Source organism: Anser brachyrhynchus (assembly GCF_964034855.1).
Source record: "Anser brachyrhynchus genome assembly, chromosome: Z".
Lineage (NCBI taxonomy): Eukaryota > Metazoa > Chordata > Aves > Anseriformes > Anatidae > Anser > Anser brachyrhynchus.
The window spans coordinates 44,823,089-44,965,688 of NC_137697.1; the positions used below are offsets into that span (position 1 = coordinate 44,823,089).

Consider the following 142,600-nt stretch of genomic DNA (forward strand, 5'->3'; position numbering starts at 1 on the left):
CCTAGAAATTAGGATTTAATCTGAATTCTGAATCTGCCACTAAGTCACTTCCAGGTACAAAAACTGCCATATAATAGGGTTAATTACTTCCAGAACAAGGAGAGGACTACAAACTCAGAACCTATCACTCTTTATTTAGAGGCTGACTACCCGCAGTCAAAGTTGCAACAGGAGAAGATGCCTTTTATTACTAACCTGGCTTTATCCTGGGAAAGTGAAAATTCCTCGATTATGTGTGGAGTGATGGCCCAGAGATTCAGAAAGACAGGCTCCAAATCATAAATGAATACTGGAGTGTTTTGTGTCTGGGACAGAATGAGCTTTCTACAATGACCTAATAGTCCCAGGGCTGGCCAGCACAGAAGAAGATCCATTTTCTGGGTAGAAAAAAAGCTCAGTTCCCAGAGCCAATAAGTGATCATAACTTCTATTATTATTTTTTTTTTATCTGTTAGAATTACTTGCATCATGGTGATTCTGAGGCCCCAGATGAGAATCAAGCCTCATTTTGATAGGTGCATACAAGTATGGCAAGAAAGCAGCTAAAAGCCTGCAATCCAATTAAAATAAAGATATCACAGATCACGAGTACTTAGCAGGGTTTGGCATGTATTTGCCAAAGCTTGAGTTTTCCCAATAAATCCTACCTCGTCTGAAATACTACCACCGCTAGCAGAAGGATACACAAAGATTTTAATGAGAATAAACCTCTAAAATTAACAACACTCAACTGTGCAATCAAAAGTAAAATGAAATTCTATATGAGGTTAGCCAAAATCCCATGGGAAAGCCCACACTTTATTCTGTGGTTAGCCTTGATTTCATATGTTAATAATATGAATGGCTGTTGTTGGTTGACTCCATAAAATGTCATTTCCTTTGAGGTGCAGGCTCCTCTTGGCAGGAACTGTGTTTTGACCCACTGTGATTTCTAGGTTACTGGTGCTTAAACTACTATGTTTTGCTACAAGCAACAACGCTTACTCTTGTGCTTTTATTTTTGCATTTTACATCATGTATTGATTTTTCTTTACCCATTGCTCATCAAAGATGAGCTGCATTAAATAGACCAACACATTTATTGAACACATAGGTTAACACTGGACTATCAGGAAAATTCTTTTGTATGTACATCCCATCCCCTCTTTCATATATATAGTTTTTTAATACAGTTCTTAATCTATGCAGTCAGCAACAGTAATAAAAAGGAGTTCCTATAATTTGCAAATGATCAAACAGGGCTGGGAGTGAGCATGTTTCAAGGCTAATCTCAGCTCTCCGGTTTTTCACCAAGAGCCTGTGGAAATCCTTTTGCTTGTGACTCCATTTCACCATCTGTTTTGCAGAGACAAATTTAATTGCTGAGAGATGTTCCAAGATTTAGTTATTAGTTGTAAAACACTTCAACAGAGCGATAAAGTTTGATAAGCTTAATAAGCTTGAAAATGCCAAATGCTTGAAAATGCCAAATGCTACACTATTCAGTCTCCTCCAATATTTTAAATAGCCAGTACTGGAATATTTAGGGATGACATGAGACAAAGCTTTATCTTCTTCCTTCTAGCTCTCTACTGCTGAAAGGTCGTAGACATTTGTCATGCCTCTTATTTATGAAGCAAAAAAATCTTGCTGAAATGTTACGAATCACTCTGAAATTAGGTGGGATGTTAGTCAAACCTCTCTATTTAAAAGGTCTCCTCCTCTGCCTGGAGCTTTTATCCTTCTGGCTCACTAAGGTTAAGACAACTAGAATTAACCACTAAGAAAAATGGACATCACTCAGTGTTTTACAAAATGGTGGTTACCTCCAAGAGGCTGTTTGAACTCGACAGGAAACGTTTACATGGAGATTTGTACGTCCTTTAGAACACAACCAGAGTAATTTGCCCTTAACAGAAAGGGAAAAGCAGCATTTGTCTACTTCTTTTCTCCAATTCACAGTCAAAACTACGAAAAAAAAAAAAATATATAACGCATAAGAGTCCTATTACGCTGACGTGTGAAGTTTATTCAAAGCACTGAGTCATTTAGCCCATGAAACCACAGGAACAGTGCAAGAAATGAGTATTTGATACTTCAGATAACTCGTTAACCAAAATACTAAAAGACAACAGTGCCACCTTGTGTTGTTATTATAGTTGGAACTACTCACAAATTGCAGAGAAAATATTTCCTACCTCTTTCACTAAACCCCAGGTTTTATTAGTAAGGTTTTGTAACTATTATTTTGTCATTACTAATGTGGATGGTAACTGAAGGACTAGGGAGATGAGGTTCCTAAACCCAACACTTCCCGCTAGGCTTTGATTTGGCTGCAGATTTTCAGGTTCTGCTTGCACCAGCTCCCCGGGAGGTGGGAACATAGTGGCCTTTCTTCCCTTACACATGGATGCCAGTGATATTAAGACACTGGTTAGTAGCACATTTTGTATGATTTCACCAAAACACACAGGAAAAAAAAAATATATATATATATGTTTGCATTACACACCACCAGACATTAGCAAACATCAGAGCACGTTACGAAATAACCTTAAGCTGATGACCTTAATACTTTTCCTGCACATTACCGGTGTTGGATTGGCAACTTGTTTAACATCTGCAAAGCAAATGAGCTGAGCTCTCCCCAGCCTCTTAGGACTCGGAAGTTCACCCAACCCACACTGGATATAGTGCACTAGGGAACGTTTAGGTACTTTCTTCATAGCAAGTGTTTGCGTGAAGCTAGGTTTTCCCTTTCTGTGGTCGTTTATAACCCGCATTCCTGCCGTGAATGACCCCCCAACCACCTCAGAGCCCAGGAGCTGATAAACTGGGAACATCGGCTAAACACGAAGGGAAACGTGCAGAACGTGCTCCTAAGGGCCCAAGCCACTGGGGGGTTTCGCGCGGCGACCCCACAGCGGCAGTTGCTCGCGGAGGTGCCGCGCACACAGCACCCCACACGGGGAGGACTCCCCCCACGCCCCGCTGACTAGGCAACCGCCATCATGGCAGTCACCATCACGGCAGTCATACCCCCCCCCCCATTCCCCCCGCCCAGCCGGCTCGCCATCGACGGTTTAACCGCCGCCGCGAGCTTCCCGCTCCCCGCAGCAGCCAATAAGAAGAGGAGGGGAGGCGACCGCAGCCAATAGGGGCGCGGGGCTGGCGGGAGGGGCGGGGCCGGTCTGAGGGCGACTCTGGACTCCTCCCCAAACTCGCGGGATTACGCTACCCTGTCAGGAACTGTGGTCCACGCTCTACATACGATAGAGTACAGTGTGTCATAGCCGATCTGAGCTCCGGGCATATAAGGCTCGTGTTTTAACTGAAATGTATTTTGTTTTGAGGATGCACGCGCTGCTGCTTCATCATTAACTGATCTCCTTCAGAAGTTAACAAATTGATTTGTACTAGCTTGTTTCTCCCCATCCTAAACACAGGCATTGGCTCGTATCAAACTAACCCCATCTTAACTCCAAAAATCTCTTCACTGCCCCTCCATCAAGAGCAGCACGAGAATACACTGCTAAATTTTCTGAAACCCAAACCTGCTATTTTCACCCTGCACCAAAAGAAGTAAGGCAGTGCTATGGAAGCACTATTCAACACCTCCATAGCCACACAGACTTTAAGCCTGCAGCTAAAATTAAAGCAGGTTTTAAGTGCACAAAGGCAAGATTTACTGGAGCCCAGAGAGGTTATATGAGAACTGTAACCAGGCTGATATTCACTAAGGTGAAGGGAGCCCTGCTTTCCTGTTCCACAACAGAACAACTAACTATACAGTGTGATCATTTATTTGATTTTTGTAGGCAAGTGATGAGCACAACCTTGGCCTTTTTTTTTTTATATATATAAAAAAAGCTTGTAAACCATATGTGAAGTCACTTATTTATGAATTCAGCTAATGGTACTGTTTGATTATTTAGGTCAACACATTCTTCAGCACACATAATCCAGAAAAGCCATTACACACCATATACTGTAGCTCTTTTACCAACCAAAAGATAGGTTAGAGCCAACAGCATAGAAGTTCGCAGCATACTCTAAACAAGAGTTCCCTTTCCACTGGCCTTCAAATCTCCCTCTCAAGGCCTATCTTTAAATACATGGGAAAGATATTTAGTAAATTGAGGACAGATTAACCCCTAATAATTTCAGATCACTGATTTTTAAATAACAGTTAAGAGTCATTGAGCTGTACTACGAAACACCAAAATTAATGAGGTTAAGTTCTTTAGTGATTCTAAGTATTATCTTATATGAGAACACAACTTACAATTTGTAATTTTGCTTTCAAGCTTAAATTTCACAACTAGTTCCTAGTTGAATATACATAACATAGCTAAACCCAAGCTTGTCTTGCTTACAAGTGGCTTTGGCACTGAATTTCAAAATTATTTTCCCTACTTACTTCCTCACATCCCAGTGGGTAACTACCTTGAGAGAGGAGTTAGACAGTCTTTCACAAGTTCCATTTGTAATAGGAACATATTTTCTGATACTACTATTCCAGCTTAAACATACTGCATATTGCTGATTGGTCCCCATTGTCTGTTCTGCTCTCTAAAATTTCTAATGACATATCAAAGTGTTGGTTGCATATGAAAAATAATCCTTCCGGCTAGTGGCAAGCATTCCACCTGTGAACAAATAGATATATATATTCCTTATACCTATATTATACCTTATACCTATATTCCTTTTAGTAATAGTCCCATACAAATTCCACAACAACAGGTGAAATATCAGATGTATACAATAAGCAGATCCATGTATCAGGTAACATTTTTATAATTACTTGGTTAAATTATGAGCACAATTCACTATCCTTTACCAATAAATGGTTTTTTCTTTAGACAAGACAGTTGTATTGAATTCATCTCCTTTTATTGCAGTGACATCCCCATGGTACAAAGTATTAACTGCAATAGTTACGTTAAAACATTAGAAAAGCATTTGTGTGTGACAGTTACAGTACAGTATCAAATATTACATCTTCAAACCAAGTGGGTCATTACCCACTAACGCTCAAATCTTTAAATTATTTTCAGTTATTTTTAAATATGTAATGTCAGAAAAGCATATAAAAAGAATGTATGTAAAAGGAAACCTAAATACAAATAGAGTGAGCAAATAAATAATTGATTTTCACCAGCCATTGCTGACTTTCTAAACCCATACAAAGAAACCTAATCTATAGAAAGTATGAATTTTCATGTGTCAGTGATATTTCATTTTTCAAGTAATTAACGATTGGAACATAATTAAATTTGGCATCAAAATCAAAGCAGAAGTTGGAACAACTGCCACTAACTGACATTTGTTGCTAACAATTACTATTACCTGTTGAAGTTTTAGTGTAGCAAATAATCTTGAAACTTGACCTTGTGCCTAGCATTAGTGGACTTCTGAGAGTGCATATGTGAAAAGCATCCTACATATTTCACAGACATTACCCTAACTATCCCCATATGCATATTTAGATATATTTTATATAATTTTATACACATATATGCATGTATACAGACACTTCATTTGGTTTCTGTGTTACAGATCACAAGCAATGGTTTCCTGAATGGGCAAAAAAAACCTTTTAAATAAGTGTACCTGTGCACTTTTTTTTTTTTAAGATAGCAGCACTATGTCCATGCCTTACTGTCCATCTGTTCAAAATAACATAACCCACAAAACAAGAAAAATCATGGCAATGATTCCATATTCACAATGTGATATCCATATCCCCCAACAACCATGGTAAAATCTGTAGTAGACACAATGGTTATTCTGATTTCCACCCCCTCACTTGGGAGGAAGTAGCACTTTTACTGCAAACTGTCTTATGTTTATTTTAACAAGCTGGGTTCATGCTGGCATCAGTTTTCTCACACTTAGCAGCAAAACATGCATGTTCTTGTTTTTTTTTAAAGTGAAATGATTCAATAGACTCAAATCCAATTGATAGAAACAAATGGAAAAAAATTTGCAGTTCAACAAGAAATTGACAACAGCATACACTGCACTGTGTAGATTTTTTTTTACATCTTGAATCATAACAACTTGAAGCTCTACCTTGCCACATAATGACTAATTGCTTTGTCCTTCAAAAAGAAAGGGGTACATTTCAATTTGATCTCGTATTTAGCATAATACACCTTTTCTGTGCATCCTTAAATGAAAGTCACTGAAGCACTGGTAAACTGATCCAGTAGCATGTCCAATGCTAATATCAAAAGCTTGTGAAATGTTTTTAGGCAATCCTTTCTGTCCAAAATATATAGGAATTTAAAAACAGTTCACATTTTACCTTTGTATAAAGGCTCAAGTGTAATTTCTTGTGTAGGTGTTCATAGTAGACTAAATTATGAAGTTGTCAAAATATACAATGAAAGGGCACACAAGATTGGCAGTTTCTTGATTGAACATAGAAAATGTATAAAGTAGAATGTATGGAAAAAATCTAAACTGGCAGATGATCAAACCTGAGTATCTTTTAATAAGACTAAGTGTATTTTCTCACAACTTGAGTGAATTGACTAAAAACATCTCCCCTAGTAACTAGTGGTCCTTTTAACCATTTGTTGAAAAACGCGAGAGAACTTTAGCTTTTGCTTTTTATATCGGATAGCAAGATTCCACATAGTGTTTACTGTTTTCTGTCAGATAGTATCACATTGCTCATATTATCCCCATTTAAGCCTTAAGTTGAGTTTTGTTTCAAATTAAGTTGTAAGTGACACCAAAACATTAATAGGCCAAGAACTAGGACAGGATTTTTTCTTTCTTCCAATTTTTCAGGAGATAAATGGCCTTTGTCTGTTAAGATGAATTGCTTCTAACTAGAGCTATAGATTTACACAGCATCCTTCACCAAGTCAGCTAACCTTAGCTGTGTATTTCAGACTAATGCCAAGGAAGTACACAATGTCAAATTTGAGAAGAGGATCCTCTGACAATGTAGTTTTATTTTAACTGTTTGATTTTATTTTAACTGTTACAAAATTTGGTGGTACAGAGTCCTGACAGCAGGAATTTGTCTTAGTTCAATTGACCTGCCCCAATTCTCACCTTTAAATCTAACAGATATAATAATAATAATAAAAACAAAACTTTCTGACAATAGAAAACATACAGTACTAAGAACTAATAGCTCAATGGAAGACTGAAAAGCAGCATTCATTTTTATCGTAATATGGAAGAGATTAAAAACTAAAGGAAGTCCGATCTAAAGTCTTAGTTGAAGGCAGATTTTGACATTCTATATAAATTTACAAAATAGGATGTACGTGGATGAGATTTGGTTAATTTCAGAAGGCACCTCAAGGCTAAAAGGCTTTTATAAATCTATAATCCTTTCATTGATTAAAAATAAAACACTTTTATTGCTGCTATTCAAATAGCAAACAAAAAGCTTGTCTTGTTCTTCAGTCTAACAAGGAATCCTCCCCCATTAAGCAAGATTAAATTACAGAAAATATAAAATAAACTGAAGATGTCACAACTTTAGGAATACATTAACTTTCCTTGTGTGCTTTCAAGTCAGTGAAATAGTGAAAGAAGAGTCACTTTTTGCCTTTGTGATGTTAAGAATCTATAGACCATGTCAGTCAGTCTCCCCGGGCACTGAAGTACCATGTCATCATAGCTGTCCCCTGTGCAGTACTCTTAGGAATAGAAGGTAAGAACACTCTGATGATTCCCACGAACAAGGAGAATCGGTGGCAGATCTTTAGAAAGAGCTTCTAACCAGGCCATGTATAGTGCACTAGAAACTGCACCTTTTCGTGCAACTGGCAAACTCCTAAAATACACAAAAAAGAACAGTTAAACCTGTAACAAGTGCAAGTCATATCATATGAAAACGAAAGTATGATTCTGCAAAGAGATAGATACTAAGTCAAATTTCCTAACCTTTTTGGTTTTTGGTTTTTCCTCAGAACTTAGTTAATGAGTTGAAGAGCTTGTTATGTTAAGCACTACAGGATCTACTCACACCTCACTTCTGGCTTCTCACCACCATCTAATTCAGGCAGCTTCAGGGGAAATTCTCCTCAATGAGACATACATATATATTTAAAGACTCCTGAGGATTTTAAAATACTGCTTTTTCTTATGCTACTAGGTTGGATGCAGTCTAATATTCCTTCTCAGAGTCTCTCTTTCCAAAGAATGCCATACTATTTTCTTTCAAAAAACAGTAACAAAAAACTCCTGGAAGTCTATTTGCCCTGTTCAAAATTTGCTTGTGGTACCACTTCGTAGAGCTCTGAAGCAGCATCCTCAAGGAAATCAGTGAAAAAACACATTCTGTGTCTTCCTTGCTTATCCCAAAAGTAGTTCCATGGAAATCCATCATCAGACAACACTGCTACCACTATCTACAGAGATCACCTACAAAAAAATTGAGATGAAGGACTTGAGAAAGGTGGGGATAGTTGGCATGTGGGAGTAGAACCAATGTGAGAATCCCAAGCTGCACCAGGAATGTGGAGGTAATCATCTGAAGTAGCATATCAGAATGATCAAGCTACACAGGCCATTTTGCATGGATCATACTAACTCTGTATTTCTAAAACACTTCCAGCTCTGAAACCTCCTTGAGTACTTTTCCATACTTCAATGCCAAACCAGTCTTTTTCCTGACCTGTACTTACACATTTACAGTACACACAGTTCTGCATCAATTAAGATAAGAATAAAAATCATTTACTTACATGACAATTATGTTAGCTGTACTCGAATGTTCTTTCAGCAACTCATTTAGCCTAATCTGGCGATAAGTCTGTAATTAAAATGAAACTTGTTAGGAAAATCCTCTACAGAAACTGCAAAAAATTCATTTAATCAATATAAGAACAGTTATAGTTAATTGGTGTGAGTCATTTCGAGTAAGCGTGTGTTTGCCCCCTCAGGTTGGTATCTTGCTTGCTTTCCCGAAGTACCTATGGTTCCAAAGCTGAGAGAAAAGAAAGTGGTAAGCCTAACGTGAAAATCAAGTACCTTGTAAGCTAAGTTTAAGATTGTTCTTCTAATGATACCATCCCTCTGCAGCTGCTGGAAGCAAGAGCCCTCTATGCTCTCTTCGAGGTTCCCTTAGCTATATCCCGTAAGCTCAGATCAAGGTGGTGTTACTGCAGTGAAGCCCTTCTCCATAATGTATCTCCTTATTTAGTACTCTGTCCTTTCTTAACATCTTAAGCAGCTCCTCCCCTTCCTCCTACTGATGATTTTTCTTAGCTTGCATTCATATAGTCATTTTTAGTTCTTGTATGTCAACTAACTTGCAGCTATTTCTTACAGTTCTGCTGTTCTCATGTCAGCAGAAGTCCTGCTAGCCTGCTGGATAGTGTTGGCAGAAACAAGCTATCAGGAGACAAAAGAATACATCGCTGCTATTATCTCATTGAAAAAGAGTTTTGGGGGTAAGGCATAAGTCACAGCAAGACATCATGCAGCTCATTAATTATAAAGTCTTTCCTCTAGTCCCTGCATAATATGCAGTTACGAGATCCTGCCATCAGCTGCCAATCTGTACGTACATGTTAATTGTATCCCTGCTTTTTACACTTACAATACAGAGTGACCGACTATTCCTGTTTCTTCTCTACTGCAAATAATCACAGAAGTTGTAAAAATCAAGACAGGAATACAAAAAAAAAAAGAGGTGAAAGTGAAAAAAGTGAAGAACTTCAGATCACCGAAGCTTTAACCAGTCTTTTCTTTAGATACATGGGTGTATCTGTATCCTGTTATGGGATGCTGCTTGAGTGTCCTCCACAGAAACACTGATGGAAGAATGAGGAATGCCTCCCATGTCTACAGAGCACAACCATTTGGGAAAAAGAAGTCAAACCTTCAACTGCTCCTTAACAACACAGTTACCTGTGTGTTGGTTTTAAATAATGAAGCACCAAAGGGTAGTCTGGGCTCAACTAAACAAAACATCAGGAAGAGCTGAATATAGCTTAGTGTTCTAAATGAACTGCTAAAACCCTGTGGGATATCAGTTTAGAACCTGCAATGACAGAAACAGGAACAGTTTTTTTTTTTTACCGTGCCCCCTCCCCAACTGGTTTTAGATGCTGTTTTCCCCTAGTTATTCATAAAAGCTGCTATAAAAGAGGTAAAATAACAAGAATCAGTTTGACAATATCACATGCACAAATACAGTAGATGAAAAAACACTTTACAATGTTTAACATAACAAGCTAAGGAATACAGAACCTTTGTTTTATAAAGCTCAAGTTCATTATCTGTTATCCTCCATGGTTCATCCTCCTTCGTTTTATCTGCAACTTCTTGTTCTTTATCATCTTCATGAAGTCTGAAGGGCTCTATCATTTCCTCAAAAGCTGCAATACTGGAATGATTATATGAATAGACATATTAAAACGTATATGACACTAGTCTGTATGTCAGCAATTACTTTCATGCTATTAGAAAGTACATTTTAATACCACAAAAATGAACGAACTATTTGCACACAATCAGCTGTGCACAGGCCATACAAAAGGTAAAGGCAAACATTACAATTCGACATGCAATTAGTGACATCTGTAGGAGTTTGTACTATTCACTGCAAAAGTTTTGCTAAATAATTTTACTGCAATTGTTCTAAAGCTGAAGATACTAGCTTAGAAAATACATAGAACCAATCACTAACAACAGCTTCTTCCAAATTAGGTTTGAAAGAGGAGCTTACATGTCACAGAGTAAAAAGCACCAGACTGCTATCAGGTCTCATGCCAGCGCCATTAGGGTTTTTAGCTACATTTTCATGTTGCTTTTTTGATCTTTCCAATACAGTTTAAGACCTACATTCAAATCCCAATAAGCAGAGCCATCTTGTCTTGCTGTTATATTTCTTTTTAGAATGTGAACTGTTATTTTGATTTCACCTGGACATTTAGCAGGAACTTTAAAAGAAAATCTTCTGAAGGCCAAAGAGGCATTCATTTCTATAAAAGCAGCTTTTTCTACCCATATTTTGATCCTTCTCGTCTACTTTCCTCTATCCACATTACAATACTTAAGCATCAAACTAAGGCTGCTTCGAGAGAGAGAACTTGTCTTTGAATAGCCCTAAGATGTGAGAAGTCAGAAAAGTAAAAACAATTTCGCAGAGCACAATGAAATGTATGCTTTATGTCCAATGGAATAAGGAATTCTGACGCTTTTCTCCCTTTCATAAAGAACATAAGGTATTGACAAGCTTCTGTAGTTGCTAATTATAGTTTGGAAAGTTAAAAAACTACCACTTAGTATATACTGTAATATCATTATGTTTAACACCTAAGCTTCCATGCAGTTACAGTAGTTACTCCCCCATGACCATTTTCAACCTGAGGTGTTCCTGTCCTCTAGTAAACTATCACATTATAAGGGTATTTTTTCTTGCCCTTGGTGGTCTTTACTGAGTTAGTTGACACAATGACTTCACCTTCATTACAAAAAAACAAACACAAACTGCTACTTTTTGACAGAACAAAACTAACCGTTAACAATATTCTATTGTACAGCACAGAAAATATTACAGATAAATCTTTTTTTTTCTAGTTAATTTACAGCTATTGTTAACTCCGACTGGATTTCTCAAGCAGCTTTTGGATTTATTGTGGAAAATGTTTCCACTGAGACAAATAAAAATGCTCTCAGAAGAAATAATTTTCATTCACAGAAGTTATTCATGAGTTCTCTGAAATTCTACAGTCTCAACTTTTAATGCATAATTGAGAATTAATTTTAAGTTTATGCATTTCACAGTAGCAGACTCCCAAGAACAAAGACATCCAAAAGTATCAGAGTGCCAGAAGTACTCTACCATTTTAGTTACTTGGTATGTTCTATACAACTAGCACTTTTTAAAAATGGAAAATCAGTATCACATGTACAATCATAGACATGTAACTTAAATGTCAATGTGAATTTAAAACAGAAGAAAGAAAAATAGACCAGGCTATTTGAAGACAAGACATCATTACATGTAAGCATCCACGTAAGATTAAGTCCATTTTCCTACCTGCCTGCCTTTTCATGTTTAAGATTACAATCTAAAGGCAAGAGAGTTAAAAAATACATAAAAAGCAGAATTGTATATTCTTGAGTGTAAGAGTTCTTGCTTAGTTTATTTCCTTGATTTTTGTGAACATGTAACACCATGTTCACATTATATAGTAAGTAACTATTCTAATTCATGAAATAGATCAAGAACTCAACTAACAAATGAGCTTTTTTGTTTCTGTTTTGAGACTTACTTTTCTTTCTTTGGCTTAGTATTAATATCTCCAAGAACCATGATGTCTGAGAAGTCTATCCGAAATTTGCTGAGCAGGGTAGCCATCCTGTATCAGAAAAGCAAGCCTTTACACATGTTCAGATTTTTAATTATTTAACAGGGTAAACAGATAAGAAAAATAGCTTAAAAAGGCAACAGAAGTGTTAAATTGTCTAAATAACATTATACAAACCTGGCTTACAGCTATAAATCAACAATACACTATTATTCTTTTCCCAAATAAAGTAAAAACTCTCCCTTAAAGCTCTCCCAAACAATATTTAACAAAGAGAAAACATTACTGTCAGAAAATGCCACAGAAATACTAGTTTAACAAGAGGTAACTCATCCAACACAATCTGGTAGCAATGGAACTTTCTTGGAGAGCAAGAATAGAATACGGTTACATCTCTGCCAAATAACAATTGAAAGAAGGCTACTCGTAAGAGTAAGTCATCTACTGTTTAACATGTTCTTCTAGCATTTTAAATGAAAATTATAAAGGTAAACTTACGCTCTTCTATCATGATCAATTCTGTTTATTTTTCCACCAATGAACACTCTGATCTTACAGTCTTTCCATTTTTTCTTGGTTGTAATAAGATATGGAATCAACAATGTCAAACCTGCATTTTAACCAGAATTTGAGAATGTATCAGAAAACACAGCATCACATAGAGTTTAACAGTACAAACTTGTAACCTATATATGAACTGACTGAAAAATAATTACCAATTAATTCAAAATCACTAAGTCTTCTCAACACATGCTTTTAGAAGTATTAAGTATGTTACCTCCGTCATCAAACAGCCACCACACATCAATATTGCTTTTGCCCTGTTTCTTCTGAAACTGAGTACTTGCATCGAGAAGTCTTTGGTCAGCCACATTTAAAGGAGAAGATTGACTCTTTGAATCTGGAAAGAAAGAGTGATGGCATTTCATTTTTAAAGTGTTTTTCTTAATAACCCCTAAATTCAAATGCAACATAACTTATTTGATTATAACTTCTCCAAGTTATAAATTAATTAAAAAACAACATTTGAACTATTTTCCCCAGATTCCACTATTGATTAAATGGGTATCAACTGAGCTGTATTTATGGAGTCCACAAACTCCCTAAATTAATTTTATAAGTTAAAGATTTAAGCCTCCAATTCATTTAGCACACATTTGACAAACAAGAGATTTGCAAGATTTTTATACACTCATTTGCCCAGACATTAACATTTCGTACACACTTCATAGCATTCAGTAATGCGCTGTTGCTACCTCTTGTAGATAAGAATTTCCCTGAAACTCATCTTGATGCTTAATGTAAAAGGAAACACTATCTCCTAAGCACTGTTTCTTCAAATCCATTTTACCTTTAAGTGCATGGATGAAAAAAGAGCTAATTCATCTTTTTACAAAACATAGGATTCCTTAAGTTAGTTTCCCATGTGCAAGGCTCTGAAGCACAATATAGACTATTTTGTGCAATGAAGTTATTTTATTGTTCTCAGCAAATCCAATATTGGCATTTTCAATGAGATTATACAAATAAAATTAAGTAATTATTTAAAAAACAAAATAAAACTTAACTCCTTTCCCTTAGTTAAAACCTGAATTTTAACAAGAACCAGGAGTTTGATATTCATCTCAGTCTTTATTTTATTAGGAATTTTTAAATTTAGAGTACATCTGTGGCTGATTTGTATTAATATTCTATTTTACTGTACACTGGGACTTCTTCCAAACTGCCATCTTGTGGTTCAAGATGTAATATCACTTTTCATTATTGAAACATAACAGCTTATGGCTTTTGAAATTATGAAGAAAACATCAAAAAAGTAAGAGGCATCTTTGGTAAAGCAAAAGACTTGTGCTTAACTCTCATAAAAGTTTGAAATAAACCAGTAAGTGAAAGCTGTTTAATTCACCTCTGAAAATGCTGTTTATTTAAATTACTACTGCACTTTATTTCGGATGTTAATCTCACTGACTGGCTGTATTATTCTTTGCTTTGCAAGCTTTTGAGCAATTCTGAACAGAGCAACACCTACGGCTTTAGAATTTTTCTGAGCAGACTGATGGAGCTCTTCCACTACATCTAAATCAAGTAAGGACCCAGATACATTCATATCTTAGACACATGAATGATCCTTTCTCAGTAGGAACTTCTAGTAATTTCCAAAAGCTTTATTTTTCCACAACCTAATCCCTACAGATAAAACACATTCCCAAATATGAAAAAAGAATTAAGCTTGCATGGCTGATATTTTTCTTTCTCAAATGTATGTGTAGAAAGGAGTGCAAAAGGAAAACTGAAATTAACAATGCAAAAGAATGATTTAACGAAAGGTGGAAAATGCCTGCCTTTTTTCAACAGTGGTTGTGCTGGAGTCTTTCCATCCTCGTCCTCCTCTGGAAGATTTTTAAAGATATAAAATAAAAAGGTTAATTTCCTTTGCGATGTTAATGAAAATACTACTAGTCTATAAAATAAACAAAAAGAAAATAAAGATGTAGAATGAAATGAATTTTCATACAAAGAAAAGCACACAGAGTCCTGAGAATCATGTCCTGATAACTGATTTGTATTTTTTTTAAATTAATCATATTTCTCACCCAAATACTTCAGTTAATTCAAGGTTTTACTTTAAAGAGAAGAAAGTTGGTTATTGTCATATGTCAAAGAATCCTGAATGATTTGTGTCTGTTAACATCCATATAATAAAATGTTCTAGTCTGAGGTAAAAAGCACCTTCATAAAGTTAGCAGCCTTAAAAATCATGCAATACACAGCTGTGTGGCCTTCTCAAGCAATTTTTAATAGCACTCAATCTCATTAACAAAAACAAAAAGTGTATCGTAGATCATAATCCACCACCTGTTTTTATTTAGGTCATGAAGATTTTTTTACATCCTGTAGTCTCTAAAGCAAAATATGAGTAATTAGACATCAACAGCTAGAAAAGCATGACATGCTTCTCTGTTCCACAAACACAACAAAAACCTTTTTAATTCCTTGGGAGGATGAAAGAGACTGAAGAAGGAACAAGATAGAAAAAGAATAAGAACTACAAGGAATAAGAACTCAAATTTCACTGCTAACTAGGAAGTTACCTTTATGTAGAGCAGGAGTTCTCTCACTAGACGATGGAACAAAAGCTATAGAAGTATCAGTCTCAGCCTTCTTGCTATAATCCACTTTTACTATGACATCCTTGGAACATGGAGATTTTTCTTGAGATGATAGTAACTCTTCTTTGGGAAAACAAAGAACCACAATATAAGTTACTTATTTGTCCCAAATGGAGTAAGACAAAGGCATGTGACTACTGAGGTGGTTTGCAGTTGGTTAAACTGCACTGCAACTAGCACACTGTTACAAGGAAAAAAAGGCAAAATAATATATACAAACTGTTTCAAAGTACAAAGAGGCACTTCTCCTGAACAGAGCTTTTATTTTCTGCTACTTCCTTCACCGATTTTGAGTTTTAATTGTATTACCACAGGCTAAACCTAAAACAGAGCTACCTAATATCAATTCCCCGGTGGGAAGGACACTTGTTATGCTTGTACTAATTACCATTATAATAATTTATTTTGTACATGCTAATTTTTTTCCAAGTGTAGAACTGTGAAGACAGTACATCTAGTATAAATAAGATTTGAAAATAGGAGCTAAATAGAAACATTAGCTAGAAGTATTTCACATGGTAGCAAACATTTCCTTCCTTTGAAGGAAAAAAAGCCTGTTACAAAAAAAATCAGATAGATTTTAGCAGGAAAAACACTAAGTACAAGAGACAACTGCTGATGCCAGAGTATCACCAGTATCACCAATCACAGAAGACTGGACAGTGTGAACCTAATGTTGTCAAGATGCCCTAAGTTTGAAATGCGTAGTAAAGGTATTGCATTTTCTATTGTTAGATTAATTGCGTTACACTACTAATAGCATCTCACATCAAGATCTTTTTATTTACAACCATAGAAGAAAAAATGGTGAATTATTTTCCATACAAAAGAAGATTGTAAACTAACTCCAAGTAAAGGATGAGCTTTACACAAGGCAGAGACCAGAAAGTGTCTCACAGCTTTTTTCCATGCTTGGCTTCAGTAGAGTTACTTGATGGCTGCCAGAGTTGAAGCAACCTAGGAGTTGGTGGATATCAGTGAACACAAAGACCTTCCTGATACAATTCCAAACTTAAGGCTGACTACTGCTGAGGTCTCCAAACTACACTGGGGTAGGAGGGAAGAAGGGAACACCTTACACCTGACCCAGAGTATCTGATCCTACAACCCAAGTCTAGAAATTTTAAGTACTTGATGCCAATTTGGTAGCCTCTGTGTTTCAGTAAAATAGTAGGTCTCTGGGAAGCAACAGCTTACAAATACAGATAGTTGAAATGCACAGAAAAACAAATTCTGTCTTTAAACATGCGCTATTTTTATTACACATTTCAGGCTTACTCATTTCAATGATTTTTATTCTATGAAGAGTAGGGTGGGGTTTTTTTTGCCTTTGTGCATTTTTCTATTTTTTTCTAAGTAATTTATCTTCATTAGTATCTTCATGAAATGGTATTAAAAGGGAAAAAGCTTACAAGCTAAAGAAAACAATAAATCTCACCTTGTCCCTGAAGGTGGGAAATGTCCAAGCCCTCCTTCAGTCGGATGACAACCACACCATACTGAATGTCAAAGGCATCACTAAACGAAACAAAAAAAATCAAACATGTTACTACCTCTTCCTTCCCAAAAGAGCTACTTTACACACCCTCTGAACAGATTTCAGTGTTTATATGTTGCCATTTAAACTCTCAAATCACACATTTATGTAATAATCTAAGTTTCAGTTCTAAACCACCAACTGCAGGTCACTTATCTTGAAAAGCAACACACAGTATTTCTATTCCCTTTTCCTCGCTCCCCTATATAAAACAGTGATTAAATAAAAGTAGATCTAGTACTTATTTAACCACTGTGCATCAAATAAAAAATAAGAGATCAACTGAGATGTGCACAGATGACAAGATACATTGGTAACTATAAATACTGATGTCGGGTGAGATGTCAGATTTGAGATCTCCTTCATCTGTGAGTTATGAATTTCCAAGACACCTGGGTATTAAAGGAAGCCAAGAAGTTATAATCAAAATAGTTATAAGTTAGCTATCACATGCTTATTTCCATTATATCTGGAGGGGAAGGAATTTGCTCCTTTAAAAAAGAAACTAAAAGAGAAAACTTCATGATTTTAGAAACAAGCAAAAGGACTGAATAAAAGCCTGGATTAAAGTCTGAGTAAAATGAAGGACAAAGAAATCCCAAAGATTTAAGACTGAAAGAATTATAAACTTAATCTACCCTCATTTATGATATTGTTTACATCAGATATTCAGAAGAAATTCTTCACTCTGGGGATGGTGAGGCACTGGAGCAGGTTGCCCAGAGAAGCTGTGGATGCCCCATTCCTGAAGGTGGTTCAAGGCCGGGCTGGATGGGGCTTTGAGCAACCTGGTCTGGTGGGAGGTGTCCCTGCCCATGGCAGAGGTCCCTTCCAACTCCAACTATTCTGTGATCCTATGATACAGTTTGCATTAGTCATTAATCAGTCTTATAAATACTTCTGAATTAGTTGCTGTAATTAAAACTCCACATTATTCACAGACAGAAATTCCGCAAGATTTCACTCAGTGAACACTTTTTATCAAGCCTTACTGATTTTAAAGAGAAGTGTTCAAAGTATCAGCATATTTTATTGTTATGGTTGTGGCTAGGATAGAGCTAGTTTTCTTTGTAGAGGCTCAGATGATGCTGTGCTTTGGAATTTTAATGAAAATAGTGCTGATTACACACCAATGTTTTTAGTTGTTGCAGAGGAGTGCTTACATAGAGCCAAGGACTTTTCAGCTTCTCATGCTGCCCTGACAGCAAGGAGACTGGGGGTGAACAAGATGAAGCTGGGACACAGCCAGAACAGCTGACACAAATTGGTAAAATGGATGTCCTATATCACATGTTGCCGTGCTCAGCAATAAAAACTGAGGTAAAGAAGGAGGAATGGAGAGATGTTTGAAGCAATGATGCTTGTCTTCCCAAGAATCCGTTATGCATGATGAGCCCTGCTTTGCTGGAAGTAGCTGAACACATATTAAGTGTATTTCTATTGTGAACTTTAGTAACATTCAATTTCCCAGGAAATTTCTGAAAATATGCTTGAAATACGATGTTTACCTCCTAAGGTTTCTCTTTGGGATGTGGAGAACCACCTGACTTTGTATGCCCTGAGAGTTCTTCTAGTACAAGCCATTCCAAATGAAATTAGGAAAAAAAAAAAACAACAAGAACTAACCAACACGTTGCCTTATTTTTTCATTGCATTTGGTTCTCCTGCTTTTCTCTTAAGTAACTGGGAAAATGTCTGTTTGTGTGTGTTTTTCCTTTTCTTATCTCTGCCTGTAACCCCCTTCCCAACTTTCTTTCTTAGGCATAGTAAATTAGAAATGTAAAGTACTGATAGAACAAGTTAAACAGCATATAAAGAAAACAAAAAGTCTCTGTAAGTGAGAAAAGCTAGTTGTATTTTCCTTAAATTTTAGCAGCACAAGTCATTGTATTAAGTTTTTCAGCCAGAACTGGACTGAATTTCAGTACTGGCAAAGTAAACTAGGGACTTCCTTTCCCATGTACTTTTGCTACTTTAATACTTTAAAGTATTTTTTGCAGATGCACAACACTCACTTACATTAGGGCAAGGTTTAATGAAGACAGAGCTTCAGCATAGAAGTTCATTTTGTCTGAAAATCGTAGGGTGAAAGTAAGGGAAAAAACCCTGCTTTCAATATAAAATATAGTTTAATGAATTCAGCAGACATGTAAGGCACTAATTCCCTTTCTAAAGGCAGTAACTCTTAAATTTCAGACCACTGCCATAACTTCTACATGCAGAAAGTGACTACACAGAAATCTGATGTGCTTAACCTATCAAGAGTTGCTTATTAATTTCTGTATCAGGAAAAAGTATATCCACAATATGGAAAATCTGAATCGACCTGACAGAGACAAGAGCTTATGCAACAAAGACCTAATTGAGGTAAGAGTTTTCACTTATTACCAAGTGTACTGAAATGGCACAGAAATGCTACACATCCACATCTTCTACTCACTGGAATAAATTGATGTAGGTTTCAACATCTCTCATATCACTTTGTCTCCAGTTTTTCTTAAACCCAACAACAAGGGTGTTAGGTCTCATTCTTCCCAGACCAGCAGCCTAAAGAGAACATAAAATGTTTGTCTTTTTTTTTTTTTAAAGAAAAACTAAAATGAAAACACCCAACATATTACTGAAACAAAGTATTTTTTTCTTCAAATCAGAAAACTAATTTTTAAGATAACTTCACATAATGAAATACTCCAGCATGCAAAATACCAAAACATTTCCACTTTTGACATTCAACATCATTGCTTTCATTAAGAAAAATGAAGGGAGAGATGTACCTGCATTAAGTACTGTCCCCCATCTCTCAAGTCCTCTGCATGTACTGGTGCATAGAAGGCCTTCATCTTGTTTTTAATTAGCCATCGTTGATATTTGGCCAAATCAGTGGACAGCTCTTTCATGGCTTGCCTCCGAGGACCCTTTCAAAATAAGGAAATACGGAGGAAAGTGAGTAAGAATTATGAGCATTGAGTAGTTAACACCCTGTTTATTTTTCTGCCAGCTACCTCAGCAATTGTGGGTGCATCCCTCCAGGGTCATACTTAATGTCCAGTTTGCTCAAGTTTTCCCTACACTTGTAGATTATCACAAAGGAAGTGTAATAATCTACTTGTTTCTGCTGGGATTGTTGACAGTCTAACTTACTCGTCATTCGTGAGAAGCTAATTAAGTCTCCATGCATTTGCTTATGATAAATCCCAGCCTTCTTAGAAGGTTATCTAAAATAGGACCACAATTCTGTCTATGATGGTAGGAAATGTATTGCCGTTAAAGTCATCTTCTCTTTAAATACTTTTTTTTCCACTACCTGCACCAGGATGAATCATTGTGTTCCTCCAAGATATCCATATGTTGAAATTAAAAGGTTCTCAAGACCGAACTGACCAATATTTGCTTAATTAAAAACATACTCTGTTGACTGCACTAACTCGATTTGCTCTCTTCCATTCATTAGATCAGAAGCAAGCCTTATTTAGCAAATTTGGTAAGTCTAAGCATATATAAATACAAAGCTTGATTAAGCTTAAAGTTATACTTGCTTAAATGATCTTAGTGATGCAACAGAAAAAGTCTGGTGTTAAAATGTCTAGCAACAACTACATAATCCTAATATACTAAAGTATATTTAGTAATGTTTACCAAAGATGCAACAGCTACTCTGTAGTTAACTGCGGTTTTGTTACGGGTCATAGTATAACAGACACCTTGTATTAGTTAAGACAACTCCTGTCAATGCAATTTTGAAAAATGGTTACATGAAGCTTGCTTCCTTCCCCACCACCACCCCAAAACCCTTTCTGGTCTTCTGTAGAAGATACCAGACACGTTTTGTTCTTGTGCTTTAAGGGACCTTTTTTTTTCCTTTTTTTTTTTCCCCTGTTGTTTGTTTTCAAGTAGTAAGAACTGCTGAAATTACATCCTTATTGAACAACCCTTCACTCCCTACCCAGAATCATCATATCCTGATGGAAACGAGGAAAAGCTAGTGAAATACTCAGGGCTGGTCAGAAACAGCAAAAATGGAGGAAATAATTACTCACATTGCTGTTTCACCTCACCAATGAAACCAATTAGATAACTGAAGGGATAAAAAAACTAGCTGAAAGGTAAAAGCAATTTTAAACTACCGGCTAAATTGATACTGAATTCACTGCTCAATAAGATTTTAGAACACTCTCTGTAAGAAGTATATACTCAGGAATCAATCTACCTGTTTCACAGGAGCACTGAAAAGAAACTGAGCCAGACACTGTCATTTTGACAAACCACTCTGTCCAAAGCATGACAGAGTATGTAAGGCTGAATGAGACAAGGACAGAAAGAGACCCAGATTGTAATCCAGTATTCCCTTTACTCCTACAAAGCTTCCTAAGTATTTAAAAGTCACCTGATTAAAGGTACTGGTTTTGAAAACTTTCTCCCTCTCCCACCACATATCCTACAGCACAACTGTCAGTACAAGACTTTCCTTTAACTACAAGTGGATGATGCAAAGCATACCACATTGAAAGTTATGGCAGCTAACATAACTTTCAAAGCTTCCCTAACGTGGCAGCACAGCTAGCTGGGAATGGGGATGACCCCTACAGGAGTATATCCTACTAGTAAGATTTTTGCACATCTCAGGATACTAATACCTTTCACTTAAAATGAAAGACAGATTTGTTGAAATTAAAAAAAGCAAAAAAGAAAGGTCACAGTAAGGTAACTTTAAAGTTAGATAGAATACACTTACCATATGTACATGACCACAGATCATCAAGCCCACATTTTTGGTGAAAGCATGGACAAGGTGAAGCAAAGCTGGACGTGCATTTGGAGCACCTGTCATAATTAAGCACTGAGGCCTACAATTGTGAATACAGTTGGGGGGAAGTTAGAATTCATTTTATCTAAAGGTTTAGTTAATTGAAAAGTTTCTTCTAAATATTGGTCCTAAGAACACGATCCTTACTGTTGATGTTGTAACCTCATCTATTTTTAAAAGATTTAAATGAAGAAAAAGATGTTTGACAACTGTCAGACTTAAGATTAACTGGTTCCAGTAGTAACCCCACTCAGCGTGAAAATTTACATATTTAAGATGATCAGAAATTGATTTTAGACAAAACTAAGTCAGAGGGATGAATTTCTTCCCCCATTTGTCAGCCACATCCTTACATCTTCTAGCTTAGATTATTTTATGTCACCCAAGAAAACTGGGATCATGCAATTTTTTTTTGCAATTTTTTTAATCATTCAAAAGGCAAAGCCAAACAACTGCAGGTAAAGCTATTCTAGCCATTCTTTCTAATCAGTTTTAAAATATTAAGTATCCAAGTATTAAGTATCTTGTTCATTTCAGAAGATAATTTTTTAGATCATAAGAATCACTGAAAGTTATCTGTCTCAATCTCTCCAGACCTCTTTTTTAAACACTAAACTACTTGGTTTTTACAAGGTATCTCTAAAATCCAGAACACTTTTTGCCATAGGTTAGAAGCCAGTATCAGGCCAAAAATACTACTGCTAAAGCTACTCTGCTTAAAACTGACAAGAAGATCCATATCTGCTTTGCAAAACAATTAGTGAAGTTTACAACTCAAAAAGCTGCGTATTAGCTTCTCAAACAAAACAGCTGAAGTACTTCCAATGCAATCTGAAATGCATACTGATCAGCAGAGCATTCACTTACTCCACTTACTCTGTCAGCACAGTTACATTTAGTAAGAATTTTCCTACGTCTGTTTCTTCATCTAAGTTTGCTATCCAAAACAGACTTGCATCTGACAGAAGTTTCAGCAGAGTTCAAGACTAACTACAATAAAATATTGTAAGTTACTTATGCCAGCCTTCAGATTTGCATTAAGATTAAGAATTGCTGCTCTTGATAGCTAAGCAACCAACGAGTTTCTGAAGTCATTGTTTTTTCCTAGTAAAAATGCAACTCAGTGTAATATAGGTAATACAGTGTTTGTAAATAATCAGGAATTATAATGTCATGTAGGTCTTAGGATTTCAGATAAGAGCTATTTCATAATTAGACGGAGTTTTGTAACTGGACTTTGAGGAAATAGTTTCAGTCACAGCATTTTCTAAATTTCTCTCTTGAAGCATGTTTCATCTACAATAGCCTACTCCAGAAAAGCAGCATGGATACTGTAGGATTGAAGTATTGCCTACTTCAGTAGGACCATCCTAGGCAGCCATGCTGGATAACAATCAGTTCTCTTTTTTCAGTTGTGTGAAACACTCATGTAGTCTATTTACCATTACAATGATAATGACCAAATGTTTAACGTGAAACAGCCTGTGCTGATGACATCCACAGTATACGTATTTCAGGGATATTAGCTTAAACCAGCTTTAGCCTTATGCAGACCAAATGCTGGTTAGCTGTTTGGAGGTCATCTTCCAGTCCAGTTTCATCAGAAATGAATACAATTAACAGTTCATTCTGCCAGCCACAAAAACCATGATGCATGAATGGCAAATAGGCATCATCCATCAACTTGCTTCTGAATTGCCTTCTTAATCTGAAATAAAACGCTAATGTAGTTACATCCAGAGGATGTCCATGATCATGAAATTCAAAGCTGTTAAAACCCACAGGCGGTAAACAGTCAATTTAATGAAAAATATGACCGTAAACACCGTGAGTCTATCCTACTGACTACGCAACATAATTTTTTGTCTTTAATATTAAGACATTACCTGAAGTTTTTCACGTGATCTTCCACTCCAGATAGACGAATAGAATGCTGTAGTGCATTCAAATAAGTTAAAGCTTGTGTTGATGATCCCCAGTTCACATCTGTAAAATTTCAATATCTTAGTTGTTCAACATAGAACTACATGATCACAAAACAGTTGTTGATACCAACTCAAAACACACAAGATTTAAACTCCATCTCAGTACATTCTACACTATTCTAGTCAACAAACCCTACAGTTAAATAGACAATTCCACTTGAAGATAAGACTTCTGTAGAAATTCTAGCAAATAAGAGTTCATTTTACAATTAGGAAGAAAAAATGATTTTTTTTTCCCCATAATATGAAGTCAAAGTTCAAAAGTAACACTTAGGGAGAAAATGTGATTAGTTATTTTACGTCACAGGAAAGGAGAAATTCACCTCAAAATATTTCCTAACCAAAGTCAAATACTTTTAGTGAATAACTAGTGCAATAAAGACAAGGAAATGACCTCGATTAAGCAGTTCCTTATGAAAAATAAATCTAAAAGGAAACGAGTCCCAGTATCCTCTCTATTTGTTTCCATTTACTGTTGATAGCTACAATGAACTTGTCTCCCAAGTACTTAATCTTCATGGCCCAAGATTTAGGATTTTCCTTATAGTCAACTTTTTTATAAGGATTTTCCTTATAGTCAACTACACGAACACTTTGTGGCTCAGTTCTGCTCCATCTTTTACTTTAGATCATACAGTATTCTTAGAGGAAGGAAGAGCATATAAATTGTTGTTCAAAGCTACAAGAATAGTTTACTGAAAAAACAAGTACTACTCAAATCCTTTTTCAAACAGGAATGGTAAAGTACCCCCTTTCACTTCCTGACAAAAACATGCTTTCTTGGTGCCTTCAGCACTGCAATCCATTTGTATCTCTTCTTTTCATCTTTTTTCAAATGTTTATGTTTAGCAGCAACCATATTTGATTGAGAGCATGTTGTTGAGGGGTGGGGGAAAGAGCAACATCAGTGAATATACAGGTGTAATTACATTTCACTACAAATGAAAAGCTTGAAACAGAAGTTTGAACTAATCAGCATCAAGGTTTTTTGTCCTGTCCATCCATCCATTCTGCCACCCTCCCTACCCCCAAAGGTCACACTTCTTCTTTCTACCTCTTCCTCCCATCAGAACCAAAAGCAGCCCCTATACATACCTGGCTTCTTGTACGTGACATAAATGTAGAGTCCAAGGACTATGACATACGTCAGAAGTGCTGCCCACCAATTAATGATGAACATCACAATGCAGCAGAGAATAGCTCCAAGGAGAGAAATCCACATATTGTAGTATTTGAAAGCAGGGCGCCAACCTAGTCAAAATGTAGTTTGGAGGATAGGGAAGGTAAGAGTGGAAAAGAATTTAATCTTCAAGAGAAGAAAGGTGCTGTTCATCTTTTCCTTCCTGTGCTTTCAATCACATTTCATAGGCATGGCAATTCCAGTAACATATCAAATAGAGACTTTGACACATTTAAGCTTTTAATTTTCCAACACCTTTCAAATTCGCATCTTATATGCAACAGCTCTATGTTGCATATTTTGACCTCTAAAAGCTATCTCAAAAGGAAAATTTGAAGATGCTTGTGCCAGCATGTTTACTGAATCAGGCTAAAAGAATCTTTGCCAAGAACTTGACTGACAATTGATTTTTGCTTTCTAAGATAGCGTAACACGAATCATCAGCAAGTGCCTCTCTCCCATAGTATTGTTTCTAGGTGTGTATTTTTATTATTTGCACATGGCCAGACATTTTCACCACACAAAAAGAACATCCAAGCAGAATCTAAGTATGTCAAAATGCTGGACTGTCACTGCTTATTTTACATCCTTATTTGTCAATCCACACACCCACTTTACAAGTGTATTTTGCATAGAGTTGTTGGGTAGACAGAGTTATGCACACGCTCTCAAAAAATAACAATACCTACTAAGGCAGTAACTAAAACTTTTAGGGGCATTTCAGCACAAACGCATGGCAGACCAAGTCTAAGAAACATTTTCTGCAAGTATTGTCATTTGGCTTAGTCCTACATCATAACTAGCCTCTCACACCAAGCAAGAGCTGTAAAAATATAGCAATACTACCTGCAATACCAAAAAAAATGCAAAATACCATAGAAGGGCAAAGCCAAAAAATATTAAGAAGTATGTCAATACCACTTTCTTCTGGGCTGGAAGGCTAAACATATTAGGAGAGAAACCCAAAGATAACAAAAGGGTGAGCCCTGAAAACCAGAAATTGAATTAGTAAGAAAGCTTTCTTAAGCAATAGTTCTTAAGGATAGGTAATAACAGAAGTGAGATACAACAGAGACAAATCATCAGACACTTATTTGAGAATCTCTGAATAAACACTGAGTAATAATCTTTTCCCTCAGCAAAGATGACATATCTGTAGCTCTCAAGCTTTTCTGAATCATTCAATCCTCCAAATTTTGGAAGACTCAAGCATACACCATGTTAAGACTATACCTCAGATGCACCATGAAAGTCAAATAGACATTTAATTAAACCAGACTTTCATTTATATGAGTAGTTTTTAAATTTATTTCTGCATTTAGAAATTGGAAGCTTAATTCTCAACCCCAAAATGTGTTTCGTACCTGGAGATTTTGCAAGAGAAGCATGGAACACGGAGAAGTTAATCAAGGCATATGAAGCCAAGAAGAAATTAGAGATAATAGGTGCAATAACATTCAGTTCAGCTGTAAAACAAGAACAAAGCAGGCTGTTATGAAACATATCATCCAATGACTTTGTACATTTCAAAGTCAATTCTGTTACAACCAATCTTTTTTTGTTATCTAGGCAGAAGCAGTTTGTCCTTTCTATTCAACAAAGAGAGCTATTAACTTGCAGTCTCTTATTTACAGAGTTATCTTCTGATAGTCAGGAAGTGCAACTCTGAGTTTAAAAGAAGTTAAACATTTTTCCATGCCATCTAGTATTCCAGGACTGCCTCTCAGCATTACGTACTTTCTCAAAATAATTCATTGAGACAATTCCTTTCCCACCATGATTTGATCAAACACTGCAGCAATATATTGGGTTCTTCAGAACCCCAGGAGTACTAGACCATTAATATAAATGCAGCATGTCTCTAGCTGAAGTCTCAGCTGTCAAATAGCAAAGAATAAGACTATAATGAAACTAAGAGACACTCATCTATGGTGAATGGTAACAGCAGTTAGTGTGAGCCAATGCAACAAACACGTTCATCTGTCTGCCACTAAAAGTTGAACTGATGGTACTATTAATGCATTATAATGTATCAATACCATTGCAACAGTGATGAATACTCTCATTAGTGAAAGAGATGGAAGAGCTTGACACTTCTTTTTCCATTAAGAGGTATAGTGTAAAACATTCACATGCACTCTCACCATCAAATAACTGCAATCAAAATGCAGAACTTGCCATGTTAATCTGCAAGTTTTCATTTGTTATAATCAGGTTTCCAGTCAGCATGCTGTAGTTGAGACAGCATGACTGTACCTCCTCTAAGCAGAGACAGGGAAGGATAAAATAAAATCAGGAAGAGTTTAACAGCACTAGCACAGGTCACATGGGTGGACACAGCACAATTAGTTCACTATCCATGTAGAACACATGTAATCCTAGCTAGACAGTCTTTACCTTTGCCAACAGCAGTGCGAGCAATCATCTCTACTGTTTGTACCATAACAGAAGAACATACTCCAACAAGTTCTGTTCATTAAGTGTGCCATTTACTGAAGCTGTTTGTAATTAGGAAAGTTCATTTCAGAGTTTTAATCTTTATAGCTTATTGCATCGCTACCTCAAGCAAAATATTTTCATTCATTGACAGTATCTAAAAACAGATACCTGAAGTGACTAGCAAAAGTGTAGTATTCCTACTGTTCAGATTTATTCTAGCTCTATACAGAGATGTATCTAGGAGACAGAAGAAAATCCTCAAACTAAACAAATTTCGAATGCTCACATAGAAACAAGCAGTGCATTAGACCTCAAGGACATTGTCATCAAGTCATGAGATGGAATAGAATGCTTCATGAAGGACAAAAGGATATTGAGATTTATTATAATTTCAAACTAACCAATTAGTATGAATCCAAGAGCAATTAAAAACGTTAGAAGATATCCTCTCAGTGGTTCATTGTTCTTCCCATAGCCTTTAGCAAACATCTGAAATCCTGGATAGATGTTGTCCTTGCACAAAGCCTAAGAAAAATAAAATCCAAGAGTCAGCATCTATACTTTGTTCAAAATGTATCCTCATTTATGTTTGCTAATGCTGTCTTTTCACTGCACATATTCTTTTCCTAAAAGAAGGAATGTTTGTAGCTAACGTACTAATTCCATTTGCAATTGCCTTTGTATTTTGCATTTCCAGTATTCTGTCCTTCAGTGATTCCTATCTGTAAGAACAAGCTCCGCTCTTCTCTAAGTGGTTGACTACTGTGCTTCACTGGAGTCTTACAATCAGAGTCGATTTTTAGAGACAAAAATTGTTTCCTCAGAAAGTGAAAAGTTTGCCCAGTGTTTACACCAGTTCTCTGCATTGACACTTGTGTTTATATTCTGCTAATCCCCTTCTGTGTTGAACTCTATACTGAACTTTTGAGGATGAATGCCCATTAGCAAACAGTGAAGTTTTACTGAATTAGAAAGACCTTACAGGACAAACAATGAGATTAAAGAGTTAAAAAGGTAAAGCAAAATTCATTCAGAAGTGGCAAAATTCATTCAAAAATGCCAACAAAAATCAATGTAAAGTGATTCACACAAGAACTGGTTCACAGTCATACTATTTTGATTAAGTATTCTGTGCAGATGAATATTCAGCAGCTACAGGTACTAATTTATGCTGCCTTCTGATTACTTTGAGAAATGAACTAATCCATTATTGTTGTATGTGTTCCATTTGTACTTCATTTTAATGCTTCCTAGTTCCAAGGCAAAGCAATTTCCTGAATGCCTAGATGCTATGTTTTCCTCACTCTTCATAGCAGAAAGCAGGACAGCAGAAAATTTGGCTGCCACTTAAGTTCTGTTTCAAAGTTTATTTTGAATAATTCTTTAAGAGATTATGGTTTTGCTTCCATACGTACCTGAAAGATCTTAGGTGCACTCACAAGAGATGCTAATGCAGATGACAAAGTGGCTGAAAAAATACCTGCAGAAATCAGTGGTGCAAATCCTGACACCATGCTCATTACCTGCAAACAGAATATTTTTTTTTTAAAACAAAATGGAAAAGCGTACTATACAGATGGATGACAATATTCACTACACAAACAAAAAAATAAAATACTTCTTACTCCACTCAAAAGCCATTAAATATCATGCATTCATAGCAATGAATGAAGTAGGGGAAAGTCAGGACACAAACAGATCCTAGTTTCAGAACAAGAGAAAGTGGCTTATCACACAATACGTAGTACAACCACATGAAATAATTGATGGTGGAAGTCTCCATGACCTCATACAAGGACTGGAAAGTAAGTCATGGAAGAAAAAACTCATTGGAAATAGTTACATTATTTGACTAACGTACCACTGAATACCATGGCCGCAGAAAGCCAAGGTGACAAAATGACAAAGCAGCTGAAGTTGAACAACTTGGGAAAATTTATCTTGTCTTTCTCAACATCTCTACCACTCTAAGTTGGGCTTGTTTCCCATACAAAACCACAATAACAGGACGAGTTTGCTTCCAGTCTCCCCAAGATCACATCCTTGGACAATTCTGTAACCTCAGTGCATGAAATGCAATACGCAGTTCTTGGCAGACTGGATGACTAACAAAGCAAGGGATGCTCAGTAAGCTAAATATGAAGGAAAAATGTTGGTATGATAAGATCTCAAATTAAAACCAAGGCAGCTTCTAATTTTCATACACCCTAAAAACCCTTGTCTGCCATTCTGCTCTATTCCCTTACCATAGCTGCATATGGCTTTTCATGCAGCAAGTCAATTAAGATATAGAACCACGTATTTAATAACAGTCATGGTTTAATAGAATATATATATGTTCAAATGAGGTTTTGCATCATTTACACTAAACAGATAACTCGTTCATTCTGGCAACCTTGTCTACAATACAAGGATTGGGGCTGTAGAAGCAGGAAGAGTATCGTGCAGAAGTGTCTTTTTTTTTTTTTTTACATTACTGCCATTTGAAATTGTAAAATCCAGCTGTCTACAGCAATCTTAGTAAGTAAGATGTGCTCCCAAAAACAATATACAGGGGGCTGATGAAGTTTTATTCATATACCTAGTGCCAAACTAATAATAAAAATTTAGCATTTTTCTCTATATCAGATTAATTCTGTTTGAGAGACCCAGCAGTCTTTAAATTTCTAGATTGCATCAGGTTTCATACATCAGGTTTTCTACAACAACAGAAATGAAAATTACAGACAAGACGAGAATGAAGCAGCTGTCATAGCTGGTATCGTTAAGAATGGGGGTGGGATTTCCTGAAGTATATCTTAAGTTTACAACAAAATAGGTTATGGTAGGACAGGCTTTTATTCATACATGAACAAAACTAATGATACACATTAGTTAAGCATATCAGGAATATGTTCATACTCCTAATACTTCCTTAATGTTTTCCCTTGAGTTAACTCCGTACTTTCACACTTGCTTACACAAGATTAAGCTATCCCTCTTATGCCCAGGGTTAGGTTAGTTTTACAATAAACAAGAAATCACAGCTGTAAATGCCAGACTGTAATAACATTATACTGTACATTCTTACATTCTCTTCTGGAAATAAGTTATTTACTGATGAATTTATTTATTTTTTGAGAAAATCTATGCTTCAGCAACATAATAAACAAACAGAATAATCCTTGCAGAAACAGCATGACAGTTTTCTTTGTTGCAATGGCCACTTGATCTATCTTTCATCTTCCCTGGATGGACTTGTTATAGACAGAATATGTTTACAAGTCATCCTTACTTTTCTTACCAGGTAATTTAAAACATTTCTCTTCCTAGGCCTTCAGTCTACTACATTTGCTTTGAGAGTCTGCAACCTAGTCCTTACCTACACTCCAATTTTATATTCTTTCTAGGTGCTGTTCATTGTCTCTGTTTATTTACACTATTTTTGAATCTTACATCTGTTTTATAAATTTGAAAGAAATCCAAGATATATGCAGACTGTGTTTGTCCATTTTAAAAGCTAGCAAGTTACAGCTTAGGTTACTAGAGTAAGAGACATTACGAAACTTCTAAACTGGGGAGGGAGTAAAGAGGAACCAGTTCCAGCTGAACCAGTATGCTAGTGTTAAGAAAACCCACACAATATACAGACTATAATCTAAAAGTCAGGACCACAAAACCAAAAGAGCCCACATATGGAGTTGCTGTAGCAGTGAAATCTTCATCCTTGAAAGAACACACAGAATTGGAAGTACAGACATCCAGTAAGAACTGCCCTATTTCAATTGGTCCTGTGAGAAATACATTGTTACGGCTGCTAAAGGACTCGTTAAGTTTGCTCGGCGTTTCCTCTTTAGACAGTTTGTTACTGAAAGATTTGGCATATTGAAATATTCTATTTTGACTTCAATTTCAGTTCTTCGGTCCAACCATTGTGGAGCAGAAAAATGCCAAATGAATACAAACTCCAATAAAGATAATTTTAAAGTTAACTCTTCAAAATTAATTTGCACGAAATGCTATTCAACCCGTTTCTTTCAACTATTTTGTGTTTTACAGCCTCCTTCCTTTACAGGAAAAAGGTTTTAGCAGAACTTTTATGCTGTTTCTGAAGTGGAGTACTTCCATTCATGCTACTTTACATTTTCATCCAAAGTTAAACATTTTTATAAAGATAATTTCTATATACAAAGCGGATATGTGAACAAATTCTGCATTTAAACTACCCAAAATTGTAATTTATTCTAAGTGAGTTCCAGAATGAGGCTACAGAGACAAAACAAGTTCCCAAAGTTACTTGCCTACAAGGTGACAGCCCTTTTGATGCTGAGCAGAAAGCTGTCTAAAGGCTGTGAGGGCCTACATATACTTCATTTGCATTGACTGTAACAGAAACTCAAGATGGCCCAAGCATCTGATTCTAAGCCTCTCACCATCAGTTTTCATTTAAGTTTTGGTTATTGGTTTTTGTATTGGTTAACCATCCTGTGAGTTACCCATTTTCTGTCCAAACATATTCAAAACCCAAGCTACGCACTAACTTCAGATTAATTCTTTGCTGAAAGAACAGAATGGTGGATAAAGTGTAAGAGAAGTGATATAAAATATCTCTCATTTTTCATGCAGCTGGGCACAAGAGTAAGTTGGCACTTTCAGACTTATGACTTGCAAACTCAGAAGTCATAGGAAATACAACTCACTTGTATATGAAATACATTTGCTCACTTTAGAGATAAGTTTGTGAAGTATATGTTCTCAGTTATTTATCATGCATGAAGAAGTTTTTTGTATGAAGAGCTTGAGAGGTATTTAAGCGTGGCTCCCCAGACCCCAACGGTCACATGCACAGGGAAACAGTCTCTATTTACCCCTATTACTCAGAAATACTAAATTGAGGGAAGTTCGGTAAGAATATGTACAAATTTCTTTTTAACTAGACAGAGGTCCTAATTTCTCTGAAGGTACACACTCTTATTCAATTTCTTTCACAGAGAGAAAGAACAGAAGCACGAGAGGAGAAGACAGCCAGTGGAAGTCCAGCTAGCTACCAGAAGAACAATGTCCCACCAAAAGGGTGGTCAACACTGCAGCAGGTTGCTCAGAGCTGCGGTGCAGCCTCCAATAAGTTTTCAAAATCCAACACAAGGGGAGACAAAGGGCACTGCATTCTCTCTGTAGGCCCAGGCCTTGAAACTCTCATCCTATTCAGAACCTACTTTCCCCCCCCCCCCCCCCAGAAACAAGTAAGACTAGTGTGGAACACACAAGTACTCTTTGGACAAAAATCATGACAAACTAGAACACTAGTGACTTATTAGAAGTGCTAGCAACTTATGAGAAGTAACCTTATTGAAGTTATGACTTGAAGAAAGTTACGATCAGAGGAAGCCTGGTCTTTGAATCACACTTAGTTGGAATGATCAACAAGGATTATCAAGTTCTACACCTGTTCTACACTATTCTCAGCTGTACACTGATAATATAGCGGGATACCAGCTTCTTTCAAGCTTGAAGAAATTAGGAAACTCAGATTTTGCAAAATAATGATTCTCACAACAGCAGTTCCAAACTGTTTCCAATATATGCTTTTTCTAAACCAGCACAATGCAACACCATACCGATACATAAATACTTCACTAAAAAATGTGTTTTGCTCTGATAAAATGGTCTGCATTAAACATTATTTTGGCACATGCAAACTGTAATTAGTTTTTCAACAGAGCCTTGCAGGAAGGCCGACAATCTTAGTTGCATGTAATTATACGTACTTTTGACCAAAACACACATGCCATTGAAACAGACATGCTTTCCATCAGCAGATTTCCAATTAATCTCAAGCCCACCTTTTGTAGGCCTATTACAAAAAATGAGGGCAGAGAGACTACCATAAGGAAAGTTTAAGTCAAGTGGCAATTAGTATGTTTTCCTTGGTTTCTTTCAAACCCTTAATAATAGTGAACTCGTGAACCCTTAATAGTTCACGAGTACCTGTAAGACTATAAACAACCCTATGATTTTTAAATATGATAACATTAGATTTTATGAAGCCTCACAACATTCTTACCATTATATATGATATGGCAAGTATGCATCAACATTTTCCAAAAATATGGTTGCTAAGAAACTTAAGAAACAAAGTTACTGAAAGAGACCACCTATGACTTCTATGAATCACTATTTAACACTGAGTACATCTATCCGCATCCAGTACATCTATCCACATCCATGAAGAATAGCATTCAGGTATCTAAACAGAGCAGGCTGCAGTCCCAAAACATAACCTATACAGTTTATCTGGGAACAGAGTGAGTATTTATAAACACTTGTATATAAACACCCCAAAACTTAAATTACCTTGCCCTTCATACTAGATAGAGTGTACCACTTAAATATAAAGTTATGTGGAACAGTTATGCAAGTAAGAATTTTTAGTGTATGATTTTCTCCTCAATAAGCAATTAAAAAGATCAAAAAATCCAATGAACAGATTTAAGAGAAAGTTTCATACCTGGAAATTGTTCATCAGCCCATACTGACACCCTGCCCCTGCCTGACAGGATGAGAAATCATAGTTTAACTTGCAAGCTGCAGTAGTGCAATTCGTCAGCTCAGTGATAATGGTGTTATTAACATTCCCTGTGGCATCTCGAACAACACAGGAACCTAGAGTGGACCCACAAGCAAAAATAATCAGACTAAACCTGAATTTAGAGATGTGTCAAGCTCAACTTCCTTTTTAAGTATATTCTTTCAGATGAAAATTAAATACAGCATTTACGGTTTTAATACATCCCAGATTTAAGCACATGTTCACGATGAAGAATAAAAACAAGCTAACTAGCTGTTTACTTACCTGAGAAGTTCTTAAGCTTTAGAAAAAAATGAGTCTAACACGGAACGCTTTAACACAGAGGAAAGCTACGTCAATAGAACTGATGAAGTTTAAATGCAAAATTTTAACTCACATTACTTTCAATCATGAGTTTCCCCATAACTTTGTATTTGTAATTAGCATTGTTTACTAACTTATCACTTGAGTTTGTGTTTTTTGCGTGTTTTTTTTTTTTTCAATCTTCCTAGAGGAATGAAGTTTTGTATTTGTATGCACAAATATATGCATACAGGTATACATGGCATTGCAGCTTTATCTTTTCTAGAAACTCAGCTGTGACAATCTCCACAGTAGAAGTCATTCAGATGTAATGACCAAAAAGGCCGGTCTCTTTGCTAACAGGTAAATCACACAAGAAAGTTAATGTTCTTAGATTATTTCGTAAGTAGTAGTCTTGGAATTTTCCCCTTACCCTCCACTCTGTGAGAAACTAAGATCTATAAGATGACTTATGTTATAAAGTTTTACATACATGCTTCGGTTTTTAGATCGTACTATTACATATTCCCCATGGAAGCACGTTCTTACAGAACACTTTGAGAAGTTTTAATCTCCTTGTAACATACACATTTCTGTTTTTCTAGGCATACAAACAGGCTGCACAGCTCAGTCAACATGTCCCAGCCATTCAAAAATAATGAAGTGCTTATCACAAAAGCCTTTCAAGCCCATTTCTGATACTACCCACATCCTATGTAACTGTGGTATTTTAAAAGTTGATGTCTTGGTGAAATACTTAACCACAGCCCCACAGCTACCACATTTTTTGTAATTAAGTTCTATCACAAACTGCTATCTTCAATTGTCTATGATTATATGCTGTTTCACTGCTTAAGAAAACTGTAGTCACAGCGTTTCACCCTTTAAACACTAAGAATGCTCATCTGATTAACAAGATGTTATGTTTTGCTCTTTTAGAAGTGTAGAACAGACTTACCATTATTTAAATACCTCAACTGTTAAAACAGCATTAAGTCTTTTGGACAATATTTCAAGGAATTAAATACAGAATGGGGAAGAGAAGGAACCCTACAGAGCAAAAAGGTTGAGAGAAATCCCTTAATCCAGTCTTCTAGGAATTTAAACAACAAGGAGGTCCTGGGAAAAGAAGCATGTGACTACTGATGACTTCAATGACTTACTTGAAGAATAGTAATAAAAAGTAGGGCACAGAGATGAAACAAGATTAAGTTTCTCAAATAAGAGTGCCTGTTATCTAAATTAATTTATCTCTGCCTATTGAGAAGAACTCTTAAATATCTGTATCATATTGCTGCCAAACCTTTAGAACTTCAGTAATACTCTAGAACACCTAGTCCTGGTAGGTGGATGTTACTCATTGCTTCTAGTTATTTTTCAGATGCTTAATAAGCCCATTTGATTAAATTTCAACAGGTGTTTCCTACACCAATTACTTCTCCTATGCTTTTTTTTATGGGTATGTGGAAGGGTTGGGTTTTTTTGTTTTGTTTTAATTGAGATTAAAAGATCAGTATGAGACAAAGCTGGCTGGCAGCTCTTTCAGACAGGGATTCAAAGTACAATGGAAAGGTTCAACAGCACTATGAGCAAACGTGATGTGAGCCTTACTACAAGAGAAAGCAGGACAGATGCCAGCTGGGCAAGCTGCATTCTCAGCAGAAGATACTTAAGTATAAGTAACAGTTCAGACATCTTAATTCAGACATAACCCTCATTCAGAAATGTTTTATTTATGATAGATTCTGGCAGTGTTTTCACTAAGATCCTGCAACTTTTATTTTTTGTAAGAATAGGATAAAAGGATTTTGTCTTTTTATAAGCTTTTAGAGGCACGTTCCTTCCAAAGTAAAATGAAGTTGTCATTCCATAAGCCCAAGAAGGTTAACAGGCCATCTATATCAAGTTTTCTCCTAACTTCATGCAGCTCCTTAGCACTTCAGACTGCAAATAAGTGGGCTTCTTAGCTTCTCTGGTACTATGAATGGCTACTCATTAAATTAGTTTTATTTCCTTGTGTATGGAAACCCTACTGAGAAGGTTGTTTTTTTTTTTTTTTTTTTTTTGTTTTTTTTTAAACTGGAGCTTCTGTTTTTAATGTAAATAAATTACAGTCTAAATGTTTTTGTTTAATTTTTCTCTTTCAGGAATTCCCATTGAGAAGTTGCTTATGCAACCTTAATCCTGCTACCTGCACACCTGCATTATTCCCTTGTCAAAGCATGAAACCACACACTTTTCCCTCGCTACTGCTATCTTGTTTTTAAATAGGCTGCCTAACTCTCTAGTATAAGTTTTCCCCTACTAAGCCCTCTCTAGCCAGCGTCTTAAGCCTCTTGCTTACTACAGAACACATAAATACTACACTACATTCAAAATATCTTCTTCCTCTTCAGATATCACTACTGTTACGTTTACTAGCCTCTTCAAAGTTTTAGTGACTTTCTCATCACTACACTTGGAAGTAGGGAATAGTCTGCAGGGGAAGGAACAAGAGTATTTCCATTTGCCTGATTCCTGATCCAAAGCTTCAAAAAGACTAGACTTCACTCATTTCATAATATTTATCTTCTGCAATCACACTGGCCTTTAATTACCAGAATTCTAATTTTAAGTTATAAGCAACAACTAGGGCACAGCATATCTGATGTAAACGATTTCATGTTCAGTTAGTTCTGTAAAGTGTTCTTTTTGTAATATGAAAATTGAAGTTTTTCATGTCTGAAAGATGATCAAAGTATTCTATTAACAAATTAATATTAATATTAATAAGTACTTTACTCTCATGTGGTTTCAAGTTCTAAAGTATTCAGATTTGGTAGCAGGAGCCTGTGGTCAATCTAATTAGGAAATAATGTAGATCATTATGTTGCATAGGGCTCAATTGCTACAGAGCAAGTATTTGGCAGAGCTACAGTACAACATTAGCCAACAGAGGCAGACTGGCAAGATTAATATCTTTGGAAAGGAAATATCATTAGCGGTAAGATCAATGGTACTTTTATAAATGTCAATTTCATTCAAAAAGCAATGTAGCTAAGATAAAACAAGGTCTTTCATAAAAGAAAACTGATTAGCACTGCCAAAAACTGATTTGTCTGACGTGTATAAAAATATTTCCAATTATAGGCAAGAAATATTAGAGACATGCTTATATTCTTAAGATTACTATAATAGATGATGGATCAGGAAAAACTTGCATGACCATTGAAGCCCTGGAGCAGAACAGACAGAACATCCAACACCAAGGCAAGTTCTACTGAGATTATTCAGACTACTGTGGCGAAAGGAAGAAAGCCTCAAAAGGGAAATTATAGAGTACTCAGACAAATCTAGGATTGTTTCTCCTCCCTACTTGCTCTTCTCAGTCTTCTGGGGATTTACTGCTCATTCAACCTCTCCAAGGAGCTGTGTAATCTTCCCATGATTTATTCTGATAAAGTAGCTGACTACCATCATCTTCAGATCAAAAGATGTTTGTTCAGTGAGTATTTCCTGAAAATACACCTTTCTAATCCAAGGATCATCATCCCATTGCTGAATTCTAAACATATTAATCTAAGTACCTGCAACAAATTAGTAAGTATCAGTGTGAAGTCTGTCGTCTTTAGTCTGCTGTTCTCGTAAGACTAGTGACTGCTTCACTCATTTTAGGAAATAAGAACAGCTGAAAATTCAATCTCCAACAGTAAAAAATTAGACAGTTCCAACTGTTCCTCTCCCATGCATGAAAGACAAACTGTACTACAAACTATATCAAAACACACTCAAAGAATGTGAAAGGATAAAGTTAAAAATATTTACTACTTACCTACAGATACTGCAATTCCCATGTAAACCAACGTGGTAATTAAGATGGCCAACAGTGTTCCTTTAGGTATGGCTGACTGGGGATCCTGAAACAAAAATTTCAGCAGTCATGACAGAGACGTACATTCATTGGTTGTCGGAAAAAAAGTGTTTAGTTTGCTAGTTTACTACTCACCGCAAGATCACCTGAGATATTTGCTCCAGCAAGTATGCCAGTTGCAGCAGGGAAGAAAATAGAAAATACAGAGAAGAAAGTTTCCTCCTTTCGGAAATCTGGTCCAAAATTCTCCATAAATATTTCAGCTGTAGAAAAAGATTTATTTATGTCTGCCAATGCTGATATAGAAACTACAGTATTAGCCAATTCTAGACATTAATAGCTCTGTGAAAAATCTAAAAATCACAGCATTTAACCTATTTAACAAAAAATCAACTGTAGAACATTTTAAGATAGAAAAGCCCTAATTCATCAAAATAAAAGTCACAGTAAACTTAAATAGCCTTTAAAACCAGAAGTACTTATATTCTCCTCCAACTTTTAAAAATAGTACAACTACAATATTTAGTAATTTTTATAATATGGTATTATAATTTAGTATAATCAATATTAAGCAGGCAGAACCAATTCTGTGCCTTAAAACTTCCAATGGAATAAAACAGCAGGAGTTTGAAAGAATCACAGAAAATAATCTCTGTAGTTAAATAGGACTAAACTATTTTAGATGTTCACTCACTTATGACAGCAAGCCTCCACATTGCAAAGATATTAACTGTTAATAAGGTATTAACTGTTCCAGCATACCTTTATAACCAAAGAAACCTTTAGCCTTCTTGCTGTCCAAAGGAATAAATGTTCCAATAACAAAGTCTCCAATAGCAAGTACAAGGATCACCAATAAGACTATCTGTGCCTGAAATAGAAATATTAGCATTACAGTCAGAAAGAACTTGCATTTTAGTTTTTAAGTCTCCATGTTATGAATGTGTTCTAAAGTGTAAATACTGACTTTATTTCAAATTCAGTTTGGTATTCTAATTTCCCCACCCCCCACCCCAAATTAAAACATGATTGAGAGAACATGTATCATGATTTCCAAGAAAGAAGTATGAATAATTTGAAAATGGGAAGTATTTTTTGTATTATTATTACCAAACCCATCAAAAAATTATTCCTCTAAAGACAAAGTACTTAGAAGACCTATTTTTTCCCGTAAGACTTCCAGAAGGAAAGGATTTGAGTAGATTGAATAAACTGACAGGAAAAGAATGCACACAAATGCCAGGACTATTAACTATAATTACAATACACGTTATATGTGTATTATACATTACTATGTTATATTTAGTGAGAATTCTATCACATCAGGGAATCAACAGCATTTGTTTGCTATTTGACACAATGGACTAGTGACAGACAATAAAACCATTACAAAATTCTACATTATGAACAAAAAGGTGTTTTATACCATCCAAGTATTTTTATACCATCCAAGAGCTGAAATGGGCGCACAATGACAAGCCTAAAGATCAGGACTTTTCATTTAACTAGCAAACACTCTGATCCATTATTTTTGGGTTGATTCCTTACAATGTCATATACAGAATCATAGAATGGCTTGGTGTGCTAGTGTCTTGGGGGTAAAACTCTTTGTAGCTTGCCTTTGTTTCCCAAGCCTGGAAAAATAAGTTTGTATACAACAGTACTGTGGCATTGCTGATTGTTAAAGAAAAAACAAAACAGTTTTCAGTTCATGCAACCTTACAGGTAAAACCAAGTAGTACAGAACCATACAGAGCAAGACAGCCTATCGTAGTAGTTAGAAGACCACCTGAAGAAACCAGTTTGTGCATCATATTTTTATCTCGCCTTTGCCAAGCCTACAGAAGAAGTGAGGTGGAAGGATGCAGCTGGGTGCTTACAGAAGTCTTCAATAAACCCAGAGAATTCAATATGAAGTTACCGAGAAAAATTTCTGTAGATGAATTTATTCTATGAACCACAGCTTCTCTACAAAGATAAGAACATTTTCCAAGTCTCTTCTTTGCACTTAGAAGTCTCAGACTTTAGAAAGAATGGGTGAGAGCTGAATGAATTCATTCTGAAAAGTTATTTTTGAAGCACGCTTTCCTGTTTTCCTAGTCTCTTTATAAGCTTTTTGGAAAATGAGACAAGCAAATCAATAGTAGGTTTTAAGTAGACCAAGGAATTCTCTAAGCCATTGAGAAGGCATGGAAGAACATCATAGACACTATTATCAAGAGGAAAGGATCGGTGTTTTGCTATGGTAGGCTGGCTGTCAACCCACATGAAGCGCTTGTTTGACAGGTTCAGTTGCTTACCATAGCTCCCATATATCTTCTTCCATGTTGCACAAACCAAGCCAACAAGCCTTGATTTTTGCACTGAGCAGCATTTTTAAGAGCTATTGAATTCCTAATAAGGCTGCCAAGTATGATGGTTCAGGTGTCACAGAGACATTTAAAAAAAAAATGGGCCATTTCTCTGCAAGCTATTGTTATCGAATTTCTCATGCTGCAGAGAAAAAGCATGATGTTTCTCAAGATTTTAGATGACCATGACCACACAGTCACTAACAACTAATTCCTTCAAAGCAAAAAATAAGTGGTTAGAAACAGGGTTGTTCAAAGTTGGGGGCATAGAGATACCGTTAAGAACTGAAATTCACTGTCTGAGAAGGCAAACAATTTTTACAGAAGTATGTTGTTCAAGTTAAAAGCACAAGCCAAAACTGTTTTCTGTAGATTCTCTCCTCCATGTGGTAGATCCAAGTAAGGCACTTATTTTCACTGCTTTTTTCTACAATCCCTAGTTCTAGGGCTGGAAGCAACAAGAACCCTCATTCTGATTATGAGCATCATCAACTTGACACACAAGCACAAGAAATTTTTAACATCTGCATTAAGAAGATCTTTCAGTTGCCTCTCAGTGCAGAAAATAAGGATGATTCTCACTGCAAAAAATACTTGGTTCACAATCACCTATAAATGGGAATAGAGACAAGTAAGCCTCTCAATTATTTAAAAAACATCAAGTGAGCACGCTATGGAGTATACAGAAAAAGCCACCAGTCACACAAAAAAACTGAGCAAGCTAGACTGCCTATCAGAACACTAATAATACGGTTTATCTTAAGATATCTTATAATCTGTACATGTTTGTTTCCACAATCAGAGCTGACCTAAGACCATACAGCCACAAAAAGATAAGAAAAGTAGGTTACCCCTCCTACACATTCATCACTACCAGTGTTCACAAATCCCCTTGATGCTGGGCTGACTAACTGCGAAAGCACTGTCTGGCTGCTCCAAGTGAAAACAAATATAGAAGAGAATACGAGAGAAGTCAGAATCCTGGTTTTCAGTTAGCAGTAACTACGTAACTTGGTTTCAATTCTGGCCATATATTCTCCAAGCAGAGAGCTCATGTGAAGTTCCCAGTGAAAGAAAACTTCCATTTTATTGCTCTTACTTTTTCTTGTGTTGAAATTGCTCAGCAGAAAGTAATACTGTTAACCTTCTTGATAGCGTCATTAAGGATAGATTTTGCTGTTTCTCAGCTGGAGACACCTAAGCTTGCAGTTCAGCAAAGCAGTCTGGATAGCTGTACAGATCTATGCAAATTAGTGAGCTAGTGATAGACAGTCATCATACCTGAAGGACAATTTGGTCATTGATCATAGCCAACAGGTTCACAACAGGACTGTCCTGCTAAACCACCTTACATGACAAGGTTACCCATCTAGTTGACTAAGGGAAGATGGTTGCTGTGATCTTTTGGGATTTCAGTAAAGCTTTTGACAATGTTTCTCACAAGCACATACTACAATGGGTGAACAACTGGCTGACAGGTCAAGCTCAAAGGGTTCTAGTAAATTGGGTTACATCAGGCTAGCAGGCAGTCACTACTGGAGTTTGCCAGAACTCCATTTTAGTGCCAGTTCTCTTCAAAGTTTTCATAAATGGCTTGGATGTAGACTAGGTATTTTGAGTAAGTTTGCAGAAGGCACTACTGAATTCGGAGAAGCTGTTGACTCCCTCAAAGGTGGAGGGTCCTTGCAGAGATCTTGACAAATTAGAGAGCTAGGCCATCACCAACAATATGAAGTTTCACAAGAGCAATTGTCAGACTCTACACCTGGGACAGGGCAACCCTGTATATACTGGGGGAAGAGAGGCTGGAGAGCAACCCCACAGAAATTTATCTAGGTGTTTTGTTCGACAGTAAGTTGAACATGAGTCAGTGTGCCCTAGCAGCCAAAAGCTCCAATTGTATCCTGGGATGCATCGAACATTGCACTGCTAGCTTGTCAAGGGAAACGACTGTCCTACTACGCTACTCTGCACTGGTGTGGCCTTACCTTGAGCACTGTGTGCATTTTTGGGCACCACGGTATAAGGATGACATAAAACTATCAGAGAGCATCTAAAGGAGGGCCACAAAGATAGTGAAGGGTCTAGAGAATAAGACGCATGAGAAGCGGCTTGGTCTTTTCTACCTAAAGAAGAGGAGACAGAAGGGAGGCCTCATGGTTGCCTGCAGCTTCCTCACAAGGGGGATCAGAAGGGAAGACGCCGATCTCTGCTCTCTGGCAACCTGCAACAGGACCCAAGTCCTACTGGAATAGCATGAAGCTGTGACAGGGGAGGTTCTGGCTGGCTGTTAGGAAAAGGTTCTTCACTGAGAGGATGGTCAGGCACTTCAGACTCCCCAGGGAAGTGGTCACAACACTGAGCCTGCCAGAGCTGAAGAAGCGTTTGGACAACGCTCTTAGGCATATAGTCTGATTTTTGGACAGTCCCGTGTGGATGCAGGAGTTGGACTCAATGATCCATGTGGGTCCATTTCCACTCAGGATATTCTATGATTCTATAGATTAAAAACTGCCCACTGTTTGACTCCTAACATACCGTGTATGCAATATTGAATGTGCTAAATATATTAAAAATTAATCAGGCAGCTGAGTAAAGAAAAAGGCAGAAATACAAAGCAAAGCAAAAAAGAGAAAGTAATAGTTCCTTACTTTTGCTTCCCATTCCATTCCTGCAACAGAAATTCCAAGTAATATAACTACTGTGATGGCTCCGATGATTCTGATGTCATTCATTTCATCAATCATCAGTGTCCCATTTTCCTAAAAATGGAAACAGTCATATACTTTTATCAAGTACCTATCTTCCCTATTACAGAATAGAAATGTATTGTTGAATATTATTTTAGACATAACCTCTATCACAAATGTGCTCACTTTAAATTCCCTATAGAGACGCAATTTATTTTCATTTAGAATTATTCAGTGATATGAAACAAAGAAAAAAAATCTCATCATAACCCATCCCCAGAGAAAATGGCCTATCTTTTAACTGCCAGAGAATTAATCAGCACAGCAACAGCTACCATCCTGCATCTATAGATATATTTGTTGTTCACCATTACTCTTAATTCTTTCAATGCATTTCAGACATCTTCCCTTCTATGATAACTATAATTCAGTTCTTCTCATTTATATCAAAAAATGCAACAGATAAATTGGTTGTGTTTATCTTAAGGAATTGCTTTTAACAAACAAAACTCTTTGGAAAGGAACTTAATATAAACTACTTTCAGTTAACAAAAAAACAGCTAACTAGGAATCTTAGTATGAATAATTTATGATTCTGCATCAGGTATCTATACTTCCACTCTTCTCAACAGCCAGCAGTTTTAACTTCAGAATAAGTTCTGCATTTTATTTTTTCACGGAAAAACAGCAAGTAAAATTCCAGTTTGACATCAATGATAATTTGTTACACATCAAAAAGCTACTGAATTACAGTATTAATTTATTCATATATCAGTAGCATTCCTCCTCTTGTTAACTATGAAATCTTCTGCCATTAAATGACAGCACAAACCTGCATAACCTGCATAGAGTGCAGCATGATCAATACAATCAGTATTATCCATATACCTTAAGCAGCTCCACAACTGTCTCTGCAAAGCCAACAACATACATTGCTACTGCAACAGCATTGGCAAATGCAAAAATCAGTCCTATGGCACCACCGAATTCTGGTCCCAAACTTCTGGAAATTAAGTAATATGCTCCTCCTGAAAGGAAAAAAATGAACAAAAAAACACTACAATAAAGAAACTAAGAAAAATGTACAAGCATCAGCAACATAGTGTTTACATGAACATGATACAATTTATTCTTTTATCTTTCCTGATGTATTAGAAAAGAACCGCAAACCCAGTATTTTAGGAACAGGCATGCTGAAGCTACAGAAGTATATTTCAAGTTTCTAAGAAAAGGCACCAGTTGGAAGTAATCACCCAACTCATGTACCACATCATATTACTCACCTATGCAACCAGTTCCATTGTTAAAAAAGGCCAGTAGTACAGCTGCCTGTACTTTACGATTTATTTGAAATTTAAAAGCAACTGTGCATAATATTACTATTACAGTTATATTAGCTATAGCTCAAGAAACTAAGAACTTCAAAATTTTGAATAAGGCATTATTTTGTAGAAGTGGTTCAAAACAAATGTCTCCCATTAGAAGAGGATAATCTGATACATATAATGCGGTACAGAAAAGTTTAGAAACTAAGCTCGACATAATACTAAGATTCATATTTGATCTTTCCCATTGAGTCTGTTTACTATGTTGTGGTGATTTTTTTTCCTTTCTCTTCGTTCTTAAAACAACAGAATTTTATATGCACAGAAAAATGAACTGCTTCTTTTTTAATTCTACCACAAGTTCTAGCAGTAGCCATCTTGTACTGTCATGAGGTAGTTTGAGCATGCCACAGGTACTGACCATTTATAAAACCATTTTACAGGAACTGATGACAACAGTGCATACACTATCAAAGCAAATGAAAATCATCACCCTTGGGAAGAGTTGGAGATGATCAAAAGAGTTCAGAGAATTTCTTTTGTACATAAGAAAAGAAATCACGCTAGACCTAGAACATGTCCTTTTGTATGTTTATATATAGATATAGCATATCCCTTTATAGGATTTACTTCATTAGAAAGATTTGTTTCAGGACACGAACACAAAAGCAACACATTCTTCACCAGCCCATGCAGACGCAGGTGAATATCAAGACCCTGTTTGTTCCTGGGTAAGTTTCTGACAATGTTTGTATTCCAAGAACTAAAACAGATGATGTTTCTTCCATGTTACAAAAGAAAGCCACCATTCAAGTCGAGTTACTAGGCTAACTGTTGGCTTTTCGTTACATGACTGAAGTCAAATACAGAAAATTAGAAAGACCGTGCTCTTCAGAAAACTTAATTCCTTCCTATTTTTATCCATTCTGTTCTTACTCCCCCGCTAAAAGAAAATGGAAAACAATTTAGAGACTCCACCTTTAAAGTGTATGCTTGAGAATGATAATATACTTTAAAAGTTTTATGAAAGAAGCTTTACCTCCTCTTACAAATCCATTTGTGGCTATAGCAGAAGTAGACAGTCCTGTAATAGTTGTCACAACAGTAGCCATTGCAATAACAACAACAGACAGACCTTTTGAAAAAGAGGAAAAGAGTTTAAGTCCAGCAGAATTCAAGCATACAGATCTTCAACTCAACTTTATTTAAAAAAATTAGTCTTCTAAACCTGACACAAGTTTATTGTATGTGGTCCTGTACATTCGAGGCTTTATTTCCCTTTTGTACGGAAGTGTTTTGTGGATACAAACAAAACTGGATAAGTGATATTTTCAATCAGAGTAGAAGCTGTACCCTACAGCTTCAAGGAAACACGTCCCTTTGGAAGGTGACAGATCTTTTGCAGTTCAAAGCTAACTTCAATAATTTTCTAAGGCATATATCCTACATAGTTTATATGCAGATTTTAATAACTAGAGACCAAAAGTTTCTCTCCACAATTTATTGAAGACTTGAAAAGATCACTTTTAAAATCATGTATCTTCTAGATAAATGGAAAGTAAGTGATTTCATATTGCTTAAACTTTTGATAAGGGTAAAATACTGAGAACATTAAAGCAATTTTCTGTACCAGTCTAACAGCAAATTCAGGATGAAAATCTCTTAGGTCACATTTCCACTGAAATAAAACTATTTAATTTGTACACATACCTATCCCAGCTTGTCCAACAATCCATGATAGTCTGATGAAGAGCATTACGCCCCAGATATTTAGCATACATCGTACCTAGGGTAATAAAACAGACATTTAACATGAGTCTTACATCTGCAATCATTTCCACTAATTCTTCATTTTACTTTTAATATTGTCTGACTTATCTCGTAGTCCTTCCTCACCACTTTTCAAATTGTTTTACAAGAATAGATTCTTTAATTAGACAAGTTTTTTTGATTAAAAATTAAAAGGAAGCATAATTAAAAAAATTCTGCCTTGAACAACAGAGTTATAGTTACATTTGACAGTTGTAGTAATTCTTGATCAAACAATACAAATAAGTAATTTAGACCCCAACCTTTAGGATCTAAAATTCATCATTACATCATTATATACAGAATACATCATTAACATTGTGAGGTTGCCAATACTCTTAGCTCAGATCTCCCATAACTCCTTTTTCAAGTACTAAAACAATAACCTACCAAATATTTTCTCCATTTAAAAAAACAAACAGAAAACCCCCACAACTTGACAGCCCTTGAACTTTCGTATCTTACAATGGACTAACTTACTAAAGGACACTAACAGAATGGGGAAGTGAGGAATGTAGAAGAGGGAGGGATAAAGTCTGTTTCTTCTTTTCCTCAATAAAATAGTTTGCAACATGCACAGTTTAGACAGAAGACAAGCAGCAGGTCTTGTGTGAATCTCTCACCTGGAGATTACAGCATCAACCCTGCAAAAGGTTTAGGTGGTCACTGAAGTGAGACAAGTACCTGTCCAAACCATGGAAGTAAGAATGTTTTCAGAGATTTTTATGCAGTCTTGCAAAATGCAAAAACGCCTGAGCTAGAAACATTCACCTCAGCAGCTTATGCCTATAAGGAAACACTAATTTTAAATTTTTAAAATTTAATTTTTTTGAAAATTTAAAAGTGGAATTTTAAAACCTGCTTAAAACTTTTTAACAGACTTTGGAAGAAACTGGCCAGCAACATTTACCCTATGCTAACATCTAGTATCAGCTTCGAACCAGCATACAGAACACATACTATCAATATGTCTTCCAAACTTTAATACTTAGTATTGTTGCTTACAAAAATAGTACAATACAGAATTTGGGAATAGAGAAATTCAAGGTCATTTTAAAGCAGGTAAGAAGCAGAATAACTCAGTCCTTGGTTGGGGTATATCAACAGGAGGTCCTAGTATCTGTTACACAGCTGCTGTCAGCACTCTTTCTCCCAAGAGAAAGGGTATGGCTGCTTCAGGTCTTGTAAGGAAGTTGCTAACGCGCAGTGGAAGCTTCCTGAACTAAAATTAGGTATTCTGAATGCTTGAGTTCGATGTGTATTAACCAATTGTTGCATTTGCAGCCTCCACTAAAAAAATCTTATAGCTTTGGAGAGTACGTGTATTAATCACGTTTCCTCTCTGCCAAAGTATTAAAAAATAAATTCATATGTACTTGAAATAAAATCCTTTTTGTTACCCTTAGTTTTTCATTATTCTGAATGGGGACAGACTCAGATTCTCCCCTTCCCCCCCAAAATATTTAGTGTTGAGAACGACAGCTTAGGAGATGACGACTTTGTAACAGGTTCAACAAAATTTACATACTTAATTCAAGCTTTACCATACACATGTAGGTACTCTCACCACAGTATTTTTTTTTTTTTTTTTGCTTCTGTATAAGTAAATAAGAAAGGTATTTAAATCACTAAGGCACAATTTATCAAACTTACCAAAACACCTTTTATCCAGCCAAACTTGACTACCCCTTTGCTATCAGGTGTGTAAGTGGCAGCTGCTTCCCCAGCAGGAGTTCCCTCCTCTCCATTTGCATAGCCATCTTCAAATGGTTCCTTGAAAAAAATATATATATATATTTCTTTGAGGTTTAACAGAGTACAGAGGCAATGTGATGCTCAAGTCTTAAAAATAGTGTACTTGTGCAAACAGAATAATTAAAAAATGATGAGGTAGAAGTTACCATTTACATTCAGCACACCTTACAGTTTTCAGTGAATATACACCAAACTTAAGAGGACAACTTTGGAGTTCCTCTTCATTTACCAAAATTACCTGTGAACTGTTACCGCTGAGCAATAAATATTTTTAAAGAATGTGTCCTACAGTTATGGATTTTTTTTCCTAAAAGAACTATGCAATTTCATATGCAGTGACTGCTACCACACGGAAAGTTTTATTTCTTAATCTGAAAGCGTACTACCACAAGTTACTGGCCCTCATCTACACCATTTCCTGTAGTCCAGGCTTAGCTGTCAGTTGATCAATTTTTCAGTACATTGACTTCCCTGTAAATTATTCTGCTATTCATTGTAAGATGATGCTGCTAAAAAGGAAGGTAGAGGAGTGGCATTTCAGGAAGATAGAAGGAAGGAAGAGGAATCTGCTCCCAGACATCCCAGCACAGTTTAAAAGAGAAGCATAACAGACAGAAAGTATCAGTCCCATGCAAAAAACAGTTTGTGGCTTTTTTTTTTTTCAGTTTAACTCAGACTTACAATGCAGAAGCCTCAACTGTTTGATGTACATAACTACATACACCTAAGTGTGCTCAAGCACACACTGTAGGCTTGCTCTTCAAAAAGCAGTTCCGTTTTGCCAAGCCAAACCAACACCTCAGCATTTAAGCCTAAGTATTTCCTACACTTGCTGTAAGAAACCTTCAGAAAAGACTCTAGGCAAAGTATGTTAGCTATCCAAGGCAACAAGTATATGGAATGAATACACTCGAAAAAAACTGAAATCATTCAGAGGGTGCTATTCAACAAAACAGCTCAAGCAGTTTTTGCTAGGCAGCCTGCATCTTAACATGCTTAGAAAATATTTAAGCAATTAGAGGCTCTATCCCAATGAGGTAAGAGACAGAACTTACATCTGCTAAATAAGACAAAACAGACTGGGCACAATGTACACTTTCAAGAAGTATGTTCAACGCTGAAGGCACGCAGTCAGGAAGTTTACTATGAGAAGCTCCAAGTTCCTCTTTCTGATGCATTAATATCAAATATGTCATCAGCACAGATGTTTCCCAAGGAAACATTTACAGAGCTGTCACTTACAACAGGTGCCATCTATATTCCTTAATAATTAGAGGCAAACACATGAACAGATTAAAAAATACAATTATGTCAACCTTACACCAAGATTATTAGCTCAGATTCATGTCTGCTGTTTCCTTCAAGTACCTTGTGTCATAAAATTCTCACGAAAACAGATATACCGGCAACACATCTGGAGATCCTGCGTGGCATAAGATCTCTACCATCAGGCAAAATTCTCATCAGTTTACAGATCATTACCTCTACCAGGAAGGTTTCTTAAATAGTTGGCTTTCTTGTCTCAAGGAAGGAGGTAATAGATACACAAACCCCAAACAGAGGGCAAAAAGAAACATAAAAGGAAATTACCCAGCTTGCTGAACTGCACTTCTTCTAGACAGAGGAGATCTAATGGCTGTAACTTCATGGGAGTTTTGCATAGCCTTTGAACAGATCAATCTATCTGCTGATTACTTGTATTTAAGCACTCTAGACTTGAAACAAATCAAGCAAGAAATGGTGTGTGATCTATGTGGAGTGGAAAAAAATAGTGAGGATTAAACAAGGAGGTTACCATACTGCAACACTTAAAATTCTATATAGAATTAATCCCAGCATCTGCTTGTCAGGAAGGAGAATATCTACTTCTTCTTGAATGCCTACAGCTACAAGCCACCACAAGTAACCTAGGTTACTGAGCCTATGCTGACCTGCCCAGGCCAGAGCTGAAGAAACAGAAAGGCACCTCATCAGGCTTGTCACTCAGCTCAGACACACCTGAAATTTATGATGGAAAAGAGTAAGTCTACATACTGATATGCCCTAGTACACTTGAAAACTCTTCCTTAGGATAACTTCCCTAGAAATACTGGAATACGTAATTATTAACAAAACACTCAAAACTCTTTCTACGTATTAATGTCTTCCCTCATCAAATACTGATGTTTTCCCACAACATTTCCCAGAATTGTCTCTCCCCTTCTCCACCATCCTCTCCAAGAACACCAAGAACAAGGAAAGGAAAAAAGAAGAAATATTAAAAACAACGGATAGACTATAGCCATAAACAGAAGCCTGTTAGCCAGGATCTTCTACAGTGATTAATGTTTTTTTGCTATTTGAGTTTTCACAGTCAAAAAAAACTTTTGACAGCAATTAAAGGGAGCAGTACAGCCTCCCACGGCTGTGGGATGCTCACTAACTCAACAGCACCCTTTGGGCTCTCCTTAACACAGGGTTCAGGGTAAGTGCACTACTAGACTTTATAAACTACTATAAGAAACCTTTTCTTTCCTTAGAATTTATTTTGCATTCTTTATTTTCTATTCTTTCTTCAAAAACAAACTTATGAGGAACAAACATTTAACTTCAGCTACAAAAGCCTGACTGGTATATCTAAATGCTGCACAGAAAATGCTTTTGTACTCTTAAGTTGGGGTATAAAAAAGTACGAAAAGTATATGAAAGTATTTCTTACTCTTATCTGTCAACCAGAAAGAACCAACTACTACAAGAAGAACAGATTTGGATTGTGTCAAACCTTATTACTATGCTATGCTGCTTTATCATGTGAACATTTAATACGATGCATGGAAATTTGTCAGTGTCCGCAATTTAAGCTCTTCATAGGCGTTCCATGCTGAACTGTACACTCTCATTGTTACTAAACTGCGCGACCACAGTAACCAGAGAACACTGAGGAATCTCGATGTTACCTTAAAACACTTTCAAACAGAGCGCAGGAAACAAGTCCTGAAGTCCCACAGGTAGTTTAATAAACATGTTCACAATCTTGAACCAAGACCTCCAACCAAGCGCACAATTGTGTGACCATACATTATTATTCCTTCATAGAAAATACACATTGCCATAAGAAATCACTACACCACATTTGTAACAAACTCAATTTTAACGTCTAGCATTCAGGGAGTCCTGTTTGTATCAAAAAAGCAGTTTTTAATGCTTTGGCCAAGAAAACAGCCAACACTGATAACACCTTTTGGTATTACAAAAAGGCATGTCATGTTTCCAGTAAGAAACAATAAAACTTTTTTTTTTTGAAAAGGCTAGTCAGGGGAGGACCAAGCTAGAAGAAATCAGTATCCGTCTGTCCCAAAACACTGAAACATTATATTCAACTAAAGCAGTCAATGCTGTAATAGTGCGTCATAACACTTTAAGACAAAATAAATAAATGTTTTAGTTTGCTTCACATTTAGGTTTTAAGAGAAGGTTGAGAGTGTCCTAGCATCTACTGTAAGGGACAGTTACATATTTCAGCAACCTGACCATGGCTGACCAGGTACTAGTAGAACCTGCACCCATTATAGAGCTGCACATTTTGCTGTAGCGCTCCAACAAGTCCATCAGCCTGTCTTACTCTGAAGGAGATAACAGCTCGTAACTGATATTTATCAGTTAACAGATTATTTTCAAGCTATTCACAGTATGAATACAAGAGAGTTTTGTTCTGTATGCCTTGTCGCTCTACACTATGCAATTTTTTTTTTTATAGAAAACTATTTCCGAGTGTACAAAAAAACTTAATAACTGAAAGGTTATTGCTGGTTATCAGTGCTAGTGGGTGCCCAAAAAACACCAGTGAGAACACAGATATTACAAAGCGTGGGCACAAAAGTATTCAACTACACAAGGCTCCAAGTTTAGCCCTTTAATGCCAGATTAATAAAGCACCACTGTGGTCTCAGCTGTAAATAAAACAAGACAGTATTTTTCATGCTTGTGGTCGTTTTTAGTCAAGTCACTGAGTGGGGAAAAAACTCATGAGCACTATTTTAAAAACAGCAATATGTGTATGATGAGATCTTCACAAACAGTAAAAAAAATAAACAATATGGTACTGAGGATTTGGAGGCAATAGAAGAGAAGGAAAGAAAAGAAAGTTTTGTCATTTCAGATCACAAATGATCTTTTAAACACAATTATTTATCAAAATATTGTCTTTTATCTAAGAAATCTACAGAAAGCATAGAGCCAGTGTTCACTTCCACTAAGGAAAAATAATCTACATTTACAGGCTGACAACTATCATATATCGATAGGATCTAGCCAAGAAACAGTTAAACTCTATTCCTACACACAAATCTCCATTGCTAAACTGTTCAGTGGACTGTAGTACAAGATAATCTACTATTTCATCTCCAGTACTGCTTCGTAAGTATAACAATAAGTTATTTGTACCAATTATGAATAGCCCACATATTTATTAGAAGTGCATTAGAAATGAGAAACAAGTTGTTAGCCAGAAGAGACTTCAGATTTTTCCACATCCAGCCTGTAACATACTGGTGTCCAGAAAACTCTCTCATCAGCAAAATTATTATTCAGATTTACGGCGAATCCTGAAACAACTGATAACTGTTTAAATTATGCTGCATTTTTTATTTGTGGTGAACTTATCTAGATTCCATTTTAAGAACAACATACTGAGGCTTTGTTGCCCTGAATGGGGTGGTACCAGAATGAATGTATATGAAGTCATTTGCTCTTGCTTCTTTTCAAGTATTGTTGTATGGAAGACTCAAAAGGACAAGATGGCTATTAAGTCTGTATTTAAGATTACCTCTTTTTGGACAAGATCTTACTGAAAGTTACTTTAGTCAATTATTTCTCTCAATTGCTATTGGTTTTTCTTACAACGCATTTGATTTCTCTGTACTTTGAAAACACCCTGTTTACACTCATATTAAAGTCAATGAATGAATGAAAGATCAGGAATTGTCAGGTGGCAAACAGTTGCTGAGCAATAGCTCTGTAAGTCTGAACATTACTAGATTGATTTTTCAAGTTTACAACTGGGTTGTTCTAGGAGAGGGAGGGGAAAGGGTGCTATTATAGTAAAAGTACAACACTCATCTTTGGCAGCCAGAAAAAAAAAGTTAGTTTATTATATCATAAAGGTAAAGAAATTCCAGATTCTGAACAAAGGCTTTACAGATTCTTGACTTCTTACCAAATGTGGGTTCTCCTCCTGGTGTAAATACCATTTATGTTAGGCAACAGAAAAACATTGACTCAAATTTATGCCACTACAAAATAAAACACTTGATACAATGTTGAGTTTAGATCTGATTCCACATGTTCGTTCCAATTTGAATAATGTTTTGTCAAAAATCTTAGGGTAGGAGTAGGTGGTTGCCACCCCCCACTGCTCTTTTTTCCCCTCCACAAAATTCTTGGCGGAGTAGTTAAACCTTACAGGCTTTTATCCACATAAAATCTGTACCTACAACCTTTAAGTAGAAGCTCGTAGATGAATAATCTGTACTTTCTTTGTGGTCTGCCTGATTTAGCGTGCTCCAAGTAGTGAATAACTTATTTAGCTAACACTTCCTATTCCCGTTACTCTTGTGCAAGCAGAGGCCAGAGAAGGACTTAACTTTCTTTTTTCTAAGTCTGACCAACTACTGGGTTAGCACATGCCATAAAGTATGGGCTTTTCCTCACACTAGTTCCTTAGGCTCCACAACAGCAGCTTTTCCTTGTCTTTGTAGGATATGGTAGTGAAATGGACTTAAATAGCTATTACTATCAAAGTGTCACAGAAAACCAACAGAGCCTCACTTTTTCAAGCTCCAGTTTCTGCAGCAGTATTTAAAAATGGTACTCAATGATATTTAATCAAGAGAACAGTTGCTTGTATTCAAAATCGCCTTCTATTTACATATTCTGACACGAAGCATAGCACTTTGGTCATTTAACACACCTCCTGAGGACAGGACACTAGGGAAGCCACCTGAGAATGGTCTTTCATCATCTGCAGTATAGACATGACAATACAGTTTAACATCAGGTCTCCTGTTGTCACCAACTACAGCCAAAGCCTTGACAAGGTAACTAAGCTTTTATCTTCTAACACTTTTGTGTTTACAGATGTTTTCAGCAATTACTGTTGACAGTGGAATTCTTCAGGAGGAGAGATGTTCACACATCTTCTACATCCCTTCACTGAAGCTTCCATCTGAATTGCCAAGCTGTACACTACACTGCTCACACACAGCTGTTCACCACCATAACAATTTCTTTTTTTCCTCTTACAAAAGCTCAACTCTACTGGCACTGCCACTTCTTATAAACTCCTTTTTGTGGAAGGAAGTGATTGGTAAAATGTATTGATCTAGATATAGCATGCCAGCAGTCTCAACAATCAAGGAATCCATCACATGCAGTGATTACACTCCTAAACAGCCCAACTCTATCTGCACACAGTTAATGCTACGGCTACTCAAACACAAAACTTGTCACCATGGAAAGTACAGAAAATTTTCCGAGTTAACAGGGCTCAAAAAATATGAGGGAAAAAAACTGTTCAACATTTGTCTTACTTTTTTAATTAAGACATTCTATTGCTAGAGTACAGATAAGTGAGAGATCAGGAAAAGTTATCAAATAATAGCAGAATTACTATATGTTTTGCTTAAAAAAAAAAAAACATTTCCCATGATTTTTAATGACCACAAGTCTTCTCTTGCAGGAACAGACCTTCCACTTCCCCTTCTGGAATGAACTTTTGGATTCTTCCTCCCACTTCACCTGTGATGCTTCCAATGGTCTAACATTTAAAAAGTGCTAAATGTACTCTATACAGAGAGTGACTACATAGAATAATTACCTCTGACGCAACACTGACAACTTCTGTACCAGTACAAACCGGTCACAAATGTATTTTAAGTGTGATACCACGCTAGCAAAGAATAAACCTGCTACTAAAAGCAGGCTGACGTACACTGCACTATCAAGCACCTCTGTTCTTCAAACACTGCACTTGCAGCATGCTGACAGTCGCTTAATACAGAAGCACGGATCCCCCGTTTGTGCTCAAGGGTCCTTCATAAACTGTTTTTATGTTTTAATAGTTTTATCTTCATAGTTCAGTGTAGAGCAAGAAACAGAGCATTGAGATTCCTTTCCAAAACTTGTAAATCTCTGTGAAGTCATTTTGTGTATATTGTTGTCCAGGGACACAAAACAGTCCTGCAATTAATATGCATGAGTATTTTATTGAGAACAGTATTAAATTTGACTGTCTGCCTGTGAATACAGAGTATTTAGGTAATTAAATACACAGGAATGAAAACAGTTCTCAAGTCTCTTTCACTCGATCTGATAACACCGACTCCTATATTTAACCATTCCTTCGACCTACTAATGTTCAAAATGGTTCAAATACTGTTGTTAACTTTGCTCTGGAGAGTAATAACAAATCACAGCAAGTTTTTCATACTTAACTTGAAAAACATATCTACTAAGTCCGACAGTTTTAAAATGTTCTCTGTAACATTAACAAAAAGCTTTAAATGGAAAGAAGTATTGAAGACAAATATTTTACTCTACTATAACTTGGTTAGGGAACAATCACTACTGGTATGGGCAGTCTATTTTGTCATCTAGTAACACTAACAATACTGTTGTAGACAAACAGCTATTTTCTTCTCTCTACTGATCCATTTCAGTAAATCTTTCATTTATGCCAAAAGGAGTTTACCTAAACCTCCCTCCCATTGAGACCCCAGAACTGAGGAGTATGTATCAATATTCAGACCTGGAGGAAGCAGTTGCTTCAACACAATTTGCTATTTAGAACTATCAAATGAGGCAGAAGAATCTTGTTTGAGTTTCTGTTGTATTAATTTCCAGTTTCTAGCTCAATCTCTGTGAAAGCAAGCTAACGTGTTGGGAAAAAACAAACATACATGTGCTGTCTGCATCCCTCATTACCTGTGAAAAAACGCTTTTCAGGCCTACCCTAATAATTTGAGAGAGCTACCACCTTGTTACTCAGTAACAGTTGAACAGAATAAAAATAAAATTAAAGAAGTGTCTTGTAATGAGTAAATCACAAAAAAATCTGTAGTACACCTGCACTTCAAATATTGCATGCAGTTCTAGTTGTTCCTCACCAGTCTTGTTGAGATGAGGATGATGATAGATTTACCACGAGTTAGCATATGAATTGAGAACTGTATGCCCAACTCTAGATGTTTCATAATAGCCCTCAATCTGAGCATGGAGGTAGGCTGTCACATTTTTACACCTTCACACACCACTAATCTACATCTTACCTACAGGGGATGATGACAGGTATATTTGGTACCTCAAACAGGGCGATAATCCAAGCAAACACCATTATCTTTTCAGTTTACGATTGCTACTCAAAGACAGTAGTTTCCACGGGCACTTAGAGAGTTTACAAGGTCCTGATAACTCTTTACTTAAAAATGAACTTGCCAAGTTTACAAAAACAGATTTAGATATTCTGCATGAGGATTTGCAGGAGTTAAATTGGAAGCTTGAATGGTTATTATGGCTACCAGTGCGTGAGGGAAGAAAAAACCTCCAACCAAAACATCTCAAATAATTTTCTTCAGACAGGATCTTCTGTGAAACTTTTTTATTCATGATTACAATGGCAGGCGTCCTGTCAATCAGGAGCGCATTTTAGTAAACAAATCATAACCTTTTATTCCCTATTACCCAGAACCTGATCACCTCTCCTGTTTCCTCATTGGCTGAGTACTACAGGTTCACAAGCTACTCGACGCTCCTCTATACCATATAGGTACAATTTTTCTTTTTTTTTTTAACCCTTTAATTTCTCCTTTCTTATGTTTTGAGAACTTGTGATCTTTGTTCTACTGTTCTCACACTGCTCATCCTGTTTTTCCTCAAGCTTCTACCTTACTTTGGAACAGTGAGGCCTTCTACTGTCCGCTTATCTACTTAAGATTTCTCCTTATTATGACTACACAACTGCCTTGGAATACAGAGAATTAGTTCTCTACTGCAAAAACAACTTTGTTTCTTACAAAGCTTGAATGGTTATTATGGCTACCAGTGTGTGAGGGAGGGAAAAACCCAGTCAAGTAGCAAGCACAGAAGAACACATGCCGAAGACATCTCAGTCTGACTAAATGCCTCTTGAGAATTTTCTTTAAAAAACAAACTAAAGAACACACACCTTCAAGGAATGCTGCTAGTTATTGTGCACTGAATAGGAGTTGAATGCAGTTCAGAAAATTCAGCAGTCAATGCCTGGCACATTAGGTACTTTATTGCTTGGTTTTAAGCCAGGAATGAGTTAACAGATTTCCTACTAGAGTTTATAACTCCCACTTCCAGCACATGAAATCCTGCTACTATATACCGTGATTTCACTAGCTTTACAGTTGTGACCTAGAAATGCCTACTAACCCATTAAAAGGCACCCAGAGGTTACCTACAGCAACAGGAGATAGATCACCCAGATGAGACATGATCTGCTCTTAAAATGCAGATTTTCTTCCTTGGATCAAACATGAACACCTTTGACCACTGGATACTAGCCTCAATCGAAGGAAGTCATTTCCAAGTTTGCAGCCAAGAGACCAAAAAAACTTAAGTGCTCTGGCTACATTACCTTCTCTACAATTACATATTTAAAATATAGCAGCAAATACTTTTGGCATCCGCTTCTAGAGATTTTAAAAGAGATTGCAGCAAGCACAGAACATAATGTTATCTTGAGCTGAAATTAGTTTGTATTACTTTGATTACAGTGGAACAATTTTGAACACAGAAGAAATTTATAGTTACAATTAACATGTCAACTGAAGAATTAGCCAGCTCCACATCTCTGCCATCAGCTTGTATTTCACTGTCTTGCAACTCAATACTGCTTTTAACACAGACATTAAGCAATATTTGTGTATACTTATTCATACATGTATTTTCTGATTTTCGAAGACATTTTTACTTTTTAACAGGTAGAGAATCATCTATTTTTCCTCCCAACTCTCACCACTAGTTGGAATTATTAACCAGGCTAGCAAGATTGTTAATCAAGAAACTTACTTGGACAACTGATTCCAACTTAGGAGTTAATCACTGTACTCACAAGGTAGCGTACTTACAAAAGGATAGGTGACTTGTTTATTAAGCTCACCACCACTTAGATCTTACATGCATAAATTGTTATTGAACGATCTCTGATATAGCTTAGAAACCAAACCATGGCCACAGACTTTTCTCTTCAAGGAAGCAATTATGATCCTCCCCTCCAAATACAGGATGGATGCAAGCTGCATTCTGGGGTACTTTTATTTGAAGAAAAAGGTCTGCAACCAATTCACAAATAAGTAACAGCAAATTGCCCATACCTAAAGAGTACTTTAGTTAGTGAAAATGAAGAGAACATGATCTTTGATCTTGATCTTACCACCTCAAAAGAAAGAAGTACAGCAACAAAAAGGGGGCTTCAGGACACGAAGTAACTTGCCCAAACTGCAGAATTCAACTAGAGCTTATAATAAGCCTTACCTGTCCCTTGTCATCATTTCCCTGGATATTTTACAACAAACTCCTTCTGAGAGGGGAAAAAAAATCAGGACAGAGACAAAAGTGAGAAAAATTCCATAGCCGCTAACTTGTCATGTCACATTAACAGACATTAAAGCAGTGCATAGTATTCCAAGGTTGATTCCCAACCTTTCTTCTGGCCTCTTTTGCATTACTAGGAATTCTGAGGCTTTCCACTCTTTATAAGAAAAAAAAAAAATCACAAACATCGCATTGCTTTCCTAAACATCTCAAAATAAAGTCTCTCTCAAAGTAACATGTTCATCAGTGCATCTGTAAATGGTGACTATGCCAACACTATTTGATCTAGCTGTCTTAATGTTAGCATAGGAAGTTCAGATTCAAATCTTTTCACTCCATTTAAACTTCAATAAACAGAGGACTAGCTATATTGACAGAGGGAAAGCACTGAAATCTAGATATCCACAAAGATGTTGAGATTTGAAAGGCTGCAGCCAGCATCCAATGACCGATGGAATCCTTTCGAGCAGTTCTTACACGTGACATGGCACCAGTTTTGTTGACATCTGCAGGAGACTAGACTCTTTTGTACCTGTCTGAAAGACCAATAGTATTTGTTTGTATAACAAAAATCACTAGAGGTTAGGAGCATTTTTCAAAAGCATCAAGACAGAAAAAAAACTCTCCACATCTTCACATCTTGATTCAAACATCTCTCCATAAGGACATGATAATACGAATACTCCAAGCAAGCTGATAATACTGAAATGTAAGAAATTAGAAGAGACCTCCATGCAGCGGCTGTATGATGGGACTACCCCATGGTAGACCTACAATGCTCACGTTCTGCATTTCTAGAAATATTATATTCAAAGTCAGCCCTTCCTGGCAAGGAATGGTCTGCCCTCATTTAAAAATATATAGATATAAATATATATTTTAAATCTTCCTTTGCCAGGAAGTGTCTAGACTTTCAGTTAACAGGAAATTGCACCATTAACATCAAGTTACAAAAAAACGGAGGTACGGCTTCCTGCACAGACGTAGGGGTAACCAATCCATCAAGCTTTATGAGGAAGAAGTGTATGTAGCTTCACAACTCAAGAGTACACCTCCGTCATGACGGTGATGGATCACCATAAAAGTTCCTGTTCTTGTATAAACCTAAGTCCTTTTTGATTTAGATCAAACCTTACCCTCTGTTTAAGAAGTCTTGACTGGGGAGCACTAGGATCTTTTGGTGAAGAACGTCCAAGCTGGAAGCTAGAATACCTTTCCAGTGCCCTTCAGAATCATATTAGTCTTCCTGCTGCACCAATGAATTTGATCCTTTCCAGAAGAACCATTACAACTAGTACAGTGAATGATTATATAAGTCATTATTCATTACTGTCCACTGACTGTCATACTCCTCTGACACAAAAAGAGGAATTATTCCTTGGGAAAACAGGTTAGGTTCTGAACACACTCGATTTTCACTCGATATCTGAAAGACATGTCTACTACATAAAACAGTTAAGAGACCCTTTAAGTGTTTCATACTATTTTCTTGTTCTCCAGAATGAAGCAGATGCAGCATTTAACTGCATAAAGATGAATCAAATCCTATTAGCAAGCTACTTGCATAGCAGTTTTGCATACTTAAGTAGTTCAAGAAACTCAGTGTTCTGTCAAAAAATACAAAAGAGAATTCTTGCCTCAACCTTTCTGCAGAACTTGTTTCCAGTACAGCAAATTCCCAAGTTATCTTCTACATTCTGTACCCTTTCTCCCCAAAAAGGATGATTTTTAGAATTCTTGCTGTTCACTTTCCAATTGTCATGTATTTCTAACATAGAAAGCATGATGCATTTCCCAGTCAAGAGGTGGGGAATGGGGAGTAAGTATGTCACAGTACACAGGCACAACCTTATAATTACACTTAGAAAGTGACTTTTTTTTAGCTATAATAATTTTTCACAAAGTTACATTTAACCCATTTTCTTATGACAGACTAAATAGCCCACTGAAGTAATTAAAGTCAGTTAGACACTGACCAAGTTTTTAACATCATACCACAATGTGGTAGATACAGCTAATGGCACAGTACCCTAAGCCAGCACAGAGCTGAGCTGGTACATTCATGCAGCACTGCACTTGTACTGGCACAACATTACATTCAAGTCAAGTTGACGAACTGCTTACAGCTCAGAAGAAGATTACTTGGAATGGTTTTAGGGTTTCTCTACCATGTAAACCCCTTGGAGTAAGTTGAAACACTAACGTATAACACTGACATATTCTTCACAGATGCAACAAATGTTGCTATTTCCTTTGAATTCAAAAGCCTGAATAATCTGAAATAGAAGCAGTTCATTTGAAGAAGGAAAATTAGCTAGCAAGAATGAAGATGTGAGATAAGCTTCCTTGTTAAAAAGGCTTCAGACAGACTGAATTATTTTTTTTTTTAAACTCACTACATCTTTAAAGTCAGTTAAATTTATCAGACAGAAAAGATGTGTTTTATAGAGAAAAAACAACCAACCACAATTAAGTTTATCAGGTCTAATCAGCATGCTGAAGTAGAGAAATAAATCAAAGATGTTCCACGTGCCGAAGCTGTAAGAACTGGATAACTTCCAGAATACCGAAAGGCAAACAATTCTAAGTCCACTAATAAGATTTTTGTTTAAAAATAGTTAACAAATGAACACATTGTAAATGCCATTACCTATGCCAAACAGGGGCATGAGGGGGGCAGGGAGAGAGGCAGCACAGAGAAAGCAGATGGGTTTGTGGTTGCCCACATTGTTTGAGTATTATGTGGAACTTCAGGAAAAAATCTGAAGGATGCAGCTGAAGATGTAGTACACTGGTTTGAATTACTCCGAGATAGCGATCTTGCCAACCTCCTTCTCTGCAAGAATATTCTTCAGGAATGAAAGTCAGATGATGTCTAATCAAGTACAGTACCAAATGGGGAAAAAGTTAAACTGCAGATTAATACTCACTCCGAGTCACCTTATTTTTTAACCAGTTCTGATGTAGTTTATGCTGAAAGAAAAGCTACCTAGCCAAACAAAAAATTAGTGCTGCTCTTTCGCATTCTGGTCTTGAATGTCTTACTGATACTGATGATATGGGAGCTAAGATTGGCTTATTAAAAGTCAAGCTTCTCTGAACAAGCACTCCCTCTTTCTTTCCTTCTCTAGTTGCACTCCACTGGAAAATTACAGTGTCATCTCTTCTTCTGACATTAGTGCTCCGGGGTTTCAGTGTATTGCAGTAATCTCCAAGGAGGGATACACACAAACCAATGTGTGTGCAGGAGAATCCACTGGAGTATGAGAATAAAGTATTTTTTTCATAATGTTAACATGCAAAATTTTAAAATATTGTTAAATCAGTTTCCCTCATCTCCATCTCATCCTTTAACCTCTATTTATGTGCATGTTTTATAGTATACATAATATTAGTAGAGTAGTACATGTATGTAATTTACAAATTAACATATATTGGGGGTGCTTGCTCAAAACTTTTTTTTTTTACTGACAGTTGTGCGATCAAAATGGAGACAAATCCTGTATTGTACCAGGGCACAAAACCACCTCATGCAGTGCAAGATTTCTGCAGTTAGGGGGGGAATAACAAGGCAGGGGTTGCTTTCCGTAAACCCAACTGGTTTCCAGATCCAACTTTAAGCCGTATAAATACAAACACAACCATGAGAATAGAGCAGTTTACACCTTTCAGTAGCAGCCCACACTTGCATTTTCAAACTATATCCTGTTAACAGCTTTCAGTTATTTCTAGCTTCTCTGGAACAAAGCAAAAACAACAACAAAAGTATGAACAGTACTAGCTGTTTGCTGATGACTGTACAAGGGTTTTGTTAATCTACAGGTGTTTTAAGTAAAGATATCACACATGTGATAAGGAGATTCATACAACAGATCTGAAAATGCAGATGGTCCTTATAAAAAAAACCCTGGAGGACTAATATTAATTACTGCTGTTTGCAGCAGTTGTTCATAATATCAATTATCACCATGACCCCTGAGGTGCAAAAATTGTGTGGTACCAGAATAAGTAGAGTGATGATTCTCCACACAGGTTAAAAAAAAGCACTGAAAGACCATTTTGCACACAGCTAGTAAAAGCCACATCTGAGTGCAGGTGCACAGAGCTCACCGTTCTTCAAAAACTGGTAACAAGAACAATTACAAATGAAAAGCTTCTAGGATGTCCGAAAGCGTAATGACCAAGCCTGGACAAGAGAGCTCCTCATGTTTCATTTTAGTGAGATGGAAATTCAGAAAGAAATGCAAGCACTGCTTACAAACATAAAGAGCAAGAAAGAAAAGAAGCTATTTCAAATAAGTCACACCAACACAAGAGTTAAGAGGCCTGCTGACTGACTGGGGGCTTTGGCAAGGTGCTGCAAGAAGAGTTCCTGCCTTCTAAAAGGGGCAGCGGGGAGAAAGCAGTTTTCAGACAGACCTCACATAACATAGCTTACTTAATAGCCTAAAATCATCTTTTTGTCTTCTGTGCATCTTTAGCCAGGCTGTCTTCTTTACAGACTAGCAGATGAAAGCGCTAGATAAAAGTTGGGAGACACAGTAGCCATTCAGCATTGTAGGAAAGGAATTCGCAGGTGGCTTTGCGCTGTTTCACACATCCCTGAATTAGAGATAATGAGGAAATAAGCATTAGAAAAAACTTGAGCAAGGTCAAGATAAATTAACTTGGCTTCAGTGTTAAAAATGAACTTTGCACAGTGGCCAATTGCTGGCTGGCTTGAGGCACGTGTCTGAGGGTCTCTAACCAATTGTATGACCGATTCGGGCACGTGGACAGCGCATGGGGTTACGGGGAAAGTATATGTAGTGGAGAAGAAAGGGCAATAAAGGCCTTCTGTTCAGGAGCCATCAGGAGTCCGTGTCTTTCATCCCTTCACACCATTTTCAAGAGATTATGCATTCTTTGTTAAGAAGTAGCGCCATATGCAGCTTAATGTTTTAAGTTAAGTGCTTTCAATAAAATACAAATCAAAGACTGAAAAACAGTTACAAGCATCAGTAAACCAACTTGAGTAAAAAAGAGAGAAAGAGTGAATCCTGCATCAAAACAATCAGTATTTCCTACTCCTGTCTCCAAATTCAAAGGATAGATGCATGGATTTCTCTGTGGATGAGGAAGCAAAGTTGTGCATTTAAGTGTCTTTTGGTGTGTTCCCACCCTCCCCTCCCCCCCACTTTGGGCAGGGGGAAGATCTTCCTCTGAGATCACCATCTTATAGCCTGTCAAAGGAACCAACTAGTATTCTCAGTAAGTATTTAGCAAACAACAGAACAAAGCTACCAGTAGAGGGCTTGGTTTACATACCATCTACTTACCACAGCTGTAAATGACAGAACAAAAGGCATATATTAAATCAGAATCATTCACAGACTTAAGTTTCTTGTTCCAAAAAAAAAAAAACTCCCTAATTAAGGCAATGCAACAAAAAAAATTAATGCACAGTAATGAATAATTTAAACAATCCAATTCTGAATGCTTTAAAAGCATTTGCCTTCCAGAACCACAAGGTCTATATTAGAGCACAGTGATTTTTGTATTGAGGAAGACGAAGGCCTACAGAATGCATTCTACAGGCTGTAGGCTTACTTACAGTCATTGGCAAAACTACTGAAACGTAAGAAAAACTAAGACACTTTAGTCTTCGTTATGTCTGAAGGAGATCCTCTCAGTGGATCCTCCTCAGGGCAGTGCACAGTGTTGCAACTGCAACAAAAACCTGCGCGGCACAGTATGCTGTCTCCCTCCCACTTCTTTGTTAATGATAACCATCCTCACAGCTCTACATCTCTGGAGACCGATGCTCCTGCAAAGCATCACCTTATCTGTGACATTAGCAGCTGTAAAAATATCACCAAATTCCCTCTGCCATCTCTCTGGAGGATGGAGAGATTAATGCACACCAAGTGGGTAAGCAATGAACTGATCGCCTTGGCTATTTGCAGCCAGTGATAAGCGACAAGCTCCTCACCTTAAATTTAAGGTGAGGAACCAAGACCAGTAGCATGCAATTCATCCATATGAGTACTGGAGCATCTCCCAGCTGTATTGCCACAACCCTTTCTACTCTAAGAGTTTCAGTTGGAATGATCGAACAACGGTTGAGGTGGTTAGAAACCTATCCTATCGTGACAAGGCAAACTCGTGTGTACATGTGTATCTTCCACAAACTGCATCATCCTCATGTTGGCCTTTTCTGTGAGAACAGAATGAGGAGACATATGAAGCTTGTAAACAAGGCTATGAAAAAGAGTTATTTAATTGGTACTACCACCAGCAATACTGTAACTCTGCCTCTCAACATGCATTTACCTTTGAAACTAGAGTACAGTGCAAACACCCTGCAAGATGAAATAGCTAAATTCAAAGCAACGAACCACATGGCTGGTGAACACATTTCAAACAGTCGTGATGCAAAATAAATGCCCACCTTGATGCACTGGATCAAGAAGCTGATCAGGACAGAAACCCAACAACAGTTCCCACACAAAAACAAGCATTTTGTGGATGTAACAATAGGTCTTTACTTAGTCTAAGTTTTATTCAATGGGACTAGGATGTTTATACTAGCTGCCCTGCTAAGCCTTTGACATACATGCTGTACAGGTAAGCTAGTACAAAAACCCACAGCTAAGGAAAGGGTTTAACTTTTCAAGTTTCTAAGAAGTGGGGGTGGGGGAAATCACTTATTTTTAAAAATCCCTTCTTCACTTAAGACACCTATCCATACTGCATATTAAATTAAGGACATTTTAGAAATTAATACTTTAAGTTAAATAACGCTTACAACATAATTGTTGTGAGAATGATTTTGAGAATGAATAATTACGTTGTCCACAGCTCCTCTTTGCTACAACCCACCAAAAAAATTGCTTGCCATCCTTTAAATTAAATACAAAGAAATTATAGACTTATATAGACACTTACAGAAAGTGCAGTTCCAGACTAAGTCAGGTTGTGCACCAAAATGTCTTAATGGTATCATAAAGAGCTTCCTTGACTGCTATTGTGTAAACACACTGAATAAGTATTTGCCAAGCTCAGAATTTCAGGTTATGTTTTACTTACTGAACAGAGTATCTAATGAACTTCTCCCTTCTACTCCTTCTCATCCAGTTAGGAACCAGGTGTCAGAAATTTGAAACATACACTGTTTCTGCACAGATCACATGGCTTTTTTACAGCATCTCTAACCCCATGCACAAGACATCCACTTCCATTCCACACCAGCTCAGAACCAGACTAAAGACTTTCATATAACTCAGTCATGAGAGAACCTAAGAGGCAACAGTAATTCACTGTTACTGCTCGTAATTACTCTGATATCTAATCTTAATTGTGCCATAGAGATGCTTTCCTGCAACAATCACCTTTATCAGAACAGATAAAGAGCCACTGTTTCAAGAAAAAAAAAAAAGAAACACAGCTAAATAATCACCAAAAATAAAAATCCTAAATCAGTACACATGCACTAAGCTGCCTAACAATGGTGCGAAGGGTCTCAGAAGACATTTTCCCATGGGCTTCCACCTACAAGGAGCGAGAGGCAGGACGGAAAGAGTTCTGGAAGCAGAGCATTCCTCGCCTCATTAGGATGTGGCCCACATGTTCCCTCGTTTCCCTACACCAGCAGAAAGACCCGCTGAAACGTGTACTTATTAGTGCGCGACAAAGCACCCAGATGCTGCAAGAAAGCAGCACTGCGATGGTTTAACTTGGCTCCCCCCGCCACATGACCCCAAAACCACATCGGGTGCAGCTTGCCCGCAGCCTGTCCTTCAGCAGTGCCAGCCTGCAGCGCAAACGGGCTTCGCAGGGCGGCTGTAACCGGGAGTGCAGGGCTCCCAAACCTCCTGAGCACCTCCCCGTGGTGCAGGGTGCCCCCCCTGGGCCGGCAGTCCCCCGCTCCCCTCCCCAAAACGAGGAGCAGCCCCAGAAAGCAGGGGCCACAAGAATCAGGGTGACGCGCGCGTTGCCGCCTCCTCCTCCTTTTTTAGCACCGCTTCCATCGCTCGCAGCTCCCTCCCCATCCTGGCGCCCGCTGGGGGGAATACCCACTGCGGCACGGAGGGGGAAGGAAAAAATAAAAATAAAATAAAAGGAGGGGGGAGCTAGAGGAAGGGATCCCTTTGGCTGGCACCCGCAGCCGGCTGCCCTCCGGCTCCTGGGAGCAGCGCCGCCAGGAGGCCGAGGGGTGGCCGTGGAGGGTCGGCGGTGCGGTGTGAGGTGTAGGGTACTGGGGGCAAACCCCCTCTCTCACCTTGTCCAGCTCGTCGTGCAGCTCGGCCAGGCTGGGCCGGATGAGCTTCTCGCCCAGGTCGGCGGCCGTGTGCCGGTAGTGGTCGATGCGGGGCACGGCGTCCATGGTGTTGTGGCCGAAGGTGCGCAGGTAGTAGGTGTTGGTGTGGGTGTCGTAGTAGTAGTGGTGGTGGCCGCCCGAGTGCAGGCTGCCCTCACTCAGCACCGTGTCGCCGCCGTTCTGGAAGCTGACGTTGGCGCCCTCCGAGCTGCCGCCGCCGGGCTCGCCGGGGCTCTCGTCGCCGGCCGACGGGTCCACGAAGTTCACCCGAAAGCGGCCCTTGGCTTCCTCGCCGCCCTTCCCCGCCGCGCCGCCTTCCCCGCTCGCCTTGCGGGGCGCCTCGACCGGGCGCCCGGCGGCCTCGGCCACCAGGTCCACCTGGAAGCGGCTCTGGCTCGGCGTGGGTCCCAGCGGTCTGCCCAGCGCATCGCCGCCGGCCGTGCCCGCATCCTTCCCCTCTTCGCAGCGCTGATCCTCACCCACTGCCCCCGGCACCTTCAGCTCGGCGAGGCCGGGCTGCTGCTGCTTCCCCTCCATGGCTGCCCGCGGGCGAGCACTACGCTCGGCAGCGGCCCCGTCTGCTCTGACCGCCCCTCGCGGCGGCGGCTCCGCTGCTTTAAGCCGCCAACCAGCGCCGGCGGCTGCAGCGCGCCGCAGACAACGCCAGGCGCCGCCCCGCCGCAGCGCCAGGTGATGATGCCGCCGGGCCGGCCGCCGCCCCCCGCCCGACCCCCGCCGCCGCCGCCGCCCCCTTCCTCTCCCTCTCCCTCCCTCCCTCCCTCCCTGCCCGCCGCTCCCCGCCTTCCTGCCGCCGCTCGCCTCCCTCCTCCTCCTCCTCCCTCCTCTCCTCGCCCCGATCGCGCCCGTTACGCGGCGGCGCCTCCCCGCCGCCCCGACAGCGCCGCGCGGGCCCCGCGGGGGCGCCGGGAAGGAAGCGGCGCCGGGAGATCCCGGCCGGGGAGGAGGGGCGGGCGGTGGCGGTGGTGGTGTTGGCGGTGGCGGTTAGGAACTGTAAGGCGAAGCGGCCCGGCCGCGCCCGCTCGCTTCGCGGCTCGGCGGGGAGGCCGCCGGCACCGCCAGGCTCCGCCCGCCCTCGGTAGGCGCGGCCCCGCGGAGCGCCGGCGGGCAGGGCGGCGGCTGCCGGCTCCTCCCGGCCGTCAGCGGCGGCGGAGGGCGCCGCATCCGCCCCCACCGGCACCGGGGCGCGGGGCCGCGTCCCCCCGGCCCGAGGCAGCCGCACGGAGCCCGCCCGGCCGGGGCCGCGTCTCGCGAGAGGAGCCCGGCGGCCCTGCAGCCGCCTCAGGAGCGGCCCGCCGCAGGTGGCGGGTGTCCAGCGCCCCGGGCCTGCCGCTGCCCCCAGCGTCGCTTTTTCGCCTTTTTCGCTTTTTTTTCCCGCTTTTTTTTCGCTCCTCTCGGTCTCCGGCGGCTCGCTGAAGGCGGGAGGGTGTGGGAGGGTGTGGGGCTCGGACGGGCGAGCGCGGAGATGGGAGATGAGCGCTGAAGTGCACCTTTCGCCGCCCAGCCTCCGAGGGCACTGTGAAATTGTTCACGTAACGCGCTTCTCCCTGCGTAGTTTGGTGTCGGTAATGTCCTCTCCTGTGTCCTGTCCTGCGAGCCTTTCCCCCTACTCTCTTCAAAGGTATTCTTTCCCTAAAAGAGTACTCCTTCTTTAATTTTTTTAAAAATGCAACCTTTCTGACCTTTTCTCCTGCCCCAGTCGAGTGCAGGTGTCTGGATAATCCATTAAGTTACTTCTGAGACTGAAAGGCGAACGAATCTCAGTTACACAAAATCCTCCTGCTTCCACAGTAAGAAATTAACAGACCAGCCAACTCATCATTTATTGTTATTTTCCTTATTCTTGAAGGTAATAGCTTACAGAATAGTGGAAGAGTTAGGCAACAGTGTCATCATTGACCATTGTCCACCCCCCCCCCACACACCAAAAAGCACCTTCTTTAGTAATTAAAAATCATTCAGCTAACATTCAAAACATTTACTTAACTTAGTGCCGTCAAGCAGTGGCATCAGTTTACTTCACAAACATTTTGGTTTGTATTTCTTGGTTCCAGTCAATTTTTTTCCTGTTTTTTTTTTATTTGTTTGTATGCTTTTTTTTTTAATGTTTTTCCTTTCTGCCTAGCAAAGTCTGATGGCCAACATTCGTTTTGTAGCTCACCATATCTCTAATGTTTTACTTGAATTCACAACAAATTTGGTGACATAATCCAATAAAAAAGGACTGGAGTTTTAAAACAAAGCTTGCTTTTCTTTCTTAACAACAATTACTTAGAGGAAGAAGCTTTTCAGTTTTATAGATGAGTGCCTAAAAGAGTTGAGGACACTTCAGTAGGTTGAAAAGATGGGTACACTGGTCCTTTTGTGAGTGTTTCCTATTCAAACACTATTCTACAAAAGAACAGAAATCATACACCTCATTTTTTTTTTTTTGAGATGTTTCTTAATAGACTCCAAAGCTCTAGAGACTAACATTACAAGAAACAGTTTGGGAAATTTTCAGAGTGTAAAGCACAAACATGAAAATCAGAGAACTGGAAAGTAAAAGGTTAAACCATGGGGCAATTTTGGCTTTGGCCAATAGGCAAGAACTTGAAAAACAGTGGGTGATAAAAAGTCAGAATAAAGGACATCAGAATGGAGAGCAAACAGCACTTGAATAGTTGAAAAGAAAATCCTCCAGCATATGTTTTGCATAAGCAGACATAAACACTGAGTGATCCACACCTGCAGAAAATTTATCCTCTGGTAAGGGGCTTGGAAGCAATATAGATTTGGAAATGGTCATTAGTGATTTCCATCAATTCTCTGTATTAATAACAAAAAAGGAGTTGAGCAGCTTCTACTAGCTCCCATACTCATAGGTACAATGGGGTTATATTATGACACTTAACTATTTTAAATCAGTTTTCTGTGGGTATGTTTAGATATGTACGGGCTACACTTGCAAGGCCTACAGCCTGCTAAATGCCAGTTCCTCCTCTGTCTTGTAAAGGATTGCTTGAACTTTTAGCTAGTCCTGCAATTCTACATTCCCAGAATTGAGGGATTGTGGGTCTCAGTCACACTGAGGGCAGCCAAACCACTGGTCTGAGTTGAACAGGTGGCAGATGGAGCCCCTGCCTTTCAAGCTTCAAGAAGGGGCTCCTTCTGAGAAGCAGAAAGAGGGAATTGGGTGGAAAGTGAGAAGAAAATGGGGCATAGAAAAGCCATAGGAGAGAAGAGTACATCATCCTAATGAGAAAGGAGTAGGGGCACATGAATCCGCATGAGGGAGACCCTTATGGGAATTAGAGGAAATGACAGGCTATGGCGTTCATAGCAAATGAAGTTTGTTGTGTGCACCCCTCACATGTGATGTGAGATGATGATGAATACTGGCTGTGAAGGAAGCAAAGACATGGGGATACCACCACAGTCCCAACAAAAGACAAGGAAACAGAGGACCCAAGAACAGAAAGAAGATCAATAAAGAAAATACAGACCACTCAGAACTGAAAGCATGGAAGAGATTAAATACCGTTATACAGGAAACACACGAGTAAATGGACCAAGTCTTCATAAAGGTCCTGGGACTTCACATCACCTGTGAGAAAGGTGAGGGAATCTGCAACAGTAAGTGGGAATAGAAGGCATGCACTCCCTGATCAGACTGCTAAGTCAAGTGTCATTGATTCCAAAAAATACACTTTGAAGAAAAAAATTGTGAAGGATATTCACATTAAGCTCTCAAGTAAACATTTCATGGCATAGCACTATTTGAAGCACTAACATAGTAGAGTCTGGGTGTCATTGGTGAACAAAACAAAACCAACACATTAAATAAAAGCAAGGAATAAATTACTGTAATACTAGGTAAGATTATTTACCACCAAATATTATTACTATTTACAAAGTGTGGAGGGAGGAACTGTGGAGGGTTTCAGTGTCCTGTCAAAGATGTAAAAGCACTAGTGAAAGTTCCAAATTAGGTTTTGGTAGTTTAGAAACTAAAGAACATTAGATTATTATTTATGTAGACATATATAATACACACACACACACACAGAAGGAATACCAGATGGAACTGGCTTACTATTACCAGAGATGCAACTTGTCACCAGATAAACCCTTCTGACTGGAGGGCTGGAGGACTGAATGGCCCGTTGGCATGGCTGTCAGCATTACTAAGGAGTCTAACATCCTATGAACCTAAAACATAAGAACACCAAAACAGAAGAACTGTAGTGGGTCAGATAAAGAGTTCATTTAGTCCAGTCACCAGCCTGAAGCAGTGGCCACCAAGGAAAGACTAAGAGCAGTGCAAGCATTGGTCTTGCGGGTACCTTCCCAGCCTCCAAGACATTGTGACTAAGGGATTAGGCAAGGCAGAGGTGCTTTCTCTTCCATGAACTTGTCTGTTTTTCCTCCTGATATTAAAATGTTAACTTTCTGCAACGTCCTTTGGCAGGGATTTCCACATCTAAGCATCCCTTTTTGCTTGCAATCTGCCATTTGCCATCTTCAGTGGATACTCCATAGCGTTCACTTGATACCCAGTATGAAATACAGGAAAACACAAACTCTTTATGACGTTATGACTGTTATGGTTGGTATCTAGACTCTCACTAGATCACTTGCCTCTTTCCCAAGCAGAAGAATTGTAGTGAACTCCTTTCACCTATGGATGCTGTTCCACACATCCTTGTGCTGCTGTAGTTCTACTGGATCCCTTTTGAGATGCACAAACAGTCGTCCAACTTGAGAGTCCACTGAGGATCTCTTTTCATTGTGCAAACAGACCACTTAGTTCTATTCTCTTTCCTAATTTGAAACCAGCTATTTATCAAAACACAGACCATCCATCTTACTTCAAGGCTCCTTAGTTTCCGTAAGAGTCTTTGACAAGATACCTTATTGACTGTGTTTCAGAAAAACATATAAATGCTTTCAACAAATCTTTACCCACAGGCTTGTGAATGCTACCAATTTTGACAAATTCATTAGGAGACTCCAAAACTCCCAGGAGTAACATTAAAAATGAGAAGATTCAGGACACCCCAGAAGTGATATTTACCAATATGGTCACTGATTCTGTGCTTTATTACAGTTTCTCAGATTGTCTGATAACAACCTCTAAGTCTGATACAGACTTACAAGCCTGTAGATCTACAGATCTCCCCTCAAATTATTAAAAATAGATATCTTATTTCCAAAGTTCGTGTCCTCAGGCCCAAAGTTAGTTTTAAGAGAGTTAATAATTCAGCACTTTCATCACTGAGTTCCTCTAGAGCTTAGGGTTGAGTGCCATTTGGACCTGGTGCTTTGTTGCTGTTCATGCAGAACCCTCCTATTCACCCCTTGCAAAGAGTTCCAGCAGAGGAACCTCTCATACCTCTTCCACAGCGCAGGGAGATGACAACTCATTTTGGCTGCCTGATACAGCTTTATCTTCTTGCAGTGATCTTTTTCTCATCAAGATTTAGACTCTTGACAGGCTTGCTGTTCCAGATAAGTGTGAGAGATAGTATCCTACTATTTTATTTTCCTGCAGATTCTGTTTGGGTAGGCTTGTTATGCGTATGATTTTTTGTTGTTGGTGGTTTTGTTTTTGTTTTATATGTTTGGACATAACTTCAGCTTTTCAGAGGATGACTTCTAGTAGCTTGCCTTATTCCTACTGTCTAGCTGTGCCAGCTTCAGTTCTGCTTTTCTTAGGTCATTCTTGATTGGTGGTATAAATTTCCTTGCTCTCTCTAACATGGAATTTTTCAGCAATTACCAGCTGCAAGAACCTAGCTATTTTAGGTCTCCTATCCATCTTGGTCTTTGATAGGCTTCCTTGTTATGTGTTTTATTGTGTTGAACACAGATCTGGTGAATTTGGGGCCTTTGTGCATTTTATTTTTTCTTGGCAAGGATATAATTTCAGGGGAAGTTATAGTCACTGTTGCAATGCAATTCTTCAGCGCTAGAATTCTGAAACAGGACCCGTGTGCTGCTTGAACCACAATGAAGATTGTTTGTCCTCTTCTATACTACCTAACTAGTTGCTCCTTGATACAGTCATTGTTAGCATCTAAAAATTTTGTTTCTGCACCATGATTCCATGTTATATTTTCTCAGTCAACACATGGCCTAATCTGTCCTTTTTCTTCCTCTGTTTCTTGTGTCTTCTTTCCCTCCTTCTTTTTAGCTTCCTGTTCCATAACAAGTAGAGGTACACTTTATAATGGTGTTCTGCTACCCCGCTGTTTACTGTGTCCTTTGTAATTATTGCAGGTGTTCATCCAAGTGTGCAGTAATACTGCCTTTCTCAGAAATCTGGATGAAATCCTGACAAATACTGTATCGTCACGTGGCAATTTACCTGTATTTGTATTATACTAATCCTAGCTTACAAGAAAAAAAGGTAATTGCAGCAACACTTCTGAAAGGCCGCCAGACAAAGCCTATGATTAAGATGCTAAGAAATGAAGCCCTTTTACTGCCAGCCATATGTGTCGGAGGAACAATCTGTTTCAGGGGCCTTGCTTGTTCTGTCTGTGTTTTTGATGTGTCCCTGTGTGTCTTCACTATTCCACTGCCCTAACACACACTTCATTGCACTGCTGTGTTTTAACTAACCAAGTGTTAACAAGAGTACCTCCAAAAGGATTCTAGATATTTCTAATGTATTTGAAGACTGACATTCCAGAGATTTTGGATGGCTCCTTCAACAGACTTCAATATTTAATACTATATTAACAGTGCATTTACTTGGGAGCAAGGTGGTGGTCATACCTCATATCCATACAGAAATGGAAATTTTTGCAAGATGCCATGCTTTTTTGGTAACTGGAAGAAGGAGATTCAGCACTTGCTCCCTGCCTGAGTTTGTGAGCTTTCATGTCTAGTTTTAGGGTGCACTTTTATCTTTAAAGTTCTAGTTGTCTTTGTATCTAAGGGAATGAATTTCTTCTCACGGCCATATCAGTTCAGGCAAGCCCAGCAAACCCCCACAGCCTCTAGAAACCATTGCCAAGGTCTCCATGTGACAAAATGAGATTAAATGTCAAATTCTTATAATTATGGTGTTTAATTATCATATATCATCCAGAGTATTAAATGCCTGACTCATTCCTGTTTTTGACTGACATTTGAAAACTGTAGTTTGTATATGGTGTGTATACGCATTAGGAAGAATAAATTACTCAGGCTGGGGATAGCATTTGCTATATTAATCTGCTGTGGTTATAGGAAGTTCCATCAAGATCCACAGAGAACATAGGTGAGCATATTGCAACAATTCTGGAAATGTAAATATAAATACAAACAAACAGACTGTTTTGTCCAGCCTGATTTATCTTCAAAGTGATGTTCTTCATTAAACCTTTTTCATTTTGTTTCTAGTGTTAGTCATTTCCGTGTCTGAGTCTCTAAGCAAGTTTATAGTAGACAAAGCTGCAGGGAACTGTTGAGTCTCTGCTGAAATGTAAAGTGGACAGCCTGAATGCTCAATAACTGTTCAGTCCAGACCAGAGTACTAATTTTGATTCTAAAGCTTACATGCAGATTACAGCCAGGTAGCTCAGGATGGACATCACACACTCTCTCACCAGAGATCCTTCAATTTCATTTCTTCCTGAGCTATGAACCTACTTAGATGTTTCCTCCCTGACACTTCTGCATGAACGAAGTCCATTTTACATGACCCAGTTCCTTCTTTAGTTCATCTCTTTGCTCTCTAGAATAAAGTGCAAGAAGTTATCTCAAATGTTCAGCTGGAGATGGTTCTCAATATATACAGGAAACAGGCAGAATGCAGGGACGAGGAACTGTTTTACCCTTCAGGAGTGTACCTAAGTGATTTCTGTTTCTCGTTTTCCATTTTCAAAGTGGCATTTTTTGCTTGTTTATTTAATCATGTTTCTTGAAGATAAAAATAACTTTCCCATCTTTGAATCCCATTCATTAGCTTCTGAAATGGATGCCCTTTGCAGTAGACATCCACTTTATAAGGAAGCCTAGGGGAGTGGGTTGGCCAGCTGCCCACCAGGCAAGACATCTGTATTTCCAGAAACTCAAGCCAGCTAACCACATTCTATTTTACACAATTAATTTGCAGCCCTTTTCTTTTAACTCCTATTATCACTGTTAGTCCATTAACTTATTTTCTTTGATGTTCTATAAACCCTCAGTACAAATTGAGTGGAGGCTACCAACTACACAGGCTACCAATGTTAGGGCCATCCTTTTTGTCTCTTTCATCTTGCCCACTTTGTTCAGTGTTTGGAAAACATAGTTTTTATCATGCCTTATAATAACACATTAGTTTAGGAGTTTCCTCAGTTAATCTCATGGAAAACTACTAAGCATTTCCAAGAAATACCATGACACCATTTATTCGTACTGTTGAGCAACCAGTTGGTAAAACTATAGAGGTAAAAAACAAACAAAAAGAAAAGGTAAGAAATAAAGTGTGTGAAGAAGAATATGATGCCAGCTCAGAGTGAGCAGGCCACTGGCACCTCTCCTTATCACCAGGCCCAACTGATGGCCAGGCCACAGCCATGGGACACGGGGCTGAGGCTCCCTGGGGTAGCCTTGGGAGGGCCTGGGCACGGCACTCACCCCTTGGAGCCCCACACTCGGGCCGCCACCGGCCACCGTGCCCTCTGCTCCTCCTTGGGCAGGCCTCAGGGAGGCCACTGGCCCCCAGTTCAGCCTGGAAGCAGCTGGTGCAGGGCACAGGGTGGGCTCCCCTCTGGCCACAGGCTCTGCGAGGCGCTCCGTGGCTCCGCAGGCTGACATTGTCACATAGCTTAGCATAAAGGACTTCTCGTTTGGGTAGTACCCTTTGTTACTTTCAGATATTGTAATTTTTTTTTAAAAGGCCCACCATCTTTTGTCACTGTGACACACTTGAATTTGCTTTGCCATTTACATATCTTTTTGCTTCTCTGACAAGTATTTTTATCATTTCCTTCTTAAGTTTGTGCTAATGCTGTTTCCTGCACCAAGAAGTAGATAAGTGATCTATCCATGTCACGTTTTCCTACTAATTTCTGTGTTACCTTTATTAAGAAAATTGTCAGACGAATAATGAGGCAAATAAATGATTTAAATACTGATCAACTCTTTAGATGAAAAACATCTGGATGATTATAAAACTTTTCTCAAAAGCAGGAAAACAAGAAAATCTTAAACAATCCACAACTAATAGAAGGTATAAAAATTAATAGGATGTCATTTTGCATTCACAACCTTTCTAGTCCAAGTGAGGCTGACAGTTTTGTGTAGACTTACTTTACCATTTCTTGACCATGGCTCTTCAAACAATTTTACCACCCCTCATAACAGTTCCAAACTGTCATGACTTGATTGTAGAATGTAACTACTAGTATGAGTCTTAAGATTTTTGTTGTTGTTGCCTTCTGTTACTTGATTCCAGTCATATCTCAATTATAATTTTTTTGCATTATATTTTTGTGGAATCAGTGTACTCCTTCTATATAGCACTCCAACAGCTTAAACTTGCCAAGTCTTGTATGTGAACCTTATAAAAGTTAAGTCACATTCAGTTATATTTGTGATTTAGTGCTCTCCAGCAGAAGTCCAAACATGCATTTTAATAAGAGTGGCAAGCTGACTAGGCATTGCCAGAGAGATTCACGTCCTATATATTCCTGCTCTACAAGAATTTTTCATTCGTGTCTTATGCCAAATTTATGCCAAGGAGATGGATACTTATTAATTCTATGATGCTGTTGAAGATGGTTAGAAAAGCAGAATTGTGCTCCAGGTTCTCACTCATAGATGCCATAAACATATTTCACAAAGTACAGCACGATAACCTCTGCCACTTAAAACTAAGTAGTACAGTCTGGAGTAAGAAGTGTCATTGTTTGAATGGAAATCTTTATACCTTCCTCTAAAAGGACAAATTAAAAGTCTCCCATATACCACCAGCATAAAATGTTATATATTTACTCATTATACATTTTTTCATGTTGGTTCATGAGTTATGGTTTAAAGAGTTTAAAATTTAACCTTCAGGAAATTAAGAATATGAGAAAGGTAGATTACTTCTATCGTACCTCATCAATAACCTTTCAATATTAATTAATATTCAAATACTTCGGGAGGTATGTCATGTAGTTGTCTTGGTTATGAAGTTTGTTAGACAGCAAGAGATGAGATTCTAGGTGACTGGTCAAGGAAGACAGACCTTTACTGCATCACCGAGGATGGGTGCATATGGAACTTGTGTCCAAGCATGCGTATGGTCTTTGGAGTGATGGCACTTAGGAGTATAACCAGTGGTACACAACCAAGTATATTTCATAGTAACCAGTTTTAATAATGATTTCTCCCTCTTCATCTTCAGAAAAGGATATGAATGTAGGAAGACAAGGGAACTAAGAACTAGGAGAAGTTGAAAGAAGAAAGAAGAAAGAAGTTGAAGAGAAGTGAAAGAGCATAGTCTTCTGACTTGTTTCAAAAAGGAGAAAACTGAGGCACGGAAAGATGACAGCTTGAATCAAATTTATGGTGTGTAAGTGGAGTTGGATATTTTAAACATACAATGCCCTTTCAGTTTTCATTTCTATATTTTTGTTCCACCCACAGATTCATCTGGGAAATTACTAATACCAGTGGCAGTCAAATCCATTATAATCTTATAAGCAGTGGGAGCTGAAAAAAGGTTTGTCGTAATGTACTTGTTTTTCCCTTGCTTTCAGTCTTTATCTTAGAACTTCAGATTGCATTACAGATATTAGTTGTGGGTCCTTTGTGTAGCTTTTTAAGATATGTTGGCAGGACAAGTTGCTGTATAATTTATTGTATTCCTGAACAATGCCTAAATACTGTGGCGTAGTGTTCTTTTTTTTCTTGGGGTGTTTTCGTATGTGCTCTTAAAGACTTTAAATGCTTAGATAGTGACTCACCTGAAACCATTCAAAGAGTTTACCACTGGACTATGAAGACTATCACACCAAAGAATTACAATAAATATATATATATATATATGTAGCCCTGTATCTTTATATAGGTTAGAATCACTTGTTAGAAACATTTTTCTTCCTAAAAATATTTTTGAACTATTTTTTTTTCCTATGATAATTTTAGGGTGACCTGAATGGATGGTTCCTGGGAAACCTAAGAAAATTTAATGTTTATGAAGATTCAAGCAGTCACCCACCTATGTTTTAAATAACATAGACACAGTTCTGATTAGTCTGTTTAAGAAAAAAAAACAGTGGTAGACAGAGGTTTCCATTTTTAGGGGAATAAAAGTACTTAGAGGTAGGGAAATAAGAGACTGAGAAGCCTGTGGTTCTTTAGAGAGGTCAGATAGAAAGGGACTTGGTAGATGTGTGCAAAATGCTAGAAGGCCATGGAAGAGAGAAAACACAGAGGTACTGTCTACTTTTCTAACAGAATAGGATAATCAATGAAATTAAAAAGTAATGACACAGCATAATTAACTTATTGATGCAGATGTGATATGCTTAGGTAGGTTGGAAGAAAGGACTAGCCATTTTAATGTCCAGTAAAAACATCAGCATTTTTCAGGTAAAATAAAATTTTAAAGATCTAAATATGTTTCTGTCAGAATATAAGCAATTAGAAAAAAATTCTTCCCAGGTCAGTTTATTAATTGCTACTCTAAACTTCCCCATGCTCAATCCTGACACTGGCCACTCTTAGAGGCTACATTTTCAGGCAGCGTTTGCATTTTCTTACTTCATACAATGCTTTTGGTTCTAGGAAAATATCTCTGTTCAGAGGAAGGTGGTGGCTGCTTGGTTAAGAAAAGAAGGGAATTAGCAAAGGAAGCATGACCTCTGATGATCTTGCTCAGATAGCCACTGGGACCATAAGCCAGTCATTTTATAATGAAACAGTTCAGAGATCTTTTATCGTGACTGCATTGGCACAACACCATTGGCAATGCAAAAGTGCCTATCAGGTATCTTTATAAATTCTGGAAAACTAAATTGGCAGCTCAAAATCTGACTCAAATGATGGTAGGCATGTTCAAAAGAGAATCTGTACTTTTGATTTTATTCTCCCTTGATAAAAGTTGCATAAAACTTGAGCTGTACAGATACCAACATGCTCCTGTTTTGATCATTTAACCAGTTCATATCTTGAAGACATCCTGTAAACAGTTCATCTAGACCAAGAGGGAGAACTACTGCTGTAACTAGAGTCATTTCTATCCCATGTGTCACATTGTAAAACTCCTGTTTTATCCAGTTTCAAAAATAGCTACTTCAATTGTGTCAAAAAACATATGGCAAGCATCACCCCCACACATTGCAGCCTATTGTCATCGCCCATTTATGTCAAAGGGAATTAATATCATAGACACTCCTTAATCTTTCAGAATGGGCTGGAAGGAAATGCAGTAGAAATACTTCCCTGCAGCTGTCTCTGCATATCCTCTAATTGTGAGGGAATCTGGTTATCCTTTATCAACTAGAACATCAATATGCAAAAATCTCTAGATTTGCTTTTTTGCATTGCTGAATGTTTCCTGTTATCTCTTTATTCTGATAGCACACAATAGTTTTACAGTGTATGGTATGATCTTTTAAAATAATTTTTAGTGTTTTTGTTTGTTTGTTTGTTTTTGTTTTAAGTAGGAGTGATAACTGATTCTTCATTGCTTTTGTCCTCCTGGTCGACCCCATAATTACAAATGTCACAACATCATTCTTTGTATGACAAGCTACCTCATGTAACAAAGACACATCTTGGAACAGAACATACTTCCATTCTATCATTGTATTGATTGATTTACAAGTGAAATTTCAAATTCCTATCTAATAACTTCTCCTAAAGTTATTGATAGTATATTGTTTTATATTCCTTATCTTCTTTTGTTTCTGTCTTTCATTTTGGCCTTCGTCCAGTAATATAGTTTGTGTTTTAGCAGGTTGAAAGGTATCAGATTCCAGATGATAATATTCAGTATTCAGTAGTGCTCTAGGCCACTGCATTTTAAAAATTTCTTTAATGACTTGTAGTGTATTGAAATACACATGTATAATATATATATTTAATTTACATAGCTAGATCACCAACTTAGCAAATCACGGAAGTATGTATTTATCTCATTTGCTGTTCCATGAAGCACTGAAAAGAGTACTCAGCATTAAAGTTGTCCAGATCCACTATGGTCAAGCAGCTCGTTTAATCACTATATGAAAGAGAGGTAGATTGCTACAAGAGATCCCTGTTGAAAAATTATTTTGCAATTTGGCACATGGAAAAATAAGGTAAACGAATGGTAGCTAAAGAGGAGTTTCAGAGTTCTGGATTGAAATATTTCATGTTTCACCAGACATGTTTAAATGTTTTTACTGGAGTCGTTTATTTAGATATTCTTTTTTGTAAGAAAATGTATTTAATAGAAACTGAAAATAGAATTGATGAATGATGCTTACATTGAAATTCCCTGGATTTATTTTTTTAGCATTTGAGCCTAATTGTGAGCCATAGTCAGTGGACTCCATATAAGATTCTTTTAAGATTCACACAGGGTTTTTGTATTTAATCCTACAGCTTTTGTTCTTCAGATAAACATATACTGGCACATGCAACAGAACTGTCCATCCATGGGCATTGTTGTTAGTTCATTATTTTAGGAGAACTCCTGGTACATTTTAAATTATAAATACAACTATTAAAGTAAATTATAAAGTAAATTATACACAACATACTTTGTGTGAAGGGGAATACAAACTTCAGAAATATGATATACAAAACAAAATTTTTTTTCAAAAGTCCTATATATGTTAGAACATGGATTCAACCATTACTTTGCTAACTTGCAACTATTCTATTTAGTTAGGCTGTTAATGTACCAATTTTGTTGTTCCAGTAGGAGAGCAGGTGTTTTCTTGTTTTACCAAATCAAATAAGTAAATGCCAAATATGGCAGTGCTTGTCACTCTGCTCATTCCTTGGCTCACTGTCAAGAGGTTGATGAAGTGTAGACGTCTCTGGCATTTGGCAACTATATACAAATAAATGGTCTTGTCAATTTATGAAAGATTACTGTGGTGTCTTAGTACTAAAGTGTAGGCATTTTAAAATATATAGAAGACCTTATAAAGGTGTTTGATTATTGATATGATTACCTGAAAACTTAGCAGCACTGTGTAAAAACTATGACTTTCATGTCATAATCTGAACATTTTGCATACATTCACATATTGTGCTTAACCCAGCTATTGCATTACTCAGATTTCTGATATTTATTTTTTTTTCCAATGGAAAAATAAAATGTATCCATTTGTTCCCAAAGAAAAGGAATGACATTTAGCAAATACACTAGTCTGATGTTAAAATATTATATACCATAATGATTTTCCCACTAAGGATAATGAAATTAGAAAATAACTTCATATTAAAACTGTTCTGTAAACTATGAATACTTTGCATAATTTTGCATTTCTGGATAAAATTACTCTTTCTGTAAATAATGTTCTTTTTGTGGATTAATGAAGATTCATTTAAGATAACTGATTAACAAATATGATTCACTGAGAATTCTACAGTACAAAATTTGTTTTTTGTTTATTCACTATTCACAGGAAGGAAAGGACAGGGCCAAAGGCAGAAAGTTTAGAAATCCAGGACAAAAAGTTATGGTTCATAATACATTTTAAATTTTTGCAGCTGTTGCTGTCCCTCTTTCTGTACTATCCAGATGTACCAAAACCCACGTTTTTAATCTGGCAAACATCACAGTGAACATTAAACACAATTGAAGACACTCTTGATTTCTTCACCTGCATTTTGACTTGGATGCAGGTCAAATTTCAGAACTATTTTTTACCAGTGGAGTCATACTGCAGATATTAGGAAGAACACAATACTGAGATAAAACAGATTCTGCTGGTTAATTTTTCCATTATTCTGTTGTGAGATTGTTTCAGTTCTAACTTGCATTTATGTTGTGCTGCTTTTTTAATCTGATTAATAAAAATGGACTACTACTGAGTTACATAACTTTTTTTTTTCCATAAAAAAAAAGGTCAAAAATTATTATCAGTATGTTTATGTTAATCATACCGTCTCTGTGATAATACAGTGACCTCTGTGCAAGTCCTTGTCAGGTTTGCACACTAGGTTTGTAGTAGATTCTTTTTTGCTTTGTTCTGAATCTGGTTCATGGGTCTGAAAATTGGTATCAACAGCTTTATTTTCCTAAGATTTATTTTCTGAATTTGAACTAGTTTTTCTTCTAAACAATAACTTTGCAAAAATAACTGTAGAGTTTCATCACAATACACTAATCAAACCATACACTGGTAATTCATAGATACTATGGGTAAATAGAGAAAAGAAAATATCAGCCCTTTTGCATTAAAACTTTGCCTAGGAAATGGGATCTGAAAAAAATCTGTTTTGCATTTATTATTCAGGAAAGTCGGGGGTTATTTACTTATCACAGAATCACAGAATTGTAGGGGTTGGAAGGGACCTCAAGAGATCATCGGGTCCAACCCCCCTGCCAAAGCAGGTTGCCTGAAGCAGGTTGCCCAGGTAGGCGTTCAGACAGGCCTTGAATATCTCCAGAGACGGAGACTCCACAACCTCCCTGGGCAGCCTGTTCCAGTGCTCAGTCACCCTCACCGTGAAGAAGTTCTTTCGCATGTTGGTGCGGAACTTCCTGTGCTCCATTTTGTGGCCATTGCCCCTTGTCCTGTCCCCACAAACCACTGAAACTTATATCTATTATATATCTGTCTTAATTATGACTGTTAGCCTGATTAAGGTCATACAGTAGTAGAAAATTATAATAGAATCATAGAATGGCTCAGGTTGGAAAGGACCTTAAAGATCACCTAACTCCAACCCCCCTGCAATAGACAGCAATGCCACCCACCAGATCAGGATGGCCAAGGCCCCATCCAGCCTGGCCTTGAACACTTCCAGGGATGGGGCATCCACAGCTTCTCTGGGCAACCTGTGCCAGTGCCTTGCTACCCTTACAGTGAAGAATTTCCTCCTGTCTAGTCTAAATCTGTCCTCTTTTAGTTTAAGACCATTCCCCCTTGTCCTATCATCATCTACCCGAGTAGAGAGTCCTTCTCCATCATTTTATAAGACCCCTTTTAAGTATTGAAAGGCCGCAATGAGGTCTCCACGGAGCTTTCTCTTCTCCAGGCTGAACATCCCCAGCTCTTTCAGCCTTTCTTCATAGGAGAGGTGCTCCAGCCCTCTGATCATCTTTGTAGCACTCTTTTGGACTAGCTCTAACAGGTCCACATCTTTCTTGTGCTGGGGGCCCCAAACCTGGACGCAGTACTCCAAGTGGGGCCTCACAAGGGCAGAGCAGAGGGGGACAATCACCACCCTCAACCTGCTGGTCACTCCTCTTTTGATGCAGCCCAGGATGCAGTTGGCCTTCTGGGCTGCAAGCATGCACTGCTGGCTCATGTTGAGCCTTTCGTCTACCAGAACCCTCAAGTCCCCTGTCTCCACAGGGCTGCTTACAGTGAGCAGCCTTCTCCCTGTCTGTACTCCTGTATGGGATTGCCCCAACCCAGGTGCAACACCTTGCACTTGGACTTGTTGAACCTCATGCAGTTCACATGGGCCCACTTCTCCAGCCTGTCCAGGTCCCTTTGGATGGCATTTCTTCCTTCTTTGGTATGGACTGCACCACTGAGCTTGGTGTCATCTGCAAACTTGCTGAGGGTGCACATATATATTTGGCAAAAATGTTATAAGCAATGTAGGTAATTGGCTGTCAGTCATTTCTTATCTTCTTAATTTCACAAAAGAAATGCTGTACTTAGATTTTTCATGTCTGGTAAAGGTGGTGTCTGGTAAATTAACAAAGGCGTATTATCACATTTGTCAAATTATTGTCAAAAGATTCAAGGGTCCAAATGATCTTCAGAGAACTAAATCAAACAGACACTTTCTCAGAGGTATTTTTGCTTGGGAAAAGAAGCAGAGGAAATTCTTTCCCAGTAGAATAATAGAATCATTAAGGTTGGAAAAGACCTTCAAGATCATCTGGTCCAACCATCACTCTACTACCAATGTCACCCACTAAACCATGTCCCTAAGCACCACGTCCAACCTTTCCTTGAACACCCCCAGGGATGGTGACTCCACCACTTCCCTGGACAACCTGTTCCAATGCCTGACCACTCTTTCTGAGAATAAATTTCTCGTAATTTCTAACCTAAACCTCCCCTGGTGCACTTTGAGGCCATTCCCTCTAGTCCTATCACTACTTTTCTGTGAGAAGAGGCCAACCCCCAGCTCCCCACACCTTCCTTTCAGGTAGTTGTAGAGAGCAATAAGGTCTCCCCTGAGCTTCTTCTTCTCCAGCCTAAACAACCCCAGTTCCCTCTGCCCCTCCTCATAGGACTTGTGTTCCAGGCCCTTCACCAGCTTCGTAGCCCTTCTCTGGACACACTCCAGGGCCTTGATATCCTTCTTGTAGTGAGAGGCCCAAAACTGAACACAGTACTCGAGGTGCAGCCTCACCAGAGCAGAGTACAGGGGGATGATCACCTCCCTGGTTCTGCTGGCTACACTATTCCTGATACAAGCCAGGATGCCATAGTCCTTCTTGGACACCTGGGCACACTGCCGGCTCGTGTTCAGGCAAGTGTCGATCAACACCCCCAGATCCTTTTCCTCTGCACAGCTTTCAAGCCACTCTGCCCAAATCCTGTAGCACTGCATGGGGTTGTTGTGACCAAAGTGCAGTCTTTCTTTCCAGCTCTTTCCCTGTCAGGGTTAAGACTGTTTCATTTCTTCCTTCTCTCTCCAACTCGTTCAGTAAAGCCAGGTCTCTCTTTTGCTCCCCACCACCATGCATACAAACCCACAAGCATACACATAACTTCTAACAAAGCCATTCTATGCCTATACATTTACTGCTTGTATTCCTCATTTCTCCTTATGGGTAGTCTGTTGTACACTGCAGACCTAGTCTGAGTGAATTATCCAAAGACAGCAACAAAACAGTCTCTCCCAGAACTTCCACTTGAACTTCCTCCAAGTGCCAACACCCTACATCTTAACTTTGGCAATGTACCTTCTCCTGTTCTTATTGAAACACTTGGAACTTCCCTATCCTAAGTATTCAAAACATTGGATTAACTACTCAAGTTAAAGGTTAACTCTGAGAGTCCTTTAGTTTTGCATTCCCATTCTCTGAGGAAATTCCTTTATTTTACTGAACAGAAGCCTCAGTTCAAATGAAGTGAATGCATCCATTCAGCTGAGGTGCCTTGGCTTCCCAGAGCCAGCCTGAAATTGGTGGAGAGACCTAAGCACTTCTAGAAGGCAACTGGTCTGAATCATTCCATAGAGGGTCCTGCCTCCTTCTATTAGCTTTGAAGAGAAGATAGGCTAGCTAAATTCTTAATTTAGGCATCAGTAAAGTATGTAAAATTAAGTAGATGGTATTCAAACACAAGATGTATGAATGCTAGGAATGATACCTGCATGAAGACTCTGGATTTTAGAGACTATAAGGCAAAGATAGGAGAATACATCTTCCTGTTGCACAGGTTATGGGAAGAGAGCTGTTTTAAACCTACTACTAGAGAATAAAACCTTTGCCTGTGTATTCAGTGTGTCTAGATTTCTTGACTCTTTTCCTCTCTTGAAAGGAAGCAGTAGATTTATAGAACTGACTTCCAATTGCTGAAGAAGACCTAGAGAAGTAAATATGACTAAAAAAAAATCAGTGGACAAAGATAGTACGAACATTAACTGGAGCAGGGAGGGGTGAGGAAGGAAAACAGATTTTGAGAAGGCGTGTAATCGTTACCTTGGAGCAAGAGAAATTGACTGCACTAGTGACATTCATGACATATGTTTGTCTAATCTGTTAATAAAACCTGCAGCAGTAGACTTCTCACCAGTTCTTTCTTCAGGTGTTTAACTAGCTTTGACGCTGTGCGTTTGGAGAGCTCATCTGAGCAGATGTTTCTATCTGCCCTACGCTCTCACCACATAGTTCTCCTGTTCCTCGCATGAAAGCTTCATTGTTAGTGTTTGCTCTGCCTTTTCATATCTAGACAATCTTTCACCTAGCCAGGGCAGGTGTAATGTCGGGCTTATTCAGTGCCAAAGGTAGCAGATACATGTTCCTGGATCAGTCTTTACATTCTTATCCAACTTGTCAATATGTACGTAATATGTTTTTATGGAATTTTTTTTTATCTGTACCACGAGTTGCAACATGTAAATGTTTGTGTCTGCCGTGCGTGTATGCTGTTCAAGGACATTTTTGAAAAACAGGATAAGACTTATTAACAGGCTATCCCCTAGTCACAACAGGAGATAGCAATGAATTTAATAATATAAATTGTAATGGTTTTGAGTAAGTACTGTAATTTTTAAGATACGTAGTTTTATCACAGCAATGTTGCATTTTCTGAAGAGATCATTCTACAGCTTTTTCAGGATTAAATTATTGTCATTCTTACTTACGTCTTCTTAATTTTCAAAATGTATATTTTCTATTGATAACACCCATGGGAAAATAGGTACTTAATTGTTTGTCTTCCTCCCCTTGAGTGTAGAAGGAGATGGGGGCTTATGTTTGAGCTTCTGTAATATGGAATAGCTGTAATATTCTTAGTTGTTCTCGAACTGGGCAGAAAATTTACACACCCGTCTCCCTTTTTTTGCTTTAGCTAATTAAGTAGAGCTGAAGAGGTAAAACAAAAGCAGACCTGAACTCCTGTCAGAACTTTCCGAAATTCAATAGTTGTTATCAAAACATTGCGTAAACATTATAAGTTCGCAGTTACAGGTTTTGTTTCAGACCCTGATTACACTTGAATTGTTTCCGAATGATCAAAACACAAATTAATACATACCTAATAAGAAAGCTCACTTTATGTTATCTACAGTCTAGTCTAATCTCAAGACATTTACAATAACTGCGATAAATATCCCTTTGAACTGAACCTAGCCTACTTCTGAAGGATTACAGAACACTGAAGTCTATGAAAGCACTAAATACAACTGCTCTCAAATTAATTAGTCTTCCATATTTCTTGAGAATCACAAATGATTTCCCAAAACTTAGAGGACAACACCTTGTACATCCACATTGGCATTACTTATCTGTTATGGGAGAGTAGCAGTTTGTGGTACTTTATTGAGAGTAGACAATCTAAAAAAAGGAGGACTTACTGTCTTAATGAGGCTGGATAGAACAGAGGGTTTTTCTTACACTGTCCAAAGCAGGCATCTATTAATAGAAATTAGAGCCTGGAATATATCCTCTAGTGTAGCCATAAGCAATTCAAAAACATAATTAACAAATAGCCAACGGATGTCATTTGCTTTTTAGGCTATTAAAACCAAAAGGCTATTGTTACGGCTACGAAGTACTTTGATAACTTGCACTTTGGGGAATACAAGATTTTCCTCAGAGTTTGAAATATGCTGGTTATCAAGTCTCAGTGGAAATTAGATTAAAACATCATCATCTATATTGTCAAAAGTTAGAAATCTGTATCAGACAAAACAGATTTTAGTGTACCTCTCAGCATGGACTGGACTGAAATATTATTTTTATTCTTTTTTAATTTTAAATCTAAATCCAATCTTTGTGAGTTGTTGATAGAAAAATTGATTAATTTCAGTAGAGCAACATCAAACTAAGTGCTGAAAGAGTAAAGTTGTTAATTTTAAAATGTTCTATCAATAAAATCCCAAGAGTGAAAATAGCACAGTTCTGTTTAATTTATGGCATTTCTGTTCAGGAGAAATAAAATTCTGTGTCAGAAGATGAAGAGTGGCTTTGAGCAAAACATTTGAACTTATATTTTTAATGCATATTTAAGTTTTGCTAAATAGAAATAGAATTACTTGGTGCCAAAATGTTGACACATTCTAAAGCATTTTCTTTTACAGGAGGATAAATTACAATCTACAAAAACACTTACTTTAACAATAAGAAAGCCATAGGCAATGTCATCTTTCCCACACATTCATGAACTGATAAGTACTTCCACATTTATTTTCACCTCTGGAGTGTTAACTTGTTTTCTGCTAAAAATGTTAAAAATGGAACAAGCTATCACACATATAAACAAACCATTTACAGATACCTGTCAGGCAGGACTGTTAAGACTTTATATGCATTCTGCTGGGTTTTGAACATTGGGTTAGATTTGCTGTATTGGTACGATACAAATATGAATGCTTTGCTTGGCGTATCGTGATGAATTCTGATATACTTCAGCAGAGCTCAGAGTTACATATCTAAGAGAAATTTAATACAAATATTTTCATGAATTGGTATAATTTACAATGCAGGAATATCTTTTCTGTATGTCCAACTTCTCTAAAGCAGAAAAATGAATTTTGAGGTTTTATTTTTTATATTTTTCCTACATGTGTGAATATATTTATAGAATTAATAAGTTACATTTTAATTATCAGACACTAAAATATGATGATAATTGTGTGGGATTTTGCATATTAATATGAGAACACTGTATAGCTTCACAAGAATTTTCCTTTAATACAAAATGTTTAAATCTCTTCTAATACAACATTCATAAAATATTGTGTGACCATAACGTAATGGAAATGTATATTCCAGGATGTGCGAACTCTTGTGTCAACTGAACATTATTCTGTGAGCCAGTAATTAAACATTTACAAAGGGAGACAAAAGAATGTACCTTAGGGTGGGATCCTTGAAGCTGTGTTTGTAGAAGTACTAAGGGTACCAAACTATTCAGGAGACATTCAGTCGTGATCAAGTTAGAAACAACACTCATATTTTGATAGCAGTATTGACAATAAAATGGTGCTACTTCAAGCAACCACTGTATGGCTCCTGCCAAAGGCCTTAGAGCCATGCACCCTTAAAAGGTTCCCTTGCTGCCAGTTGCCAGTATCAACATTTCTGTACCTATGCACCTATCTTTGCTTTACAAGCACCATGACCCTAATCTCACTACATGCTCATGAGGCTGGACCACCCAAATTCTCACAACCCTACGGATAGGTGAAGGAGAAGCAGAAGCAAGTATCTGAACATTTGCATGAGGATGAGTAAACAATTTTTTCATTCCTGTTGCAGCAACCCTTCCCAGGAGGATCACTCTAGTGCTAATATGAACAAGGTGGATCTGCAGAATCAATTCACAGAAGAAGTTGCTGAGCAATTTTAAACTCCCAGCTTACTTGGATTATGCTGACATTGTACCTGTGTTGGATGGAATGGTTCCAGTCATTTTGAGTTTGTCCCAGTCTTCATATCAGTTTAGTTCCACATCTGGAAACTCTCTCTTATTTGAGCATAAACAGGTTTGTGTATTAGTAAAGTGCTTGCAGGCCAACATATAGGAGGTGCAACATTATGAGAACAGTTTTGAAGAGTACACAATGCTTGTTTGTCTTACTGGCTGCAAACAGGACAACACACACTTCAGAGCCTCCAAAAGAATTTACGATATAAGGCACTATAGAAATAACAATACAAAACTCTACATATGTAACTGAGGCCCTGTTCATGTTTACTCTAGTCATTACTGTAAGAAACAAAATTAACAAAAAGATGAAGAGAGGCTGACATGCAAGTTGTAATAGCAATTTCAAAGTTCATTCTCATCTTAATCCAGCACACCTTAGAATTACTCAGGTGACTGCTATCATTTGTTTTTCTACCTTTTTGTATTTAGAAAACACTGATGGCTCTAAAAAGCTTCTTAGAACCAAACTTCAGGTAGTCCTAAGGCCCCTGAAGGGAATTATTTAATTAGCTGAAGATGTACCTTAAATCAGTTTTCCTGATGTTATGAACCATACATCAAAATGTTCACAAAGGTTAGATCCTGAAGAAAATGTGCTACAGAACAGGAAGGGGGCAAAAGGAAAGAGTTCTGGGAATTTAAAGGCAGATGACAGTAGTTTCAGATGGATTTAATTTGAATCTTGTCCAGATGGGATGTGGCTGATGTGCAGCTGAGACTCATGATAATCTAGTTCCTGGAAGAGATGAGGATTAGGATTACCGAGGAATTTTCTGTCTATCTTATATGGCCATGAAATAGTCTTTTATGGGAGCCACAGCTGCACTATGCACAAGCAGTACACGAGCCACAGGCACGCTTCCCACTTCCCTTATCATCGTCACTCTTACAACATGGCTGCTTAACTATTACTTAACAGAAACATGAGAAGAGACAGTTCCCTAGTAGGTGAGAGACAGCAGGGGACTCATGCAAAAAAACCTTGGAATTTAAGGAATATGTGGGAGGAAGCCAGTATGAACAAATGATAGGTAGGGTTTTTTAGCAGGTTCAAACTAAGCTACTTGAATGATTACTACCAACAGGAAAGGATCAAAAGCTGATTATCTTGGGACACAGGCCTATCAGCTGGCTGAATCAGATTAGTCATAAGCTTCTCTTCTTAATAAAGTTTTTCTTTTGAGCTCATGCTCACTTTATCTTCTAGAAGTCCATTCCTCTGAGAACTAACTCTTCCAAGCAGTATGTTGGAACCTCATCTTCCAGTGAGATGCTGAAGATACCAGTGCCTGCAGGACCACCTGGAGTTTGTGGTGCAGGATCGGGCTACCCTTATTCTAGGCTACAGCCTAGAATATAAATACATGGATTTAGAAAACAGTGTTTGGGCATTGTGGCTTAGTTTTTCAATAAAAGCCCAAAGTCCATACCTGCACTCAGGTAGATTAACTGCCAACATACTACCTGCTTGTATTTCGAATTTTGAAAAACATAGAAGTGCCTGCATATATAATTACTCACCTTTCTGTTTTGCAGGATGTACTGATGTACAAAACATCTGTAAAAATCTATCTAGTGTCCAGTGCCATCCCACTTAATACTTCTCTGTGAGATGTGGCCATATGTACCTGACACACATATTAATGTTATTCCTTTGGGCCTACTTCCAAATTCTGAAAGTATGACATGGGAAACAAACAAGAGACTAACTTGAAACAAATCTGCAAATGTTTCATGTTACACACATCCTCCAATTAGCTTTCCTTCCCATGATATTCTAGACAAAAATAACACATATAAGACAATATGTAAATTGAAAATAATTGCAAGTGAAAACTCATTAATGGTGAAAAGCAAGAAGGGGGAAAGTTACAGGTCAAGAACAGATGCATAGTGCACCAATTTTCAGTGCTCTCTCAGCCTTTTCTATGGCATCTAAACCCTACGTATGTTGGAATAGATGTTCTATTTTAAAACACTAAGTAAATATTAAACTTCTACATTCTCTGTCTTATTGTTTGCATTCTTTGACACTTGGCTGCAACTTGGTGCAACTTTCTCAGATGAAGTCACTTTTTAGCAAGATGGCAGATAAATCTGAAGTAACACAGTCAAAACTTGTAAAGACATTTAGGAAATGTCCTTCTCATGTGCTTCTCACTAAGAGCACTTTTAGAGATCAAGTGATTCTAGCATTCTTCCAACTACAAGAAAAAAAACCACATTGCACTTTCTGGATCTGCTAAGCTTAAGTAATCAAATTCTCTTTCTCTCTCTCATGTTTTTGTTTTCTTTTGTTTTGTTTCTCTACAGAAAATGGAGAAATCTGTGGCAAGCATACGCTTTATGATGGACTTAAAGGCTGTACTACTGAACTCATTGCTGAGGCTCTTCCTGATTCATGCTCTTTGTCAGCCATTTTCTAAAGAGACATGGTGGCGAAGCTTTCTTTCCTTCATAAGTATATGGTTTACTTATTGGTTACTATGCTTTTATTTTATTGCCTTAGCATGGTCATGATTCAAAGTCATGATCAAATGGATATTTGTTTTTTTCGTTATTGGTAAGAGATAAATTCTTTCAGTTAATGTTTTGTGAAAAAAAAAAAAGGAAAAAAAAAGGAAAAAAAAAGGAAAAAAAAGTGTGAACTATGGAGGTAAGAAAAACCACGTCTTACATTGATTTGGGGATATCTCTGGGAATTCCATATATGCATTCAGGGTTCCCTTAAATATACACTGCATTTAAGGCACAAGATATTAATAGTGTTTTGTAATTGTCATCAGTTCAATTTTGAGGTAAAAAGCTAAACCTAGAAACTAGGAAAAATATTTAAAAAAAAAAAAAAAGGAACAGCAGATTGTGAACAAGTAGTCTTTGTTTCTAGATTTACTACTGTCTTTGAGGGTAGCCTCAAATAATCATTTATGTGAAAGCTTCCAAAAGCATCCCCTGATTCTGCAAAGTCAATAAAAGGTATATAGGGACTGACCTTCCTATGATGACAATCTAGGATACTGTGCACTTCAGTAAGAGTATCAGAATTCAGTACAGGACAATTTAAATGGTATTTAAATTTAAAATTAAAATCCCCAATAAGCTCCACCATTAAACAGAGCTTTAAAAAAATATATATCTTGTAATCCCCATTTTAGCTCTCTTGCCAATATATGCAAAATTGTCCTAATACAGACCATAAATAAAAATTATGAAGTCAGTTAGCATGTTCTGAACATCTTCTGGATAACAATGGAATTAATGGCAAATATTTTTAAGGAACAGTGTTTAGTCACAATGTTTTTTGAGAGATCACAAAAGCTATTCACTTACAGACTGATTTATGTTAATTGCTGCATAACACTGATAATACAATATTATGCTTATGAATGAGGTTTACCATCCAATAATTAACTTCAGCAAAAATGAGGTGATAATTCAATTACTACACAAAAGTTCATTTTTTGATAGATTTTATTGTATTAAGCACATCTTGTGTTTTGCATCAAGGCAAGAGTAATAATATCAATAAACCAGATAGGCATAGTTGAGTTCAGTTAACATTATTTTTCCTGTCTATACCTATAGCAAGACTGTGCACATTTATATGAATATTATAAATAATATTAATATACCACTGATACAATTAGTTTCTCTGAACTTCCAAAACACTTGCTATCACTGAGTTCTAACCACATACTTGAACACTAAGCTACTATAAATTTTACAACTTGCAGTTTGAAAACATTGCCTCTTCTGTAATGCAGAAAACCAGTGTGCTAAATTTTGTAAGTGATTCAGTCTACCAAACAATTCCAACGAAAAATAAAGTGTCTTCCTCTGTTAGTAGAAATTGCCAAAAATCAGTAACAAATTTCGCTCCTGTCCATGAATGCCATTAATATCTTCCAGGGAATAAATACCATGGCTTGCTTTTTTCTATTCTTCATAAATATTTATAAATTATTCTCATATCTGATTGCTTTGTGTTTGTCTGCAAGAACTTTATGGCATCAACAATTACAAAGACATCTAATCTATTCTCACTTGGAAGTAAGAGAGAAGAATAACTTAAGTTTTTGTTAACAGTCTCTAGGGTGGGATTTATTACCCCTAACTTTAGCCATCTAAATTTAAACATCAATTTTAAATTGTCTAATCTCATACTATGAGAATGGAGAGAGAGATTTACGCCTAGGGTATGATTCATGCCACCTTAAGATAGAAATCTAAGATAGGTGGTAAGTGCTTTTCTTTCCACTTAGTAGAGAAGGAATCTAGATGATGAATTTATACAAGACATCTAACTTTCAAACAGGTAAAATTATTTGAAAGAAATCCAAAGGAATTTCTTTCAAAGAAATATACTCCAGAGCAGGAAAGGCAGAGAAAAAAATAGCAGGGAATCCAGGAAAATTATTATTACCTGATTATTAAACTACAAAACTAAAGCAATAAAAAAAAAATCTTAAACTATCCTTGAGAAAAGAAGAAATATTAAAATTCCTTTCCAGCTTTCTCTAATAAATGCTCTGGTTTCAGTGTCTAACACTGAAGTGTTTCAAGGAACCATGATTCATCATCACTATGATTGCTTTACTGTATTTCATATACTTATGCTTAGTTTGACTTTTACACCTATTCAGTCAGTGGCTAGAGACATGATTTAGTCAACTGCTATCAGCCATCTGCCTTGGACTTCTGGCCTCCATGGAAGAGGGACCATGCTGGAAAAGGATTCAGACAAGGCTAAAAAATTCTGCATTGCTTGGAAAAAGAGCCAAGTCAGGTGTTGAAGGGTGACAGGACTGACACTGAAGCTCAGTGCTGGAACTAAAGGAAAAAAAAGGATGTAGTGATACTGCCTCAGTTCACTTTTTGACAAAAACATTCATAAAATCTACCAAGCTGGTACCTCTGGCACAGAAGTGGTTAAGATAACAGTAAAAGCAAAGTATCCTTTGAAAAAAATAAAATTAGCTTGTCTCACTTCTTTTATATATTCTCAGTTCCTAACTTCAGAGGCATTCCAAAGAGGCTTTTGGATGTAGACAGACTCCCCATGATTTCTTCTGCTTGTTTCCTGCCTGTGACTTTTTCTAAGATCCTGGCTTGTACTCTGCTATCCTCCTACAGTTCCTTATGGCACTGTCTCAGTGCTATCCAAAAATACATGTGCTCCATAAAGAAGCTGCCTATTTGCTTGGAACTGATATTGGCATCCTGAGTCTTGTTAGATTGTACCTTCAATTCATTAAATTTCCTTCCAGAACAATACTTTTCTAATGTAACAATCCAGTTTCAATGAGTCATTTGGCTAGATGCTTCAACCCAAAGCATGCCAAATTACAGGGTTCCGCTAGAACTAAATGTCTGCGTAATCTGTATGTTTTTTCCCTCCATCTATGAATTGTTACACATGGACACTCTTTGCCCAGTGAAACTACAAGAAAACTACTTCACAGCTATGCTAAGGGTGTGAACATACACAGGGCTACATAGCATATTCAAAATCATAGTCCTGGTGTTTGTGTGTAGCTTGCACTAGACTGCACCTCCTACTGCCAATGTTTTATAAAGTGCAACAGGGTTGCCCAAGGATGCACAGATATTGAATTTGGATTTATAGAAGAGTTTTAAACTTTTTGTGTTTTCTTAAGTTTCACACACTATTCTCTTTTCCCCTCAGCATTATGTGTGCATACAAGCACACTAACACCTTTATTACATAACTGTTCAATAATGCTCCTGCTTCACAGGAAAGATGCATCTCATTCGCACACCTTATGCAAACAAGATGCGAATTGTTACACAAGTGAGGACACGCAATGTGAAGTTTGGAAAGGCTATTGAGGTGAAGTTGACATGGCCCTTCCCCGGGCCAAAGAGTGAAACCCTCCCTTTGGCTTGTTTTTCTCTGTTTCTGACTGACAAGACATTGCTACTTCATCACTTGTGGGGAAGAGCTGCACCGTGAGAAACAGCACCCAATGCAGGTTCAAGGCTGTGTTGAACACTACCACACATACTTTTAGGTAAGGGAATTCAGTGCTGACTGGATAGTTTGTAAAGAGCTGACCCAAATGATGTTACTCATAAGAATACACATATGGGTTAACTTACAGTCCTGTGAACCTTGGTGCTTGCCCTCACCTTTGCCCCAGTCTGAATACAGCTGTAGAAAAGCAAGCTGTTCTGCAAGCAATGGAATGAATGAACTGTGGCTGATGTTTGTTTTACATTTTTAAAAAGATATGTATTCTTTCAGCTAGAGACTTCACACAGCTGGGGCATAGAAGCAGTTTGTCTCAGGTGCAGATTTGCAGAATAAATCACATTTATTTTTTTTTTCCCCAGCTGGGGTTTTTCTCATTTAAACAGCCCATTCACAAAGCCTTTGAGAAATTAGTGATTCAAAGACCTCTGCTTACTGCTACATTTTTGCTGAAGGTATTGGGGTGGAGAGAGAGGCAGAGAATGTGATCATGTTTTGACAGGAGGCTGGACTGTGGTAATTCCAGAAACTCATTTTTATTTAATACCTAAATGACAGAAGCTGAAAACAAATTGTATTCCCAGATTTTCAGGCACAGAAAGACTTTAATCTTTAATTGGAGTAAAAAAGCATTATTCTCTAGAAGAGCACTAAAGTGAAAAAACACTGTCTCAGGCATCAGTAGACTTGTAAACTATGAAAATTAGCTCAGGCTAGATACCTAGCAATTAACACATCTATAGAGAGACGAGACGTCTTTACCAGAAAGCTGCTTAAGTTCATTATTCTAAGGAAGTTTATATTTGCAGCAGAAGACATGCTACAAAGCTGCAACTTGAATTAAGTCACCTTTATATTAATTTCAGTGAATGTATTTCTTGAAAGAAAAGAGGAAGTATACTGAAGTAAGAGTGGAGAATAAACAGAGCAGGTAAGATGCTGACAGATGCATTTCCCTATTCCTTCACTGTTCCCCCTCCCCCCATCTATCTCTGGTGCTTTTCTTGTAACGCTCCTCACTGCAGGGCAGTTTAGGAGTGTTTTGGCAGGGAACAGTCTGCTTATTCTCCCTGGAGACTGCGCAGAGATCATAAATCCTCCCTGGAGTTCTTAACCCTTATATGTAACTGACAGCTTTAATCCTCTAGGTTACTAAATTTGAGGAAGAAGTAGTGCCAGCATGTAGGAAAAAGGCACATGTGTTCAAATCAATGGGTAGCCAGCCACGCGCTTTTACATATTGTTACTTAATGCACTTTGGGAGCAGAAATCTGTTACCCGCTTTGCATGGGATGTGTCAGTTTAAGACATGCTAGTACTGCAACTAAAACTGGTGATAGAAATAGGTCACCAAACTTTCTTTTGTAATGGAATTGCTTGTTCCGATCACATTAGTTACTTCCACCCACTTTTCCCTAAAATTCTATTATAGTCCTTCCCCTCTATCCCCCCTTCCGTCTTACTCTTGGCCCAACTGGCACCACTGTCAGGCCTTCTACTGTTAGAGTTAAGAGGGAGCCAGGTCCCCATAATAATTATTACAGCAAAGTGATAGAAGAATGTTTGTTTATTTATTTATTTATTTATTTTTGCAGAAAAAGGGAGATGACAGACCTCTTAAGCCAATCAAGTCAATTATTTAGACAATAAGAACATTCTGTCTGACCCTTTTTCCAGCTGGCCAAATAAACTATAAGAGAGAAAACCTACCGTTACTAACCTTACCTCTCACACGTCTTCCAGTAACACTTCTCTTTTACACAGCACTGTTCCACATATAGCTCAGAGCATTTTAAAGCATGAGCAAACATCCTGCACATAAAACAGAGAAAATAAGTTACATGTTTCAAGTGACATATAATTTTATTGCTACAGTTCGGGAAATATTGATGTCTTGTGTCTTCTTGTCGCACCAGTCCAAAGCTACAAGAATTATTTCTGAAAGATACCGGAATGCTGACGTACAATGCTTGGGGTTTTTCCACCGTTTTAGCATGCTTGGCATTAGTGTTAGACTGACTGCATGATTCTGAAGATGACAGAACATTGTCTTTTTTTGGTTTACAGGGTTTTTCCTTCTCTTTTACATAAGGATTGCTTTCACAGCACTGATTGCTTAAGGCAAGTGCTATCTAAATGTGTTTGACTGTATGCAGTCATCAGAGGCATGTTTGGCAACTTTCTGTCAGAATCCAATAAATATACAGCAATTAAAAGAGAGATTATAAGAATCTAGTAGGCGGGCAAACAAGTTTCTAAAAAGGGCAATTACCACATAAAAATATTTGCCAGCATAATTTTTAAAAGAATCCAGCAGTTTATAAACTGCTGTGATGCTCCACTGTCTGTTAGACATGATAAAAGCCCCTTTTATTCTGAGTTCAGAACTGGAAACATGAAAATTTGTACAGTGGTGATAAGGCAGATTATCAGATGTGTCCCAGTATTCCCCTTCAACACATTCTGAATTATCAACAAAACAAATCCATACATCGTGACATTTAAACTTAGCTCAAAGTCCTTCAGTGACAAGCTAGACTGGGATATGGTAGCTCCCAGTTAGAGGGCAATAAGTGGTACTGTTATACAGCTTGCCCTCTTAGGTGCTATACAGATCAGGTAACCATCAGATGATTCCATGTGGAGGGCTTATCCATGGTGTGCACAGGGGAAACATGCAAATAAGGTCTCTATTCGTGATTTTACAAAAATTTTACAAAAATTGACCATAAGTTGGTCTACAGAAACTTTCCCAAGAACACTAATGGATCATAGCGTTCTCCAGCTTTGGTCTAAAAAACTTAAATGATGCCTTTTTACTGTCATGCAACATCTGGTACAGCTGTAGGTCATTTATACTGAATGTCTGTTGAGTTCCCAGAGTTCATTCAGCTTGATTCTGTGTAACTCTACCCACTTTTGTGGGAAGTCACTGATGGGAAATTGCCATGCAGGTCCAATTGTATCTCCATGACAGCTCTTAGATGTACAAAGTACTTTTGAGAATATTTCATTTGTACTCTTAAAACAACTTAAAACAGAAGTTGAATTCCAGTCTATAGAAACATGCGCCAGAATGGCAGTCATGACCTATGAGTTTCTTAGTATTAACAGTAATTTATGTATTTTTAGGAAGGTGCATCCATCTGCTTTCAGGATTTTAAACTATTACTAGAAAAACAGTAGAAAATGGTTTATTATTTACTATTTGTAATTAAGTTCTTGTAAATGAAAACATCAGAATGTCAAACTAACTTGTCAGAAAATGGGTAGGATATTTAAGATATATATGTATTTTAGAAAGGGCGGTCTTTTCCAGGTTGCATGTGGGAGGTTTTGGATGTTATCCAGGATGACTCAGTTTGTCTGGCTTTTCTGAGTCTGTGACAACCAAAGTGACGTAAACATGAATTACAATCATAACATGCCAGTGCTGCTTTTTAAGGTCTCCACTGTGCCTTACAGCATTTATTCTCCCTTTCACAGCACAAGTGGCCTTAAGACACTATTTCTCACTTTATCAAACAGCTTACTGCTGTAAGTCTAAAGCCAGCAAGCTCTTCTATACATTGACAAAAGCAATACACGCAAATACATCAATCCTATTTCTTGTCCTAGAATACAAGCACCCCAGTTCATTGAGTTTTTGAAGGTTCATACATTGTTGTCAGCTCTTGAAGACCTTTTATTTTCAAAACTCTTTGGTAAATTCTTTTCCATACATGTAACCAGAATGAGAGGGCAAAAAGCATGAGAAGTATTCCAAACCACATACACTGCTTAAGTTGCTCCAGAAAAAAGCAAGAGCAAAGTAAGACTATTGCTTCTGGCTCTCAAGATTGACCACAGGAAGTTCTGTGAACAAAACTGTTAGTCCACAATATTAATATTTCCAGTTTCTATAACTTGGTGCTATTAGATTATTAGATTCTTTTTCCATACACTGTTCTTAGGCTTCTGCACCATGAGACATCTGACACTGGCACTGACATCACGGAGTAGCTGTCTCTTTAACATCATAATTATTCCATCTGAACAGTGACCACGACAAATTAAATGCCTTCATCTCACTTCATTGAACAATTTGGAATTTAGTTCCTGAAAATTAAAATGTAAGCACAGAATTTTCTAAAAACAAACAATCAATCAAACAAAACAAAACAAAACAAAAAAGAAGAGTTAACTAATCAATTCCCACTCAGTCTTTTAAGGTATTACTAAAATACAAAGAGGCTTAGGTTGAAAATTGGGTTCCTTTGTAATTATTGTAAGTCTCACAAATTATATAGCCAATGGAAATGGTCCATCTAAGGGAACTAAACTATGAAGCTCAGGGAGCGAAAACGTAAAACTATTAAATTATTTTATGAAGCAGTACATCCACATCCCAGTTGCAACAAACCGATCTTATACTTGTTGATGCCAGCAATGACTGTGTTTCAGGTCTGTGCTATAACAAACACTTACATGGAACTAAGGTGCCCTTTAAAACACAAAATTCAACCTCACCCTTCCTCCCTCCCCGTTCAAGGATAGGCCTTTTGTTTCGGGCAGGGACTTTGCTGGGGTACTCCCTAGATTGGAAGGAAACTGCAGTTTGTTTTTGGAACTTTTGCCTTGAAATCTCTCTGTCCTTCCCCAGCTCCCTTTCCTCCTTCTCAGTTCTGTGCTTTTACCGAAGTAAGTTCAAAAGGCTGGTGGCTGACTGTTTCTGAAACAGGTGGCATGTAAGATAAAGGCCTGACACTTTTTTTTTTCCTGTTCTGGTATGCCTTATATCAGCAGTTAGTAGCATGCCTCAAGTCAGATATGCAACTGCTTTTAATATTTCAGATTAAAAAATTCTGTGATGATCTTTTTTGTATAAGGACTTCAAAGGAATGTAAAAGAAACATATAACTGTTCAGCACATGTGAAATGTGAGTTTAAGACATCAGATGGGATTTTCAGTAAGTTCATTAAGATGTTAACAGAGAAGGGCTTTATATCTTTTCAACACCCTGCATATACTCAACATCAGGAACCCAGTTCCCCATTAGTTAGAGAAAAATATTTTTAACTGTATGTCCAATTCAACCTCAAAATAATGTCAAGTAAAACAAATGTTCCTACTGTTGTAAAGCTTTGTAGGATGCCATAGAAAGGATACTCTTTGGAGAGGAATTTGAAACACACACACAGAGTAAAAATGGTACATTAACTTGCAGAGCATCTGATGGTGACGTTACTACACCCACTGCAGGGGGAAGGAGGAGCTGGCTGCAGTAGGCTACTGCTCAGCTCTGCAGGAGCCTGTGCTTCAGTACACTGGTGCACCACGAAAAGACATGCTAGAGGAGAGTGCAGAAATTTGTAGGGCAATGCACCATCATCCAAATGCACTGCCACAAAAAATTATGTAGCATTCATTTTTGTAGCCAAGTATACATCAAATAAGCCGGTGGGTGATTCGTGTAGCAAGTCAGGAGTACTTCCCAACTGGTATCTCACTAGCAATTTCATTTTTACTTCAAAAAAAATTTTTTCCTACTTAGAGAACAAAAATTTAGAAGAAAAGCACTGAAAATGGGAATAAAAATAGAAGAGATAAGACTTAGAAGAAGGAGGAACTGAAAAACAAGACCAAGGAACTCAATAGAACAAAATAAAGTACCATGTTATGCTAACACGCTGTGGCTCTGGAGCATCCCAAACACAGTGGGACCCCAGATTAACAGCCCATTCGACAGGTGCCCCTGCCAGTGTTATCACCATGTTCAGGGATGTCACTGAAGAGCCCTCCGTTTTGGAAATGAGGGCAACATTTTGTAAATGAGGCCAACACATCTTGAGTATCTCGAGATCCTGTGCAGTTCATACTTATGTTATATACTGTAGTACACCTCATGGAACAGGAAGAATTAAAACCAAACATAAAGAAGGTTTTTTTTTTTTTTTTTTTGTAAAAGCATTTTCTGATTTTCATTCCAGAACACCGTGCTTATTTTCATACAAATTAACTTTTCTCATTTTTCCTTTCTGTTTGCAACTGAGTGTAGCAGAATAGGTAATTCCCAAGCTATAAAAATATGAAAATTGGAGGAAAAAATCCAAGTTACCTGTTTTTCTTTTCAAAATGTTCTTCTCTCTGGAAAAACTATAAATGGAAACAAGAAAAAAAAAAACGAAAGAAAAAAAAGAAAGCACTAAATACTAGACTGCATTGTCTTCAGTGGGGGAAAAAGAACAACAGGATGGAACAGACAGAAGAAAATAGACAGAAAATATACATAAAATCTTGTTTTGAGTTTATTTTCAAAAATATCCCATTGTCAATAAAAAAAAAGTTTTTGTCAAACCATCTGATTTCTGTAAAACTACCAAAATCAAACTTCCTTATTTTCCTCATTCCTATTTTTGATCATCTTTCCTCTCTATTTATCACGGTAGCACATATTCTACAAATGCACAAAACCCCATCCTGTCACATCCATTTCATGATACTTGAAAGAGAGGTTAGATGTCAGCTGTGAATCAGAACGTTCAGGGATGTCCTTCTCTCCCTTTCTGAACACCAACGGGACAGCTTGATTCATAGGGGGCTGTTTATTAATTGCAAGTGACTGGCTGCCCGGGTGTACCTCGCTCAGATGCTTGCCATCTATTATGTCCTCTGTAATGAAACTCACAGTGCTGGTACTTAGAAAGTTAATATGGCCATGCAATGAAGCCATTGATTCCCATCCAAGAACCTCATCAACTGGACACATTCTCTTCAACTGTGTGGTCTCATGAATTAATTAATGCAATTCAAGACTTTTGTGTGTTGAGAATGTGCTAAAGCCAAACATTTTGAACCATAACAGATGATTAGCGCTACTGATCTAGGGCATGTTTAACCCAGCGTTTCATTGCTGAAAGTAAATACCACTTTTAATCATTTCCTGTACTGGGGGTCAAGAAAAATAACACATTTCCTTTTCTGAGTCCAGAGTATCCTAATTTAAAAAGCACAAAGCCTCGTAGTCCTGAGAGATGAAAACATAATAAAACATGAAGCCCCATCTCTTGTGAATCATGGATTCTATTTACATTGCTGTTTTAATTTTGTGGGAAATTCATGTTGCCTGAGCTACTTTCTCCTTAAATGGGCAGAAGGCCAAAGAGAACCTAAGGGATTTTCACTTCTTCTATTTTTTTTATATTTTTACCAGCTGCGCAGATTTGCCTAGTTTACCTTGTATGAGAAATGAAACTGTCATGCTCCAGTCAACCTACTGCAGTAGTATGGGAGTTAACTGCTAATGCATACTGCAGAACTCATACAGTACCATTGTTACTAAAATAAGCTTCTAAACCTGCCATCTATGGTTTTGGGAATTTTTCCAAAAATCATAGATAAGCATCTTTTAATTAGTTATCTGTCAAGCAGCTTAATTTATTTGACAGACATTGCTGACAAGAGAAGGTCTGTAACAGCCCCATAATATAGTGATGATGCAGTCTGCTCTTATGTGTGTGTTATCACATTGGCAAAGTCTGAACAGATATCATTATACATTGACAGAAAGGTGCAATAAAAAAAATAATTAAACTAATTGGAAATATATGAGTACCTTAAGATAATCAGCTGCTGGCTATATAACAATTAGATATATTTTGCTATGACTTTTTATTTTCTCTTCATGATTCCGTTAGTTATTCTCTTGCTTTATCTCGTCTCAGGTTAGACCACAACTTTTCCATGTACCAACAGTCCTGCTGAAGTCCTCATTTACTACTGTAATGTTAAAAATTACAACAAACAACAATGAATCAAGAAGTTGTATTTGTACTTTATCTTCCCACCTCCCAACCCACTACTAACTACCTTTAAGCTGTACACAGTTGTGGGGATGATCAGCTGGTTTATACAGCTTTCTGGCTTTTAAATAAATATGAAAAAACAGAACATGCTCTAGATTTAAAGGTGGAAAGAGAAGCCTGGCACCTGTACTTGTGACTGAAATACTAATATAAATGGGAAATTCTCCAATTTCAAAGGAGCTACCTACTCAGTAGGTATCATGAATGACCAGCTTAAAAGGTACACATATTGGACCAAATGGACCTGAAAATCAGAGATTTGGGCTTGATTTGGCTAACAGGTTTTAGCCTGGTAAGAATTCAGAGGGTGAAGAAATCTCTGTTGAAGAGAAATTTTAACATCAACTGACACTTAAAATGAAAGCTGTATTCATTTTGCTCAATCCTGTAGCCTGAAAGTTCACATGGTGGTAAGAACATCTTGGCATGGCTGAACTCTTGAATGTATTTGTTAATAAGCCAAATCTTTTCTTTCTTTCTCCTTCTCATTTATTAAATTATGAAGTAACAGACCTCTTGTTTCACCTATATAACTGAAAGAACAGTGTAATCCATGACAACAGTTTTAGGAGCAAAGTTCTGAAATTGACTTAGGTATTTCAGAGACCAGGACTTTGGCTCCATACAAATGTATTGCACACAGAAGAACATACAAATATAAATAAAACCACCATTTTCAGTGTTTGGGAATCATACATCACAGAAGTAGGTGTGCATTCTAAAGTAAGTGTATTCAATGTAAATTATCAAAATAATATGCATTGGTATATTTTCAAATACTTTTCAACAATGAAAAACTTGCCAAACGTCATGACTCTATAAATTCTATCCAAAGCTAAAAATTCCAAGATCTGAAATGTTTGTTCAACAGCTAAATTGCTAGTATCATAGATTTGTTTTAGCCTTTCAAGCTGTAAGAAATAAAGAAACCTGTACAACTTAATGCATGTAATCACACATGAGTAACAAATAAAGCATGAAAAACTCCAGGAAAAAAAATGTGGCTTCATATTCACGGCAACTGAATGTTATCTTGAATAATTAGATTTTATTCTTGCCTCTTTTATTAAAATTGTATGTAATACTGGCCAAGTCACATCTTTCCAGAACAGACACTATGCATTTCTTGTATTCTGGGAGCTAAATTTAAAGCATGTAGGGTCTGATATGCAGCAGAGTTGAGCAATGCCTTTTGTAGTTGAAGTCAAGAATTTGACTTTTCAAAGATGCTAAATATACTAATCATTCAGTAAAACAAGTTTAGCTACATGCTAAACATTCAGAAAAAAAATACATTTTAAGTCTCATAAAGCTGTAAATTCTGAAAGAATTTTAGTTTTAATGTTTCCTCCTGTTCCCTACCGCCCCACATTCAATTAAGAAAACTGCCAAGTAATTTCACAGGATGTTATTAAGCCAACATTTCTAAACAACCAAGAGTTAGGTCATTAATGGCAATTAATGAAATTATCATATTAAAAACTCACAAGAGCAATTAGCACTTTGGAAGGTGATTAAATCACTTTAAAAGAAATTCTAAAATAATGAGGTTACTAGAGGAAACTCTAGGAGGAAATTAATCGTTCTCTATGCACCATATCATTTCAATTATAGACAGTAAATAATGCACAAGGGTATGAGGTCTCACACCAAATTATAGCATAACAATACTAGCTGGCTATTCATTTTTTGATCATCACCCATCCTGTGAACTATAAAAGAAGATATTAAGCTAATCTGATATGAAAATAATCCAAGTACTTATTTTCAATGAGTAGTATTTCTAAGGGGACACAGGCTGTCTCAAGTGCAGGTTATATACTTCAAATACTTTTCTGAAGTTTTGGAAAGAGTGCAACTAAGTACAGAGAATTAATTAGGTCATTTCCTGCTTCTTTTGCTAAATCATGATCTTGGATGACAACACAATGGAAGACAGTTATTCTGTCACAATCAAAGAGATATTTGTAGACAAGAGCAGCTCTGGATTTAAATGTGCATGTAAGTCAATTGATGTTGCTTTTGGGGAGCAGCAGCAAATAAACACTTAGTAATTTAATCTAAGGAGACCTGTGCTGAAAAAAATAAAAATGTCATTACTCATTTTTCTTAGTATATTCAGCATGTATTGTTCTTTAAAGCCTGGTCTGCCCTTTGTGCTGATGGCTTTTACTGCTGATATGTGTATGTGAGGATTACAATAAAAATAAGTTACAGGTACCCTGGGAACAAGACTTCTGTGAGATGTGATTGACATGCTGTTCTTTTTCCGAATATATCTCAATCTGTGTGAACAAACTGTGAACAGTCTGTTCAGTCAGGCTGTCTTCCTCCATTCCTCACCGTAAAGGAATGGTCAGGGAATCACCAACTATTCAGAGAGCTTGTCTTGTAGAGGGTAATGGTCTAGAGCTGTGGATATAGGTGCTTTCCTGGGGCTAAGAGAGAGATGTTTCTCCACTGATCTAGTTGAACAGATTTATAGTCTGTGGAGCTATAAACTGACCTGCTACATTGGAAGTAAAGATGTCAGACTGGATCTAACTCCTGTTAAAGGACCAACTATTAAAGGAAATTACAACAGTTTAACTGAAAAAAAGATCCAGACCCCTTCTATTTTTCAAATCCTGAAAAAGGTATTAAAAGCAAGCATGCACGCTTTGAAAGCTACTCCATGCAAGCTCCTCTACAAGAGGAAACCAACTGACTTTTCCATACTGAAATACCTACTATACTATTGCTGCACCAGTAAACCTTGGAAGTATGAACAAATGTCTTTTTTGTTTGTTTGTTTTAGTGAATTATACTATCTGGAAAATCTGGTCACGTATCTTGTATAAGCAAGTCCTTTGTCCCAGTGTTCTTGTTCCTGTCATTTGTTTAGAAAAACAAAGAGCTTACCCTATCAATTATTCTTTCATTTTCCTCATGTATTAGCAATTTATGCATTATCAAAGGTGTTCTCAGTATTACCCTTCTGTTCAGCTTACCTGGCAAGGTTTTGGCAGCATGGGGGCTGTAGGGGTGGCCTTTGTGAGCAGCTGCCCCATGTCAGAGCAGAGCCCGTTCCAGCCAGCTCCAAAAGGGACCCGCTGCTGGCCAAAGCCGAGCCAGTAAGTGGTGGTGTTCGCATCTCTGTGAGGGCAGATTTAAGAAAGGGGAAAACTGCTGTGCAACAGCAGCTGGGAGAGAGGAGTGAAAAATGAGAGCTATATCCCTGCACACCCCAAGATCAGTGCAGCAGGAGGGCAGGAGGTGCTCCAGGCAGGCAGCAGCAGTTCCCCCGCGGCCTGTGCAGGGAGAGGCCCCTGGTGGAGCAGGCTGTCCCCCTGCAGCCCATGGGTCCCACACGGAGCAGATCTCCACGCTGCAGCCCCCCCGTGGAGGAGCCCCCGGTGGAGCAGGTGCATGTGGCCTGGAGGAGGCTGCGGCCCATGGAGAGCCCCCGCAGGAGCAGGCCCCGGGCCGGAGCTGCAGCCCGTGGAGAGGAGCCCACGCAGGAGCAGGGGGTCTGGGGGGAGCTGCCGCCCACCCGTGGGGGACCCGTGCTGGAGCAGTTTGCTCCTGGGGGATGGATGGACCCCGTGGTACGGAGCCATGTGGGAGCTGTTCTTGAAGAGCTGCTGCCTGTGGGCAGCCCCCGCAGGCTCAGTTGGGGAAGGACGGCATCCCGTGGGAGGGACCCCACGGGGAGCAGGGGCAGAGAGGGACCGTGAGGGAGCGGCGGAGACGGAGCATCAGGGACTGACTGCGGACCCATTTCCCTTTCCCCTGCGCTGCTTGGGGGGAGGAAGTAGAAGAAAGTGGATGGGGAGAAAGTGTTTTAAGTTTGCTTTTAGTTTTCTATGCTGTAGTCTGTTATCAATAGGCAATAAATTACATTTATCTCCATATGCTAAGTCTGTTTTGCCCATGACAGTAAATGGTGAGTGATCTCCTTGTTCTTATCTCAGCCCTTGAGCCTTTTTTCCTCATATTTTCTTCCCCTGTTCTTTTGAGGAGGGAGAGTAAGTGGCATGATGGATCATAGCTGCCCATCTGTGTCAAACCACCGCAGTCCTGTCCTGCATTTCCCTGAAGTGCCTGACTAGAAAGCTGCCTTTCCCACTGGATCCTACAAAGAATCTCACAGGCTCTTCAGTGCCTCTAGGACACCAAAGAGATGGAGAGAGTTCAGACTGCAGGAAGACATCCATCTCATACACTGCCACATGTGAATGGCAAGTCATCCCAAAAGAATGTACCGGATGATGCTGTTGAAAGCTTCTTTCCCTCAGCTAGAAAGCCTTTTCTTTGAAATATCTAAGTTTAAACCATGTTACTTAGTGATTGCTGCCCTGATACCTTCCTTAGAGCAAATGGAAGTTATGAAATTCTGTTTTCTCTAGTCCTCAAACATTCTCCTACTTAGTCCACTCTTTTAACTATCCATATTTGCTGCATTTTTATCTTTATCTTGCTGCAGCACGATAAAACCTGGAAAGAAGTAAATATTTTTTCCATGAATCTTTTGGATTCCTCCTTGCATGTAACTCTGTACTTATTCTGCTTAGCATATGAAAATACTCTCCGTATAGCATATAAAAAGCTCCTGAAGCAGCTTTCAGAAACCTTTTTCTGTGTGGTGCTATTGATATTTTCAAAGAATTTCAGAAGCAGAGCAATTACTTATTCAAGTTCTATTCAGTGTCAGCATCCAGGATTTGTTAATGTACGGAATAAAGCCAAATAATTTCTCTCCCTTGCCTGTTTTACCCGTTGGTGCCTAGCACTAAAAATTTAAGACAAAGCTGGTATGCAGCTAAGAAGGAAGTCGGGAATTTGTGATTTGTAACTCCTGTTGATGTATTTCCCCTTCCTTTCTCCATCTGAAATGAAAAAATGAATCTGGACATTTTTTCAGATGCCTGTGAGACAGCTATTTTTTCCTGAGATACCTGACTCATTTCCTATCTTCCTGTAAATAATTTTACCCAAGAATTTGTCATCCAGTATTCTCCCTACTAACAGATCTTTGGCCTGTTTACCTTCAGAAATATTGCAATATGTTAGGACTTAAGACTAAAGAGATAATTAATATTCAGAGATTCTTTCTGAGGTATTCTATTTCGTATACTTTTCTGAAATTGAACACTAATTCAACCTTGGAAAGTGATGTGCTTAATAAACCTTTCAGCATATATCAAGATAGAAATGCTCTCTGCTTGCTTGGCATACTGTCAACACCATCAGAAAGGAAACGATGGAGAATAAGAGCCTGAACTGTAAGGTTTTACTAAGGTCACAGATGTATTTGAGAGCATGTATTAGATGACTGTCCCCATGAAATGGAAGATAATCACAGTTTTGCTTATATTTGTGCCTGTATATATATGTTTTATGGAAGTAGATATTGAATGATATTTGATCCAGAGATGCCAAATATGTTGTTATACACCATTTCCAAAGCTGAATGTAGACATACTGAAAATTCTCTGCAGAGAAATAGACATTGGCAATATTTCTCTTTTTGAGAGAAACCCCTGTCACAACTATCATTATGTATTTCAGAAAGATACCTATGAAAAACAGCTTTTAGAAACAGCAAGTAAATAAAATGCAGAACAATTGCACGACTGTGTTTTTTTGTATGTTGGTTCTCAATTTTATATATAGGAAAAACTAACCCAAAGAAGTTAGCCAACATTACACCATTTGCAGCCTGGGTTTCTGCCTTATATCAACCCCCCTGCTAGACTGCTGCACCAATATTAACTAATAAGTGACGAGTAAGTCTCTTGAGAGATACTTGACAAAAAATAATCCCAGTACACTTAAAATAAAGCAAAGCAGAATCTGCTTTAATTTACACTAGGAATTGGGTTTACCTCTGCCAGGGGCTGAATAAAAGGAGAACAGCACTGGACCATGTCTTAGCATCTCAGACTATGGTTTAACCAGATGTCTGTAACTGGTCCTTAGTATAGCAGTCTGTTTTAAAATATATGGCAGATTTTCTCATAGCACAGATACTTAAGAGTAATTTATTTAAATTAGAAATATCAAAAAATAAAAAAATAAAAATAGCCAAATCAACCCTACAGTTGAAAAGAGAAGAATCATTTTTTACATCACATTTCTTTGTTGATCTTGTTCTGGAAATTGTGAATGCTTCATACCAAATCCACTCAGAATAAATCTGATTAATTCAGAGGATAATACGACTTAAATAAAGTGCGAGTACTGATTGCCACCAATGTCATTAGTTTTAGGAAATGCGTCTCTAAAACATGACTAAGTTTGCAATTATACACACTTAAACCACTTCTCTAACTACAAGTTTGTTTCAAATTATCTATACAAACTTATACTACACCAGTAAGGAGGTGCAGTATCAACTACAGCAGCACAAGCTGATCTCCTTACTAATAGTGCAAAAAAAATTTAAGTAATTAAATTACTCTATATTTAAAGTATCGTGATAATGAAGATCAGAGATTGGCCTACAGAGAAGATAGAAATAGCTCTATATAGGACTGAGATATGGCTTTACAGCATGACTCACCTGAATTAGAATAATCCTATACATTATATCTGCCTGAAATGATTTAATTTCACTGATACGCAACAGCTGTTGGTTTAAAAAAAAAAAAAAAAAGGCTCAGCACAGCTACAATCATAACAAACAATGACCTTGGCTTATGTATCGTAGCCATGGTAGCAACTGAAAGGACTCTTCCCACAATGTGTTAGGAGGAGGGTTTTAATCGCAGTTTCCCATGACTGGGTGTCTCAACAGCGTAGCAAGGCTGAAAAAAGAGAGTTCCACAGTAGAGGAGGTTACTCCAAGGCACAAGATAATTTGTGAGGACATCACAGGAATTTTGCTTCTGTCCTGTAGGGAATACTCCTGCATTAGAGACTCTGCTTACAGCTATTTTTAGAATCACAAAACTGCACCTATAAATGGTGGTTCAGCTTTGCTGTATTTATATTTCTCTTTCAAAGGAACAGAATAATCTGTATGTGAGAAGTTGGGTTTCTTTTTTTTTGTGTCTGTGTGTGTGTTTCTTGTTAGTCTGAGCAGGAGAGTCAATGTCAGAACTCTGGACCTTGTTCTCAGTCTGACTTTTGAAAATTTCTTTGTGCCCCTATCATTGCATGTATAAGAAGTGGGCTACTACTCTAATTACCTCACAGGAGCATGGAAAAAATAATTCATCTCTTTCGGAAACAAAAAGTGAGAAGAGGCTTTTCTGGCTTTCCCTCTAGTAGGTGAACAGCTCACAAATTTAAATCAAAAAGTGCATTTTCTTCATCATATTTCTGGGACATGCAAAAAGCACAAATATGATGTGATCAGCTGGATTGCTGTGTTCACAGATGCCAAAAAAAGTTTGAAAAATGGGAAAACAGCAACTGAGGAGTTGCACAGAGCTTACATAATATTAAATGTAGGATTCACTGCTGTTCTAAAACACCAAAGCACTAATCTTCAGGTAAGTAAATTTCCATGTCAGTATATAGTTAGGCTACAGTACTGCATATGCCACAGCTTACTGGCATGCACACATGTTGCCTGAAATACCTACACCCTATCCAGTCACCTTGAACACAGCCCGAGAAACATCCCCTCAGCATTTTGCAGGGAAGCTCAGTAGAAATTGTTGTGTCTCCACTGTGGGTTTGCACTCTCTGCTTCTCGATGAGTTTGTATGGGCAGTGCTCCAGGCTCCATTTGGTAAGCTACCTGATCTGCATGCTCCTGGCAGCTACTGCCCTGTTTGATCCAACCCTCAGGCCCTTCCTCTTCCCATTGGACCCAGGGCTCCACTTATGAGCTCAGCTGAACTCAGTGCCAGCAACAGGCAGAACTTTCTGCTGACAATTGCTCAGACTCAAAGCCCTCCTTCTGGTTTGTTGTGAAGCTACTCAGTTAAGCTCATTGGCAGAATAAATGACTATAGCCAATAGGTCAATAAATGACAAATTTAATAGGACCGCATGGGAAGCTGCCCACAGGAAGCAAGGAATAATGTTCTGGTTGAATCCTACCTGCAAACAGGAGCTAGCCTTTTGTGTAATACATTCAAAGAAATGGCTATGTGCATAGAATCCTTCAAATATCCCAGAAATGTGTAAGAAAAAACTGCTAAGAAATTCAATCTGATTTATTGTGAAGGAAAGCTCTTATGCAACTGACAATTCTTGTCTGTGAGCCTCACCTCACTGATTTTGCTATATAAGCATAAAGCAGTCAAATGTAGAGCATCATTGCAGTGTAGCAAAATGGGGGAGAGAAATAAGGACTTCCCAATTATCCCGGAGGGCAATGCCAAAGGATCATAGTGAATCAAATCTGAGCAGTTGGTAACCCCTCTGTTTGGAAAGTAGTGTACCCTTAGTGGGTAGAGTAGGTAGAGTGCTGCAATTACCATGACAAGATCCGATGATAATTGCAGAAATTAAAAAAAAATGACAGCAACAAGCAGTGTCAATGTCTTTTCAAAATCTACAGAGAAGCATAAAAAAAACTAGAGAAGTGAAGAGTGTGCAGGAAGTAGATGTCAACATTGGGTATGTAAGATAAGAAGAGAGAATACTAACATCTCTTAGTAATAATATTTCCCCAGAAAAGTCACAACATCCAGTAACTGGCACTCCAAGGACTAACTGAGTCAGAAGCAATATATTTTACAACCCTTGCTGGCTTTTTCTTCCATTGAATTTACCTGGTCACTTTTTGAATGCATGAAAAATTTCATCATTCTCTGCTCCTAGCATCAAGTTATATAACACTTTTGTTTTATCTGAACGTGCCAGACAGTAGTTTTATTAGATGTCTCCTAATACTTGCATTTGAAGAGGCAATGAACAGTCACTCCCTGCATGCCTCTTCTCTGTCATTAATAACTTTTCTTAACTTCTCTCTTGTTCCTCCTCAGTCTTCTCCAAAGGGCGGAGACCCAGCGCATGTGTTCCTTCTTCCACACTGCTACTGCTCATTGATCTGCTTTGCTGTCCCATGAACCTCTTCCAGTGTTTCTGCGTCCTGTTCAGGATGGAGAACTCATAACCATGTACAGAGGTCAGCACGAAGGAGCCGCTGGCTTCACATCGTGCCACCACAATGGTTTCCGTAAAAGCGGGTGGGGAAGGGGAGGGAGCAGAGAAATAATCCCAAATATTTAAAGTCATGGCTACCAGGCTTGATTCCTGGACTGTAACGGTTTGAAAAGTTAATGAGTGAGTAAGTGATGCCACTTCTAAATGTTCTCCTTTAAAACTGGTTTTACAGACAGTTGTGCAGAACCTCTCTAGGCAGGACTATGCATTGCCAGTGGAACAAAACTACTGCAAAAGGTAAAGAAAAGGTCAAATAATTTGGCATCATTCTCTGCTGGGAAATGCTTAGTATATAGTAACTGTTGTCAGCACTTGCGGGTGGGTGGTCTCTTGAGGATGAAGGCTGCATGGAAATTCCCATGTTTTGGGCAAAGAAACAAAAGGGACCTATTGCCTTGTAAGACATGTAGCCAAGAGGGGAGTGTCTCAGCTGACACTGCTGTGTGCGATTGAACTGCATGGTGCTAGTGATGGAAGTGAAAATAAATTCAAGTACAGTACTGAGTGAACTAGGAAATGATCATTCATTCCAAGTATTGTTAATATTCCTTTAATATTTTTAAGTTTAAAATAGAAAATACACCAAAAGTGTGACTTTGTGAAGTTCATGGCAGAAGTTTACAGAGAGACAAGATGTCCTGTGAATTGCAAGGCTATTGCAGACAAGTGGAAATGATGCTTTCATTTGATGGGAGCTGTTTATTTAGTCAGTGTTCTATCCTAATTAAATAATGTTTAAAATGTCATTCTGAGCTTTTCTTTTTGCAAGAGTTAAAAAATAAAACTTAAATATCATTATATATATATTCTCCATATATTGCCATAATGCCTTAATCTGAAGAAAAGACAGTGTACATTTTAATTAATTGTATTTGATATCTATGCTTAAGCACTTAGATGTTAAACCACCTCTGAAGAATATACTTTTTAATTCTCTACACAATCTGCCAGAGGCTGTAGCACTCATACCAACTTGTTTGTTTTCCCTACACTATAGCTCGAAATGACCTTTTTGCTGTTTAAATTGGTAAGCATGTGCAGTAAAAGAAACAGCAGAAATACATTTGTTTTGTTCTACAAAGAGGGTTTATTACTCACTGGAAGAATATCCCTGGAAGTCTATATTGATTATTATCAAGGCACCAGTGTTTACAGGTATTAGGGTACCTAAAGATTTAGGTGCCTTAGTGCAGAACTTTCAAAAACCTGCACATTGAATTCATTTAAGATTAAACTTAGCAGCTTTTGAAAGTCTTTCTGAGTCTTCTACCTAGTTATTATGTGACTTAGAATTTCCCTTATTTCAGTGACTTAGGAGTAAAACTGTAACCTCTTTAGGTGATAATTGCCTGAAAGGAAAAGTAGCCATAAAACTGGCTGAAGCACATGTGCTTTATTTAAGCTACTGTATCAGCTACCGCATTAACAGTGCTGCAAGAGACACCTACTTTTGTATGTAGAACAATGAGGAGACTACACTTACAGAAAATTATTGCAAACACATCCAGAAGAGCATTCAAGCCATTTGAAAAGCTGGAAATATGCAGGGTGAGAGCCTGTATTAAAGGCTTTTTATTTTGTCAGCTCTCAAGTCCCTGCAATTCATATGAATGCCTACCTTCCAATATTTCAAATACAACAGGACAATTTATGCTGGAGGTGCTGTTTTTCATTCCCACCTTTTTCACCATGCCTGTGGAAATGAGATGCTAACTCTTGTTTCAGACTGCTCATTTAGACTTAATGACAGGCAGGATTTGAAGAAAAAAATTGCTCTTTAAAAATGTTGTTTTGCAGTTCCTTGGCTGGTCAGCACCTCAGTTTCTGTATTTTTTTTTTTTCTTAGACTAAGCTGGCATTTCCCTCCTTTGGCATGAAGTCTTTCTTGTTTCTGTTATCTAAGATGGCTACTACCTCCTCCTCCTGTAGTCCTCTCATAACTTAAAGGAAGGCTAAAGATTTATGATCCACCCCCTTTAGCCAGAGAAGGCTGAGGCACACAAAAATGTGTCCCATTTCCTCTGCTATTTCCAAGCCAGATTGCCATCTCTTTGGCTGCCTTGTTTCCTCTCAGTGAGTACAGGGGTGCCACATGGTAAAGCCCACAAAGACTGTCTGCTGACCTCTCCTCCCACTTCTTCTGGTGCAGTCTTCTGGTTGCAGCCACCTTTTTCACCCCCATAGCACCTTCTCAAGGTGCTTGGATAAAGCATTCTGAATCATCTAGCAACAGCTAAAAAAGAGATGATGCTGATGTTATGTTCATAGTTAATTTCTCTCTGCAAGCTGTGCTTAAAGACTAACGGTTAACAATTCTGCACCTCAGATCTACAGACAGACTTTCTTGTCAGGGAAGAGCAAGAGTGGGACTGCTCCACAACAGAAGATGGGATGGGAGCCAAGAGAGCCCACCCAAAACAGGTGCAGTCTGACAGTAGCTGAGCAATGTGAGCAGTGCAGAGCTAGTGACAACAGGGCCATCAGGAATCTAGCAATCATCAGACAACTTAAAGGTAATGAATCAAGTCCAGCATCAACCCGGCAAGTCTAGTCTGCAAGCCCAGGAAAGGCCTGAGCACAGGTCTCACGAGGTTTTAGCTCAGGTAAGGAGCAGGGCACCTGGGCCTGAGCCTAAATGGAACTCCTAGGCCCAAAGCTGCAGAGTGCGGAGGCTGGAACCCAGTAAGGCTGGTCAGGGCAGTTAAGGTTGCCGGGCCTCGAGATTTCTGGTCTGGGCAGGTATATGAGAACTTCTGGAGCCACATGTGCTCTGTTCAGCGAACTGAACCCCACCTACACCACCAATAAAACTATATAATCCTCTGTACCAGCAACTATGTTGTTACCATATCCCAAATATACAGGAATATATATATATATCTTTCCTATGCTCCATGAGCTGGATCCAGGGAATGGAAAGTAAAAAGGGAAGACTTTCCATCAGCTTTGAAAGTCTTAGGGTAAGGACCCATTTCCTTTAGTAGAAATAAATATATATATATGAACAAGTAAAGTAGCAAAATCCATACCATCAGTGTTGAGCAGAAATCCACCAGCATGAATCTGGTATTTTATATATAAACAGTTCATTTTACACACACCATGGAGAAGAAAAAATAAATTATTTGGTCTCTTCTTCCTTCCTGTGTTGCTTTTGTTCTGTTTACTCGCAGCTGAGATATACCCATGATATTTTTTTTAGAAAACCACAACATAGTAAAGTGCAAGACTATCTGCATCCATGTAAAAACATCTCCTTCCAATGAGAGATTTAAAAATTAACTTCTTTTTTTATTATTTTTTATTTTTTATTTAGTGCTTAGAAAAAGCTTAATCATTTGTATTCGCCATAGTCCTCACATATATCTGACAAAATATTTTATGACTTTAATATTAATGAGAGCACTTTTTTTTTTTTTTTAAACTCAGACACCTTCTAAGTTTCAGGTAGTCATATACCGTACTTATTTCTTTTACTTGTGTGTCTCAGCTGCCTTTCCCATAGCATATCATTTATCCAGTTACATCTTTGTGAAGTATATTACTTTTAATTCAAGAGAAATAGTTGTTGTGAGTACTCTAATTTATTTCCCAGGTCACTGATAAAACACTCTCACTTTCAATTCCTTGCAAACAACTTGGAATGAAATTAATGTGAAAAACGTTCCAATCATAAGCCAAGTATTGGTGAAAAGCTATTCTTCCCCCTCCCCCCACCCCGCCCTGCCAAATACATTCATAGCTACATGGCTCTAGTTAAGACCTACTGCCAAAGCCTTTTGTGTTTATGCAATGTTTTCATTTGAGATTTTCTTTCTTCAAGTGTTGAAACTAGTCATTAGCATGTCTGTACACATGGGATGATCTCATCTAACAATAAACATTTCTGAGGCAAAAAGATATAAAAAAGGAACTAAATGATTAAGACTAGAGAGAAATCAGAACGATTGATTATCCTAAATAGAGAAAAATATATATAATGTGTTCAGCTATTTATACACATGAAATAACGTAGTGGTAGACAAACAGAAATACTTGGGTTAACTTTTAAGCTGTCCAAGTTCCCTGTGAATACTTATTTTAGATATTTTCTAAACTTTCTTCTTAGTTTGTGTTTTCCTATTTTTTTCCCTGTAGGGACTGTACATATGGAGGGTTTTGTCATTATTTTAAACTGCATATGTTAACTAAAAATTTAGTTTATCCTGATGAAATTTTCTCAAATAAATCAAATATTACCCTAGTTTCTAAGGCAGAAGTGAACAGTCACAAAATCATACATTTTTCTTCTAAATCATAGCAAGAACTTTCAGAGATAATATTTTTTGCATTTCTTAAGGTAGGATGTTTCTTTCATGTAAGTGCACTAAAGAGATTTCAATATATTTAGCTCCAAAGAAGGAATTATATTTTAGAGTACCAAAATCCATGCAGGTTCAAATCCTCGCATATATTATATTGCATTCATGGGATGTTAGTTAATACGTAGTGCAATATGATCCAACTCTTTTAGATACTTGGAACGAATCTCATGCCTCAGATTTAGTAACTAACCATAAAGAAAAAAAATGTCATTTACACACAGCTACAGAATTTAGTATGCAAGCAGGCAATGCAACCAGCTTAGACTCTGTTTTGCATCAGAAAACACTTACAATAAAGGGTATGCATACAAAAAAGCAACTGACTCAAAGCTCATTGAAGTCAAAGGGTTTAACAATGATGCTTAAGCTCTTTGTTTCATCAGGACCTAGGTGACAGCTAGCAATAATTCAGTATTTCTAACAATTTTAAATACTGTAATTTGGATTTTTATATGTATGTTGTACAAAAAGCAGACAGAAGCTGTTCTGAACAGTTCTTCCAATCTCCTATGACTGGATAATTTCTGATGGGTAACATGGAAGACAGGGCTTTCAGAACATGTCAGAACTGGGCTCTCCTCAGCTTCATAACTGCCTGTCTGCCTGCGTAACATTAGACAAGTCATAATCTTTCATATCTGCCAAACAAGAACCTTAATTCTTACTTGTCTTTGCAAAGTACATAGGAAAGTGAAGATCTGTTTGCTCTGGACACTTTGCTTACTTTGGGTCATCGTTATCCAAGACTCTCAATGAAATCAATACAAGATCAGTCAAGTGGAGTTGCAGGTTCTAGCCTTCCATTTGTATGAGTGTGTGCATATAATGATGACATTGGCTTTGCAAAAAATGCTTTATGACTCCAGAGAGTTGCTGGCTCTGTAATAGTTTTTACTTTCCTGAAAATTTATGAAATTCTAGCATGACTATAGGTTGTTTGTTCTGTGACTAACTGAAGTTACTCATTGTTTTTTGCAAGATTATAAATCTTGTTAGTTATTAGAGTTTACAAATCGTATTTTCTATGGTAAGCTTAGTTATGACTTGTCAGAAAGTGCACTCTCTAGCTTATGAATAATTTCACATATCTGGAAAGATCACACCAGATCAAGTTAAGTATTCTACTTTAAGAAATGTGAAATATTTCATTTGGATTTCAGTTGCCTTTGGAACAGTATAAGATCAAAAAAAAAAGTAATTATTTTGAAATTAGAAATAAAAATTTAATTTAAAATACCAAAATAGTAGAAGTGGGCCAGTGGATATTTTGGATATTTAAAAAGCATATCCTTCCCTTCCCTTCCCTTCCCTTCCCTTCCCTTCCCTTCCCTTCCCTTCCCTTCCCTTCCCTTCCCTTCCCTTCCCTTCCCTTCCCTTCCCTTCCCTTCCCTTCCCTTCCCTTCCCTTCCCTTCCCTTCCCTTCCCTTCCCTTCCCTTCCCTTCCCTTCCCTTCCCTTCCCTTCCCTTCCCTTCCCTTCCCTTCCCTTCCCTTCCCTTCCCTTCCCTTCCCTTCCCTTCCCTTCCCTTCCTTTTTTTTTCCCTGACAGAATATGTTAGATCAACATTATTATGATTTGTTCAACAAAGAAATTTTTGTAACAGATTTCTCTAGCAGAAAATTGATTAAATATTTTTTCACCCAACAGTTAATTTGTTTCTGTACAGTACCAGTAGCCTCAAAGTCCAGCAGGCCAATGGCTTTCATGGATGTATCATCTCATGGGTGTGTGACAAAATGAAACTGTCATATGAATGGGAACCATTCACTTGTTTGTCTCTTATGGGCTTCTTCATACAGCTCACTTTCTATGCACTAAAATGATACAAAGTCTACCTAAACAGTCTTCATCACACTGTGATGAAATGATCCATTAAATAAAAGAAGTTGTGGTTCTTAAAGAAGCTATAGGACTGTAAAAAAGACTTAAATTTAACCCTGAGTTTATATGTTAGGCAGTTAGGAGTACATTAAATGGAATCCTTATAGCAAAGGGACTACATTTAAACTGCTGTTAAAAAGGACTACCACCTGTGAAGATACAAGCTATTTATACACATCGTAGAGTATGAACATGGTTTCATATTTTAATGTGTTTTAAACTGAACAATAATCATTCAAGAATGAAAAGTCTTCCCTGAGCCCCATGGCACATGCACAAAGACTTTGCTTTGCAAGGAGTAACAGGCCTCCTCTTTCCTTCCCCTTGAGCTGCTGATGAATTCTGGTCAGAACCACACCTTTCCTCAGTCTGTGGGATTTTGTCATCTAAAGAAGAAGAAGGAAAGTGCTTAGACTGCAATTCTGACTGACCATAACATCCGTAAGGCTGTTGGTCAGCCCATCGGCATGCTGTACAGGGGTCAGACGCAATGTGGTTCTAGATTCACTGGAATTTCTCTTTCCATTTTAAAAACCTTCTGTACCCCAGGGTTACTCCCATTGTGCTGTCCGAGCAAGGTGGACTGGTGTCTCCATTTCCTTTTTTTTAGTCAACTGCAGACATGAGAGAAAGTAAGGATCTTGTGCTTTCCTACGGATTTGCAATATTACCAAGTGTAAATTTACCCACTTGGCTGGTATTATCCCACCCACAGTTTGTATAGATTGTAATTTTTAGTGTTATAGACATTTACCAAGTGTTAATGAAATAAAAATAAATAAATGAAAACCAAGAGCAACAAAAGAAAATCCCCAGGGTAATTTATTTTGTAGCTATAATTGTGCAGTCAGTTCAGTAAGTAGAACTCCCCAGAAGAAATGCATGGAGTTTGACTTTTCTTCCTTTATATGCAGTTGCTTAGTAACTTTGAACTCTAGCATATTTGTTTATTTTTCAGCGCTCACTTTAATGACTGTGACTGACGCATTCTTTCTAGTTTAACCGATACTGTGTCTCCCTCATCCAAGGTTATTGATACCTTGCTAATTATATGATTAAAGTTATCATTAAGGCTCCGTTTCTGATTAGGCTTTGAAATTTGTTGATTATCTGGTTCTAAATGATACAACAAAGGAGGAAAATGTTCTATTTATTATTAAAAATTTATACTTATTTTAACCTTTCCTTCTGAGAACTGTATGGACTTCAGTGGCTTTTGCATTACATTGTAAACTCAGTATTTTAATTAAAAAAATTACAGTTCTCAGAAGTTTCCCTGGAATTTATTATGACATTATGGCCACTTGGTACTTTTGATAAATGCTTTTAAGGGACGTTAGCAACCAGAATAGCCTGGGACTTAAAATCTGCTACCAGCTGCTGCATCTTCTTTCCACTGTGCTCTAAAGTTTGTTCCAGTTGCTTTATCTTCTCATGCTGCAGTGAAACTTGAGTAGGTGACACCAGAATCAAACACAGCTTGGAGTCCTCCACTCCTTCACTAATCAGAGTCTGCTACAGAGATCTTCTGTCATGCTTTCCTTTAAAATAAACATAAAATGTCAATTCAATTTTAATTTGACTTGGCATAAGTAAGAAATTTCCTTTTTATTCCTAGTCACTTTGTTACATTCTAGAAAGGTAAAAAACATGTTAAAGACTTGTAACCAGTGCTGACAAATATAGGTTCCTGCTGGAAAAATGCTGAAATTAAACTTACACAAGCTGTATCTGTGGCATTCTAATTCCTTTTTATCTGAATTTTTTACCACTGAATATTTTGATACTGAATATGTGAAGACAGATTGCTATCACTAGCACAAAGAGCTAACAATGATGGCAACACTGACAGGCATTTGGAATAGAGCTTGAAGAATCTCAGGGGCTTACAGTAGAATACTTTTGAATATGTGATAACTTAATAGCTTCTCAAAGAGCAACAACTGCTAAGATCTTCAAATCCTGTATCCAACCTTTTTCCATACTGCTTACCCAGTTCTTGAAATTAATGTGGACAGAAGGGGTAAGGCAGTGGGTAGGAAAGGATATGAAATATGGTAAGTACAGGATCCGCAGCAACAATATATTCTAAATAACTTCAGAAAAAAAATATATAGATAGATTGAAAGTAATATTTCTATATGGGAATGAAAAACACAAGTCCATTCAGATGCATATTGTACGGATCATATAAATAAATCACATAACTTCAGTGTGAAACTGAAGTTTTATAAAATAAAAAAGAGTAACCTTGAAGAAATATGTTTTTATTGTAGGCAGTCATAATCCAGGAAGCATTCATTAAACAAAGGAACATACATCAGTAAAAGCACAGTAATGACAGACATTATACTACTTGCTTTACTGCTGTCTTCACAAAGTTAAACAAAATAGATTTTGTCTCAGAAAAGATCCTTGTATCATGTATTTTAAAACATTTTCTATTTTACTCACTAGATAAGAGAGAAGAAAGACAAAACATACAATAAGCAAGCAAGTAGTTAACAGTCTATTTATTGGCTACTGCTGCTTTGTTGCAGCATTTTTGGTAAAACAGTTCTAATTGCTGTTTCTTGTAAGTAACACTATAGACTGATAAAATGCTATTTCTGGTAGAAATTGTATGTAGGTGTAACATGGGGTCAGGTTTCTAAATATTATTTATGTGTACCAGTGTTAGCAAACTAACAACAACCTATTCTAAGCTCTTACCAGAGAAAAAAGGGTAGAAATGATTTGTTCAAGCCTGAAGAAGAAGAATTATTTGCCAGGAATGGAGCTTTATCCAAGAAGGTTTAGTCTTTAATATCAGACTAAAAAGTCCTACCCAATATGTTTGTCTGATGTGGATATTTTAAAAATAACATACTCTGTCTCTTCTGTTCCTTACTGTTAAGCATGGGAGGGCTGCAAGTTTTATGACAGCTAAGTACAGCATACATGACTGAAGAACAGACTTTTAAAGGGATTTAAGTACCTAAATCAATGGGAGTAATGCAGTTTTTGTTGTTGTTGTTTGGTTGGTTTTGTTGGTTTTTGTTGTTGTTGTTGTTGTTGTTTTTGTCTGTTTCCGTGCTCCAAGACATCTGCAGCACCTTGAAAAACAGCCCCTTAAGTTATCATAGCAAGTTTTGTGAGTTGTTGTTGTTATTTCTAAAGAAATTTAGATTTCTAAAGTTTTTACTTCGTTGCTTATTTGGAAACATCTTTCTTATATTCCTTACCTGCAGAAAAGTGAAGAAACATATTCTGATTCTGTGGCTCTTTAGAACAGCCTCATGTTAGTAGCTGGGCACAAGACCACTGTGAAGCTGGTGGAACTAGTTACTGCTACATTTATATGGCCTAGCAGCCCCCCAAGTAAATGTGAAAGTACAATTTATTACAGAGCTGGATGATCCATAGGACTGTCTAGTCACAGCTTTCACTCAGCAATAGCAGGAATGCAAATGCTCAGGGAGGGTAAAGCCAGGAAATCCCAGTAGCAAAAAAATCCTGATTACCTCTCCTTTTTGGATTTGTTTTGGATTCGTTGGCTCCTAGAACAGTCACATGGAAATAAGAGACAAGGTCTTCAAGAATATCCTATGGAAATATTGTTTCCCCCAGTCTACCAGACATTTTCCTCATATTTCTGCATGCGTTCACATCTACAGTTTACTCTGCTTTGGTAAGCTTCATGTTATCATTTAACACTGTAGGTCATTAATGCTTTGTTTTTGTTAATGCCAACTGAATAAAACTCTTAAAGAAAAAAGTACAGTTATACTTGAAATCAACTTATGTGTCAAATTCAAGCCTAATCGAGTCCACATTGCTTGTGCAATTTATCTACTTACATAAAATGTTCTTTCTAACACAGCATTTGAAGCAGGATTTCTTGTAAGAAATATTGAACATTTCACCATACAATGAGACACCAAACCTTCGATAAATAAAGGCCAATGGTACAAACTGTTCACCTAGAATGCTCTAGGTCCTGCCAGAAGAAGCTGGCTTTCTCTGTGTTGCAAAACTCTGTCCTTCCCACCATACACACTGAACTTTTATCATAACCATAACAGTGCCCCTATGTAACAAACATTTCCTGTTTACATATGCAGTAATAAACTCTTCTAGAAATTACCTTCTTTGCCTGCCATTTCTTATCTAAGCAGCAAGTGCATAAACAGAAGGCTGGAGTAATACCTTGCTTCGGTGCAATCTCAAACACAAAGCCAGATCTGTGTTTTATTTCAGCTGTGCAATTCAACATTCTCTGAGGTCAAGAAAAAAAGGTCAACAAGCATTTTCTTTTGTTTTGAGATTCGTGATTAGTTTTGCTGAAAGCGTAGGATTCTTCCAGTGATATTTTACCCTGAAAACAATGTGAACTCAATTGTCATATTGTTCCATGCTGTTCTGCAAATACTTGACTGTTTCATTATTAAGACAATCAGTGAATTAAATAAGGGAAACACCTTCCTACAACATATTCTAGCAAGTCATCTTGTTACTCAGCAGCAATAACTCATCTAACACTTTCCAGGTCAAATCAATTTCCCAGGCCAGAGTTATGGGAGAACAAATAGGAAATCACAACTGAAACAGGCTGTAATTTTGTGAACGGAGAAGCAGACAACTATATTTTTTGTCTTTACCATCCCACATCATTCTGTAATATGAATAACCCTCCCTAGTAAGAAAAATCTGAATATGATTGCCAACAAACAAGTAGTACTATTTAGTATAAATAAGAGAGAAAATCTTTCAGTTGCATATAGAAAAATGCTTTATCTGCTAAAACTTTTTAATAGTTTCTGAGTCCTTTCCCCCTTTTTAAAGTCAAATTAGAGAATTATTCCTTCACAGTATTGCTACTTGCATTGTTAGAGCTTCTGGGATTTCCATGATTTTCATTGAGGATGATACTGTGCAAATACAGAGAAAAAAGATGGTACTTTCTTCTCAGAGTGTAAAGTGCAAATTAAAGGGCAGTATAAGCAATTCTCTTTCTCGTATTGTAGTGGATTTAGTACCTTGTTCTTTATGAATAATATTAAAACATTATTTGTTCTCTAATACTATCAGTCTGGATATTTCTTCAGAGGAAAAAGGCAGTAATATGGGGCAGAAATCCCTCCTTGTGGCCTGTCAAGCAGAAAGGTTTTTTTTTTATAAGAAATATTCCAGACCAATGTCTTAAATGAGTCCTCCTTCACATAACCTTCACCCATGTTATCACTACAACTGGTCTCAGTATTTCTCAGTAGCTTGCCTTGTTACACTGGTAAGAAATTTGAAAAAATCCATGCCACTCAAACACTTATTTTATCCTCTTTTTTTTTTTTTTTTTTCACATCAGTGTTTTTCTGCAGGTATAACTGCATGTACTGAATTTCAAAGTAGGTAACTTCCTGCATTGAATTCTACTAGGGAAGCATAGTAGTATATGAAAAACCTTTGCATGTCTGCTGTTGGTGATAAAGCAATATGTGATGTTTTATTTAGGTTGCTGACAGTGTTAAGCAACAATCACAGCTTGCTCAATAAGGGAACCTGGGTTGCACGTAGAGGTCATTTGCGTTTCTTCTAGATTAATTCAAGATTAATCTCTCTAGCCTTTCCACATCAAATTTATCATAAACACTTAAAAAATTCATTACTGTAGGCAACTCTGAAGTAAATTAATTTTTGCACAATTCAGCTCTTAAAAATAAGACTAGCCTTAGAGGTCTACTATTTCTGCTGGTTCCTTTTGATAAAATGACTCATTTCCTTACTACAAAATTTCTTGTTACTGAAGGCATTAAACATTTTTCTGCCGATTACACTGTGAACCCCTTAACTATATGCTATTTGGATATATGAGGAACTCACCAAAGTGCACTAACATTCTAATCATAACTGTAGCTCTTGTTTCATGTTGTTTCATGTTGCTTACCAACAGTGTTTCATGTTGCTTACCTATAAAAGCAACACAATCCAATTTCTTAGAATGCTTTAGTCTGAATAAATCCATATAAAACTTTCTACGGTAAAAAAAAGTAGTGGAACAGGCATGAGGATTTTTGGCTACTTAAAATATATATATATATATTTCATGTATGTGTAGGAGACAGTTTTGTGTTATGAATCAGTGCACATATTTGAACTAATTATTATGTCACACATTGTTACACATTTCATAATTACATGATATTACAGTTACACAAATGCATAGTAATGCAGAGGCATAATTAAAGAATTACAGTACATTAAAATAGCAGGCCTATCAAACACAGACACAAATTTCAGATCAGCTTCAGTGCCTGAGCATAGCAGAATGATTTTCAACAGCAACCTCTGTGCAGCTCTAAACTACCTTCTACTCTCTGCAAAGAACACAACGTTTCTCTTCCCTGTACAACAGGTTTTCTTACTACTAAACTAAATATTACCTCTGAGGCCACCAGGTGAGCTTTGGAACTAGATGCATCTTATTTTGTCTCAGCTGCTGAATTTGTATGTTTGTAAAACAGCAAGTTCTGAAGGACAGGAATCAAGTCTAGCTCTGTGACTGCAGAGCATTTGACATTATTTGGATTGGTTACTTAATTAAATAGTCATCAAAATAATCAAATTAATTGAAAGTGTAACTCAAGCTTCTGAAGTACTCAGTAAAAGATTTACCAATTTTAGCAATGATTTAATTTCTTAATTTTAGCAATTATGCTCAGAGGACTGCCTACAGATAAATACGTTTTCCACAAGCTCTATATATATATAAAAAAGCAATAATATCTTCTTTAATGAATAATTAAAAAGAAACTATAGATAGCAAACTGAACAATTATTTCTATGGTTCAATTTTTTTTTTTAAACAAAAACTACTTTCTTGCTTATGCAATTTGATTTTCCTTCCATCAAAACAGAAAATTTCAAGTTGTTTTTCAAATTCTTATTCTTTAGCAGAATGCTGCAAAATTGTACTTCCTGGAATAAAGCAAATACCATAAAATATTTTCATTACAGTATTTACTTTAGATATTTCCATTTATCTTTAATTTTAATACAAATATACTAAAGTGATCACAATTTTACCGGATTTTCTTTTTATATATATTAAATTGGACGTGGCTTACAGGAGAATTAATATATGAACCTGACCTTTCAGAGACAAAACTCTGACAACAGTACTCCAGCATAGCAGTATAGCATCAAACTGCTATAAAGTTAAATACAACTTCCAGAATCATGCAGATCTCTCTGAAAATTAAAAAAAAAAAGGGGGGGGGGGCAAAGTGGGGGAGAGAAAGGGTTGCAGATTGCTAGTGTATGAAAGCAAAGTTTTAAAATGAAAAACTAAAGAAAACATTTATAATCACTATTTCCACAGTTAAGAAAACATTTTTTATTATTATTATTTAAATATTGACATATTAAACATATTGTGACCTATATGTGTTAGGATATTAGATATTTTAAGATTCATTAAATGTCTTGTCCTCATTGAAGTTAATGTTTGTTTAGAAATACCTGTTTCTTTGCTTGCTTCTTGCTCCCTCAAAGTCTGATGCTACAAGAGACTTAAAGAAGACACATATAGGCACCCATCTACCAGATCAGACTGCAAGTACAGAGGCACAGATAGCTACATGACTTTTATGAAAATGCATCAAAACATTAATGTTGCAAGCTGAGAGGCGAAAGAGAAAATATTTCACTCTTCTTATGACCGGGACATGATTAGCAACAGCTCAAATCAGTTTAGGTTCTGAGCACTCAGCAAGCTCTCTGAAACCAAAGGAAAACCAGTTACAATTCATGCTAAGAACTTTTCAGGGATTGTCCTTAGTGTCCCACTTAAACTCCCACCAAAACCAATGAAAATATTTCATCACGTAGCTGTCAGTGGTTCTGTATTGATCTATAGCTCATCCAAACAATACTTTTTCAGGAAAGCTTCAATCTGCTGATAAAGGCCTTTCCTATTGTAAACACTAAATTTCAGGATTAGTTGCAGTACAGTACAATTTGAAAATACAAGAATAGTTGCTTCTCCTATAAACTAATCTGCTGACCATTTCTCAGCAAGTTATAGAAATCTAAGATTCCTGATTTTGCCTCATTCATCTCATTTCAAATAGTTTATCCTCTTAAAATAAAAGTGACTAAACCTGGTACCATAAAGATCCATGTTCCTCTGATTTTTTTGACCCAAATACTTTTTTTCCCCCACACAATTATGCTTAGAACAAAGTTACAGTAATAATGATTCATGAACAGAGAAACAAGTGATCAACAAAAGGGAAATAAGACGTGAAAGCAACACAGAAATTACACAGGAGGGAATGTATTTCCAAGATGGTCGCAATCTATGACTTCATGAGGGTGAGGGAGAAGGAAGATCTGCCTGATGGAAAAATACAAGAATGTCAGAAACCCACAGCACCACTGTCTCCTCACCTGAGAAATCCTCTTCTTTCATACATGAATCTCCTTTAATACATGAATTCTAAGATACTGTTACTCTGCTCTTATTTTTTTTTTCCAATTAAACCTTTTTAAAAAAAGATGATACTCCAAAACAAGCTGTCAGGCTTGGAATAGGAATAGGAATGCATAGCCTAATTCCAAATCCTCTGGTCATCCAAGGATTACCTCTTCACTCAGAAAATAAAGACCTTCCAACCTTGCCAAATATAATAAAACTATTCTGCCTTGCAGAAAAGTTCCAGCTCAGAATTGTTCTGCCTGCAAGCTGTTCAGTTTGCTTTTTCAGTGAAACCTGAAGGCAAAGTTTAATATAACAGGCCTATTATTATTATTAAGCTGTAGGATTAAGCTGTAGGATTTCCAAATTCTTTTATATATATATATATATGGAAATATTTGCTTAGTTACTTTTTGGAAACCAGACCACAGCAATGCAGCTGTTTTGGAAATCAACAGCAGTAATGCATGGGAGGCAATACTGTTGCAAGGGCTAAAAGGGAAATATCCCCCTTCAGACAAGTCCTATGAATCTATGAAGTTCAATCTGAGCAGGGAAATCCTCAATATTCAAGATTTTTACACACAGTATAAATACTATGAACAGTATATATATATTTTTTTCACATTAAATTGAGTTAAACCCTACTTTGTTCATGGAACATTACTGTAAAGCTCAGATAAAGAACAACCAGAAAACAGCAAAGAGATGGAGTGGATTCTATGGTACATCCTCTCCTCACAAAAAAAAAATAAAAAAAAAAAAAAAAAGGAAGAAGGTCAAATTGAATGCATCTTCTCTCTGGGGAGCATGCGCTCACATAATGACCCTCTGTAGATTCAGGCTTGAAGAGCAGCTTGCAGTAGCTGCTTTCCCTTCTCAAACAGCATTAGCACGCTGACCTGCAATGCACCAGTACACATCTACACAGATGAGTGAAGCTAGATTTTGTTCCACGTAGATCCTCGGCCCCACATGAGATATCAGCAGTTGTTTTGATGCCTAACTTTTCAGGATCAAACAGTTAAATAAATTTTGCTCGCATAGAAATTCATGATAGCAGGCAAATCCAAACCTGGGCTGTCCTAAACCATGTGGAAGGCCATCCTACTTTTAAAACATTTGCCCTTGTGTTGCCCATAGTTGAGAAAAATCTACTCTGTGACTCCTACTGAAGGACCTTTACACCTGCACCTGCAGGTGTGTTATTGCAGAAAGACGATCCTTGTTTTAAATCCTTAGAGATTCTCAGCACTGTGAGAAATTTATTCTGCTGTTATTTTTTGTGTTGTCTAAATAAATGCAGTGTTTCTCCCTGCTCAGCTTGCTGAATCCCATATCCTGTTTCCCAAGTCTCATTCTGAAAGGCTGGGGACTTGACACAAGTGTTTCACTACTGTCTGATAATTTGGTTGATATGAACAAAAATTCCTATGTTCTTTACTGAATTTCCTTCAATTAAAGACCCTCAAGGAGTAGTAGGTTAAGGTAACTGCTGCATATTTTGTTTCTTAAATACCTCAACAACTTTCCCCTTTCTGCTGAGCTTGTCCTCCCTACTTCATCCTGCTTTGGTCTTTTCCTCCTCCCTGAGCAGAAAATTTAAGTAGTGAGACTGCTGATTTATGTACCACAGGAACAGGGAGGAGATGGTAAGGGAAATGGGAATTATGGTGGCATGCAAATCACCAACAATGGTTTCTCCCTGCCAGCCTAAGGCCACAGCAGCTGCATCGCACCACCACTTGTCACAATGAAATGGTTCTACAAGTAGCAGATTCTTCCCCTCTGACACAGCGCAGAAAACAATTTTATGTGACTGCAATATTCACTTCCACTATCATTTTTACCTTTCTCTCCTTCCCTTTGACACTGTATCTTTTATAGTGAGAAATCAGTTTGTCACAAAAGAAAATTAAAATCAAAACAAAGAAACAAACAAAAGAAACTACAAGTCCCCACATGCCGCCAGTGGCATCTTTTTTTTTTTTTTTTTTCTTCCCTGGCTATCTTTATATATATCTACAGAACTATGATTAGCACAGAGTAGGGAAAAATGGTCTAACTTTCAACTAGTACTGTTAACCATTTGTTAATTTGCCTACAGCAACACAGATTCCAGTGTCAACCAGAAAACTGCCCCCCAAAAGCTACGGAAATGCTTGTTCAATTGGATCATGCTGCCATAGCCAAACAGTTAAGAGGGAATATCTCAGCTGTGGAGGGCTTTGCACTCTAAACTTTTGGGAATAGAAAGCATAATGAAGAGAAGGTGTGAGTGTTTTGACATTATCATATCAGACAACTCAGTGTATACAGAAAGCTGTGCAAATGACAGCAAACCTATCTTCTAGTGCAGATAAGAATAAAGTAATTTGTAGGCTATGATAGCTCTTACCCAGAAAGACTTATGCAAATTGGGTGGATAAGTGAACATGATAATAAATCATGTAAAATATAGGCTAAATAGTTGAAATTTTGTGTGTACAGTTATCCCACATGTACATGAATACATACATAATTTGCAAATGTAATTGTAGTGATTGTATATGCAGATGAATCCACTGTATGGCCAAATTACACAATAACTTGCTACAGGCATGCATAAATAAACACATCACAGTATTACTAATTTGTTCACATAATACTAACGCATACTTGAAATGCAAATGCAGTCCTGAAAACCTGATTGAGCTAGATGGTAGCAGACTCTTAATCCAGTCCACTCAAGGTCTACTTTCTGTTTGTGTGGTTTGTTTTCAGAAAGCTAGGACTCATTTCCTCAGCAGCAGGTAGGTTATCAGGTGAGTACTTCTTGTATTCTGAAATGGAAATAAGAAAGAAGCCACACAGATAGGTGGACAACATGGCCCAGTGATACAGAGGGATACATGAGCGAGTTCTTGGAAGCTTTTTGCAACGAGCAACGTACTTCAACACCACATGCTTCTAGTTTGCTTCTAACACAAGGCTGACTAGAGCTATGGAGGTTAGTTATACCATCAGAACGGATTGACCTTACACCTTGCTCTGGCTACTGAACTGGTACACAGTTCAGTATACATACTGTATATACATACATAGAGACTGCACACGCGTAGCAAGGTGCTGAGCACCAAGGTCCTGGTTTTCTCTCACAGCAGATCCTTGGTAGTTTTCTTTTACTGCAATGTACATTAGAGAGGAATAAGATTCAGAACAATGTAAAATACCAGGCTCTTTTTTTTTTTTTTTTAACAGTGCACTGCTTCTTTTAACTAAAGCTAAAAGAAATATCTGTTCTTACTGTCTCTGTAAGAGTGCAATGGAACATGTTATTGTTGATGTTCCACGGAAAGTAGCACATTATTCTTTGAAGGTCTAAAAACTTAGCTTCTTATATCAGTATGTTTGCGTCTCAGGCAAGCTGTAACTTCAATCAGGAACAAAAGCAGATTTTCTCAGGGCTATAGCTGTACCAGAATATCACAGTCTTCCTATCTATGAAGTTGTGTGAAATGCCATGACTTGTATAGCTAGCACTGAAATACTTTCTTGGCAATAGGTAAAATACATCTTACTTAGAGCCTTATTTTAGCTGTAAAACAGACATCAGAAAATATGGAAGCATTCTCTATTTTTTTCAGAGGGCTCTTACCTGCCACACGGTCAGTTGCTAGTAGCTATGTAGAACAGATTTTGCTGGTCTAAACATTCTCTGTTTCAAAGGGACTAGATGGAGAATAAACAACTACCCAGTGGGAATATTGATGCCACAATCTGTCCTTCAGGGATTATTTTAACTTGCATCAGAGCTATGTAAGCTACACCTAGAGGTTTGTATTCATGGTTTCAAACTCTAATTGCTTCATGGTACTTTTAATTAAAATTGTACAAGTTCAATTATTTATGTGCTTGACTAACCCACCCAATTTGACTAAAACTCCTGTCTACTTTAGAGAAATATGTGATAGATAATGCAAGTTAGAGTAACCTTGGATACTAGTGTAATCGATGACCTCCTTAGAACCACATTTTTTCACAGACCCAAGTCTGAAACATACTGAGCACCAGCACTGCCTTGCTCTCCCTAGTCCACACCATATCCACCTTGATCTGTGTCCATCTGAGGGGAATTCTCTCTGCACTATTTTGGGAATCCCACCCTGTAATTAAGGTGGGATTTTGCCATTCAGCATTACAAAAAGGTCATTAAAATCTAATTCACTGAAGTCTGAAATTTTGCCAAGGGCTTTCTTCTGCCCAGAAACACAGAACCAGCTTTTTAATGGAGGATAAAGACAAAAGACAATGGCATTCCTGAAGTTCATCTGGGAGTGTGTGGAAAAGTTTGAAAAAGCCTTACTATTTTTCTTTCCTCATGGTGCATTACTAAGGATATTTACTTGAAGACAGAGTCTTTGTTTAAGTATTCATCTCTTTTTCTACTTATTAAAAATCTGAAATCCTAATCCTCTGTTTGTGACATTACAGCAGGACTGCTGTGGAAATTATTACCCTGCCAAAATTTGGAGGACTGTAACACCAGGTAGAGAATAAACAGGAGAGGCGGATGAACTGTTGGGAAACAAGGACCCCTTTTTATCTAAATATTTTCATTAATAAAGAACAAGGGAAGTAAAGTACATGACATGTTTCTGAGGGCCAGCTGCTCTGTTAACCAAGAATTCAGGATGATGAAGTGTGAAAGGGCCATGTCACTCATAACAGCACGACTTTTTCTTTTTTTCTTTTTTATAATCTAAACCTTCGGCTCCTATGATTTATTTACATACCTCAATATTCTTTTCTTTGAAGTCCACAGGCACCAGTGGCAGGTACAACCACAGATAGTCCTTTGTTGTGTAGGGTTCCTGACTGACCTCCAGAAACCTCTGTCAAGGTCACAGTATTGTATGTTACCTTAAAAAAATCCAGAGTTCTCCAAAAATCAAGATATTACAAGAAATTGTAATCTCTATATTTGGTGTCTGACTTCTATATTTCTACAATAACTTGTGTTTCAAACTTTTCATTCATAACTGTGATGGCTAGATACATACATCAGACGAAAGCTAACATTTTCATATGGCATTTAACCCCAAAGAACTGGGACTTGAGTGAAAACACTGAATGTGAAATGATAATGGGCAGGTTTTAACCCCTCAGTAGCAACTGTTTGCTGCTGTCTGATAATGGCCTATGGGACAGGCCTTGAAGATCAGCAGCAGCACTGGACTTCCACTGTATGTGCATTTTGTTGATAGAAGAGAAACCACTGCAAAGGAAAGCTGGCTGGGCTAAGAGCCATCAAAAGTAGTATGAAAGAGGAAAATATAATGATAAAAAAGTAGCTGTATTATTTAAGGTATATAAGGGAATGACTGGGAATAGGAGCAAGTTCCAAAAGCAAATCAAATGTATTCTCTTCTGACAAGTGGTATCAAGCAGGTAAAACAAAAAAGTACATAGATTTTTTTTTTCCTAAAAAATTAATGAAAAGGAAGTAATATATTTTAAGTATTTTCTAAGATAAATCAAGACAAATCACAGAAGAAATTATTAAAAAAGAAAAGAAGCTAAGATTTTTAGCTAATACTGTCCAAGGTATGTTAAAGCAAAGAAAGATGTTAAGAAGAGCATAGGTCCAACATGCAAGATTTACAGCCAGGTATCAAAGATTATAAATTATACAGTGGATGTATCAAGTAGTTGGAGAATATACAACAGATTTCACAGTAAAGGATAGCAGCTGCCTTGCAAGGGATATCTTCTCAAGAAGAGATCATTATCAGTGTGGTCCAGAGAGAGCTGTAGAGAAATCTGATACTTTACTCACTGTTGCTTATGAAGCATAATCATAAGATAAAACTGTTGCACACAAAACTAGAGGTAGTCTTTTACCAGAACCTTTTGTCTCCCATTTCATGAGACTTTCCAGTTGAAAATACACAGAAAAGAATACTGACAGATATACACAGGTAGACAATAGAGTGAAAATTATAAACCTTATTATAATTAATTGTCTTATTATCATATATTTTTTTTCCAGTGCAATCATTACTCTGTACTTTGGAAACTGACTGTATCAGGTCCATCAGCAATGGTGATGAATCTCTCTAAAATGCTGAAGAAAGCCATCACATTCTAAACATGAATGACTAGATGTAATCTAATTCTGTGTTAGTAACTGAGCTACCTCCACATTTTCACTCCAAGTTTTCAGGTGTGTGTTTGTGTGTGTGGAAAGGAGTACAACTACAATGTTTGCTTGAATCGGCTGACATAAATTAAAAATCCAGACGATGGTGAAAGCAGAGCAGAGCTAAACTAAGCAAGAATGAGCAATCTGAATCAATTAGAACTTGTAGGCAAGAACTGCTCTTCTATTCACACAGCTCACTGCATGATGCAGCCTGAATCATGCCTGAGAGCTATGAGGACAGCCTGTCTATAGCTGACTGAATGGCATTACTAACATGTAGGAGGAAAGGAGACATGATATCACAGTTTCCTTTACTTGGCCATGGAATAGGGAACAATTCCCTACCAGCAGAGCTGAAAAGATCCTATACCTTGTGAAGATCCTAGAAGCAGAAAATGCAAAGACCACAGGCAGAGTTCCTGGCTCCTGCTACACATTTATTTGGATTAGAAGGGCAGAAAGCATACATGAGTCTTCAAATCACACACATTTATGTACACAGTTTAAAGACATCTGCAACTTTCATGTCATGGTTAACTCTTAGTCACAGAAGCATAGGATATGACTTGGTAGGGTTCACTACTGAGCTCTCCTTCAAAAAGTGGCTTGGAAAAAGTAGTTCTGGGATTTCTGTGCACGTTATTTATTTCTCCTTAATCCATCTCACAAAGGCTTGGCTTATGAATCAGTTTTGTTAGTAGTATCTCCAGTCCCATTCATCTGTTCATTGTTCACTCCGTTTGAACCTTGAGAGGACAGGTAAACATTTCCCCTCCATCAGGCTAAACAGTGGAACAGGGATTGGCATGTTCTCCCAAAGATGCAGAACTAACATTTGCACTGATGGCTGCAGAATGCAACAAGCAGGATTTTATCAGACTGTTCTGGAGGTGATGAACCAAAATTAAGAGACTTCCACTCATCATCTCAGAACTGCCTTGGGTTAGCAGTTCTGCTGGAAATCAAATGCAAGGGTTTCCCTCTCTCCTTCCCTGTTTCTCCCAAGTGAAAATCCACAGTTTGGGGTGGAAAACTCCAAAGTAATATTTTTCAGTTTGGAACTCTTTCGGTATTGTACACATTTTTAGTTCAGAGGTTGAACGCTCCCAAATTTATCCTAATGGCAACTTGTATTTTATATATGAATCTTCACAGCAGTCTTTGTTCTGGGGGAAATATTCTGGTGGTAACAAGGCCAGCAGGTATCATGAACAGTTAAGTCAGGTTGTGAAACCTGACTCATAGAAAAGTCAGCATGGGTCACTGAAGCTCAGGCACCAGGCAAGCATTTCACTACGTTGACTTTTCCAACTTGATATTGGGATATTTTCATAGGCAGCAGAAACTTTCAAAAACAAATACTGAATGTTTAACTGGAGACACAGGTTTCCACTGAAAAGCAACGGCAGATTCATAGAATATTTTCAACCAGTCATGAAAAAAGAACATTACTGTTAAAAAATAACCATATGATTTATGTAATATTGGTCCAGTTAAATGGGAATCATCTCTTTTCAAAGCAGCAATATAGCTGAAGTTAAAATGTTTAGGACAAGGGTATTTTTCTTTTTTTTCCACAGAAAATCTTATAACATCATTTTAATGAAAACACAGCACAAAAAGTTCAGTCTTAGCAAGGAATTAGGAGGAGAGAGGGGAAGTGGACGTATGGAATTGGAATGCATTCTCTGCCTTCTTAACATTGTGAATTTTAAAATGTTTTTCACACATATCATAATTGTAATCAGACATTTATCAAATAATACAATTTTCAAGAGTGTAGGAGCATCATTATTATTATTAAGTGATTTTAGCCTTTAAAGGATCTCTCCTACTTTGGATGAAAACCTTTGATTATAACACAATGTGCTGACCACTAGTAGCCTTCTGCATATATAATTATGTCTTCTTTTAGTAAAAGTGTAACGACATTCCCCCTGGAGCTCAGACTTTTTCTTTTTCCTTCATGTTATAAGGATTAGTTTAAATTAGTGGGATGTTGGCTTAGCCTTCCCGCTATTGTTAAACAAACAAACAAACACACACAACCTTGAATTCTGGTGTATGGTTAAACCAAGAGCGTTCAGTCATGAATTACTGTCACATTGCACTAACATGACATGAAGAAGCAATACAGACCATCCATGCTAGAGAGCTCATAGTGGAAGACTGTAATTAGATCTTATATGTATTTAAATGAAGCTGTACTGGCAAGGGAAGAAGACAATAATAAAGAAAGGCAAGGTTTTTTTTGTTTTGTTTTTTTTTTTGTTGATGGTGTTTTTTTTGTATTTGTAGCACATGTAAGTACTCTATTCAATTTACAGCACCTGGTACGAAGAAAGAACAAAACACCATACTGCAGGAGAAAGAATACCCTGTGTAATAAACAGACTAGCTGTTTATAGAGATTATCTTAATTAAATTTTTCTTTAACCTGCATTAACAAACCCCTGTAAACTATCACCTACAGCTAGACTATTTTGAAGATAAATGAAAGACTGTTCACAGCTGTATACACTTCACCACATAAATGCAGAACAAAGCTGTTTTGAAAGCATCGTTATGAATAATGCATTGTTTTCAAATAACAAAGTGAATAAGGTAGTCAGCCCGTAAAAACATGAAATTGGATAATTTTCAATCAATCGCCAAATTCTCCACAATAAAGAAGGGATAGCAGTTTCTTGGAACGGAGGGAGGTCGTGCCCATAAGTGGGCTGAGTTCCTTGAAGGCTGCCAATGAAATACAAGATGGGGAAAACAGTTACAAATTTTGTGGAAGTTTCTCAAACAGCACTGTGATTGCATCATCATGCAGACTGTGTCTTTACCCACGTCAGTCTTTGAGATCTGCAAAAGGGGGAACTGGAGGGTAAAGCTGAAGCAGTAACAAATGAACGTCAGTTTCCACAATGTTGCACAATCTCTTCAAGGCAGTCTTTCCATTCCATTCCTAGACCTTTGGACTATATAAGAATTTCTGAAATAAACACTCTCCAGAACTCCATGTCTCCAGTTAGTGTTAGTACTCTGTGTTTGCTGCATTTGGTGATTCAGTACCACCTCGAATAGTAGGAATATGGATACAAGCATTCTGTCTTGCACATAACATCACATTTAGCAAATACGTATTAACTATGCAACTCAGAAATTCTGCACCCTTTTCTCAAGGGAAAAAATAACTCCACATAGAATGAAACAAGTTTTATTCAAATAAAGACAACTAGATGAAGTTCTTCCATTTGAAATATTACATGTATATATTGGTGTAATTTTTAAATATACATATTATATATAACAATAGAACATATAATACAAATATAAAATATAACAACAATAATCTTGTGTAAACATATCTTTTACATGAATGTAATCATGTATGTTTAGGTGTATATACACCTATATGTTTTATATAAAACATATATCTGATGGTGTAGTGGCTACCAAGCTAGAAATAAGAATAAGCCCTTAAGAGTGTCCTTTGTAATCACAGTTGCACAGTGTACATTGCAATTAAAAAGTTTGACTGGTGTGAAAAGCCATTCCTAAAGTAAAATTGTAGGTATAATTTCCACTGCTTTTAAGAAAAGCTAGAGTCCTGTAGTCCACAGAATGGACAGCCCATCCCTGTGGCAAGGGCAACTTTGTCACAGTAAGTTTTAGGCATTTGGAAAAACAACCGGAACAGTAAGAACACTTTCATTCTGAAGCTCTTTTCCTTTTAAAGTTAATACTTTCTGGAACAATACATGTAGAGAGAACTTCACTAAAAAACTACACCAAAATACCTCATGCCCTACCGAAATTTAATGAACAAGTGTTGTGTGCTACAAATCGCATCAGTATCCTACCATGCCATTGATCAGTCAATGATCTGTTTTAGAGACAGTGCCCTTAGGCCTTTACTGTGAACTCTGAATTTGATGGCATAACTGCTATAGAATATAAAAACTAAATACTGTTCAATTTTTGTCTAAAACCTTTGCTTTAGGAAATTAAACCCAAGGGAAAGGATTACTGTATGAATACTTTAGGCCATATTGGCCAAGTCCTGGAATACAGGACCTCAGCAAAAGGCATTTTATCTTATCACCTTTTCTTTCTCAGATAAAGGGTTTTCATATACACAAAAGTTACACTATGAAGTGTGATAGCTTAACCATGTGTCATGCACCTGAGACAGGATGTGCGGCACTTGTGGCCAGGTATGAGTAAGTATAGAATTTCACAAGTTCAGGAGGTAAGTTGCTGGAGGTTGAAGTCTAACAGGATTCATCTATGTAAACGGATGAAAGACGACTTCATAAATGCTGCTTAAGGAAAGGTGGAAAGGGTTTTTGTTTGTTTGTTTTCTCACTTTTTGTTTTTAAATCTTCACATCATACTTACCAAGATCCAGATCTAACGACATAGTTTTTTTTCATCATTTCCCTCTATGGCATGTTCTGTAAATCACTGGAGATTTCATCCCACTCTCTCTTTTTCTTTGTTTAAAGTATTATTTAGAAATTACTAATTGTTATTCCATATAAATAGGTTCTTGTGCCAATCTGGGACACCAGGGTCCTGATGCAAAGCAAAGACTAATGATTTCTGCCTGTCATTTGAAAACACTTTAACAAGTAGTTTCACTTAATTGTACTTCATTTTCCTTGATAAATTTATGGGATGCCCAAAGCAAATGAATGTTGTTATTCTCTAACAGGTCAGCCACAAACCTATTCAATTTCACCCCAAATTTTGATCTCTTCTCACCTACCCCCATTTTCTACTTCCTTGGCATGACAAAGGCATCAGTGCATATTTTACTGTATTTCTAGGGAAAATTAAGTAAATACTTCAAGAGCTCTATCTTCAAAATAAGATATTTTTTTCTATTCAAATATCAACATTTCAGAAATGGCCGATTCATGTGTTATTAGAATAAAGAATATTTTTTATGTATATAAAAAAATATGTATAACAAAAATTTAATTTTAACTACTTGTATTTGGCTTTTTTAAAGTCTCCTCTTCCCTACTGAAAGAAAGCAAGCATTGTTTAATGACCTTAATGATAGATCATTAGGCTCTACTTTTCCATCTGCAACAAATCTGAAGAAAAATTACTATTACCGCCATCTATTTTTGTAATTCATCTCCTTATGAGCAATTTGTCTATAACCAACATGAAATTCTAGCCTGGTTTCTTAGACTAGCGTAGGTCTTTTTTTTTTTTTTTTTGTTCTCCTGAATAATAGCATAAAAATATTCCAGTTTTAAATATAATTTGTTAATATAAGGCTTGATTAAAAACAAACAAACAAAAACCACACCGTATGAAGAGTTTCATTTTAGCATCAGCAGCTGTGCTGTTTGCACACTTTCAGTCATAATATGGAAAAATACTGTTTCCGGGTATCTACTAAGAACATTTGTATTTCTTTACTGTTATCTGCTGTCATCTGATTTTTTCTTTCACATATAAAAAGCAGTTCTCACGGGTGGTTGGACAAATAGTCATTAGTTAAATCTCTGCTTTTTTGAGAACTTTTACCCTAAGAATAAATATTTTTACTGATAAGACTGTTATTTTTCCTATGTCCAATCTTGAGCTGGACACCTCAGATAGTATGTAACTGCAGGACCTTCAAGAAAATTTATGAGACATAAATATACTAACAGTTTATTAACTCTTTACTTCCACAGCAGCAAACAGCATTTCTTTATCACATTCAGAAGTAGTCAGGCTCATCTGAAAATTTTTGACCAATTAACTAAAAGAAGTATTCCACAAAAAGATACTTTTTTGGTTTTTTTTACTATGACTTAGAAAAGCATTTTTGACCTGTTAAAGCAAAAGCTTAATTAAATATTTGTTTCAATGGCTTGTTTATGTTCTTTGATATAAGCAGACTGCCTGCCTGTCCTCCCAGAATCTCTCTTGCGTTATAAACATTTCTGTTGAGTGCCATTGTGACTGTTTGGTAGAAACAAGCTGGTCAGACTTTATATTTCATTGCAGTTTCTGAGTTTACTGGAATTATGACTCTAGCAAATGGTACTGCTTCTCAAGGCCAAGGTAACCTTGATCAAACAAACAAGCAAAAATGCAACACAGAACTCCTGGAGCAAATATTAATAAATTAGCTATTTAGGGCAATCTGCTTTTTTGTTTTCTTGTAAACTAATGCTTTCCATCAAGATTATATTTATTACCTGCTTCCCCATTTGTTTCTAAAGTATTGGAAGCAAAGCCCCTGTTTCAGAAAATTACCACTATTAATGAAAACGTTTAAGCACCCATTTAAATGCCACTGAAGTCAATGGGAAATAGGCACTTATCTTCATGAGTCACATCCCTAGTGACTGTCTTACAGTCAACACTTTACTTCTTACTGGTGCTTGTCTTTGTTCAAAAACCAGTTAACGTTTGCCCCAACCTTAATGCCCTCAAGGCTCTTGTCTCAGGCCTACTCAAACCACACCAGCATTTCTCTTTCTAACCTCTTTACTCACACCTCCCCTATATTTGGATTGGATAAGGCATCATCAGTCTTTCTCAAACAGGAGAACACATTTTAACCCTTTCTCTCCATGGTCAATGCCTCAAAATTTTTAACTAGTCACTCATAGCTATTGCCAACTCAAGTAAGTTCTGAACTTCAAATATAAAGTGAAAACTTAACAACATGGATAATTTAGAATAGAGAAGTTCAGTTGGAAAGGACATTCAAAGATCATCAAGTCCAACTGGCTGATCACTTCACATCAGGCTAACTAAAAGTTAAAGCATGTTATTGAGGGCCAAATGCCTCTTGAACACCAACAGGCATCAACCACCTCTCTAGGAAGCCTGTTCCAGTGTTTCACCAAACCCTGCCTTTAGCATGTGCACTTGACAGCTTCCTCAAGTTGGTCCTATACATTACGGTGAGCCCAGAACTTGGGATATAAGGTTTCAGGGTTTATATTGCTTAATTACTACCCACAAAATAAACTATACTGCTTACACAACCAAAATAAAGGCCTACATTCAGGCTTCTTTAGTTAGATGCCTGTTTTATTGAAATGAAACAAAAAGAAACAATACAATCTACATACTGGTTTCACTGTCTACTTCAGTCTGTTTCAGATGAATTATTGACACTTTGATAGACAATTCTTTCTGTGTATTTAGATGACAATTTTTCCCATAATCACTTTTTTTTTTTTAATTAAAATATACTTGATTTTTTTCATGCAATAAAAAAGTCATTTGGCTTGACTGCATCTAGCAATCATGTAGGATTCGCTTGTGAATTGTTCTTGGCATTTATCAAATACCAAAGGTAAATATGCATGATTCTATCAGCTTTTGCATTATAATCTAGTACTGTTATCACAGGCTAAGAACCACATTGTCATAAATGGGTGCAACTTCACCTACTTCTGTTACAACTTGTTTTGGCTTAAAAGCATTACACTACCTGTCTGTTCTTTCTTTCCATCTATCTATACTAAACTTACTTGTATCCCAACATAAATCTCCAGATGTGACCTACTTAAATTGCAGTATTTCAAACCATGGTTGGCATAATCAATTAAAACATTATCAATCTCTGTGTCATACCTCAAATCATGGCTACTTAATTTTTTTCATGAATAGAAGAAAAAGTTAAGAACAACAGCCCAAACTACCATCCGTTCTTCACAACAGAGAGTGCAGTCAAGTCTTTACTTGTAGCAATTGAACTCTTAGATATAAATGGTCACAATTACAGCATTTTATGAAAGATCCTCTGAATTCTGAAGTTCTGATAATGTTTTATTTCCTTCTAGCTTTATTATCATACTCTTCTTATACAATGAATAGCCATTTATTATGATTGGGTACTTCAGGAACATCAGAAAACTTTTATGTCTCACTAAAACACACCTCTGAGCTAAATGTAGTCCATTGTATTTGTCATAAGACCACTAGAGAAAACTGTGTCCTTCCATGTTTAAAAACATATAAAAACAGTAAACACTGTAAAATAATTTTCATGAGGAATATAATTGCGTTACACGAGTCTGTCCCTTACAATAGGGACTCGTCATAGTAGCTGTTCACAACTTAAAACAGCATAGTGTACCATTGCAACATCTGCAGAGCCAGGCTGGGGACCAAGTGAGTACATTTCCCATCACTGGCTTTATGTTGTGTCCGAGCTCACTAAATAACTGCCACCACTTCACAATGGTGGCATACCTATGGTACTTGTATTCAGTGGTGGCTATGCAGAGTGGTGGTGGAAGGTGAAATGGATGCACCATAGCTCCTGCAGGAAGCAGGACAATTCTGGTAAAAGTGCTGCTGGGTGCTAAGCCAACGTGGGCAAGGAGATACCTAAATAACTAAATCACACTCAAAGTCCTGCAGTTCTTCCAATAAAATCAGTGAAAATGTTCAGGCACTTTTGACTCTAAAATGTCTTAGCAGAAAAAATCATGATTCCCTGCTTAGCTGATAAAGAGAATCGAGGATTTCTATTAATTTCCTCTTCTGCCTATCTCATACTAGGATTATCTCCTTTTCTCTTTCTTTTCAGACAAACACTTCATTACCTTGCAACATTTTATGTTATCACAATTTAAATAAATGCCAATAAAAGCAGTCGTTATTATTTTTCTCTTTTCTAAGACAGCTCAGATTTAATTTCATTAAGATGAACCTTTTTCTAATTCTATATTTATACTTATCAGAATGTTTTGTACTTTTGAACTTAATTTGCGAATTAGCAGATCATTTTGCCAATCTGAACAAGAACTAGTTCAAAGGATATGACTAATTAAAAACTTACAGGAAAAAAAGATAACTTCATTTCCTATTCTCTTCTGAAATAGGGGAACAAGTATGAATAACAAACAAACAAACAAACACCAATCTCTTTTCTGCTTCAACAGAACACAGGAAATACTGAAAATCTTCTAAGCTTCTGACTTTGTCAGGTTTCTAACTCAGCTCTCACACTTTTGGATAGGGGTTGACAAAGGCTCCAAATACCTTCAGTGCCTACCCAAAGTGCAGACTTCAGGCTTTTATAATACAGCTACATTCTAGTTCCTTTTCAACATCAGAAAACAGATACAGCAAAGACTTTCATAATTTTGAAGTTCTTCAAACTTTTTATCTTAAGTCTCCATACTACTTCCCCAGAGCCTGGTGTAATAGGCACTTATATATTTTCTGAGGCTCTGAAACATGATTTCTGTAGTAAATACGAAGAGGTGGATTTTTTGTTTGTTGGTATGGTTTGTTTTTTTCCACCCAAAGAAAATAAATTCTTGAAAGAAGGAGGCTTGTGTCTTCTGTCCTTAGCAGTCACAACTGTCTTTCCAATTCAAGGGAACTCTTTCTTCCCTACTTCTCACCCCTCCCTTTGTTGGGAACCAATACCCAAATACTGGGGTTCAGTGCTTTACCTTTCTTCAGGGCTTGACAATTAGTTTTTTGGAAGACTGGATGAGATAACTCAAAAGCTGTCATTAGTCCTCTCTTCCTAAAAGCATGACCATCAAAAAGAATTGCTTCCCTGTGCAAAGCAATCCATCTAATGTAGATTCATCTGTTTCTTACCATGATAACTCCTCTTTTCCAG

The 142,600-nt window shown here is 37.5% G+C and overlaps 2 protein-coding genes and 1 long non-coding RNA gene across 11 annotated transcripts; all 3 read right to left on the reverse strand.

Annotated features, from left to right (window-relative positions):
* Nucleotides 1–4,858: 4,858 nt before the first annotated feature.
* Nucleotides 4,859–67,613, reverse strand: SLC12A2 (solute carrier family 12 member 2). 3 transcript variants are annotated; one of them, XM_080575101.1, is made up of 27 exons: nt 66,877–67,613; nt 47,919–48,038; nt 46,167–46,242; nt 45,496–45,591; nt 44,020–44,159; nt 43,093–43,203; nt 38,853–38,961; nt 38,226–38,353; nt 38,052–38,136; nt 33,878–34,032; nt 28,806–28,913; nt 27,792–27,915; nt 26,316–26,417; nt 24,867–25,022; nt 23,673–23,772; nt 21,715–21,826; nt 19,757–19,897; nt 19,423–19,529; nt 16,884–16,963; nt 15,368–15,508; nt 14,618–14,665; nt 13,054–13,176; nt 12,774–12,885; nt 12,240–12,326; nt 10,210–10,345; nt 8,700–8,767; nt 4,859–7,786 (listed from the first exon to the last, which is right to left on the reverse strand). In XM_080575101.1, the coding sequence occupies exons 1-27, from the start codon at nt 67,450–67,452 to the stop codon at nt 7,651–7,653; spliced, it is 3,477 nt and encodes a 1,158-aa protein (XP_080431227.1). In that variant the 5' UTR covers nt 67,453–67,613; the 3' UTR covers nt 4,859–7,650. The 3 variants fall into 3 exon arrangements, with proteins under 3 accessions (XP_080431227.1, XP_080431225.1, XP_080431226.1); XM_080575099.1 differs by having other exon boundaries at nt 15,368–15,505; nt 66,877–67,591; XM_080575100.1 differs by lacking the exon at nt 14,618–14,665 and having other exon boundaries at nt 66,877–67,591.
* On the reverse strand, nt 54,764–66,870 carry LOC308186150. The gene is made up of 2 exons (XR_013943931.1): nt 65,987–66,870; nt 54,764–65,893 (listed from the first exon to the last, which is right to left on the reverse strand). It is a non-coding gene; the product is annotated as an uncharacterized lncRNA (long non-coding RNA).
* A 3,388-nt stretch (nt 67,614–71,001) lies between the features above and the next one.
* LOC308186143 (uncharacterized protein) lies at nt 71,002–110,131 on the reverse strand (the record flags this gene model as incomplete). Of its 7 annotated transcripts, none has more annotated exons than XM_080575153.1 (4): nt 87,139–87,151; nt 87,852–87,957; nt 96,889–96,975; nt 105,999–106,141. In XM_080575153.1, the coding sequence occupies 3 exons, from the start codon at nt 106,139–106,141 to the stop codon at nt 87,897–87,899; spliced, it is 291 nt and encodes a 96-aa protein (XP_080431279.1). In that variant the 3' UTR covers nt 87,139–87,151; nt 87,852–87,896. The 7 variants fall into 7 exon arrangements, 3 of the variants coding, with proteins under 3 accessions (XP_080431280.1, XP_080431279.1, XP_080431281.1); XR_013943924.1 differs by lacking the exons at nt 87,139–87,151; nt 87,852–87,957; nt 105,999–106,141 and adding exons at nt 90,391–90,520; nt 102,759–102,922; nt 109,553–110,131; XM_080575154.1 differs by lacking the exons at nt 87,139–87,151; nt 87,852–87,957 and adding an exon at nt 71,002–71,124.
* Between the last annotated feature and the right edge of the window lie 32,469 nt (nt 110,132–142,600).

Coding starts and splice junctions, on each gene's coding strand:
- SLC12A2 (XM_080575101.1), bottom strand. CDS start 67,452: ATGGAGGGGAAGCAGCAGCAGCCCGGCCTCGCCGAGCTGAAGGTGCCG. Junction 12,327..12,773: donor ATTGATCATGATAGAAGAGC/GTAAGTTTACCT, acceptor TTTCTGATACAG/GATGGCTACCCTGCTCAGCA. Junction 8,768..10,209: donor TTGAGCTTTATAAAACAAAG/GTTCTGTATTCC, acceptor TTTTAATTACAG/ACTTATCGCCAGATTAGGCT.